This window comes from Amphibalanus amphitrite, unplaced genomic scaffold (genome assembly GCF_019059575.1).
Source record: "Amphibalanus amphitrite isolate SeventyFive unplaced genomic scaffold, NRLGWU_Aamphi_draft 000739F_arrow, whole genome shotgun sequence".
Taxonomy (NCBI): Eukaryota; Metazoa; Arthropoda; class Thecostraca; order Balanomorpha; family Balanidae; genus Amphibalanus; species Amphibalanus amphitrite.
Genome location: NW_024882233.1, coordinates 133,619 through 277,408, shown reverse-complemented (window position 1 = coordinate 277,408; position 143,790 = coordinate 133,619). Strand labels below are relative to the sequence as shown.

Here is a 143,790-nt window from a genome sequence, read left to right as displayed (position 1 = left end):
AATGACGGAAGTCTGTACTTCCATCATTATTTTTGAGGCTCTTTCGAATGCCGCTAACCACGTGTCGCTACGTGGCCCAGGGCCTGAGTTACACGGGGGCGTGACCCCCCCCCCTCCCCAGCACGACACGGAAAATTCAGACCACCAGCACGGCACGGGCTAAGAGCTTTTGAGATGTGTTACCCGCATTTCTACGATAATTGTTCGGCACTTGAGGGAGGTACAATCAGCCCTCCCCCCAAGCCCCCCTCCCTCCAGCGAAAGGAGGTCCATTCAACCCTCCTTCGATTTAGAGATTTGGGTGTAGCCTTATTAAACTGCATGGAAAATAACTCACGCCATGTCATAACAAAAATGATTATTTACAGATGCTCCTTCAGGATGCATATCCAGATCAAGAAAGCGAGTACGCGGAAGAGGAAGGACGACAAACTGCTCGACACTCATCCATGTATCATCGTCGTGACTGGAGAGCACAACCATGCAGCGTGTGCAAAGGCGCTGAAAGAGCTTCGAGTGCTCCCTGAGGTGGAAAAGGAGTTCTTTGAATACTTTCACCGAGGTAAGTAAAGTTATGATGAGGCATCCGCTCTTCCTTCTCCAATCCTCACTTGTTTTGTCCTTGTTAACATGATTTCTCCTTTCCTGACATGTTGTCATTATCAGTACCTACCCAATGCAAATAAGCAGACAAGCAGTGTCTTGTACCAACGGTTATTGATCGATGTAATTAAAGCGACATGCAATGTTCCGTTCTTTGTGACAGCCGACTTTTGATCTAGTAATTACATTGTATCGAAAAACATTAGGTATATGTGACGGAAGTGGAACCTAAGAAAACTGGGAAGGCAAGGAAACCACAATCGAAATGGTATACACAATGAAAATAACAACACAAAGGAATTGCATTGGCGTTGTAGAAAACGACAACTATTTCATCAGATACCTAAGTAAAATAACTTCTATTTCTCAGGCATGGGCGCAGCAGAGGCGCAGCGGTACCATCGCCTGAAGCTCGATCTGGGGTCGGAGTTCTGGATGGAGCACGCCCGCGCCGATACCAACCCGACGCTCCGATCCGTACAGTACATGCGAGAGAAGTGGGCCAAAGCAACTGTTGGAGGCTACAACGACGAAGACATGTTCGACGCGCTAAAAAGGTACGCAGCTACCACTAAAAGCGTGATCGAGGTTGAGAGAAGCAGCTCGGGCTCATTCTGCGTGGCTCTGGTGACGCCGTTCATGAAGCGCGTCCATGCCCTCCGAGAGGCTGGAGAGGTGGTGTTTGTTGACGCCACAGCTTCTGTCGATCGTCTAAACACCGCGGTCTTGCCGCTGCTCTGCTGCAGCCCTGCTGGAGCCCTGCCTTTGGGAGTGGTGTTCTCCTCATCTCAAGACGAGGCTCAACTGACAACAGGTATGCTTGACCCCTTTCGTTACTTGTTTGCATGACGTTACGTTTATTGTATGGAGCTTTGGTTTTCAAGTGTTTTGTCATTGACAATGACTGTCCCTCGCAACTGCTTAAGATCTTCTGGGGCACATTTGCCACTGCAAGGATACGTGTTTCCCCGCGCCTTATGACCAGCTGAGCTGCTCGTGAACCTCGTGAATGGCAAGACAATCTCATGAAATGCTTACTAGATGCTTATGGAGCTGTGCGTTCAGCACTGCATTTGTGCAGTAATGTCGTGAGATGTTTTTGTGTGTGTGTGTCGTGATGGGGAATACAAACTGTTATATTTCCAGGGTCACCATTTATTTCCGCTGTATTAACACTGCCAACGGGAGATGGCTGATAGTTCCCCACCATCGTATAAACCTCCAACAGGAACCATTTTATCTGTTGCAGGCTTCCAGCTCCTCCAGAAAGCTGTCGGCAGTGGAGCCTTCAATGGACGAGGGCATCCTTCCGCTTTCATCACGGACAACTGCGATGCTGAACGAAGGGCACTGCGGACCGTCTGGCCTGAAGCCGAACAGTTCCTCTGCGTTTTTCATGTACTGCAGCAGGTCTGGAGGTGGCTCCTAGACAGCAAACACGGCGTCCCGAAGGACAAACGACAGGAACTGATGCGCATCATGCAGAAACTGGTGTATGCGGAAAGCCCAGAACGCTTTCAGGCTCTCCTGGCTGCAGAAGACATAACCCATGAAGGTTTCGCCAGGTTAGTGGATCTTGTCACGAGCCTAATATTTGATCCAAGTTACGTATGCTGATCATTACTCACAGCTTCACTGAACCCAGGCCAAATTATGGGTAATAATGAATATTTTATATCAAATTCCACACAATTTTTGGTAATAGCTCACGATGACTAGGAAATTTTCCAACACACGGGTGACTGAGGGGGGGGGGGGTGCTCTACAGAACCTGCCCCCATCTCCGAAAGTACTGGACCGATTGTCAAAATTCAAACGGCATTTGATATGCTATATTTCTGATTTCACTGATGACGGCTAATGCAGCAACGATATTAGTTTTGATTTTGTGTACGCCCTAGCACCTAATCAGTATTCAACCAATGGAAGTCGGCAGTTATTCATGTATTTCTGGTCCCAAAATAAGGTTTCAAAGGAAGTAGAACTTTAGATGAGGCTTGTGTGCTCCCAGCTTCAGATTGACAGGTGTCAGAACGACCTAACCGTCACACTTCGGCAGAATGCGCCCCGTTCAACTCGAGTTGAGGGCGAAGATGAGGGTAGTTAAGCTGTTTGAACCCTTTTCTTGACACGAACAGTACACGAACAGTGGGTCCACACTTGCTTTAGAAGCTAAGCGAGCAAGTTCATGTAATATTGAACTGATCGTCTTTCAGGTACATGGAGGGCCTCATCGAAAGGCGCGCTGAATGGGCGATCGCGTACCGCCAAGGATCCGCACTTCGAGGGAACCACACGAACAACTATGCGGAGGCCACGATGTGCATCATCAAAGACATCGTCATGAACAGGTAATTATCAGCCCCTACATCAGTTCCGTTCTAATCTGCTTTGCCTTTTTCGTTCAAGGTATGTTTCCCTTCTTATTCGCTGTAGCATACATTAATGATGGTATTTCTTCACACGAACCTTGAGTGATGGACCAGCGGCATGCGAATGTTTTACTGAATATTATACACTATACAGCCTACCACTCCAGTCGCACAGTCGATCCCCCGATGTTATGTCGTCATCTCTTCTGTCCGTAATTATTGGCCAACTCGCAGTGCCTTACACTTATATTAGAATATGAGTATAAAACTGCCTTTCTGGGACCACTTCATGATAATTTTTGCTGCCAGCTTTTTGCAATTTGGCATCAATTCTGCTTTGTGTATGAAATTTTTACCCAAGGTCACCCACCCAAGGTGACGTCACCAGGTCAAGTTTAGCAGCAATGCTTCTAAAAATGTGATCCTGTCATTCCTACAGCTTATCACCCATGAGTTTGAAACGCAGTGCTTCAGAGTTTGATTATGGTGACAGGCTGCATGGAACTTTAAGTTTCTTATTTTATTGATGACTTGATCTAAGGCAGATCAATTTTGCGAGTCCTGTGTTAACCCGCGCCCCACTGGGGTCTGCGTATAATACGCCCTACTGGGGGGGGGGGCTATTCATAGCCCCCCCCCCTCCTAACTCCGAAACTACTCGGCCGATCGTCAAAATTCAAACGGCGTCTGATAGCCCCGGAAAAACTGTCGAGCGAAGCCTAATTTCATTGACCTCGAGGTCACCGATGACGTCACAGGTCAGGTCAAAGTCAAAATTATTAGCATTTTGGCTTGTTCACGTTTTGGGCTCTGGCCGCCGTCTTACAAGTCAGATCAGGCTCATTTTTGGATCACACACTCGGGAACAGATGCTCTAGTTACCCTGAGGGTACCAAACTTGTAAAGGTCTCGCGGTTTTTAGGGGTAGGTTTTGCACCTAGAAAATTTAGTGTACTTCAGGCTATATCTTCGTCGTCTTAAGCTTTTAAGTGTTGAAGATGCGATCGACTTGTTGGGTAACAAGCCGGCCATGATCGTGTAAAATGGCTTCATCGTAGATCGATTAGTTTCTGAGATATAACCGGAAATGTAAAAGTGCAAAACCTACCGCTTAATCTCGCGAGACCTGTACTTTGATTTTCAGGTCAAGGTCAGGTCATCACAGGTCACGAAAATATTATATCATGCGTCGGTCACGTGACACATGTTTTATGGTCCATTTAGGTCAGAGATTTCGAATTTGATGTCGTCTGTGTCATTCGAGGTCATTTTGAGTCGAATTTAGCTTAGGTCAGGTCACATTCAGGTCAAAAAAGGTCAAATTTTGAAGTTTTAATGTTTCAACAAAAACGGTGTCTATTGGATGCAGTTTGAGCTCAGGAACACGATGGTGCTATTTATATTGGCGTACGATATCAAATACGTGCTGAAAAATTGATTTGAAAAATTAATAATTGTGATTTTTTTGCATTAATGAGTAAAACTTGCCCATTTTTGAAGATATTTAGCTAAAACTTGCTAGAGTTAGTCATAATAATGCGTTTTATCACATATATTCCGGTTTTTTCGAAAAGTCAAAAACCTTTTGAAAAAAATGTAAAAATATAAATTTTGGATATTTATTATATTAAATTTTCAAAATTTTTGAAATTTCGAAAATCCGAGATAGTAGTTTGATAGCGCAGTCTATTCTGAGTCCTCTCATGCAAAGAAATTGGATCTAGCTTAAAAACTGAGCTCTTGGGAGCGATTGCCGTGGTTCAATGTTTTGCGTCGAAATCGGCCGAACATGACGTCACTCTGACGTCATTTCCGGCCGACCTATAGTAGTTACGAAGTTCAAAATTTTACACAAGGTGTCAAATTGATGCAGCCTAAGGTACTGAAAGTTTGGCGTCGATACGTCAAGCGGGTTGGAAGTTATTGCAGAAAAACGGGAGGGGGGGGGGCTATGAATAGCCCCCCAGTGGGGCGCGGGGCGCGGGTTAATTTTTCAAACCTGAACAAACATATGCAAAGTAACAAACATATCTATAATCGGATGTTTCTTTGTGTGTGTGTGTGGGGGGGGGGGCATTCTAGCTTTATTTCCCCACGGCATATGAACAAATCTTGTTTTGTTTGTGTTAAAGAGGACGTAAAACGCCCCTCCCCTCACCCCCGTGTGTTACGATCGGATTACCGCCTTTGGCGTGGCTTGCTTATTGCTTACTTACATGCTTGCGACATGAAATACATTGGTGAATGTTGCCACGATTGGATTGGTCTGGACCAAGTCTGGACATGCCTTACGACACCGAACTGCGTTCAAGTCTTAACACATTCCTCATCTGTTTCTGATTTCTTTCGCAGGTGTAAAGCGCGCAACGCATGCGAGCTTATCGTGCTCATGGACGAGATCTACAACGGCTACATGGTGCAGCGCCTGATCGACTTCGCTCTTGGCCGTCGCCAAAGCAAACGTTTGGCACCACCTACCATGAACGAGGCTTCCATCACCAGAGTAGACGACCACCACTTCCGTGTGGCGAGCGAATCGGACCCGAACGTCACATACGATGTGGCTATGGACGTGGGAGTCTGCTCGTGCCCCCAGGGGCAATCGGGTGCCATCTGCAAGCATCAGCTGGCCTGCTCTCATGTGACAAACATGACTCTGCCACAAGCCTTCAAACCCTCTGCCGAGAACCGACGCTGGCTGATGTGCGTGGCGGTGGGTGAGGACAAAGCTCCAGACGTCAGCTTCTTTGGAGAGTTGACAGATGCGCCAATAAGCGAGAAAGTGGCGACTGAGCCCATTCTTCCGAAACCGTCAGAGGGCGACTCGGGCCACCCAGGTGGAACTGAAGATGCTTCCTGTGCGATCTGGGACGATGACGACTTTGAAGCCGCGGTTCCAGGACCGTCATCGTCAGCGAACGCCTCCGAGACCGTCGATGTGAGCCCGTCCGAGCTCCGACGAGACTCTTCAGTCGGGCAGAAACCATCGACGGAGGTGATCGACGGATATTGGTCTACCATGCGGCGTGCGCTCCTCAAGTACGGGGATGGACAAACGAACAGTGCGCTGATAAGGGCGACAGGTACGGTGGCTGCACTGAAGACGAGCAACCAGCTGAACAGCTATCTGCAGTCAGCTGGACCGCGCTCAGAGTGCCTGAGCAGGGGTGGTGCTGGGCGAGGCAAGATACGCGTCCAGCCCACTTCAATCAGTCGGCGGCCTGAAGGGCAGCCGCGTGGCGCCGCTCGGCTGGGAAAGGGGCGGCGCCCGAAGGATTGCGGAGGAGCCACGGCGCCTGCAAAGCGCCGCCGATGCCTGGCTGGCAACGTTAGCGCTAATGTACCGAATGCGAAAGGACATGGTGCTGGGCATTGATACGTGACTTCTCTACCAACTGGTGATTTGTATTGGTGTGTATTTGCATAGATAGCACGTGGCTTATCTGCTGGATATGCTGCTGGCTTATCACCTTTTATGAAACTGTTCGGCTGTGTTCATATGCATTGCTGTACAACTGCGACTGTACAAATACTGCATGTCTTGTGCGTTTGTGAAAGCATGCATGTTATGCTGGATATGCACCATGGAAGCACCTTTTATGAAACTGTTCGGCTGTGTTCATATGCATTGCTGTACAACTGCGACTGTACAAATACTGCATATCTTGTAGGTACGTTTATCTATGACTTAATACAGCAATCCGTTGTCATTCGGGTGTGTTTCGTAATAGCTCTTCCAACTTTGACGAATATCGACAGTGCCGTAACAAAATGGGTAATTCGTGTACAGACTGCAACCAAACTGGTACAAGTTCTTTGACAACATATTCCTTAATCAGATGAATACTTTTCATAGATTTTTGGGCGTGCGCTATCGGCGTGCAAACGAAGGGGGCCAAAAATGCGCGTCTACGACCGACGTCTTTAATTGAAAACAATGGAATCAGTGGGAATGGATCCACCCCACTCTCGATTACCAGACCGAGACTTTAACCACTCGGCTACGGCGACTCATCTTCATCATCCTTCAACTTTGCAAAACCTTACAACTCAAATCTGCCTCAATGCATGCATTATCGCGTTGGATGGCTGTGACGTCACACTAGAGATGTCGCTAGTTGGATAGCCGATTCGTCTAACACAGTTTGGGAATACGCCGCCCGGCCGGTCGGCGGCCGACTGCCGTGCCTCTGCCACGGGAGGCGCCGCCGCGTCCCTGTGGGCAGGGGCGACGCCAGGCACGGCGCCGGAGGAGCCGCTAACACCGGCCGAGCATCCCATACCGTGGAACCGTACGGCTTAGCCTTAGAAGATGGTTTACAAGCAAGGCCGTCAACAAGAAAACTGGTTCCAACGCCACCCGGAAGAAATTTGGAAAATTAAACCGTTAACATGTTCACAAGGCAGTTTGCAGCACATTATATTCATGTCGGCAGAATCCAGATCCAGAATGGTGGCAACAGGCGGTTTGACAAGGGTTATCGAACACAATTATTTTGGTCACATTTGGTACGATTACATTTGGACACATTTGGTACGATAACTGAGGGACATTGGATGAGGGGCGATAACTAATGGCGGGAACAGACAGTGATAAGTGAGGGAGATTGGACAGGACAGGGAGGAGGGGACAGGACAGGGAGTGATTACTAATAGAGGTCGCGCACACGTCTACTTAAACTAAAGGCGGGAATCGGCTAACGAATACCTCCGAAAAAATCACAGCCCTTTACTCACTCGACATTTTCAATTGAAACTGTCAACACCATATTAACAAAAAGAAGCCAAGCAAAATTAATGAAGTCAAAAGGCTTTGGAAAATTGAAGCGTAACAAATGTATTAAGCCAGCATGTATCTTGTCGGCAAAATGTAGACTCAGAATGAGCGGCAACAGCCGTTTTCATCAAGGCCTATCGGGCACACACTTGGTCACATTTGGTGCGATTGTCAAATTAGGCCCATAGTTGATTCTTAGTAGTTTTCAGCTTAGGTCATAGGTGTAGGAACGTTTTCGAAAGTGGGGGGCCAGGCTCCCAGAGGCTCAAAACCTCACCTACCCCCAAAATCCATTTCTCCTCGGATTTCGGTCACTTTATTTTCGCAAGCATGCTCAAATTGGTTAAAAAAAAACGTGACAAGAAAAAATCGACCAAAACTCGGGGGAGACTCCCGTCCAGAAATTAAATCTCATGGACGCGTCCCCCTGGCCTCCGTAGCCGCGTTGGCACCAGGAGCGGATCCAGGAAAACCCCAAGGGGAGGGTCATGAATCGAAGTAGTGCCCCTACCTATACCCAAAATTAAAACCTCAACTGATTTCGGCCACTTAATTTTGGTGCTGCCCTATTTTCATTTTTTATTTATTTGTTTTTGCCCTGGCAGGCCTGTGGTGCCCCTGGCGGGCCTGTGGTGCCCCTGCTAGGCCGCAGGTGCCCCTGGAAGGACTGTGGTGCTCCTTACACGAGCCTGAAGTGCCAGCGACAGGCCCATGGTGCCTCTGCGAGGCCGGTGGTGCCCCTGCGAGGCCGTGGTGCCCCTGCTAGGCCGCTGGTGCCCCTGGGCCCTGACAGGACTGTGGTGCTCCTGACAAGCCTGAAGTGTCCCCGATAGGCACGTGCTGCCCCTGACAGTCCCAAGGTGCCCCTGCGAGGCCAGTGGGTGCCCCTGGCAAGCCTGTGGTGCCCCTGGCAAGCCTGTGGTGCCCTTGGCAGGTCTGTGGTGTCCCTGGCAGACCTGTGGTGCCCCTGCTAGGCTTCTGGTGCCCCTGACAGGCCTGTGGTGCTCCTGAAAAGACTGTGGTGCCCCTGGGCCCTGACAAGCCTGAGGTGCCCCTGACAGGTCCGTGGTGCCCTTGACAGGCCCAAGGTGTCCCTGCGAGGCCGGTGGTGCCCCTGCGAGGCTGGTGGTGCCCCTGGAAGGGCCTTTGGTGCCCCGAAGACCTGTGGTGCCCCTGACGGGTCTGTGGTGCCCCTGGCAGACCAGTGGTGCTCTTGCTAGGCCGATGGTGCTCCTGACAGGCCGGTGGTGCCCCTGTCAGGTCTGTGGTGCCCCTGATAGGTCGGTGGTGCCCCTGGTAGGCCTGTGGTGCCCCCGGGCCCCAAGGGGGCATGACCCATGTGGCCCCACCTTGGATCCGCCACTGATTGGCACCCATGCGAATTCCAGAAGCATCCAAAAACATTTGTGATTACGAGCGAGCGTGAAACGTGAGAAGTGAAAAGTCAGCAAAAGGCGTGTGTGTGTGTGGGGGGGGGGGTCAGTTAACATTGCTGGCCCCCATTCGAAAGTGGGGGACCATTGCCCCCTGCCCCCTGTTCCTACGCCTATGCCAGTAACCGATCAACTAATGCAAGGCCGCCTAACATAAATTGTTAGTTTACGCCGTTTACGCATTCTGCTGCGCCAGTATTGTCTCTCTTTGGCGCGCGCTGCCCCTAAGCTGCCAGCGTATTTACAAATTGCAACCGAGCTCCGCCGTGGGGTAAGGTGGGCAGGGGTTTTCGCACTACGGCTGCGGCTGAACTACCGTCTGTGGTAGAAACTTCAGGATGATGGCGCGTTTCATACGAAATCTGGCGCAATGTTTATTTGCTTCAGTGTTTGCTTCTGAAATTGCTGTGAACTGTTGAAGTGGGAGTGTTTCAATAACAATTTGTGGATTATTTGGGTTTCTTGATATAAAAATCGAATAATATTATGAAACATTGTGTGGAAACTGCAAATACTGATATAATCAATTGCTCAGTTTGGGAATTGATACCAATACGCATTTTGTAGAGGTTTGCCTGGCAAATGGTGTAACAAACTTAGAGCCTATGATGATCTGAAGCTGTTGTAACAAATCAAAATTGCTTTGATGTTGGAAAGACTGGAGCATGGTTCAAGATGATGTGTAAAAATTCAAGATTTGTGCAAAAGCTTATGACTGAAGAGCGAAAACAGTTCTATATGATGGCTCAATCAAACATGGAAATGGACGACAAAAGTAGAGTTTCAACATTCCAGCATGTGAGAATAACTTCAGAACTTCATAGTTCTTGTAGCATTGCATTCTTCTTTTGTACAGTTCTAGGTTTTGTTGGGTACTTCAATTTCAATGTGTCAGTTGAGATATAGGTGGATTGCGGACAAAATTTAGAATCATTGCATGGTAGATAGGTACAATTGTTTGGTAAAAAGGTATGTGATGAATGCCATGAGAAAGTTTTTTATGATTAAATATATGTTCATTGTTGTACCTACAAAAATGCAAGCTTACTGGCACCTAGTTATTGAATCAAATCGAAAGTATTTGCTATGAATGTAAATATGTACCTGCAAAGTATGTCAATAAATTTGTGTGATGTTGACCAGAGAGCTGTATCATCTGGGCATTTATGTTGCTTCTTACATTAGGTGTTAAGCATAGTAATTATGGATGAACTTTGTGCCAATATCTTCAATTCACAGTGTATGTAGCATATCTACAACCCTCACTGATCCTGCTATAGCTATAGGCATTCGACCACAGCAAGACCAAGGGCATGGACTTCACAGTTGCACAACCCTTTTCATGTACCACCAGTCACTTTTTTTCTTAAGGTGCACATGGCAGTGTACGCAATAATGCGCAGAGGGCATGGGCGTAACCACCGCGCTGGAACGCTGGAAATTCCAGCCCATTTTTGGGATGCTGAAATGCCGCCCCCGGTAGAGGAAAACTGCAATTGCGGGACTCGCGGACTTTAAAACCAAGAAAAAAGAAACGGCACTGCTCGGTCCACTATACGCCTGACGTCAACGTGCCGCTCCTCACTAAAATAACTAGGTGCCCTCTACATGCCGCCCCTCCCAGATGTCCTTCCGCCCCTCCGCACCGACTCCCCCTCAAGTTCCTCGGAGCTCTCATGTGCCGCCCATACAGAACCCCGCCGCACTCAATGTGTCGCCCCTCCGCATATAGCTCTATCGCCGTCTGTGCCGCCCTCCCCAGAGTACCTCGGCGCTCTCTATGTGCTGCCCTCGCCACAACTTCCCGCCGCCCTCAATAAGCCGCCCTATGCTCTATCGCCATATGTGCGCCCCCCCCCCCCCCCGAAGTGCCTTGGCGCCCTCTATGTGGCGCCCCTCACCACAAACCCCGCCGCCCCCAATGTGCCGCCCCTCCCCACAACGCTTTACCACCGTCTGTGCCGCCCTCCATAAACGCCTTGCCGCCCTCCCCAGAGTATCTTGGCGCCCACTATGTGCCGCCCCTCGCCACAACACCCCGCAGCCCTCAACAAGCCGCCACTCCCCACAATGCTCTATCGCAGTCGGCGCCACCCTCCCAAGGCACCTTGCCGCCGCTACGTGCCGCCACTCCCCAGACGCCTTTCTGCCCTTACGCGCCTCCCCTTCCCAGAATGCGTCAAAAGGTTTAATGATTCGCCCCTTCCTATAACGCTCCATCGACGTCTGTGCTGCTCTCGTCAGGCGCTGTGCCACCTCTCCCCGGAATGCTAGCCCTCGCTGGCCCGGGGGGGGGGGGCGTTTTTCGCCCCTAACCCTGGCGAATATTTGCGATAGCTCAGTCAGGGGTGCTTAAATTGATGCTGTTTACATATAATAACTACGCATTGACTTGGCGAATTGTGCTGAAACGTCTCCGATAGGTGAACATCGTGCGGACCGGGGGATTCATAACTCCATGCCTAGGTATCACAGTTTGGTTGCTACTCTTAACGTGCGCAAATGAAGGTCGTGCGCACGTTTTGGCGGGCTCTGTATGCTGCCCAACACAAAGTGTTACATTTTGGGCTCGATAAGTCTAAGGGATTCGCCTATGCGAATTCAGCCCATGAGAGCGTCAGGTGAGACGCTCTGATCGCAAACAACCATCGAAGTCGCGAAAAGGCCCTGTATGATTGCTTGATGTAAACATTCCGAGCCAACGAGTAGTGCCCTGAGCGCGCAGCAAGACTCAAGAGTAAAGCTGAGCACTTGAAAGAGTCCTCGGTCTACTGTGGGGCCCTTGAGTGGGTGAGGTCCTTGGCTGGATCCCGTCCTGCAGGCTCACGCCTGGAATGGGTCCTCTTTAGGCAGGCTCGAAAGCTTAGGGGCCATTAGAGGCCGGTGTGGGGCTCTGAGAGTTAAGCGTGGCTGCTTAAAAGTTGCGTACTGCTTTCAGAAGGCCTGTGCGTTGGGCACCCAAAGACCAGCGTGGTGTCTTAAAATGCCAGTGTTACGCCCTCAGAGATGCACTGGTCAAGCCCTTTGAGGTTCTCAGAGGCGTCGGCGTGGTGCTCTCACAGGCGGGTGTGTGATCCGTTGAGGTTTTGGCGTGATACCCTCAGAGGCCGGCGTCGCGTGGTGCTCTTAGAAGCTGGTGGGGGCTTCCAGAGTCTTCAGTGTAGGACCCTCAGAGTCACCGGTGAGGACTCTCAGCATCACCGGTGAGTGGCCAGGCCGTGGGCACTGGGCAATGAGCCGGTATGGGACCCTCAGAGGAAGGCACCGGTGTGAGACTCAAGAGAGGTCGGTGTGAAGCCTTTACAGTTGCCCGTGTGGGGCAGTGAGTGCACTGGCGTGGTGCCTTCCGAAGGCCGGTATGGGATTGAAGCTTAGCGAGGTGATAAAGGACTTAACCCTCGCCCGTATTGGTGTTTTTCCAGCCACGAACGTATAAGGGGGGGGGGGGGTCCGTTGGCCCCCCTTGCCGTTTCGCCCCTGATCGACCTAGAGCTTTGCGAAAAAAACGAGCGTGTTGCCCGTGACGAGAGGAAGCCGATGATACCCAATTTTAAGGTTCTAGATTATCGGTTGACCTTCCAGGTCAGGTCAATGACCCAAAAGTCGGGAAAATCGGGACCAGTTAGAACGTCGTAAAACGTGGTTACTATGGGGTTTTTAGGGTGCTGATTACGAATATCATGTTAGTTATGATAATAGATGATGTCTTAATGCATTTAGGCCAGGTCGAGTCAGGTCAGGTCAGGTCAACCAGTAAGGGTTTGCCGGATATTCGTAGTAGGTGGCAACCGCCTCTGACAGCTTCGTAACATGTTACGAAGGCACCAAAACTACTTGGTAAATGTTCAAATGGTTGCTAAATTCGAATTCAGCTAAAAAACTAGCCTAGAAACATGTAAAACTCGAAAAAGTGAACCGAGGTCATCAAAGGTCAATGACCTGACCTGACCTTCCGGTGACCTTGACACCCACCCTAATGCATGGGAGCAACATCATATCCCATGTTTGAAAGCTTGAAACCACGAAAAGACTGCAAACGCGCGGCTAATGCGAGCCGACATCAGCCGAATCGCGATTCCGGCCAAACATGGTCTCGAAAAGTAGGTCACAGGTCAAAGGTCATTAGGGTCAGGGTCATGAAATTTTAAGGGTAGGTGTAAAATTGATAAACGCGAGGGTACTCACAGTTTCGTCGCGATCGGCCGCTTTTTACGCGATTTATTCGCGAAAAACCATGGGGGGTCCGTTCGACCCCCCCTATACGGGCGAGGGTTAAGTGGTGCCTTCGGTAGGACCGGTTCGGAAGCATTATTGTGGGGTCCTCAGAGGTATTATTGATGACTGAGGCCAAAGAGGTGCCGGTGTGGACCCTCAGAAGTGCTAGAAGCTAGAAGTGCTAGAAGTGCTAGGGCCTCACACAGGCCCTGAGAGACGCCAGTGAGGTTCCTCACAGGCGCCGTTGTGGGCCCTCAGAGACACTGGTGTGGGGCCGTCACAGACGAATGTGGGGCCCATAGGCATAGAGGCTAGAGCTGCTGGTCTGAACCCCTTACAAGCCGGCAGGGGGCTCTCAGAGACCAGCAAGGGGCCCTCAGGCCAGCAAAGGGCTCCCATAGGCCGGTGATACCTTCAGAAGCTCTGTGGGGTCCTTAGAGACCGGCACAATACTTTCAGACGCCGGTGGGGCCCTCAGAGTCGCCGATGTAGGGCACTCAAAAGTCACCGGTGGGTGGCCGTCAGATGCGCTGGTGTGGGGCCCTCAGAGGCGCCGATGTTGGGTCCTCAGAGCCGCTGATAAAGGTCCTAAAGAGGCACGGTGTGGGGCCCTCAGGAGTGCCAGCGTGGGGCCCTCAGAAGCACTGGTATGAGGCCCTCAGAGGTGGCAGTGTGGGGGCACTCAGAAGCGCCGGTGTAGGACCTGCACAGTCGCCGGTGAAGCCCTTCACAGGCGCCAATGTGGAGTCCCTCAGAGACACAGGGCCATCAGAGGCGCGAGCTGCTGTTGTGGACCCTTCATAAGCCGACAAGGGGATTTCAGAAGTCGGTGGTGCCTTGAGGAGCCCTGTGGGGTCCTTAACCCTCGCCCGTAAACGGCGATCTGCCACCTTCGCCCATGCAGGGGGGGGGGGGGGGGTTGGTGCGACCCCCCCCTTGGCGTTTGAAAACGGAGCGTCGTAGAGCTTAGCGGAAAAGCCCAACGGATTGCTCTCGCCGAGATCTCGCGATTGGTGGTATATTTTTTGGTCCTAGGTCAACATTTGACCTACTTTTGACCGGTCAAAGGTCAAATTTTTCGGAAAAATAGATTTTTTCAACTTTCCGCGGCGATTGCGGCAAAACGGTGGGAGATATCGACTTAAAACCTTCACTATCGTGTTCCTTGATCAATTCTCTATCGTTTGGTATGTATTTCGTTTCCCTAGCTCTAAAAATGGCGCGTTGGGAGCGCCGGAAGTCGGCAAGGTCACAGTCGGCGGCAGAAATTCGAAAAATCAAAATTTAAATTTTTGAAATCTGATTGTATTTTTGGATTTGGGAGGTCCATTTGCTCCCTATAGAAGCTAATATTGCTGCATATTCCCATCGAGGTGACAAGAATTAGCAAAATAGTGGTTCGGGCGCTTTTCAAAAATAGTACCGGACGCTGTTCCTCTTGTGACGTCATAGCTCCGTGACCTGACCTGACCCGGTCAAGTTTCTTATACCATATGATAGCCAATACTTGCCCCAACATGCATGGGAAGTTTCATCACGATCCATCAACCGATGTCCGTACCACCGGCAGGAAACCTCGGGCGTTGGCACTCAGTTTGTGAAAATCCGGCCGGAGGCTGTTCCCTTTGTGACGTCATAACTCCGTGACCTGACATGACCCGGTCAATTTTTTTTTTTATCAAAAGATGCGCAAGGTTTGCCCCATAAGGTACCCAAAATTTGGCGGCGCTGCGCGCCGCCGTTTTTGCACTATTTCCGAAAAACCTCAGGGGGGGGGGTTGCACCAACCCCCCCTACATGGGCGAGGGTTAAACACCGGCATGGTTTTCTCAGATGCTGCTGGTACCCTCCGAGTCACCAGTGTGAGGCCGTCAGAGCCACTGATGTGGGGTCCTCAGAACCGCCGATACAGGGCCTTTAGAGACACTGGTGTAGGCCGTCAGAGTTGGGGGGGGGGTGGGACCCTCAGATACGCCGGTTTGGGACCTCATAGGCGCCGGTGAGGGCCCTCAGAGTCGCCGTTATGGGCCCTCAGAAATTTGTGTGGGGCTATCCCAGGCGGGTTCGAGGCCACTAGAGGTGGCCCGTAATAGGCCGGTAAGGGCCCTCAGAAGCCAGCAAGGGACACTCAGAAGGTGGCGTAGGGCCTTTATGGAGAACTTAGTGTCGCTATTCAGGGGCCCATGGGATGTCCTTACGAGCCCTGTGGGGCACTTCTGAGTCGAAATATGACAGAAATATGGTCAGTAAACCCTCAACGGCCAATTGGCGCCACAGGGCCCCTCGTGCCCGTGTGAGGGACCTTCGGGACCTGTTTAGGCCCTCAGAGGCGCCGGTGAGGGCTATCAGTCGCCATTACGGGGCCCTCAAAGAAATTGGTGTGGGACCGTCACAGACGGGTGTGGCCTGGGGCCCCTAGAGCTGGCCCCTAATGGACCGGTAAGGCCCCTCAGGCTGGTTAGGACGCTCTGGCCGGTAAGGGCCCTGAGGCCGGTAAGCAGGGCTGCGGAGTCGATGGATTTTCGGCGACTCCGACTCCGACTCCGACTCCGGCTTTCAAAAACCAACTCCGACTCCGACTCCGACTCCGGGCAGAATTGTCGACTCCGACCGACTCCAACTCCCGACTCCGACTCCGCAGACCTAGCAGGGCTGCGGAGTCGACAGATTTTCGGTGACTCCGACTCCGACTCCGGCTCGGGTTTCTAAAATCGACTCCGACTCCGACTCCGACTCCGGTCACAACTGTCGACTCCGACCGACTCCGACTCCGACTCCGACTCCGACTCCGACTCCGCAGCCCTGCCGGTAAGGGCCCTTAGAGACCGCTGAGGCCCCCCCCCTCCCGCTTTCGACGCCCATGGTCAGATCCCATTGCAATTGAACTCACCTGAATGAAGTGAACTATTGAAGAGTGTGCCTATCATTTATCAATCCGGTGCGTAGTAGCAAAGTCAAACTGCCAGCAGCGGGCTGACCACCCATCTTACGCATGCATATCTACCGCATAAAGTACCAGTATCTCGAACACCAGAGCTGTGGCGTGTTCTTTGCGTCTGCCCCTTATAACGTGTAGTCAGTTGACTGCTGATTATTGTTCGTATTTCACAAAGCGTAAGAATTTGACACACAACAGCGACACAGTAAATGCCCTTAAGTACTCACCTCTGGCTCCCGAAACACAAGTGCCGCCCTTCCCTTGGCATTTGATGCCGCCCCCGGAGGGAGTTATTTCCAGCCCATTTTTTGAGGAGTGATTACGCCCCTGGCAGAGGGCCTACACAAAAACAACATGATTAGTGTGCACTATGATGCATAGCATTGTACCCTGATTATTTGAATGTTCTGATCACTCAACAGTCAGGAGACCATTTTTGAATGTCACATTTCTTATACATCACTTGTCAAACAAGAGCATGATGACACACATTTTGACAAGTAATCATGGTAATATTCCAATAAGTTGGACACCTCCCTGGGCGTCATTTTCCAGGAAGGTACCTCTGCAGGTGTTGTGGTAGGTTAGGTTGAATTAGGTTAAGTTAGGTGAAGTAAGGCGGTTAGGATCAGGTCAGACCGTAAGACCTGGTCAGGTTGATTTTAATCTTTCATTCTAATTTGACATAGATACCTATTACCTATGTTTTTGCTCCAGACTGAACTTCATTAGGTAATGAGTTCATTTTGTTTTGTTTTTTATCTGTCTTGTTTTGTGTTTTTGTCCCTTATGTTTTGCCCCATGGCCATAGGCAAGGGTGGAGCTTTTCCAGGGAAGGTGGTGCTGGTGGGGCAAAAAGCTGTCAAACCTGCAATGCTCGGTTGTTAAGGTAGATTATGTGCAACACTGAATCAATTCTTTAAATTACAGAACTAACATTTTGAATTACACAGACATTTCAAAGCTCCTCAATTCGAACAACATAGTGGTTTGCTAAGCAACGAAGCTCTACATATAAGCAAAAGTTGGAGGGGCAGAACGCTATTTTTTCTCTGACAGCTTCGTAACATGTTACGAAGGCACTAAAACTACTTCAGTACAGGGTGTAACGAAATTATCCGGACATCATTTTTCGCCATATCTGTTTGCACAGTTTCCTAATCCTTTCTGATGTTAGAAGTGGGAATATTGGATGAATACGTGCCTCTGCTATCGGTTTTCAGCTCAGCAGTGACCTGACCTTGTCATGTGACTTGCTCTGAGTAGGAGTCGATTCACAGACGGGTTCACATGGTAGTTTTCGTCCAAGGCAGTTGCGAGAAAGGGATACAATCTCTCCTTTCGTGGTAAAATTGCATGGCGGCATCCACGGCGTCATGAGCCAGAAGCTGGTCTGCCAGCAGCTGGACATCAGCAGCAGCCAATTGCACATCTGCCTGAGGTGTAATAAGCTGGGACTTCGGTGGCAGAATCAGCCCGGTCGCGACCACAAAAGCCGCCCTTTGTCAAGTGGTGAGGAGAGTCATCAAGATAGCGGCAAGGAAGTGGCACCAATCAATCCGCAAATTGACTCGAATTCTTACCAAGTCAGATAATAAGAGATCCCATATCATGGTTATCCGCTACCCGCCCTTTAACTTGGTTCTAGTGCCCTTCAAACTGAAAAAGACAACGAAATGACGGGAAAACAACCAGTTCACCACCTTTCGCCTCACGCCAGATCGCGTCCACTGGTTGAAGCATAGGCGTAGGAACAGGGGGGGGGGGGGCAGGTGGGCAAGTGCCCACCCACTTTTCGAGGTGGGGGGCCAACCATGTGTTTTGGCCCACCCACTTTTTACTCGAGGCCCCTCGTCTCGATTTGAGAGGACGTCGTCACCTTCCAGAATAAACAAACTCCGTAAAAATAAGTTCCACGAATCCCCACGCACGGACCCCAAGGGGCCGTGATGGATCCAAGGAGGCCCTCTGTTCATACTTGTCAGTCGAAGCCCCTGAGACTGATGGCCTGAGAGGCCCTAGTGGATCTGAGGAGGCCCCAATATCCACACTGGTCTGGGGAGGCCCCTGACACTGGCAGTCTGGGAGGCCCCTCTATCCACACTAGTCAGATGTCTGAGACTGGTGGTCTGGGAGGCCCCTCCATCCACACTAGTCAGAATAGGCCCCTGACACTGGCGGTCTAGCCGAGGCCCCCTACCCTCACTAGTCAGAGGAGGCCCCTCTATCCTCAATAGTCAGATGAGGCCCCTGAGATTGATGGTCTGGGAGGCCTATCCATCTACACTGTAGTCAGAGGAGGCCCCTGAGACTGATGACCTGAGAGGCCATTATAATCACACCAGGCAGAAGAGGCCCATGAGACTGATGGACTGAGAGGCCCTTCTATTCATACTGGCCAGAGGAGACCCCCAAAACTTTCGGTCTAGGAGGTCCCTCAATCCGGCACCAGCCAGAAGAGTCCCCTGAGACTGATGGCCTGGGAAGCCCTTATATTCACACTAGGCAGAGGAGGCCCCTGAGACTGATGGTATGAGAGGCCCTCATATTCACACCAGTCAGAAGAGGCCCCTGAGGCTGATGGCTGTGAGGCCCTTCTGTTCATATAACTGGCCACTGGAGGCCCCTGAAAGCGGTGGTCTGGGAGGGCCCTCTATCCACACTAGTCAGAAGAGGCCCCTGAGACTGATAGTCAGAGAGGTCCACTCCTAATGAATCTGAGGGGGCCCTCTATCCACATTTACACTTTTCTAGGGAGGCCCCCGAGACTGATGGTCTGAGAGGCCCTTTTATTTATACTGTCCACAGGAGCCCCCTGAGATTAATGGTCTGAGAGACTCTTCTATTTATACTTACCAGAGGAGGCCCCTAGGATTGATGGTCTAACAGGCCCTTCTATTTATACTAGCCAGAGGAGGCCCATGAGACTGATGGTCTGAGAGGCCCTTCTATTCAAACTAGGCAGATGAGGCCCTTGAGAATGATAGTCCGAAGAGCCATGCGGCGGCAACTGGCCGTGGCCATATTACGGCTCGGTAGGGCCCCACAGAGCTCATGAGAGCACCTCAAGGGCTCCTAAGTAGACACGCTTATCCCCATAAGGATGCCACGCCGGCTTCTGAAAGCTCCTTGTAGGCATCTAAGGGCCCTTTCCGGCCTCTAACGGCTCCACTCGCCTGTGATGGCTCCACGTCAGTGTTTATGAGCGCCACACAGCGGCGCCTTTGAGGGTCATACTAGTGTCTCTTAGGGCCCTATATCGGTGGCTCTGGGGGCCCCACACCGGCGCCTCTGTGGGCCACCACACCTGTGCATCTCAAGGCTCTATAGGTACATTTGAATGACCCACACCGACACCTCTGAGGGCCCCACACCAGTATCTCGGAGCTCTGAAGGCCCCCAGTGACTCCGAGGACTCACCGGCTCCTGAGAGCACCATGTTGATGTCTAACGGCTCCACAAGGCCACTGAAGGCACCACACAAGCTCTCACTGAGCTCTAATGCGATAGGCGTTATCACAAGTGTATTCGCGGCCATTGGGGCGACATAAGAAAAGAAGATACCAACTGGCCCCAAGAACTTTAAATTATCAGTTAGCATGCATTTTTTCCTTGATGTGTAGAGAATTTACCATTATTTGTTACAGAAATTGCATTTAAAATCTTCCATTTATGCTTTTTTCATCGTTTGCACAATATGTTCTTTTACTAAGCTAGAAACACTAATTAGAAATAGTTCCCGCATCATCAAGAACAATAGGGAAGGCTTGAAGTGAATAAAATAATTTAAACGGTTTTGTAATCTATGTGAAGGCACTTCTAAAATTGCCTGTAGAAATATTGAAGGCAAAAGTTCAACTTTTTCACAAGACGGATGTCTATAAACCTATTTAACTTGTGACAACTCAGCCGGTATTTCGTCGCCTACAGCCCAGCTTTCCCTAGTGACCGATAGAGGCGCTGCTATCGATGTCCGCCCGTGCCGCCTAACGGTCCATGTACCGGCCTCTGAGCGATTTAAGCCAGCGCATTCATAGCTCCACACCAGCAATTGTAAGAGCTTCACACTGAAGTATCTGAGGGTTCCACACCGGTGTCTCTAAGGGCCACATATCGGCATCTCTGAGGGCCCCATACCGGCGTCTCCGAGGGTCCACATCTGGCGGGCACCCATCAGCGACTGAAGGTCCCACACTGTCGACTCCGAGAGCCCCATCTGCGTCTGGGAGCACCATGCCGTCACTAAGAATCACAGCGGCTCCTCCGTACGAAAGATGGGCGTCTGCATGCCAAACGGGAGCGGTTCTGAGACAGTAGGGCACCTACGTGCAATAGAGGGGCGCCTATGAAGCCCATAGGGGCGCCTCAATGCGAAAGAGGGGCGCCTCTGAAGCCTACATATATGGGCGTCCACATGCAATAGAGATCTGCAGACTGCAATTGATCAATGCCATGGGGCCTGGGGGTGCATTCATAAGAAACAGGAGCGCCGACATGGCAAAGAGAGGCGCCTTCAAGTGTCCATAAAAGAGAGACGTCTATGATAAGCGCACATTGTATGCGACAACGGGGCGACTGTGGGACATATAGGGATGTCTCTGATGACTATACATAGGGCGCTTATATGCCAAAGAGGGCGCCTATGAAGCTAATGGGGGCACCTGGGAAACGAGGAAGACATTTGTGTAAGGGTTTTCAGGGGTCATGCGCCGTTTGCGGCAAATAGATTCTAAAAATATCGGAGGGGGAATAAGTTTTAAAAATGGTGCGCGGACTTTCCGCACTGTTCGCTTAAGCGGTTACGCCCCTGGGTACATCTGCCCGAGCTCAGAAGCTAGATTTGGAGGTCATACTTGAAAGCAGCCAGCAGGACGAGGCAAAAGTTGGAGGCCCCTGAAAATAGGAGGCCCCCTGGAAAAGGAGGCCCCTTGACAGGGTGGCCCACCCACTTTTCATGACGTTCCTACGCCCGTGGGTTGAAGAATGATAAGGGTGAGGTGGTCTGGTTGGATGGGTAGCCGTTCGAGCTGTATTATCCTTTGAACCGTCAAATTGGCCATGTATGGGCGGCCAGCCGCTCGAACTTGCTGGCCTTCGCACGCCGCCGTCAAACATCCGGACAATATCCAGAACTGGAGCATGTCCAGCTGCCTAGCGATCCTCCAATAGGACATAGTGTCACATAATACCGCCATCAACGTCAAGTATTACCGGAGAAACATACTGGCCAATGAATAGTCGGAGGCGCTCAACCAGACGGTATAGGAGGGCTCGGTTTCTGAACGCGCACTGATGCCTGATTCAAGCCATGCTGTCTTCATGCGGGGCGGCGCGCTACTTAAAAGTCCCTAAAAGAACGGGAAGTGATGCCGATAGAACCTTCAATCATTATGGGCTAACGCTTATGACTTGGAAAAAGTCGCGATCCCAATTCAATCGAAAACCTGTGTGCTCTTGTTCAGCAGGTGACTGAAGAGACGCCCGCCACAAGCACCGCCTAACCGCAGGCACAGGTTTAGACGGCGTTGGTCCGCATCAAAGCCAGTGTGCTGGAGAATCCATTGGCTGAAATGCTCCAAAACATTCGCCACTGTGTTTTTATGAAGGTGGCTACATGCTCAGTCAAAACAAAAAGTACCAGAATGTTTTGTTTTTTAATTACAGCGGGAAGAAAGATGTCCGGATAATTTCGTTACACCCCCTGTAATGTTCAAATGGTTGCTAAATTCGAAATCAGCTCCAAAAACTAGCCTAGAAACATGTTAAACTCGAAAAAGTGAACCGAGGTCATCAAAGGTCATTGAGCTGACCTGACCTTCATGTGACACCCACCCTAATGCATGGGACCAGCATCATATCACATGTTTCAACGCTTGAAACCACGTAAAGACTGGGGCATTCCACGTCAAATCGAACAAAAATCGGCTGTTTTGCACCTTACCATCAGCGATTTCATTATAAATTTGTGAGCGAGTTCCTGTGTCGCCCCGAACATTACATTGATGTTTTTTGCACATTCTGACCACAGGTCTTCTAAATATAGGGCATCGAATTTTTACAAAATGTTGCATCTTTATATTTTTGAACGACCATAACTTTGGTTGTACTTGTTTGATTTGAATGAAATAAACCTTACTGTTTAGGTAATTTCTTAAGCATTTGTTTAGTATTGCACCTACTTAAATATATGACCTTGAAATTTGCTTAACTCTGTTCTTAGCACAAAAATTGAAATAGCAAAAAACACGTCACCTTCGATTTGGCTAATTTTCATATATTTTATTGCCTACCATATTCTTAACAACCTGTGAAAAAATTAGAGTGGGCCATTCATAAGTTTTGAAGAAAATGGCACATATGCAAACGTATGTTAGCACGCGCAGTGGAGGGGGAAGAGTGAATTTCGCCCCACCCCTCCTGTTTTTCGCCAATATCTCATAGTATTAATGCGAAATTAATTATAGCTACCTGTCCAAAATTGAATTGCACATCTCATCGTGCAAGCAAGAAGAAAATCGGTTCACAACTGGTCTAGTAATAGCGGTGTAAAGTGAACATCCTGTCGCCGCGGCGACGCGGCGACTCGGCAGCCGGCGCCGACCGCTAGCCGCCGCCTGAATTGTAGACTGTGCCGGGACGGAACGGAACGGTTCCGTCTTTACATCGCGCTCCTTACCGCTGATTTCGTTCGATTCGCGTCAAATTTTGTGAGAAGACTAAGAAATGTATAGACAATCTTATGGTGTAAGAATTTTGAAAATCGGTTGGTAAACAATTGAAATATGAACGTGTAAACACAAAATTGTGATTGTTGCGTTTCCCGCGTCGGCCGATCCCGCCTCAGCCGGCGACATGTTACTCTTAGCAGGTCTCTAACTGCCATATTTATTATTGGATTAACTAGAAATTCCCCATACATACTCAAAAATGTATTTTCTTTCGTATAGTGGATAAAAAGACGTAAAGATATCGTTGCGTGATAATGTTTTCGTTGAATTTTTGGCTTCATGATGCATTTCCACACGGCTCAAAATTCACCGCAAAATACCGTTTGCCTGAGACACTTTTACTATGGAACTTGAATGCTTGACTACGATGACTATGTATTTCCACCCTCGCAGAGTTTGGGATATCACTTATCAGCAATCATTCATTTCAGAAAGTGTACACAAGCAATCAGGTCTTGACTCTGTCTTTCAAGGTCACGCGCGGTTGCGTGATGTTGATGCATGAAAACGGGATTTGCCGCGAAAGTTATGAATGGCCCACTCCAATTTTTTCACAGATGGTTAGGAACATTGTGACGGACATAATATGTAAAAATTACCCGAATCGAAGGTGACGTGTTTTTTGCTATTTAAATTTTTCTGTTTTAATTCAAGGTCAAATGCATTTCAAGGTCACTTCAATTTAATTTCATAATTAAAAATCAAAGCCTTATCAATTGCCTACAAGACCCTGTTAATATCATTTTGATACCAGAAAAGGAACCAGAGTTATAGACATTTAAAAAATTGATGTGTGGCATTTTTGGCTATATTTGATGACCTATATCTCAGCGATACTTGATCAAATTTCGAAAATATTATACGTAACTCAGTTTTGAACCATGCCCAGTCTGCCTACAAATTTTCAGAAAAATCGAAGGGGATGACGGATTTCGGTGTTTGATTTGACACCTATACTGCAAAAAAAGGTGCATCATTTTTTAACGTCGCCGACAAATTGTAATTACCCCAAGCTCAGGCAGATGTATGGTAGAAAATACCCCAACTGAAATATACTACGGCGGAAATAAAATATCCTACGGCGGAGCTCGGTTGCAATTTGTAAATACGCAAGCTGCCACTTATTGCTTCTGACAAAGTTACCTTTCATTGGGTGGAGGAAAATTGCACTCAATAACGATGAAGCACGAATGGAAATCATCATGGAAGGGCAGACCAGAGAACCGTCAAGTTTGTTCTTCGGGGTAATGCCTACAAATACATTAAAAAGTTCGGCAAAAAGTGGGGGGGGGCAGTTAACATTACTGGCCCCACCCCACTATGAAAAGTGGGGGGCCACCGCCCCCCGTCCCCCCCTGTTCCTACACCTATGGCTTAGGTTGAGCTACTGAGTCCCCTACATACAGCTGTTAAAACAAATCATCAGACATTATATTCGATTAAAAAAGTTGGAATACATTCTTGGAATGAATACATTTGCTGTAAAAGAGATTTGGTTAGATTCGATAAAGTTTGCGTGCATTTGCCAGATAGTTTGTCCTGAAAACGGCCAATGAGACGTTACGGGAGACGTTGACAAACGGCATTTCTTAGAATATGGAAAATTTATTGGATTTGATTTCGTTGTGTTGCTATGAAATTGAAAGCTGGCTTCTCGTCAAAGAATCAACTTTTTTTTTTTGAATTTTGCTCCCGGCAGGCTCTTTTCGTGTTTCGATGGGAGGGAAGGTAACCGAAGACGCTTCAGTGATCACTAACTGCTTCTCTCGTATCGCGTTCGCTCTTCATTCGGTGTGACCAGTCGGCTGATCACGTGACCTGGACGCCGCGGGCGCGGTCCAGCCGAGAACACGAGAGGTGGGGAGGGGGCGGGGGTGATGTGGAACGGTCGGTCGGCGGGGGGGGGGGGGGGAGCGCGGACAGGAGCTCGGAGTGGAAGCAGTTGGCAGTGACAATGGGCAGTGACAGAGACCGACAGCCGGACGGCGACGGCCCGTACAGGAACTGGACTTGCACTCATTAACCCTAGATACGACTGTTGAACGGGGATCTCGTCAGACTTCAGCCGGACTCCGAAACCATTTCAAGAACACTTTTCAATCACCCGCTTTCAAGACTATTGATATTGCTACTTCTTTGCAGATAAAGCTTGCAAGTTGGAATCTTAACATCCGTAAATTTATATTAAAACATGCTCGGAACTCGGATGATTGTTAATCCCTGTTCGTTCAAAATTTTACGTAAATCCTTCCTCTACTAAAGTTATCATCCTCATAGGAAACACCATCCATAGACCACCACATGCACGTTTTCATCAGCCGTGGAAAGCTCGGGAGCTTCCCAGCCCAAAGACATCCCTTGGCAGCCGTGAGAAGCTCATAGGCTTCCCAGCCCGGGGGCACCCCCGCGCTCTGCCCGCCGGCGACGCCTCTCGTTCCTGCGTGCTGATTGGTCGGGCGGCCGGCCGTCTCCGAGGGAGGGGGAGGGGAGGGGGAGGCCGGCGGCCGTCTCATGTGAACGTAGCGGCTCCGGTGCACACTGGTCGGAAAAGCTCCAGCGAGAGGCCAGCGGCCTTTCCGCAAAAGTTTTTTGCTTGTTATTCCACAACTAGTGAAGCAAACTTCATAAAACTTTGCATACCTTCTCTGTCATATGTAAGCTATCATTTGGATGTCAAGCACTAAATATATGACGTGAATCTGTTAAGTTATGACGTCATAATTGAGTATAATACAGGATCTAGCACCACTTTAAGTCAACAAGGGAAATTGGGAGCTGCTATTCGGGCACCGGGAATGGTTTCATGCACTCCTTGCAAGGTCCAGTGCTTGACTTTAGCATTGTTGACTTTGCGTGACGTCATTTATGACGTCACTAAGGCCATATAAGTTTTTCGTCAATAACTCCTGATCAGATGGAGCTAGAGAGTCGGGAAAGCCACCATTGGACTCAGGAAGACCTGCCGAATCGAATGATATGCAATATGACCTCCTTCAACCATTTTCGTGACCTGAGGGGCTTCGACCTGACCTTGACCCGAGGTTAACACCTTAAAGGGACCCTCCCACCTTCAAAAAAGTTTATGAATTGGCATGAAAGTGATGTCGCTCGGTTCAGAAAGAGCGAAAACGAATATCTACCAAATTTCACCGAAAAATATTCACCGGTTTTCAAGATATTAGACTTTTACTATTGTTTACTTTTTGGGATCTCCGCTGTTCCTAGCGACTTTATTTGAAAGCAATAGTTTGGCAGCTGAAAGTGCGGCACTTGTTGCGCGCAAAGCAGCATATACCACCGCGTGCTACAAAACGTTTTAGTCAAACATTTAAAAATCGTTAGCTATCTGCGCTGACGTCACACATTCCTATGCATTAGCCCCTCTGAGTCAAAATGCTGCAATTTTGAATTTCAATATCTCCGATTTAAGGCATTTCTCGATGTTGTGAGTGCCGAAACCGGTAATTGTGAGCCAGGGACCCCATTTTGGCTATCTCAACTCAAATCTAATGTTAAGGTGCAGGGTCCCTTTAAGTTGACTTCACCCGAACACCAAGTATAGCATTCAACGCGCCTGAGCTAGACAAACACGATGATGCCAAAATCGCGGCAGTGCGACCATTTTTGGCAAAGTAATTAACCTAAAACCGAGCCCGTGCCTTGTGGCACTTACCTGACCTAAGAGGTCACTGGCTGACCTAAGACCTTAAAATCGGGTAGTACCTAATTTTTGCGTCTTATAACGGCACACAAGCTTGTTGTTTCTGCGAGGCTCTAGCTCAATTAGAGGCGAAACGGCGTGGGAGTTGTACCAACCCTCCCCGGTCAATATAGAAAACCAATCGGTCCGGCCAGGGTTAAATACCGGAATTGTGATCTAATGTAAAAAGACGGCCCAAGGTAACCCGACGTCAGTGACAGGTGTCCTATATTTGCAGCGTCTTATATTCACGAAAGTTTCAATTTCCACTTTCTTCAGCCGAGTGATGGTTGTCAATAGCAAGGCTCTCTAAATGCAAGCCGTAAACGCCACGCAATATGTGGAAGGCTTTTGATGTCAATACATGCATAAATGCATACATAAAACGCGCTTTTCACAAAATTCATAAACTCAAGCGCATCTGTTTTTAATGACCAGTCAACTACGCATGGATGCGTGCAGGCCACACAGGTCAGCGTAAGCCGGGCGCGGCGGCCGAGCCGAAACTGGGGCGGGGCGGGCGGTAGTTGGGTAGGAAGAGCGGCTCCTGCAAATTTTGCGCAAATATGCGCAGTTAGCTTTTATGTTGCCCTGGTGTAAATTTAAATCCTACTTCATCTCACAAAAAATCAGAGTGGAACTAGATGGGACTACCTGTTGTTTCCTTACCTAAACTTTGCAGTTATATTCCAGAATCACTGTAGGAGAGCCTTCATAAAAAAGCTATAGTACATCTTAGTTAGGGAAAAAAGTATGCCAAAAATTTTGCACTGACCAGTCGGCAACTTCATAACGAACATTTTGATGCATAATATGTGGGATTTCAATTTGGTGTCTATCAGCAATAAGACTCTGAATATCCGGCACAAGAAACCTCTTGCTCCGCGTCAGTTTCCGAGTTCTGGGATACCCCATCTTCGGGGGCTGATTACAGCTATTTTTGGTCACCCGGATTAGTTTTTTTGGCCTAAGTATAATAATTTGATCAATTTCAAATCGATCTATATAGAAAATAATCCGAAACTCCGGAATCGCCCGTGGCCTCTCGTGAGGGCGTTTCCGACCAGTGTGCGGTGGCTCGGTAGTCGGTGCGTCTGCGTTCTCGGTCAGTTGTGTGCTGTGTGTGCGGGGAGAGGGACGCGATCTAGCAGTGGTGTGCTTATTGCGTACTTATCAGCGCAATGATTGTGGCAGCGCTAGTGTTACAATTAATAACGGGTGCTAAAACATGTGAGGTAGTTCAGGTCAAAGCACGATCGAATTGAGAGGGGTGGCGCCGTTTTCTTCTTTGGTGAGTACAGCCACCCACTTTTATACATTTCTTTTTCTGTACGCTTGTCATAAAGCACATCACTGCTTTATATCTTGTCCTTATCAATGCAGCGAGTTGCCGTAGGGTTTTGGTAGGATTACCGCGGAATGCACCTATGCTGGAAATTAAAGATAATTATCGTTGCCAAAACTTAACATGTTTTTGGTTATTGACGGCCACGGCGCCAATGCGGTGGACGGGGTAGGTGGGGGATGGGGAGGGTGCACCCCCAGTCACATTTCTCATCTGTCCCGGTTCAGACATTAGTTGATTCCTATAATATAGACATCATTCTATAGATAAACTCGTGTTAAGTAAAAATACTGTGTCATGCAGTTAATCTGACCAGCAATTTCCACCTAAAACTAACTAACCTTAATCTCACCACGATTTTTGGAGGCGTTTGCGGTTGGCGGCGGTCGTGCTTGCGATGCGGGCAGTTTTCATTTTTTTGCGGCATTTGCGGTGTTGTTTGCGGTTTGCGGCGGTCGTGCGCTTGAGTTTTTTAATTTTTTTGCGATGTTTGCCTTGGTGTTTCGGGCGTCCATTTTGCGCGTTTTTTTTTTGCGGTGTTTGCGTTTGTCGGCGGGCGGCCGTTTTTCATAAATAATTCAAATTTCCAACAATCGGATCTACAGCGCTCCTCGAAAAGCCGTACATGCGTACCATACAGTTTAATGAAGTAACAGCCGAATTCACCCCTACTTATATATAAGCCCTCATCAACAATATCTATCGAAACGTACAGTTATCGCGCAATCATGGCCATCTAGTTTCTTTGAAAGTTGACACACTGACTTTGACGGTGCTTGAAGCACTGAAACGTGTAGGTACTCAGTGCTGTCTCATTTGAGCGTTTCCCTCCTTGAAAATCTTTGGTTTAAGTGAAACAACAGATGTTTAGCCAGTTAAATTTTGGCTTATATGATCTAATAGTGGGCTTTTGATTGTCAGAATATTACAGGTCTCCAGGGCCAAGATTGAGAATAGCGAAGCAAAGAATGTGTAACGCGAGTAGGTACCTACCCAATTTGGAAATACAGCCACACTGCATGCATTGCAGTGCATGGTGACGAGGAAAGCTGAGATCAACGATATTACGTTGCTAAACCTCGTTTGTCTGTTTTGTTAGGTTAGGCTCTTTTGGTCTTATGAGACCATTGCGGAGCCGGCCGCCGGGAGGATAATAGGAATTAGGGTCTTTGTGGGGATAACAGGAGCACTGGTCTGGGCGGCCACCCAGCCCCTTAACACCGCACCCGGCTACGGGCGTGACATCCAAGGGGAGCTTCCCGAATTCCGCATGGGAAAAAATGCCCGTCCATCCTGGAGCAAGAGATTGAGGCGTAGAGGCGATGGATTTGACTATCCTGAGGATAGAAACGACGGAACGAATGACCAAACTTCGAAAGGAAGTCTAAACACTCATGCAATGCCACCTGTTCCGTCGTTTCCATCCTCAGGACATTCACATCCTTTCTCCACGCCTCAACCCCTGTACCGGGCTGGCTATGCAACTTTATTGCGTGCGGGCGGCTCCCATTGGAGCGCACCCCAGCTCCAAGGGAGCACACCCGTAGCCGGGTGCAATGGGTAGGTGCATACATTGGGGGCAGCGGCTGGTCGGCCTGTCTAATTTGATGGGCTCAGGCGGCCTCAGCCGGAGCCCCGGCGACTCTCTAGGGTGCTCTCCCAGACCAATGTCTCCCCCTAATTCCCATTATCCTCCCGGCTCTGCAATGGTCTTAATGGACCGAAAAGGCCTAACCCAAGCCCAACAAAACAAACAAAACAAACTCGTGCAATATGATTCTCTGGATAGGTGGCGAGTTTCACAAACCACCACTAGGCGGCAGTGGTGTTGCTCGCTAATCCGCTGCCAATCGATACCCCACCAACGTCCTATAGATGGCGGTGGTGTAGCCCGCTAGAGCTCGCTGCTAGTAGATATACTATCTAAAGGAGTCATGCTTGTGGTGACTGTTGACTTAAGTAGCTTGAAATAAGTCGATAATTGCAATAATTAAGGTAAAGTTAGCGAGCTAACTGGACCTATATGTGGTGTTAGGACTTATGATCTTGGATCCTGGATTTCTCAGGCTGTTGGCCTTGGACTTACACTGAAGCTTAGCTTCCGTTACGCCTCATAGAGGGCGTGTTGTAGGGTACAAAGTCTATGATCTCTTATTCTACGGAAATTTGCTAAGTGACTTATCACAAATCTATAATGCACATGGCCATTAGAAGGCAGGATATTTGAAAAATATACCAATGCAGCTTGCGCTGATAGTATCCTGTATGAGCTTCAGGCTTCCCAATGCTTGTCTACTTGGAAAAAGGTACTCATCAGTGACAATGGGATATATACGGAAAACTCGGCGGCGAAACTCATACTTACCTGGCTCAGGGGATACCGTGATCATGAAGGCGGTTCCCCCAGGGCGAGGCCCTTCCATTGCACTTCGGTTGGGTTGACCCCTGCGATTATCCCAAATGTGGATAACTCGGGAGTACAATTTTTGTTAGCGGGGTAGGTTGCGTTCGCGCTCCAACCCTTTTTAAGCATTCAAAAGTGAGGTGTGAAAGTGGGTTAAAAGTTAACACTTGAGTAGACAAGCGGTTACTTGAAGAGGGAATCGTTCGTTCACGAAGCTTAGAGACAGGTCAGACATCGGCATATTCAGATGGGTTCGTGCAGGGGCGTCGCCGACGGGGGGGGGGGGGGGTCGACCCCCCACTTTTGGCGATGCTGAGTATGCTTTTTTTAGCTATCATGTCAGGGAAGTTGGCGTCAGCAACATCAACAAATACAACGTCAGATTCAGAATCGCTTCAAGAGCTCCCTAGTCCCTATTGCTTATAGGTCAATAAGCTGTGGGCTAGAACATCAGCATGGCAATATGATTCTAGTCCCCTTTTATCCCTCAAATGAGCGAGCGCGTCAAAACTGACCCAAGCGTTCGTCTGATTGTCAAAATAATGGTTGCAGTCGATTCGTCGGATGACGTATCAGTAACTACGAGGTACCTGGCTAGCCTCAGCCCTGCTACCCTCGGACCTGCCTGCATAGGGGAAATGGGGTCAATGGTGGATCCCTCTGGGGCTTTCCTAATAAGACGCGCAAAAAGGAGTATATTGCAACGAAACTTCCAGTGACCTCGAGTTAATGAATTTTACACCTATTCTAAAAAAATGGCCCTGATTCGAATATGGATGACCTTGGTTAACATTTTTTGAGTTTTATTTGCTTCCACTTGCAAGTGTGGTTTTTGGGGCTGATTTCGAGTTTAGCGCCCGTTTGAACCGTTTGAAGCAGTTTTGATAAATGGTGGTTATGTAACATGTTACGAAGCTATCGTTGGTGGTTGTCAGTCACCCACTCTAGATGGCCGGCAGGAAGCCTGCTGGTCGACCTGACCTGACCCGACCCGATCTGCCCAAAAGGCATGGAGTCATCATTTTTATTTGAAAATATATAAGCATGACCTTTCCTCGATATTGAATAAAAAAGTGCCGAAAAAATGTACTTTATTGACAGAAAATATGTCAGATCAGGCTTAGACATACGGGTGGCGTGGCAAAACAAGGAAAAAAAAAAAAAAAACTAGTACGATCCGCTATGTCGAAGCCAGCCTGTCCGGGGGGGTAGGAGATGCCACACATGTTCAACTGGGTTCGTGGGGGATTGTACACAGAAAAATGTTGTATATGAAATTAGATGTGAACTTTGTCGCCAGGATGGACATGACTGTGTGTACATAGGTGAAACGAAGCGCTCCCTGCGACTGCGCTTCAACGAGCATGTACGTGACCTCAAAAATAGAACTCCAGATACTCCCATGGGAGAGCATTTCCAGGCCTCCCACTCTAATATTTCAGTAGATGGCAAAGTACCTCTCACTGTGAAAGTCATGTACAGGTCTAAGGACCACCCGGATCGAAAAATAGCCGAGTCTTTGATGATCAGGAACCACCGCCCACGTCTAAACAGTAACGACTCGTCATGGCCTATCCTGTGAAATTATATGTATGTACATTGTACATGTGTGTATATGTGTTGTGCGAACTGCTTTGAGATATGTATTAGTGATTTGGATTGTTTATTGATGTGCTTGTTTTCATTTGATTTGTATAGACTCACCTTCCACACGCGGTCTTCACAGATGTTAGGATAATTTCGTCTTAAACTGTCCTTACTTTCTTTCGGTGTAAAGCCTTTGTCATGATTTTCTAGCTTTATGAAGGTATCTAAACCTGATTATAGGTATTGTTATTGGCCGGTAGGTGTATCTAAACCTGTGTTCTCATAGATAGAGTTTTCACCTTTCAACGGAATTATAATACTTTGTTACAGTGGTACGATATCGATTTTGTCACGAACTGATGTACGTAATTTTGTAGAGGCAGTTGGAACGCGATGCGGCGAAACGAAACTATTGTTTATCTTGATTATATATGTTCGACAAAGGCCAGTGGCCGAAATATCACATATTTTCTGTCAATAAAGTACATTTTTCGGTTTTTTATTCAATATCGAGGAAAGGTCATGCTTATATATTTTCAAATAACTATTACAATGTTCCTCGCACAAGCACTTAACTCTATCAATAATTTTGAGTCATCATTTTTGTTCAAGACTAACATCAAACTCGTACTCGGGACCCCGATACTACGGCTCACTAAGTTCTAGCAGGCGGCCAGATTTTTCCTACTTTTGTGCGTTGACCTAAGATGACCCGGCCAAGACCTTGAAATTGGGCATCATTGGCTTTCTCTCATCACGGGCAGCATTCTCGCTCTTCCACGAAGCTCTACCTCGATCAAGGGCCGAAAGCATGCCTTAGCGTTACGTTGGTAAGCGTTTTACCTTAGCGACCCGTAAAATACGAATAAGAGCTAGCCTACAGCAACACAGAAAGCGTATTCGATAGCTTTTTTAAAGCTCCTTCGCCAACTTCGCCTCAGATGACTTCGGGTCTATGGCTTGTGTACCATAGAGTCCAAACAGCTAAACGGACGGATTTTGCCGAAACATTTGTTATGTAACAACCTATGATTCAGTGAATGTGTATGATATTCATGTTATCACCATCGTTTTTGTTTCGTCGAAACACGTCGCATGGCTTACAATTTGAACTTGAATAGAAAACTTGACATCAGGTAAAGCTCATGACCTGACCAGAAAAGAACCTGCTGCATATGGATCGATCTGTGTTACTGAGCTGAACACACTCCAGGTGCTGTCATCGCTCTACAACGTCTCCATTAAAAGTTGTTGTCGAAAATGTATAGAGACCTTTGATGACCTAATCACTGACCATTCCAGTCACCACTGGTCATTAGCTGCACCTTGTCTCTAAAATGAACAAGGTGCCATGGCTACAAACGTATCTAGCGTTTTTAGCATATTCTTTCAAAGCGGAAGGCATCGTGCCTTTTCCCATATCTTATCATGATTGGTGAGGTCACATACCTATTTGACCTGACTTCACTTCTCAGATGTAAAATCCCAGATCCATGAACTGTTGGCACTTATAATCCCATTCATTACACCAAATTTCAGACTTATAGGAGTCAGGAGATAATCTATAGGAATGACAAGATTGCAGTTTTAAGAGGCATTACAACTGAACTTGACATGACATTTTGACCTGACCTCAGGTGACCTGTGCTTGATTTTTATGCACGATGCAAAATTGATGTACAATAAGATATACCGCTGCTTTCGCGGCGCTGCGCGCCGAGGTTTTTCTCCGGGCACACGAAAAAACCGGGAGTGTGGCTAAAAACACCCCTACCCATCAAGACGAAGACCGGGAACCCGACCCCCCACTCAAAAATCCGTGGCGACGCCCCTGGGTTCGTGATTCCTGTAGGTATTTATGCATTCAGATGCAGACTCGATGCGGTCCGGGGACCTATGGATGTGCTCGCCACATTGTGCTGTTACGTAGGACCCTGCCGCACAGGCGATTCTCGTTTTTCTATTTCCGGAGTAGTTCATAATCGATGTGAACTTCCTGCATTCCGAAGGCAGACGGACTAGAGCGAATCGTCTTCTTTTTCTCGTTGGTGTCTAAGATCTTCAGGTCTACATAGACATGCCGTGGAAACTGATGATCACGAGATGAACTATATATACCTACATCTTATCTAGCAGCCTATATACACGCAGTGCCGCTTTAGACACAACCTGTGACACATTTATCCAATATATAAAACGACAATGTATTCAAATACACAATAAAAAAAAAACAGAGCTTTCGGTAACAAATACCTTGATCACTGTGTGTCTGGACACACAGTGATCAAGGTATTTGTTACCGAAAGCTCTGTTTTTTAATTGTGTATTTGAATACATTGTCGTTTTATATATATATCTGTCATGGATAACACACATTTATCCAAGACACATTTATCGTTGCTACTAACCCACAGGGTATCTATATGTTAATAGACATTGTTTTAGTATAATCACGATCATCAAATTTGCCCTAAAAGTTGTGATAGTTTGGACACTACCTGTGCGGACTACCGACCACTTTGCGCCGCAGTTCCATTGCGACGGGTAGTAAAGGAATCTTGGGTGGGACGGGTCACGGGAGTGCCCCGCTGGGGCAAGCCCGCCCAGCATGTTTGTTTGTATGTAGGTATCTGTAACAACAAAAACCTTTGGCATATCGACGCGTTTTTTCCAAACCTCACATCAGTTCTTCAGTAATTTCCGGGAAGCACGAAAGATCCATTTTAAAAAGCGTACAATCATCCGATCCTGATCAAATGTGTGTCCGTAAGTTTCTTTTGGCATTGCCTTACCTGCCAAGACACTGATTGACCTAACCTGCCTTCAGAAAAACCGAGTTCAAACCTACCGTTTTTGAAATTTTCTATCCAGCTTATCGGACATTCGCAGGAGAACAGATGTGGGATTGAAAAACGCGCAACTCTTAATCCTGGCAACGTTAACCTCACGACGCAAGATATTTTGGAATTATACAAGTAACTAGAATCGCTCATTAAAGGGACCCTCCCACCTTCAAAAAAGTTAATGAATTGGCATGAAAGTGATGTCCCTTGGTTCAGAAAGAGCGAAAACGAATATCTACCAAATTTCACCGAAAAATATTCACTGGTTTTCAAGATATTAGGCTTTTACTTTTGTTTACTTTTTGGGATCTCCCCTGTTACTAGCGACTTTATTTGGAAGCAATAATTTGGCAGCCTTAAAGTGCGGCAGACGTTGCGCGCAAAGCAGCGTATACCACCACGTGTTAACGATGGTTTTAGTCTAAGATTTAAAAATCGTTAGATCTCCGCTGACGTCACAAATTCTAAGGGGGCATTCCAATGCATTAGCCCCTTAGAATCCGAAAACTGCAAGTTTGAAATTCCATATCTTCGAATTAAAGCATTTTTCGATGTTGTGAGTGCCCAAACCGGTATTTGCAGGCCATGGCCACCAATTTGGCTATCTGAACTCAAAACTAATGTTAAGGTGGGAGTGTCCCTTTAACCATTCTTACCCATCTGGTATTGTATTAGTAGGCCACCATTGTGGTGGCCGTAAGAAATTCGGCGAATACTCATTTGAGTGTTCCCCTCCACGGAAATCTTTAGTAAAAGGCGAAAGATTTGTACGTTTTGAAGGGAAACCAGAGATGGCTCAGCCGGCGAATTTTCAGACTATATCATGTACTAGTGAAGTTTCCATCGTTAGTTTCAGGTCGATAGTGGCTAGTACAGCTGAATTTCTATTGTCTGTAGCAAAAAGTACATTGTAATATTATCAAATGGGACCCACACCCTTCAGAAGATTTAGTCACTTAGAAATTCTTACATTCCCCTGTCAACAAAGCACCATATTTCTCCCGAAATTTGAGCCCCTCATTTTACCCCATCTAACGGGTGTAGACTTCACTGCAGCTTATCATACCTGCCGCTCACTCACACGAACCTGCCCACTCGGGCTCATATGGCCACAACGCTGGTTCTAGGAACTTTCGCGTCCTGTCTTTTCAGCATGCTGTGGAACATGCTACAACACTGCAAGAACGTCGCGTTAAGTATTTGATAACCACTCCCTATTTCACCGTTCAACCATAACGACCTCCCCTGAACCGCTCCTGGCGTCGCCCCTGCCGGACGCTCCCGGCGGTGACGCCTATGAAGGGAGCGGCAGTCGGCCGGCCGCCGCCGGGGCGGAGCGTCGGTGGTCCCGGCGGACGTGGGGCTTGAGGCCCTCTGAGGACAATGTGGGCCCTCTGAGGCCGGCGTGGGCCCTAGCTGTGGCCAGCGTGGAGCCCTCTGAGGCCAGCAGCATCGGGCCCTCTGGTGCCAGGCCAGCGTTAGCCACTTTGAGGTCAGCGTGGGGCCCTCTGTCCCTTGACGTCTGAGGCTGGTGCTGGACCATCTGAAGCCAGCGCTGGATGTTCTGAGACTGGCGTCGAGCTATCAGAAGCCACCTCGAGGGCCTCGACAGTCAGACTTCAGCCATTATGCATGTTTGAGTCCTCTTATGTCGGAGTGTGCCCTTCCCTTAGAGGCCGGTATGGACCCTCAGCTGGGTGCGGGCTAGCTGAGGGCTATGGGCCGGTTTAGGGTCCTCACGAGCCCACCTAAAGCCCTCAAGAGTCTGCATAGTGCGCGGACTATCAAAGATCCGTAGGCCCGCATCCTGCTGGGGTTCCTGGCTTTCCAGCTCCACGCAATGCTTGGGGCTGCTTGAACATGTCATTCAAGCTTGGCTCCTGGGTCACGTAGCGACATGCGGTAGGCGGCATTCTGAAGCCAACGTCGAAAATCACGAAGAAATTACTTCAGTCATGTTTCAGAATTCAGGTGAATTGAAAGTTGAACTCTTTGCACGAGGAGCTGATTGACGCATCCCGAAAACAAATGCTCAGAGGGCAGGGTAATGACGGTGTCCCAGACTCCCGTGCCATCAAGCTCCTCCAGGACGACTCCCAGAGCCGCAACACCAGTCTCCGATCTCGAACCTGCTCGGGGGCCAGTACAAGTCCACGCTGCGCTGCGTCAGCGGCGGGAACCAGTCGGCTGAAGTTCGAGGCGTTTTCACACCTCTCCGTGCCGATGCCTGCCAGGGCCAGTCAGTGCTCGCTCCACGAGTGCATCCAGCTTTTTGTGGAGGGCGGCACAATCAGTGGCTGGAGTCCAGCCACTGATTCACTGATTTCAGCCACTGATTTGACACTCCGGGCAAGTCCAGCCGCTGGACTTGCCCGGAGTGTCAAAGCAGTGACGACCGGGCCACCAAGCGGCTTGACATCTGGCGTCTTCCACCAGTTCTGATCATCCACATACAGCGCTTCTACAGCGACGGCGCGTGGAAGAATAATCAGTCCAGCGTCCTGGTTCCGCTAAAAAACCTGGACATGTCACCGCACTTGGCTACCAAGGATGCGCACCAACAGCACCACAGGTATCACCTGTACGGTGTGGTGAACCATTTCGGTTCCATGGACAGTGGCCACTACACAGCCTTCTGCCGCGCACCCAACACGGACAGATGGCACAAGTACGACGACCATCAGGTGCACGAACTGAGCGGGGGGAGCGTGCGAAGCTCGGCCGGATACTTGCTGTTTTACTCGGCCATCGACCAGCGGCTGTAGGCTCTGCCACTTCCGCCCGTAACCGTTCGAACGTTTAGTTCGTCCTCCATTCTTGAGGGCACTGTGAGTTTGTAACGTGACTGCAATGATTGTGTTACGAAATATATTTATCAGCATGAAGCTGAAAAATGAAAGTTCATGTCACCAGAGTCCATCAAAAGTTAACTTTCGCCTATTTCGACCTTTTCGACCCTCCCCCTCCCCACCATGGCGAAGTTTGCCCTCGAGGATCTCAGGGCGAATATAAGACACACGGGGGCCACGTGGGCCTCCGAAGCCTGCGTCATGTCTGGGGTCTTCAGAGGTCAACGGCATGGAGCTCTTACGGGAATGGCGCGGAAACAGCGCGGCTCCTCGGTGACCAGCATGGCTCCTACCGGTCTGTCAGGAGCCAGTAGAGGTCATCAGAAGTAGTTTCGACAATTACTTTTGATGGAGACATGCTAGAGGGATTAAAGAACCTGAATGCATTCAGCTCAACAATACACCTCGACTTTTGGGCAACATGACCTTTTTCTGGCAGAGCATGAGCTTGACCTAAGGTCAACTTATTGACCATTCAGCGTGTCTCGGCAAGACAAACATAATGGCAGTAAAATCTTCCGAAGGCATCACTGACGGAGGAGCGGGAGCAGGCGTGTTAATCGAGAGGCCGGACGGCGAGGTGACGGAGCTCCGCATCGCCGCCGGCCGCCTCTGCTCCAGTTACAGAGCGGAGATGATCGCGCTCCAAGCAGCTGCCGACTACCCAACAGACGACCCCGCACACGAGGAGGACCAGATCATCTTCTGCGCCGACTCCATGGCGGCACTCGCGCGTCTCCGTGAGGGACCGGTGGCGCATTCGCCTTCGACGTGCATCAGAGCCGTGCCGGTCACATGGGCAGAGGCCGTCAGCTATCCGCACCGGGTGCCAGGACAAGATGTGTACGGCAGCGTGTGCAGGCCTCTGCCAAGAGGAGCCGGTCTCGCCAAAGGCTGCTGTTTGCGGCTTCCGGTCCTATGTTTGTGTCATACGTCTGGTCCAGCCCCGACTCTGAACCTCGTGGATCGTGTCCGCCCGCGACGGCGGCTGGCGGACAACTGGCGTCCGCAGCCGACCGGCACATAGCGAGCGGGCCACGCGCCACCAGCGGAACAGCGCGGACCGGTGGCGCAGTGGCGGCGCCAGGCGCACGGAACAACGGGGCAGCGCCTCCAGCCGATCCATCGGGAAACAGTGATAAAAACTTGGGAGCAGTTTTGCTCAGTGTGCCGTTCAAAGTTTGTTTTATTTTTAAAGCGAGCAAGCAATCAACATGATCAGTTAAACGCCGTCGATAGGGAGGATCTATAAAGCGATAGCTGTGCCAAGTCTACTCCTCTACCAAGTAACCGTCTCTAGAAACTGTAGCTGCCATAGTGATAACAGGTGGCGCCACATGCGGAACTTTATATACCGTGGCGGTTGTAGCTACAACCCCAATTTTTAAAAGTACAACCCCAATGGCAAAACTACAACCCCAACATTGGAAAATTAAGAATTAGCCTGAAACACATGAAAATGAACAAAATATGTATCCCTACAGAAGCAGATAATTGAGATATATCAAGAAAGTGAAGATATCAATAAATTAAGACATCTTTTTGAATTCCAGATGCTAAAAACATTGAAAGTGCTCTGTTAAGAACATATTATTCCGCTGAGACAGTGAGCAGAGCATGATATGAAAGTCAATCACTTCACACTTCTTAAGCATACTAATTGAATCATATTGAAAGTGTTCCAAAAAATCTTAACATGTAACATGAAAGTGTGAAGCAAAAAAAAAATCATAACATTCATCATACTTTTGCAGTGGCGAATCCAGCTCAGAGTTTGGGGGGGGGGGGCAAACCATAACAATTTATCGATTCCTTCCATGCCTCGTCCATAGGCGTAATATTAAAATTATGCCGTTTGGGAGGGGCAAATGCCCATTTTGCCCTCCCCCCTGGATCCTGATCCGCCACTGTACTTTTGGGTTTTCTCACTAAATATTTCATACCTGTGGGCTGTGCTTATCAAAGAGATAAGCATAGATGAAAGTTTGACACAAAACAGTAAGCTTCAGAAATAAATTAACCTAACCTAAGCAAGCCTCCACCCTATGTAGCATTCAATCACCATAATCATAATATCAAATACATTTCTTAAGTGAAATATCACTCTGTTCGCAATTTTGTCAGTTGGCACAATACCACCAATCAGCACGAATATTTGGCTAAAATGACGACACTTGAAATCAACGTTGACGACCATAAAAAGTAAAAACCAATCCTGTGCGATAATTAGTGCTGATAATCTTACTGACAGGTTCGCGAACAGAATGCAAACGATGCAAACTAAGTCACATGCGTCACATGTAAGCCAGCATGACGCATTTGATACAAATGCAAGGTTTTGGCGTCTGTCAAATCAGCAGCAACAAATATCAGCCTCACATCAGCATATTTCGGGGTCTTTCGATTAGGCTGAAAATCGGTATCCAGGGCCTCCTCGATGCGCTGATTCCGAAAATATGCCTCTTTGGGGTGGTATTTTGCACCGTTAACGAGTAAATGACCAATTAACATTTTAACGGGAAACGGCGGGGTCTTTCGATTCAGCTGAAAATCGGTGTACAGGGCCTCCTCGATGCACTGATTCCGAAAATGTACCTTTTTGGGGTGGTATTTTGCACCGTAACCGAGTTAACGACCAATTAACATTTTAATGGGAAACTGCGGGTTCTTTCGATTTAGCTGAAAATCGGTATACAGGGCCTCCTTGATGCACTGATTCCGAAAATGTACCTCTTTGGGGCAGTATTTTGCACCGTTGACGAGTTAACGGCTAATTAACATATTAACCGGAAACGGCGGGGTCTTTCGATTTAGCTGAAAATTGGTATACAGGGCCTGTTTGATGCGCTGATTCCGAAAATGTACTTCTTTGAGGTAGTATTTTGCACCGTTAACGAGTTAACGACCAATTAACATTTTAACGGGAAACGGCGGCGTCTTTCGATTTGGCTGAAAATCGGTATACAGGGCCTCCTCGATGCGCTGATTCCGAAAATGCACCTCTTTGTGGTGGTATTTTGCACCGTTAACGAGTTAACGACCAATTAACATTTTAATGGGAAACGGCGGGGTCTTTCGATTTAGCTGAAAATCGGTATACAGGGCCTCCTCGATGCGCTGATTCCGAAAATGTACTTCTTTGGGGTGGTATTTTGCACCGTTAACGAGTAAACGGCCAATCAACATTTTAACGGGAAACGACGGGGTCTTTCGATTTGGCTGAAAATCGATGTAGGTACAGGGCCTCCTCGATGCGCTTATTCCGAAAATGTACCTCTTTGGGGTGGTATTTTGCACCGTTAACGAATTAACGGCCAACTAACATTTTAACGGTAAACGGCGGGGTCTTTCGATTTAGCTGAAAATCGGTGTACGTTCAGTGTCTCAGGGGCAGACAAACAAGCCGCTATGTGTTCCTAGCCATCGTGGCTGTGAAGAGTATGCGAAACAATGCATAATACATTTGCTCGTTGAAAAAAAAGAAGATCATCTACATAGTTAATTGAAGTATTCGGTGATATGAAAAGGCTGTGGCATTTATTATTTAGTTTCCTCAGGTTGAGATAATTTAGATCCAGTGTTATGTTCCTTTGCGGATTTGTGTTCGGTATGTTGTCCTCGTTTGCAAAATATCTCATGTCTGATCAGTCACTATTCCGGTTTATACCTACTACCCGTTTCCGTAATAGATGTATTCCAAACGACAGTGGCATTAATATACAAAGATTGACTCGTTTTAAGTTTTTTAGTCTAAAAATAACGTATTCCTGTTTACCTAGGTCTTCGTTGTCAATTGCCACGAGTCAGAGTGGCTTAAATTGTTACTCGTAGGAAAGAGTCCTGCTCCAATACTGAGTAATGTTTGTGTCAAATGTGGAAAGAAACAAGTATTCATAGGGACTGTGATTTTGGGCGTTTACCTACCGTTTCCGAATCGCCACGACCAGTACCTAGCGGCGGAACACCCTCAATTAAGGGGGGCACTGTCGACTTTTGATCCCATTCTTTCCATGCAACGCCCATAGGGCTAATGTTAAAATGCCAAAATCAAAGGGGGCACGGTTCCCTGGTGCCCTCCCCGTTCCGCCGCCTATGGCCACGACCATGGTGGCGACTGGCGATACCCGAGTACCTACAACCAGGCACATAGCCAATGGAGGGACGACAGGGTCAGCCGTCTCTCCCTGGAGATGGACCACTTTTATTTTTTTTATCTTTTTTTTTGTAAATGAAAATGTGGGCCCCTCCCGAAAAATAGTGGGCCGAATCCGGGGACTTTTCGGGTTTTGGTGGGGGTATACCCTGGGCTCCGGCAAACTACAACCCCAATGAAAAACTAAAAGTTCCACCCCTGGGTGGCGCTTATTCAACAGGACAAAATATGATCAGGTTTTTATGGATGAACGCTTTAAAAAATAACTTTTCAGGGTCGCAAGTAGCACAATGGTGAGAGTCAATACAAAACGTAATTGAAAATAGTTCTAAACAGCCAATATATTTTGAGAATCACATGTTATGTGCGACGAAAAGTCGTAACTGACGGCACAGTCCACTCAAAGCATGCATATAGGTGCGAAAGTCCGCGGCGAAACCAAGACCTTACTTCTACAGGATCATTTCTATAGGTCTTATCGCGATCATTCACTCGAATATTCGCGTGTCTCAAACCACGATGAGGAGTTGTGGTGAACTTTCTTGAGCGGGAAGCGGATCATAAGTTGCCCTTTTGGGTAATTTTTGATCATTGAAGACCGTTCCGTCACTTGCCTTGGTAAATGACGGGGGAGAGTTCACGTTCTGAGTGGTTTGACTCATTATCATTTGATTGATGCGAGATGGTGGAAAGTTTGCGTACCTAGACTTCTTACATTCCTTGTCGGGAGGTGATCTTTAAGTGGAAATACGATAAACTATCTGAACATTTACATTTTGTGGTAGATTAGCGCCTTATGTCGGAAAACCCAATTTTGAGTTGTTCCTGGCCTGCCGGCAGATTCAGGTCAGGACGCTTTGGAACTTGATTGATGCTTATCGTGAAATCAAGCAACGTTTTCTGACTCTCATTGGTGTCTTGCCGTCTCGCTACCTCAATTTTTCTTTCTTTCAGGAAGGATGCTGAATGAGCGTGCAGAGACGCGACTCAGCTGTTCCCGAGTCATGCTAAGTGGGAGCAGAGTGACTCGGCTGCTCCCGAGTCACATACTGAGTGAGCGTACAGGGACGCGACTCGGCTGTTCCTAGTCACCACTCACCACGTCACCAGTCACCGTGTCTGGGCCAGTGGCGGCGGAAGGTATTCTAGGATAGGGGTGCAAACGATATTGAAGCGCCCCTTCCCGCTGGGCGCCCCTTACCATGCCGATGGCCGTCCCTGCACTGGAAAATCAGTTTCGCCCCTATACAGGCGCCCATAGAAGTTTGCAGAGTGCTATTCCTGGTCATAATCATCTCCCCAGTAAAAAAAAAACGCAAAATACGCCCTAACACTAGGGGTGTAACCGCCCATACGGACAGTGCAATTTTACAGGCCCCAATCTCGGACCTCCCTTAACATTCATATGTTGTAAACGGCAAACCGCCCCCGATAAATGTTACACAAACTAAGTTCCTCTCGCATATCGGCCATCAGGCGCCCCTTTTTGTCGCATGGAGCCTGCAACGCTATAAGCCCTCATATGTTCGTGTTGGCGTTCGGAGGCTATCGCCTTCAAAGACGTCTCCATAAATGTTTCTTTTTCGTCCCACACACAGGCGCCCCTCTTTCGCATGCAGGCGCCCCTCTTCCGCATGGCGCGCTTCTCGAGTAGCTGCACCCTCCTAGCCTTTATCGCCTGGCAGGATTATATTCGACAGGGTCGGCAGCATCTGCCTTTGTTTCAGATAAGGATGCCCTCCACTCTTCAGCATATCAAAAGATACTTTGCCCACGTCATTGCTACCCTCTTCGTGTCACAAGTGCCTTTATCAGTTGCGGTGTCGCACTGCTCAGCTTTATGGCTGCCGCACCTCTCAACTTCCTGCCTCCTCTACAGATTTTCGAGGCGCCCCTTTCCATAGCTTTAGGGTGCAGCTGCCCCCCTTGCCCCCCTGCTTCCGCCGCCACTGGTCTGGGCGACTATCGACTATGAGCGGCACCACCCGAAGCCGAGCCCGGAACACCGCTGTCCAGCCATCAGCTGACCAAACAGGGACACACTGAGGAGCAGAGGTCCGCCGGAAACTATAACAACAGCTACTGAAAACGGCTCCTTCTCCGGACCGGAGTGACGGGGCTGCCCCCGCCCAGGGGCACCTGAAACCCCGTCTCCACGCACGGCCATGGCCCCAGCGCGGATCCCGATAGGCGGCGGAGCGGCGCTGGCACCTGGGACTCGACTGGCGCAGACCGGAGCAGCGACTCCGGGCGCCTCACCCGCCGCCCGGCCGGTCGGCGGCCGACTGCCGTGCCTCTGCCACGGGACGCGCCGCCGCGTCCCTGTGGGCAGGGGCGACGCCAGGCACGGCGCCGGAGGAACCGCTTACACCGGCCGAGCATCCCATACCGTGGAACCGTACGGCTTAGAGGATGGTTTACGAGCAAAGCCGTCAACACAGGCTAAGGTGATCGTTAGTTCGCTCAGCGACTGGCATTTCACGGGTTTGTTCTGAGAGCTCTCCTACGCGCGTCCCCACCCCTCACATCCAACCTTTTACCAGTTGATCCACCCACTCTCCTTCACTGCCCACAACCGCATCCAGTTGCCCCACGATGGGGAAGCGGCGCCGTCAGCGCCCGCTATCCGACTCCTTATCCGATTCCGACTCTGACTCCCCTCTGAATCCGACTCCTCCCTCTGCCATGGATACCGACTCCCGCCCGACCGTCAACCCTCCCTCCTCTACCCACCCTTCGACTGATCTACCCGGTACCGACCCTCGCTCGTCCACTGACCACGCCCTGACCGCTGACCTGACCTCTGACCCCGCCCGGCACTCTGACCCTCGCTCGTCTACCGACCTCGCCCGGAGCCATGACCCTCGCCCGTCCACCGACCACTCCCGGAGCTCTGACCCGCGCACGAACTTGACCAACGCACCTGCCTGTGATTCGGTTGATCGCTCTCCACTCGAACCGTACTTGTCTCTCGACGGCTCCTTTCTGGTTGTTGAGGCTACCGATAGCGACTTCTCTTTCCGGAAGATTAACGTTTTCTGGCCTCAGAAGCAGATCGCTGCTATCTGTGGACAGCATGGCCAAGACATAGAAGCTCCAGCTAACGGCACTCTCGTCATCAAAACACACAATCGAAGGGACACGAAAGCACTCCTGAAGACAACCATGTTCTGTGGTCAGAAGGTGACCGTCTCTCTCCACCAGGCTCGCAACTCCTCTAAAGGCACGATTTTCGCCCCCGAACTCCGCCACATGTCCGAAGCTGAGATCTTGTCCGAGCTGAGAGGAGAGGGAGTGTCCCACATCCGACGACTGACTACCTTCCGTGATGGCCAGCGACGGGACACCAGCTTGCTGGTCCTCACCTTCGACAACACGACCCTGCCCGAAAAGATAGCCATCGGCTGGCTCAAAAAAGATGTCCGGGTGTTCATCCCAAATCCACTCCGATGCTTCAAGTGCCAACGATTTGGACATGGTAGCTCCACTTGTCGCCAGGCTGCTCGCTGTCAGAGATGTGGTAAGGCTCCTTATGAGAACTCCGAATACACTAAGCCAGTCTCTTGCTTGAGCTGTGGTAGCCCCGATCACTCAGTCTCGTCCTCACAGTGCCCCACGTGGAAGAAGGAAAAGCGTATCTGTGAGATCAAAGCTCAGTCCGGCTGCTCGTACCCCGACGCTCGTCGCCGTGTGGAAGCCGAAACAGCCACTCCGGCTCCTGGTCGGTCTTATGCCAAGGCCGCCCGTACAGAGACCACCTCATGCAGTAATCAGACTGAACCGATCTCAGCACTCCCCCCTCTTCAGTGTCTGAAACCCCTGACAGCATCTACGACCACATCTACGAACACCAACGACGCGACGGAGACTATTTTTGGTGACCCGATGCCTTCCTCCCCTCTTGAATCGCAGCCCGAGATCTCACAGGAGATCGCCCAGAAGCCAAAGCCCTCTACCGGAGCTGGTCGCTCCACCACAGACTGGAAGAGGGTCCAGCGGTCGAAAGATTCCCGACCCCAGCCTCCATCAAAGGATAGTCAGTCGTCAAGCGCTCGCACGTCACGTCCTCCTATCAGAGTGTCAATGGGCCACAACCGTGCGTCAAGTTGGGCTTCGCCCCGTCGTGCTGCTACAAACAGATACTCACTCTTAGAACAACAATAAACAGCCTACTCCAGTGGAACTGCCTAGGCCTAGTTTCGAACTGGGCCGAAAGCAAAATGTTCTTTTTACTTCTAGCACCCATCGTTATTGCTTTGCAAGAAACTTGGCTTCTTCCAACAGACCCCTACAACTTTTCTTTATTCAACTACTCTCTATACCGCTATGACGAGACAGATGGCGAGAGACGCCATGGCGGTACTGCACTCTACATCAATAATGATTTCGTTCATCAGCAAATACCCCTCAATACACAGTTACAAGCAGTCGCTTGTACAGTTCGTTTGAACGGTCGCAATATAGATATTTGTTCTATTTATATTCCTCCGAACACAGATAATCATACACTAGAAAGGCATCTTAACCAAATCATAGCACAGTTTCAGCATCCATTTCTCTTACTTGGCGACTTCAACGCCCACAATCCAATGTGGGGTCGGAACATTCGAGTCTCCGATGAGCGCGGCGAAGTAGTTGAGCGGTTTCTGGATTTCCATTAGCTTGTTCTTCTAAATAAGGGAGATAATACTCACTTTTCTCTCGCACACAATAGTGAATCGGCCATTGATCTCTCTATATGCTCTCCACAAATAGCAACTTTCTTTGATTGGCAGGTGGATGGTGACATTCATCATAGTGACCACTATCCGATTAAACTGCAGACGACCTTCCATTCGGAGGCCGCAGCAGACTGGGTTAAGTTTGAAGCTTTTTGTAACATTGATAACGACCAATTTCAATCTCCAGAACAAGGAATCAATTTCCTTACTGACACCATTTTGACAGCAGCTGAAGAAGCCATCCCAAAGACAACATATTCAACAAAACACAAACGAGTCCCATGGTGGTCCCAAAATGTGGCTCAGGCTATAGCAAAACGCAAACGAGCTTTTCGTTTATACTTACGACATAGAAACAATACCACTCTTCTCCTTCGCAACCAAGAAAGAGCTAGGTGTAGGAAAATAATCAGAGAGGCAAAGAAAGCTTCTTGGAGGTCCTTCCTCGCTCAGCTCAATTATCAAACTCCATTAAGTAAGGTGTGGAATTTAGTTCGTTCATGATCAGGCAAAAGAAGTTTTCATTCCCTTCCAGTCTTACACGTTAACAATACAAATATAACGCAACCGCAAGAAGTAGTTGATACGATTGCCCACACATTAGCTCGATGTAGTGCTTCACGGCATTATCGGGCTGGATTTATTGAATATGCTCAGCAACATTCTCGTCTGCCAGCAAATGGATTTAGATCAGAAAACAATGAAGAATATAACACTTTGTTTACGATGTCAGAACTCCAAAATGCAATTGACTCGACCGGGAATACATCAGTTGGACCCGATCAATTGCATTATCAGTTTTTCCGACATCTTCCGAGCAGCACTCTGCAGTTTATTTTATGCACATTCAACGAATTATGGGTAAAGCAAGTTTTTCCTGAAGCATGGAAGGAGGCTATCATCATTGCTTTGCCAAAACCAGGAAAAAATCGACAAGACCCGGCAAATTATCGTCCCATTTCTCTCACAAGTTGCTTTGGCAAGATATTTGAACGGATGGTTAAAAAACGCTTGGAATGGTTTTTGGAAAACAATCAACTTCTCTCCAAATATCAAAGTGGATTCAGAAAATATCACAGTACCCTAGATCACATCATTCGGTTAGAAACAGATATACGGAAGGGATTTAAATTTAAAAAACATACCTCTGCTGTCTTCCTGGATATTACCCGCGCATATGACATGGTGCACCGACCCACCTTGCTTTGCAAACTCCACAAAATCGGCATACGTGGACACCTTGCGCAATATTTGGTGGGCTTTTTGACTGGTGACCGCAGATTTCAAGTACGCTTTCGGTCAATTTTGTCCAACACTTTTCCGTTCGAAAATGGCCTACCACAAGGCAGCTGCTTATCTCCTTTACTTTTCAACGTTATGATCAATGACATTGTAGAAAACCGAGCCACCTCTCACACGCTGTATTCCTTACGTCATCGTGTCGCGGCGCCAACTGCCGCCGCGCGCCCGAGCCCGGCCGGCGGTCCACAGTGCACACACAGCTGTGCGCCATAAAACTAGCGCCGCAGGCGCAGGAAATGCGGCCCGCCGGTCCCACGGCCTCGGCGCGCCCACACAAACACGGTCATAAGCACACACGCACAATACACACACAAGGCACGCTACGTTCTACTAATTCATAACACAATTCTATTACACTCCCCCCTGATTTATAAATCACCATACTGCGTCAGTGTAGCGGGACGCCGCTCCCGCGTGCTCCTGCGAGCAGCTGCCGACTCCTCGCCATCGTGCGAGGCCCCCTCCGACTCGCCTCGAGCCGCAGCGTCGGGAGTGACACGCTGCTCATAAAAGATAATTGGGGCGCCCTCGTCGTCACTCTCACTGATCGGCGGACTCCTGCCCTCGGCCGGCTGTGGGAGAACGGCCAGCCTCAGGTCCCGCACATGGCGCGGCACTCCATCCACCTCAACACACTGTACAGACACAATACGGCTCACCGTCCCAAGTGAACTGGCCACGTCACAGCGGCGGCTCGGGTCCCTGACCCAAACCTTGTCCCCGACCGTAAAGCGGCTGATATCGGCATCAGCTGGCGTGTCTACATCTGGGACTTTCACTCGGTAATTAAACAGCGTTTCCATGGGGCTGGATCTCTGATCCTCCGTGCGTGGCATCACGTTATAGCGATACACCGCCTCCACCACTGAACACTTCTTTCTGGCCGCTAACGTTTTGATGGAGCGGTGGTTGCGCTCCGAGATGCCGTTACCGGACGGGACATGAGCTGCTCGATATCGAACGGAGACTCCCCACCGACTGACGAACTCATTGAACACGGCACTTCGAAACGATGGATAGTTATCCGTCAGCAGCTCAGTGGGAGCGCCTCGCTCCAGGAAGATTGACTCCAGCTGCGCGATGACACTCTCAGCGTCCTGTCGCTTTAGGCGCCTCCAGATCGCGTAGCGAGACGGCCCACAATCCACTAGGGTCAGGTAGAGTTGATTGTCGGCGTGGCAGACGTCCATGCTCACTCTTTCCCAGCACTCGTTCACCCCTAGCGTGCCGCGCACCCAGCGCTGCGGCGCAGGGTCGACCGATTGGCACGCCTGACACTGGCGGATCACGGCACGCACCTGAGCTCTGGTGACGTCAGAGCTCTGCCTCCTGCATAGTCTCAGGGTTCGTGTGATGCCAGGATGGCCGCTGGTGTGGTGAATCCGTGCGATGTCGGGCTCTGTGACGACGGCACCGCACACCATCGACGCGCCCTGCGGGGTCAGCCACTTTTTTGGCACTCTCGTGAGCGCGTCGGCCCGGTTCTCAGCCGATGTGACGAATTTCACGCAGAGTTGCATGGCATATTCTTCACCCAGCTTCTTCACTGTCTCAAGACGTCTCCGAATTAGCATCTCGCTCGCTGCCTTGGTTTTTACACGGGCTCTGCCAGACAGGACGTCGGACAGCCAGTGATAGACGGTTCGTGAGTCGGTCATGATCGTCACATTCTTCAAATTCCAGGACAGTGCCAGATTGAGCCCTCGAATCACAGCATCTAGCTCTGCGAGATTGATGTGGGTGTCCGAGCTCTTCCGCAGCCAGCAGGCGTCTTCAACGACGCAGTCGTTGATCTCCAGCACGGCCCCGATGGCGAGGGAGCTGGCATCGACCCACACCACACCTCCGCCGTCTCCAGAGACATCCCACCGGCCCCGCGCGGGGTCAGATGTGTTCACACGCTCCACCATCTCAATGACCATTGCACAGAGCTCCGGGTCAGTGACCTCGTCATCCCATCCACTGGACACAGCGGTGACACGCCTCTTCAGATATGACGCGGCCACGCGGAGCCAGCCGGCCACAGGAACAAGACTGGTGAGTCGTCCGCACAGAGAGAAGACTGCCCGTCTCGTCAGTTTAGGGGGCGGGCTGATGTCGGTTCTGTCACGCCTCCAGAACAGCCCGTCTCGCTCCCCCCAGACCCTTAGGCCAAGCACACGGGCACCATCGATCACACTTTCTGGCGCTTTGCAGTCCAAGCCATGGTTCTCGAGATGGGCCTTCACTTCAGCTGCGGTGGCGACCTCCTCATTCACAAATATGTCATCGACGTAGGAGGATGTCGCGCTGTCTATTCTCTGGTCCAGCCCGAGAGCCATGCTGAGCACTTTTTTCATCACCAGCGGCGCACAGCCGATTCCAAACCCTAGTCTCGTCAGACACCACCTTTTGCCCTGAAACACAACAGTCTGGTAGGGCCACAGAGACTCGCTCACATGCACCTGCAGGTAGGCGTCTTTGAGATCCAGAAGCGACACGTTCCGTCCGAACCGGCGCCACTCGCGAATTTTCTCGCTACACACGTCTGCGGCAGCCGTATGCGAGTCCAAATACTCATTCAGCTCTGTGAAGTCCATGACCGGGCGCACTTTGTCTTTGTTCGGCTGAATCACCGCCATCAGCGGTATTGTGCCCTTTGCCTGTCCGTGGACACGCTCGTCATAGGGAACAAGCCATCCGTTTGTCACCCACTTTGTGAGCTGTCGGTCATACTCCTGCCTGGCCTCTGATGGTATTGAGTACTCCTCCGCTTTGTTGAACAACTGTCCTGGCTCATCCCCACACCATTTCAATTGCACAGACCACTTTTCCTGGCTCTCATCGTAGCTCACAATAAAGTCCTTCTCCTCCTCGCGCCATATACCCGCCGCCGCCTCCGGCGCCGCCATTGCCCGCGTCTCGGTCACTGTCAGGGCCCCAATTGCCGCTGACCCAGATTCCGCCGCCTCGGTGGGTGCAGTCGACTCGGCCAGTGCCGCCGTCTCAGCTGCCACGGGCGCCGCCTCAGGCACCCGTCTCTCAGCCACCGCCGCCGTCCCAGCTGCCGCCGGCGCCGTATCGGGCGCCCGTCTCTCGGCCACCGCCGCCGTCCCTGCTGCCGCCGGCGCCGTCTCGGGCGCCCGTCTCTCGGCCACCGCCGCCACCCCGGTCGTTTGGGTGCGTATTATTTAGGCCAGGGTTCATAATGTCCAGGGCATGATGTGTGCAGTGCTCGAAATGGCCAGTGCCTTGAATTGGCCAGTGTTCATATTGTCCAGGGATTACATGGTCCAAATGTGGCCAACTGGCTGCAGATAGGGTAAATTCAAAGAGACCAGGGTTCATAATGTCCAGGGCACGATGTGTCCAGTGCTCGAAATGGCCAGGGTTCATAATGTCCAGGGCACGATGTGTCCAGTGTTCAAAATGGCCAGTGCCTTGAATGGGCCAGAGTTCATAGTGTCCAGGGATTACATAGTCAACCCAACCCAACCAAACCAAACCTAACCTAACCTAACCTAACCTAACCTAACCTAACCTAACCTAACCTAACCTAACCTAAGGTAATGATGTTTGCCTACCAGGGATAAGGAAATAGTTTCTCGCATGAATAGATTGCAAGCAATAGTAAATCAAATATTTTTAGGTTAAGTGGTTATGCATCAGGCTTCAGGCCTTCGGCCTGAAGCCAGATACATAACCACTTAACCTAAAAATATTTGATTTACTATTGCCTGTAATCTCTCCTAAGGCATTGCCTTCGGCACTGCACTGCTTTGCATTGAGCTGATTCCGTGTTTTTTACATAATGACGTCACTTTCAGTGACTATGCATTATGTAATCCCTGGACATTATGAACTCTGGCCCATTCAAGGCACTGGCCATTTTGAACACTGGACACATCGTGCCCTGGACATTATGAACCCTGGCCATTTCGAATACTGGACACATCGTGCCATGGACATTATGAACCCTGGCCATTTTGAACACTGGACACATCGTGCCCTGGACATTATGAACCCTGGCCTCTTTGAATATACCTTATCTGCATCCAGTTGGCCACATTTGGACCATGCAATCCCTGGACATTATGAACTCTGGCCCATTCAAGGCACTGGCCATTTTGACACTGGGCATAGCGTACCCTGGACATTATGAACCCTGGCCAGAATGAATGCTCCCCGGTCGTTTCAGCTCCGAACCTCACATGGTTCTCCGCACTCACCGTCACGCCACCCAGTGCACTCACGCCGTTCATCCCCAGGATAAACTCAAAGCCCAGCGGCTTCCGTGACACCACAAGCACGCGCACTGATACCGATTCGCCAGATTGCGATCGCACCTCCACGACACCCGTTCCCTCGCACCAGTATCGGTCACCGCTCACCGTCATCACGCTCACTGCGTCTCGATTCCAATTTCGACACACCGACACGTGCGCTACACACAAGCTGCATCCCGTGTCCAGCAGGGCGTCACAGGTGGCGCCGTCCACCGATACTCGCACAACGGGCAGCGCCCCGCTCACTGGAGACCGGGAGAGGAGGCTGGCGCCGAGCCCTCCTCTCCGCCGTCGTTTTCCGGACAGGACGAGGCGATATGACCGGGCCGGTTGCAGCGGAAGCAGCGCACACTGCGCCGACCGCCGCGGGCCCCGCCGCGCTCCCGCTGACCGCGAGCAGCGAGACAATCCTGCGATAGGTGGTTGGGCTGTCCGCATGAGTGACAGGTCACGCGGGGTGGCGCCGCCGACGTCCGCGCTGCTGCTCCCGTCGCTCCTGCCATGGCAGTCTCTTCTTCATCGGCGAGCACAGCTCGGGCCCGGCTGATTAGCTCGCTCAGCGTCATGCTTTCGACGCGGCTTCCTGCACGAAGCACACGGCGGGTGGTCTCCGGCAGTTTTGCCACGAACGCGCAGGCTAGGCCGCCGTCTGACATACCGCCAAACAGGCCGGACAGGCGACGCAGCTCTGCAACGAAGACATCCACCGGCTCACCTCGACGGAGCTTCATCTTCTCAAACCGGTCATAGGCGTCAAACTTATCCTCTGCGAAAGCCGAAATCAGGCCATTTTTGATGGTCTCGTAGCCAGCCTTGTCCTGCTCGTCCAGCTGCTGATAGACAGCGAACGCCCCGCCAGTTAGGCGGAGGGGAACGACGACGTGCAGCGCGTCGATGCCACGTAGACGGCACACCAGCTCCACCTTCTCCAGCCACTCTGTGACAGGCTGAGTCGCTCCGTCGAACTCAGGTATGAGTCGGAGATCGGCTGCAGCGTCCGCCGTACTCGCCGGCTTCACTCCACTCTCAGGCGCACTTTTCTCGTCCTTCATGGCTCTTACTCTCTGTCTCTCACACAAAGCCGAAATAGCTTGTAGAAAACCGAGCCACCTCTCACACGCTGTATTCCTTACGTCATCGTGTCGCGGCGCCAACTGCCGCCGCGCGCCCGAGCCCGGCCGGCGGTCCACAGTGCACACACAGCTGTGCGCCATAAAACTAGCGCCGCAGGCGCAGGAAATGCGGCCCGCCGGTCCCACGGCCTCGGCGCGCCCACACAAACACGGTCATAAGCACACACGCACAATACACACACAAGGCACGCTACGTTCTACTAATTCATAACACAATTCTATTACAGACATTTTTGACCAAATATCTCCAGACATTCAACACTCATTGTTTGCAGATGATTGTGCGATATGGTGCACAGACAGGGATCCAGCACATTCTGTTCCACGTCTGCAAGATGCGTTGAACAGTCTAGATGACTGGTCTTTAAAAAATGGCTGCATTTTTTCTCCTACAAAATCTGCTGTAATGGTATTTACAAAAAACAATCGAATGTTAGAAGAATGTACTTTGCGTTTATCCGGACATGTAATACCGCGGGTAAATTCATTCAAATACCTTGGAATAGTTCTTGATAATAGGCTATCAATGATGAAAAGGCTATCAATGATGAAACACGTAGCATATGTGAAAACAAAATGCAATAGAAGAATGAATTTATTCCGATGCGTAGCTGGCGCCGATTTCGGGGCTGATCGCCGAACACTTCTGCAATTGTATAAATCCTTAGTACTACCAATCATAGAATATGGTTGCACGGTATATGCAGGAGGATGTGAAGGTGCAATGAAAAAACTAGATATCATACAGAATGCATTTATTCGAATCGCAATTGGTGCTATGGAAACCTCTCCTATTTCATCGCTACAAGTTGAAGCAGTCATATCACCGTTGCGGTTCAGACGCATCGAACAAACATTGCGATATTCAAGTAAAATCATATCACACCCAAACCACAATGCTTTTAATGCACTTAAGACATTACCGTCAATACACCACAATTACCTTGGTCCAGCGGAACAAAGATCCGGCCTCACAATAGCATCCAGAATAAAAAAGTTCTGCTCCGAAATAAACTTCACTCGGCCAAGCATTCCTCAACTACCGCTGCTTTCCACCCCTCCGTGGGTAGACAGGTCTTGGAAGGTCTCGTTTCTTCTTGATTGTCCAAAAGTCACTGTTACAGACAACGAGATACAACATAAATTTAACCTGTTGCGGCGCGAACACTCGACTTTCCATTTCCTCTTCACCGACGGCTCAAAATCTGGTGATCATGTTTCCAATGCTGTATATGACCCCGAAAACAACTTTTCCATACAAACTCGTCTTCCAGATGGCACAACCACTTTCATAGCGGAGCTTCATGCAGTTTTAAAAGCAGTTTATTTAGTTGACGAAAGACCTTGGATAAAGACGATGATTTGCACAGATTCGAAATCAGTAGCTCAGTCCTTACAAGTGAACATTCCGTCATCTCATATTCTCATACTCATCTATAACAAACTGCACACATTGTCAAATAATGGAAAATGCGTTAACTTTCTTTGGATTCCAGGTCACAGTGGTATCCATGGAAACACAAAAGCAGACGAATACGCAAAGAAAGCATTGGCCTTTTCAGCTATCACACACATTCCCACTGATTATCAATCAATACAAGCAGCTATTAGACAGACAGTGCTCAAAGCATGGCAAGAACAGTGGACACAAGCAACACAATACACACAACTCAAGCAAATAAAACAAAAATCGAAATATGGCACACAGCTAAGCGGAACAATAGACATGAAGAAAAGGTACTAGCTAGAATGAGATTGGGCCATACAAGGTACACACATTGTTATATTTACACTAAGGATGCTCGTCCTTGGTGTACAATATGCAATTGTGCACAAACTGTCATGCATATCATCATCGAATGTAGAAAATTTGACAATGAAAGAAGGCGGATGATTGAATACTGCAACCGGAAGAATATGACTTTCACCCTGGGTTCCGTCCTCGGTGATTCAGAAGAATTGATCGAACTCCTCTTATCTCCGTGAAATTAGAATCTTCGATAAACTTTAGCTTGGCAACTGAGACGAAAACTACATGACGTAAAGTAGTATATTGATCCTCACAAATGGGCATGCAATGGTCATTTTGACCGAAATGCCCTAAAACAAATGAAATGAAATGAAATGAAATGAAAGCCGTCAACAAGAAAACTCTGGTTCCAACGCCACCCGGAGGAAATTTGGAAAATTAAACCGTGAACATGTTCATAAGCCAGTTTGCAGCACATCATAGTCATGTCCCAGAATGCAGATCCAGAGTGGTGGCAACAGGCGGTTTGACGAAGGTTATCGAACACAATTATTTTAGTCACATTTGGTACGATTCGGTCAGATTAGCCTTATTTTCCAGCGTAGCTTGAGCTAGTCCTTGCTCATTTACGTGCCTGATTTATCCAATCATCAGCCATTAGGCTTTATAATTTATATCCATTAAAAAGTTGAAATAAATTCATGGTTTGAATAGATTTGCTGTAAAAGAGACTTGTTAGATTCGGTGAAGTTTGCGTGTATTTGCCAGATAGGTAGCCTGTCCTGAAAACGGCTGAGGAGATGTTGCGGGAGATACTTGACAAGCGGCGTTAGTTATAATTCGGAAAATCTATTGCATTTAATTTCGTTGTGTTTTGTTATGAAATTGAAAGCTGCCTTCTCGTCAAAGAATTGAACTAATTGATGGGAGGGCAGGTGACACGGGACGCTTCAGTGGTCGCAAACTGCTTCTTTCGTATCGCGTTCATATTTCTTCATTCGGTGAGACCAACCAGTCGGCTGATCCATGGGTGGAGCTATTCCAGGAAGGTTGGTGGGGCAAAAAAAGTCGTCAAAGCCACAATGTCCGATTATGAAGTTGAATAAAATGCCACACTGAATCAAGTCCTATCATTACAGATATAATATTTTGTATTATGCAGACATTCCAAAGCTCTTCAATGCGAAAAATTAATGTGCAAAGCAACAAAGTCTTAGAAATCTGCTAAAGTTGGTGGGGCGAAACGCTTAGTAGTAGGGAAAAATACCAAGTTGATGGGGCAGCCGCCCCACCAACTGTAAAGGAAGCTCCGCCCCTGGCCTGGTCACGTGACCTGAACGCCGCGGGCGCGGTCCAGCCGAGAACACGAGGGGTGGGGAGGGGGCGGGGGTGATGTGGAACGGTCGGTCGGCGGGGGGGGGGGGGGAGGAGCGCGGACAGGAGCTCGGAGTGGAAGCAGTTGACAGTGACAATGGGCGGTGACAGAGCCTGACAGCCGGACGGCCACAGCCCGTACAGGAACTGGACTTGCACTCATTAACCCTAGATATGACTGTTGAACAGGGATCTCGTCTGACTCCAGCCGGACTCCGAAACCATTTCAAGAACACTTTTCAATCACCTGCTTTCAAAACTGTATTGATATTGCTACTTCTTTGCAGATTAAGCTTGCAAGTCCGAATCTTAACATCCGTAAATATGTATCAAAACATGCTCGGAACTCGGATGATTGTTAATCCCTGTTACTTCAAAATTTTACGTAAATCCTTCCTCTAATAAAGTTAGCATCCTCATAGGAAACACATCATCCAGACCACCACCTAGCACGTTTTCATCAGCCGTGGAAAGATCGGGAGCTTCCCAGCCCGGGGACATTCCCTTGGCAGCCGTGAGAAGCTCGTAGGCTTCCCAGCCCGGGGGCACCCCCGCGCTCTGCCCGCCGGCGACGCCTCTCGTTCCTGCGTGCTGATTGGTCGGACGGCCGGCCGTCTTCGAGGGAGGAGGAGGGGAGGGGGGAGGCCGGCGGCCGTCTCATGTGAACGTAGCGGCTCCGGTGGCTCGGTAGTCGGTGCGTCTGCGTTCTCGGTCAGTTGTGTGCTGTGTGTGCGGGGCGAGGGACGTGATCTAGCGGTGGTGTGCTTATTGCGTACTTATCAGCTCAATGATTGTGGCAGCGGTATTGTTGGGTGCTAAAACATGGGAGGCAGTTCAGGTCAAAGCACGATCGAATTGAGAGGGGTGGCGCCGTTTTCTTCTTCGGTGAGTACAGCCGCCCACTTTTATACATTTGTTTTTCTGTACGCTTGTCATAAAGCACAGCATTATACCTTGTCCTTATCAATGCAGCGAGTTGCCGTAGGGTTTTGGTAGGATTACCGCGGAATGCACCTATGCTGGAACTTAAAAATAATCATCGTTACTTTACATTAAATATTTTGGTTGATTGCCAAAACTTAACGTTTTTTTTATGGGCGGCGCCAATGCGGTGGACGGGGTAGGTGGGGATAGGGGGGGGGGGCGGTTCCCCGCCATCGAAAGTTACGGACTCGGAGTACGCAATCCCTCTCCTCTATCGATGAGTTCCGTTCCAGAGTTGTTAAAAAGTACTTTGCTGGCTGCAATTATCCGTTGCATTCATGATTCATTACATCGTTGTTTATTCAAAAGCACCTTGTTGTCTTCTCTGGTAGTTACCTCCTACAGGAGGTAATGGCTACCGCATGCGGTAGCCATAAAGCAAGCGTCAGTATACAGCCACACTGCATTGTGAAGAGGAAAGGCGAAAGCTGAGATCAACGATGTTACGTTGCTAAACCTCGTTTGTTTGTTTGTTTTGTTAGGTTAGGCTCTTTTGGTCTTATGAGACCATTGCGGAGCCGGGAGGATAATAGGAATTAGGGTCTTTTGTGGGGATAATAGGAATTAGGGTCTTTTTGTGGGGATAATAGGAGCACTGGTCTGGGCGGCCACCCAGCCCCTTAACACCGCACCCGGCTACGGGCGTGACATCCAAGGGGAGCTTCCCGAATTCCGCATGGGAAAAAATGCCCGTCCATCCCGGAGCAAGAGATTGAGACGTGGAGGCGATGGATTTGACTATTCTGAGGATAGAAACGACGGAACGGATGACCAAACTTCGAAAGGGAAGTCTAAACACTCATGTAATGCCACCTGTTTCGTCGTTTCCATCCTCAGGACATTCACATCCTTTCTCCACGCCTCAACCCCTGTACCCGGCTGGGTATGCAACTTTATTGCATGCGGGCGGCTCCCATTGGAGCGCACCGCAGCTCCAAGGGAGCACACCCGTAGCCGGGTGCAATGGGTAGGTGCATACATTGGGGGCAGCGGCTGGTCGGCCTGTCTAATTTGATGGGCTCAGGCCTCAGCCGGAGCCCCGGCGACTCACTAGGGTGCTTGCCCAGACCAATGTCTCCCCCTAATTCCCATTATCCTCCCGGCTCTGCAATGGTCTTAATGGACCGAAAACAGGGGCGGTGGATTCGGGGGGGGGGGCCAGGGGGGGGCAGCTTCCCCCTGGCAAACTCGTGGGGGGGGGGGGCAAAAGTATCTTTTTGCCCCCCCCCCCATAATTTGTGACAAAGCTTAGACAAGAAACCATATACCTGATTATTCTGTTCGATCATCTGAAAATGTAACCAGATGCCCATATACTTTATCATACGTTGCCTTTCTTAAATGGAAAGCGTTAACGTTCAATTGAAGTTTTCCGCCCCTCAACCTAGTTTTGGAGGCATTATAAGCGTCAACGTGACGCAGCGGCAACCCAGGCCTTCAGTGACCGCTTACAGGGGCGACGGATACGGGGTGGCAGAGGAGGCATCGTTCCCTAAGAAACTTTTGGAGGAGGGGCAAACGTATATTCTTGCCCCTCGATAATTTGTGCCCTAAACATGAGGAAAATTTCCATAACCTGATATTGCAGCTAGCGCTCCTACAGTTTGTCCAACGGTGCCTTTTGAATATGTGTAAATGCTAACCATTTCCGCTTTATATCATTTTGTTTTTGTCTTTTCAGATTCGATTTATAGATATGTGCAAGTGACGCAACTCATACCTTCAGTGGTCGTTTGCCTCTATTTTGTGCCTACATAAATGCCAAATCGCAAGCGAGCGGAGACGGAAGGGCTAGCCATTCGCTTGCGGGTAGTTAGGACTGATGAGCGCTCATAATAAGCCACACCCCCGATTTTTTCGAGCGCAACAGTTTCCAGCGCATAAAATGGTAAACGCCGAGGTCGTACACATTGACGACATTGACCAATGCACGGTATGGTATGACACCCAAAGGCCAGTCATCAGAGATCTGCTTTGGGCATTCGGAGGCTTGTGTGAGGCCAGTGTAAAAACTGGATGTTCACTGTTCAGTATCCGCTTTATTTCAGTTTTCACTATTAAAAAAGTAAAAATTAATGTTGGAAACTTTTGAGGGTTAGGGCACTGATCATTAGTGGGCCCCCCTCTGTCTAAAGGCTGACTATAGAATAAAGAGCATCAAACACGAACAGTAGCGGCGGAACACCTTCAATTAAGGGAGGGGGGGGGGGGCTGCCGACTTTTGGTCCCATTCTTTCCATGCAACGCCCATAGGGCCAGCGTTAAAATGCCAAAATCAAAGGGGGGCACGGTGCCCCGGTGCCCTCCCCGTTCCGCCGCCTATGAACACGAAAGCAAAATCTGAGGCATTTTGGAAAAATGAGTATGCCACGCAGCGTCCGATAACTACCACCTTCCAGTGGGTCAAGCCTATGGCACTTAACGATAGCACTAACCTTGTCTCACTTTTTGTTTAAGTCTGTTCCGAATAGTTTCGGCCATAGAATGGCTGCACTTAGGTCGTTTGGTATGTGCAACTGTAATTAAAGCCACCTGAGGCACCCTAACACCAGGCTGAAGCTAGGGTTGGAAATGCTTCGTCTTTGCAGATATCACTGGCCGCTGATTCTCGAGTGCCTAAATCGGTAGATGTCGTGGCAAAATTTGGTGTGATAATTTGGACCTTACCGCAGTCAGCGCACCCTAAAGCCCTGATAAAGAAACGCCCCACCCAGAGCTTCTGGATCCTCGTTCCAGTCCACCGTTCCTTCACCCTAGCCCGCCGCTCCCTCGCCTCAGCCCTCCGTTCCCAGCTTGACGAGCGTTTGGGCCTTAGTTAAGCCTTGCTGTAGGCTAACTATAAACCCATCGAGACAGCCCGTCTCGGTGAGCTTAGTTCAGGCGAACTACTGCCTTGGGGAGGGTTTCTGGCGGATCGCTGTCCCAATAGGTTTAGATGCGACCGACTGTTTCTGAATGTTTGAGCGGTCTCCTCCCGCTGTGAGCTAGTTTCAGTTGATATCTGTCTCAGAAATAATTTTTAAAGGAAGGTTAAACGGAAATCGAACGGAAAATGAACAGAGGAAATGGCAACGAGTTACCTCATTGAAGAATAGCGCTCGCCTACTTGAAAAGGTTTGGAACCGTTCTTCAACATCTAATATGCGATCGGGTTATGGCACAACTTTTCCCATTGGAGCAGGACACTCGTGGAGACGGTACCGGTTAGGGACGTCTCCGCAGTGGGCGCACGCTCTTGCAGCGCAGTCCGCGTACCTGGTACCGGTCGCCTTGCCTGGCCCTCAGCCTTTTGTGACTTGTTTCATTGTAGGTAGGTCAAATAGTTGGTTTTCTATTCCACTTCTTTTCCCACTCTCTGAGGCGTCTGTCCTCCTCCCTCCCCGTCCTTTCCATTCTCCTCTGTCGTTGTTTGGGGGCATCCGAGGCCACCGGCAGCGCCGGCCCTCTTCGCCCAATTTTTTTATCCGGGTCGGCTTATCTTTGTAATCTGCGGCTCCGCCCGCTAGTGTATTTTTATCTGTACTTTGCATCCCATCTTTACATTAAAATTTCGCTATTCGCTTGAGTTGAGGCTCCGCCTCACAGAGGAAACCGACCTGACTCAACACCGAAAATGACCACGACGCACGACACCGAGGCTGCAGCCTCCCTCCCACCGACAGCGACAACACCCGAAGGCCCGGCCTTCATCCTGATCAAGAAAACACGAGGCGGCAACTTCCTCCACACAAACCCGTTCAGCCTGCGCCGTGCAATCGACTCTATCTGCGGGACCGTCAAAAGCGTCAAGGCCCTCCGCACCGGCCCCCTGCTAGTCGAGACATTCCACCGGAACCAGACAGACGCCCTTCTGGCCAGCACCAGCCTGAAAGAGACCCCGGTTTCGGCCATCCTGGCCGACCGCCTTAACGCCGTGGAGGGCTCAGTCCGGTCGGACGCACTCACTGAGCTCAGTAACGCCGAGCTCCTCGAGGAGCTGAAAGACCAGGGCGTCTGCCGCGTCCAGCGCCTCAGATCCCGCGACGTGAAAACCCTGGGGCCCAACCTGTCGCCGACCTTGTCGTGCCTCTGGTGGAGGCCGGGGCATTTATTGTAGCGGAGGAAAACATAGATGAATTTTGAAGAATGTATTGAAGAAATCCGGACGATAGATGATGACGAACGGTAGACGAGGGTGAAATGAGGAGCGCAGAGTAGACAGGTGGACCAGAGAAAAACACAGTGAGCACTGTCGATGAAGTTCACTGTTCAGAGTTCAGATGACACATCGGCGCCGCCGCGGACGGGGCGCCGTCAGAGCCGTTCACTGCACTGCAATACGCCGGCGCTCGTCGGGGCGCCGGCGAATTCGCGCACTGCCACTGAGCTGGGCTCAGTGGCGTTCACTGGGCACACGAACGGGGGTGCCCTCGGAATCGTGCTCGGTGGCACGACTCCGTCACTGTTCACGTTGGCAACCCGCTGGGGGTGCCGTCGGAATCGCGCACGATTCCGTCACGGGTTCACTACACCGGCGCACATCGGGGCGCCGGCGGAGCCGCGCACCGCCACCGAGGACTGTACCCGATGGCGTTCAAGTGGAGACTGCCCGCAGCGACTCGAGGAGCCGCCGCGGGCACAAAGAACAATCAGTCGTACATCTAAAAGCAATTAGAATATGAAACGAGAAACCTGTGAGAAGAGCCAGAGCAGGCTCGCGCGGCACGTTCGGTTATACGATACGGCGGCGGCGAGCACGAACAGCCGTCAAGTGTGAAGCGATAGCGCGAGTGACAAATTGTAGGCAATTAGAACTTGAGACGAGAAACTAACACAAGAGCTGGTCCAGGCTCACGGGGCATGACCAGTACTGCGATAGATCACGCGTGGCTGTCAAATGTAAAACGAAAGAGAAGAACAACAGGGCAGTTCATTTCGTCGGTGACACACTCCTCCCCTGTGATCGACTTAAGACGGGAGATCACACAACCACTGAACACCGACGGAACATTCTGTACATCCACGAGATTCACGACTTCGCTACGCAGGTTCTCGCGAGTTCTTCCTAAACTACACAAGCACCTATACAGATTTATGGTACACTACCTATATCACTTAGTACTAAATCATAACGAATGCAAACACTTTCGGCACCTTCACAATCGTTCATTGCGCTAGACCTCGTCCCTGGTCATCTGCACATTAGTCCACTGGTCGCGTCACTTTGTCACTTCTGACGCCAGTCTCCGGTGCGCAGTGTTCGGCTACACCAGAAACGCAACGCGAGTGTTCACACGGCTGTTGCCGGTTTCGGTTGTCGTTCTCCAGAATAGCTGATGTGCTGTCCTTCCAGCAGTCAGCTGATCGGTCGCTGCTCTCAGTAGGTCAGCAGGGTCCTTCGTCGCCTCAGTTTCCCTCGGTACTCAAGGTCAGTGTCAACCGGCAGCGCGGCACGCGCCACTCAGCTGAGCTCCCCCACCTCCAGATGTCACTCGTGCCTAATGGCCGGCTGCGCGGACGGGGGAGGGGAAAGCGGTCCATGTGGCGAGCCGGGCTAGAGGGGGACACGGGAAAAGACATAAATCTCGGCGAGTTTGGTGTCTGCTCCACGGGACGGAGGGCGAGATGAAGTTTCAGAAATGGTCTATAGGCCAGGCTCAGTGGGTCAGTGGGAGTACGGTCGAAGTACAGCTGTCAGGATGTGGGAATGATGTGGCGACCAACCCGTTCACTACAGCTGAGCTGCTTCTTCTAGGACAGCGACCACGTGACCGGCCGTGTGTGGGTCGCTCCATTCGCAGTGACGAGTCGTACAGCGCGCACTCGTCTGTCCGGTCCTGGCAGGAGCTCTGTTCTCGAACCAGGGACCAGAGTCCTTTCGATGTGCCAGGTTTTGGGATTTTTTTCTTTCTTCCATCGGCTCCGGATGTGTCGTAGCATCCAGAGTTTCTCCTTGAGGATCTGCACCGTGATCCGATACGGAGCGGCGATCCTCACGGGGTCGAAGATAACCGCAGTTCTCCTGAGCGCTCCTCGTCTGGTCGTCTGCTTCTTACTGTCTCGGAACTGGGCACTCGGCGAGTCTCGCTCTTCGTCCCAGACAGCACCCAGAGCTCCTTCCGCAGGGAGATAGGTGTCATCGTAGTCCGCATCGGGGTGTGCTTGTCTCACATATGGTGTGCTGCTTTGCACTTCACTCGTGTTGTTCATCTGGTTTTCGAGCCGTAAGTTTTCCTTTGTGAGCAGATCGGGACCATCTCTTCTTACTGCTCTGGCGGCCTCTGACACGGTTCGTTCTGGTTGATGGGCGTCGTCCATACAGACACTGCCGTGTCGCGCTTTCGTGGTCTCTGTCTTCAGTTTGACTTGTGCATCTGCATCATGATCGGTGACTGTTTTCTGCGGCACAAGGTCAGCGGACGCCAGCCACGATTCGGTTTTGAAGACGTTTTCTTCCTTCTCGTTCTGGTCTGATTTTTGTCCGTCGTTCAGGTCAGGCGAGAGGCGGTTTTGAGCCGTTCTTTCTTGTCGGATGAACTGTTTCTGATCAGCCGTCTCCTGGATATCCGCTACGCAGGCCACAGCCCTTTCCTGGAATCGTTGCGGGACGTCAGTTTGACTTTTCCGCATGTCTGACTCAGCGAGTGGTCGATTGTTGCACGAGGCGCCAAGCACCTGGGCAGCAGCGTCGGAGTCGGAGATCACCTGGATTTCCGGGTCTTCGCTCGGTTTTCTGGCTGAGGGATGCTGCAGGGATTTTGCTGCCTCAGCTGTTTCACCTGGGTTCACTTTTCGGAGGCGTCCTTCTTTCGAGCAGGATTCTTGAGTCACCTCTTTCAGGTTCTTGTTGCTAGCGAGTTCTTTTTCCGAGCTCAGCAGGTCTGGCCCAGCGGGTAGCTGGTTGTCGAATGAGATGCCAAGTACCTGGGCAGTAGCGATGGAGATCCATCTGGTTGTCACTTTCTGGCTGTCCGTAACTTTCAACTTCTGGACACTTTCTGACGCCGGTATCCTATCTTTGGGTAACTCGTCGATCCACGATGGTCTGCTGATCTGAGGGCTAGCTGGGACGGGGCTAGCAGGGAGAGGGAGAGGACAGTGGAATGATATTTCGGACTGCGGGAGTCTCGTAGTAACCGTTCGCTGTCCTTCCCGTTCAGCTTTCATGAAGTCGTCCCTTCTGCCGGCGTTTCGTCGATCATTCATCTGCTGTCGCCATTGTGCCTCTAGTGCAGCTTGTTCCATTTCATCTTTTGCGATTTGCAGCTCACGTCGTCTTCTCACTTCATCTTCATGACGCTTCAACTCCTCTTGCTGCCGCCTCAACTTCTCTTCTTGTTGCTGCTTTCGCTCCGCTTCCTGTCGCTCCATCTCCAGTCGTTTTTCCAACTGTTTCACATGCAGAGCCCTTTTTCGCGCCGTGAGCTGAGCCTCAGCGGATGCGCGGGATGCTGACGAACTGGAACTCACCTCAGGGCGCGGCTGCTGCAGCGTCGAAACCTCCATGGTTTCTTCAGTTTCTATCGTCACAGGAACTCCGCCGACAGCGCCTTCACTTTGCGGTCTCCCTTCTTGTTTTTCCATTTTCGATGAAGTTTCCTCCGCTTCTGATTTCTTCTGGCCTGATCCGGCCCGGAGGACCATTAAATGTCGCCGACCTTGTCGTGCCTCTGGTGGAGGCCGGGGCATTTATTGTAGCGGAGGAAAACATAGATGAATTTTGAAGAATGTATTGAAGAAATCCGGACGATAGATGATGACGAACGGTAGACGAGGGTGAAATGAGGAGCGCAGAGTAGACAGGTGGACCAGAGAAAAACACAGTGAGCACTGTCGATGAAGTTCACTGTTCAGAGTTCAGATGACACATCGGCGCCGCCGCGGACGGGGCGCCGTCAGAGCCGTTCACTGCACTGCAATACGCCGGCGCTCGTCGGGGCGCCGGCGAATTCGCGCACTGCCACTGAGCTGGGCTCAGTGGCGTTCACTGGGCACACGAACGGGGGTGCCCTCGGAATCGTGCTCGGTGGCACGACTCCGTCACTGTTCACGTTGGCAACCCGCTGGGGGTGCCGTCGGAATCGCGCACGATTCCGTCACGGGTTCACTACACCGGCGCACATCGGGGCGCCGGCGGAGCCGCGCACCGCCACCGAGGACTGTACCCGATGGCGTTCAAGTGGAGACTGCCCGCAGCGACTCGAGGAGCCGCCGCGGGCACAAAGAACAATCAGTCGTACATCTAAAAGCAATTAGAATATGAAACGAGAAACCTGTGAGAAGAGCCAGAGCAGGCTCGCGCGGCACGTTCGGTTATACGATACGGCGGCGGCGAGCACGAACAGCCGTCAAGTGTGAAGCGATAGCGCGAGTGACAAATTGTAGGCAATTAGAACTTGAGACGAGAAACTAACACAAGAGCTGGTCCAGGCTCACGGGGCATGACCAGTACTGCGATAGATCACGCGTGGCTGTCAAATGTAAAACGAAAGAGAAGAACAACAGGGCAGTTCATTTCGTCGGTGACACAACCCAACAGTACGTCTTTCATTCACCGGCCGCGTGCTCCCGCTGGCCATCACGTGTGGCTACCTGAGGGTACCTGTTGACCCGTGGGTCCCCGCCCCTCGACCGTGCCCCCACTGCTGGGAATTTGGGCACACGAAACGTGCCTGCCGCCGGCGCAACGCCCGCTGCGGCCGGTGCAGCGCCGAACACGCCACTGACGGGTGCGAGCGCGACCCCACCTGCGCTGGCTGCGGCGGCCCTCACCCGGCCTGGGACCGCCACTGCCCCATCCAACGTGACGCCAGAGAATGGCACCGCGAACAGGTGCGCGCTCAACGGGAAGAACACCGGGCTCGGGGCCGCCACCCCAGTGCCCCCCTCTGGGCACCGGCTCTGGACGATCGTGAGTGGCCGGCCCTCCCGACTCGCGACACACAGCCCCGCTCCGCCGCCGCCGCGACGTCAGCGCCGAAGCCGCCGCCGCCGCCTCGCCCGACCGCCGCCGCCGCCGCCCCCGCCGCCGCCGCCGCCGCTGCCGCCCCCGCCCCCGCCGCCGCCGCCGCCGCCGCCGCTGCCCCGATGCCGGCACCCGGACCGCGCCCGCTCATGGACCCCTGGGGCGGAGTCGAGCCGAGCCGCGCCGAAACTATGTCCACCCCCACCCAGGCTACGCCCACCCAGAGCGGCGATCCAGCAGACGACGACGAGCCGACACCGCGCGACCCCCACCAATCGCGACACTCCACGGGCTCTCCCTCTCCGAACAACCCCCGCGCTACGACCCCAGTATCGGAAGCCGATACCATCCCCTTGGAGCTCACGGACTCCGACTCAGAGCACGAGCGCACGATTGTCAGTGCCCCCTCCCCTCTGCGCTCACCCTCCACCCCTCCCCTCCAGCGAGGACTGTCCGAACCAATCACGGGCGAGGACTATGACCGCCTCCGAGAGCGGCCCGTAACCCGCTCGGTCACAAAGAACACTAGTTAAACTCCAAACAATGGAGGAATTTCTTCTCCAGTGGAACACAAGATCCCTTGTGGGCCACTGGGGGGAATTCCGTGAATATATGGTAAACAAAAAGCCATTAGTAGCCGCTATCCAGGAGACCAGATTTCTCGACTCAGATTCAATCAACTATAACTTCAACATTTTCGGCTATTCACTGTATTGCGATAACGTAAATGAACAACCTCGCCGAGGCGGCTCGGCTTTGTATGTATCTAACAATTTAATTCATCAACAAATAACTTTCAATTCGACTCTAAATTACGTTGCAACAACCATTAAAATCGCACAGCGAGACATTAACGTAATATCCCTTTATCTTTCCCCAACCCATAACGTAACCTTTCAACAACTGGATCACTTTTTCCAACAAATTCCTTCCCCTAAATTGATACTAGGTGATTTTAATGCACACCATACTGCCTGGGGCTGCCAATACACCTCACAGCGCGGACACATACTTAACAACATCATGGATGCGCATGACCTCATATGCCTCAACGACAAAACACCGACATATTACAGAATTGAAAATGGTATTAACAAACTTTCGGTCATAGATCTTGTTCTAGCATCCCCTGACATAAGTCTTCTCTTCTCGGCCCAAGTCCAAATCGATAAATATTTCAGCGATCACTACCCTCTTCACATAGTAGTAGAGTCCTCTTCAAGGAGTCAAAACGATTTCTTCCTTCCAAAATGGAACATGAGGAAGGCCGACTGGAACGGCTTTCAAGATTACATTGACAAATACATAGAGGAATATAACAACCACAACGTAAATATAAGTAATAATAACATTGATATACAAAATATTTTAGATATAATCAATGAAGCCGCAAATATTAACATACCACTTACCGGCCAAAGGCCCGGGTATAAACACGCTCCCTGGTGGAGTGACAGTTGTCAGAATGCGGTCGCCAGAAGGCGCAGAGCCCTCAGGCGATGCCGGAAGTGCCCCTGCCCCCAACACGAAAAAGAACTTCGCATAGAAATTAAAAATTGTAAAGACACCATACTTAACGCCAAAAAGCAAGCTTGGGAAAACTTCTCAAGCAAGTTCAACCGATTCACTCCCACATCCAAGATATGGGAATATATAAAATGTTTTAAAAATAAAAAGACGCCAAGCTTCAAAATACCATCATTGCTTATACACAACACACTCACAACAGAACCCACCACAGTAGCAACACATTTCGCAGCCCACTACGCATCCACCTCATCTCAAAACAGCTTTTCGCAAGTACTCCACCACGAACTCAGCACCACACTAGCAACACTTACCTTTCACTCCGACAATACAGAGCATTACAATCACCTATTTACCCTTTATGAACTTCAACTTGCAATTTCTAAATCTGGCAATACTTCGGTAGGACCAGATAAACTAGCATACCTATTTTTCAGAAAACTAACCGACTTCGGCCTAAATCAACTTCTCTCGGCTATTAACGAACTCTGGGTTGATGGCACCTTCCCAGACTCTTGGAGGGAAAGCATTGTCATTCCCATTCTTAAACGAGATAAACCAAACACCGATCCAGCTAGTTATAGACCTATATCCCTGTCAAGCTGTGCCTCTAAAATTGTCGAGAGAATGGTCAACAATCGAATCAGGGTGTATCTAGAGCCCAACAATCTCCTTTCACAACACCAAAACGGCTTTCGCCCAGCCCGTTCTACAGCGGACAGCATAATCCACATAATAGACACAATTCAGCAAGGCTTTTACAATGACAAGGTCACCGCAGCGCTATTTCTCGACCTAAAAGCAGCATTTGACAGAGTACACCATGAAGCACTTTTAATAAAAATACACAATATAGGCATTAAGGGCAGAATGGCTGCCTTTATAAGTAATTTCTTGGAAAACAGAACCTTCAAAGTAAGAATAGGCAACATATGCTCACCCACACACAAAATGGACCACGGAGTCCCACAGGGGAGTCCGCTCTCCCCGACACTCTTCCTTATCTTCATCAATGATATATTTAATAACATAAATCAAACAGCCCACAACGTAGAATATTCAATGTATGCCGACGACCTGGCCCTCTGGGCCACCCATCACAGTGTCGATACGGCTCACAATCGCCTTCAAATAGCCCTTAATGACGTGAACTCCTGGTGCAAACGATGGGGAGTCGTTATAGCACCAACAAAATCGGCCACTATGACATTTTCAAAACAACCCAAACATATTAACCCGCGCATTCGTACACAATTGCAAGGCCAAATAATACCGACAGTAAATATCTTCAAATACCTAGGAGTAACTCTCGATAGGAGACTTACCTTCAATGCACACATTAAAGACATCTCATCAAGATGCACACGTAGACGTAACGTACTGAAAGCTATCGCCGGCACAGATTGGGGCGCCGACAGACGCACACTTACACACCTATATACATCCCTGATTCGATCGGTCCTGGATTATAATGCCTTTCTATTTACCAATATATCCACTACTCTCAGCAACAAACTGGAGAGTATCCAAAACACTGCTCTACGCACCATCACAGGCGGTCTCCGCACATCTCCAACAATGAATCTCCGAGCTGATGCCAATATTCCTTCGCTAGAACGTCGCCGGGAATATCAACTTCTCCGCTTCTACATAAAATCTCTAGCGAAACCAAACACAATAACATACAACATAATGACGAACCTCCCAGAAAATAATATAATAACACATAGAGAATACAGGTACCCTACAATAAGAAGACACATTAAAATATTCTGAGGGACTACAAGATAACCCCACACGAGGTAATACCTACCCCACCTCTTAGTCCATTCTGGACACAAAATCACATAGAAACAATGCTTCTTTTCGACGACACCAAACGTGAGATCTCCAATCAAGAAATGCATAGCCTCTTTCTCCAATTTAAAGACGATTATCCAGACCACAAATTCATTTATACGGACGGCTCCTGCGCCGACGGGAAAACAGGTGCCGCCTTTTGCATCGACGGTTTCACCCAATCATTCCGCCTCTCCAATCATCATTCTGTTTTCTCCGCCGAACTATACGCAATCAAGGCCTCACTTCACCACATTGCCAATCGAAGCATCGACAAAATCATGATATGTACCGACTCGAGGGCAGCGGTACAATCACTCCACACACTACACAACTCATCAAACCCTATCATCCACGACATCAGGAAACAAATTAACTCACTAATAACTCAAAATCGAAATCGCGAAATCAAGGTCACATGGATACCGGGTCATGCAGGCATCACGGGCAACGAGCGAGCGGACCGAGCCGCCAAGGAAAGTCTCCAGGACCCTCCAAACGACTCGCTCCCATGCCCGGCATCCGACCTCCTAAATTCACTATTCGCCGCCTTTAAACAATCAGTACAATTCGATTGGGACATCAATCCCCACTATCACCTCCACCCAATCAAACCCCTTCTTAAACCATGGCCCTCATCGAATCAGAACACCAGACTAAAAGAAGTGATTCTCGCGAGACTCCGGATCGGCCACACAAAACTCACACATACCTATATTATCGAGCAAACTCCGCCTCCTCTATGCCATCGATGTAATATAAGATATACAATCCAACATTTTCTTCTACATTGCCCCCTATACGACGTTGAAAGACAACCGATGAAAAGATATACGACTACTAATCAACTTCCAATGACGCTCCCTACTCTTCTTGGTGATTCAAATCCAGACCTACTTGACCTTCTTTTCGTTTTTCTACACAATACTAAACTTGAACGATCCATATAGCACAGTCTCGCGCTCAGTTCCGTGGTCGGCAAGCCGTCGATAGCGGTTCTGGGCGCGGGACTCAATCTTCTTGATTTCCTGGATACTGGCCATGTCAATTAAGGAGCCCCGAGCTTACGGGCACCAGCCGCCGCCGCGGGGACCATTGGCACGCGGCGGCGGGCTCCTCTGCCCCCCATCTGCTTGGAGAAAGAGGTGTCGGCACTATGCCGTCCGCAACGACCCGTTTAATGGATTGTTACGTCACTGGAGTCCGCACTGAAACGTCAGTTCTCTAATCATACCAGTCAGCACTTGGTGGGAGTTTGCAGGAGCCCCGAGCTTACGGGCACCAGCCGCCGCCGCGGGTACCATTGGCACGCGGCGGTGGGCTCCTCTCCCCCAATTCATTGGAGACATGATTTTCTCTTGGTTTCTCTTGGTTTTCTCGTGTTTCATTGTGATTGTTTTGTTTCAATTGTTCTTGTTTTCCCTTACGTTTGCGAGCGCGCGTGTTTGCGTCCCTCCGGCGGCGGCGGCGGCGGCAATCGGGACCTGCCCATCCCTCTCGCGGTTCTCGACAGGGATCCCTCTTAAAGGTTGAGGCCCACTCGAGACACCGAAGCTATCTGGCCGGACACCCCGGGCGTGGCCTAGGTGGCTTGCATCCATGGCCCCCGGGAGTGGATGAAGGCGATAGCTCCACAAACACACTTACACATTAGCGATATAACGTAACGTAATATCAAAGCAAAGGGATTTTTCCTGTGCAATTTGGCAAAAGCGCACAGGTTTTGCCCTCTAAGATAGGCACCAGGTTTTTCTAGTTAGGACTTTCCTGGTGGAACTCACAACACAACAACAGCACACATTACAACACTACCACATTTCAGCATCAAGATTCAGCAGCAAGAAATGTAAGTACTCAAAATCCCTCTCGGCACTGCCACTCTGGCACCCTTTCTGGCTTGGAAGCGTGTTTATGAAGTCAGAAGTACAATTACTCAAAACGCCACCGACTGTGTATTTCACGTCGGTTCTGAGTAGATTTACACACCAACCGGTACCTGCTTATTTCACGTCAACTCTCGGTTCTGAGTAGTTTTACACACGGCTTTGCATGGGATTAAATGACGTCGGACTGGAGTAGTTTTAAGCACAGGGGAAAATGCGACCAAAATCACGTCAGATCGAAGTAGATTTACTCCAGCGGCTTGACGTGCTAAAATCACGTCCAGTCTGTGACGTAATGGGGCCTGCGCATGCGCACAAAGTCCCGCGCGAATTTTAACAAAGAAAGGGTTGCGTCGGCCGCGGGACAAGGGGTGCGCGCCGGTCTTTCCGCGTCCGTTCGGCTGGGGACCGGTTGGCGAGCTGGAGGCGTCTGTGGTGAATCTGGAGTGTTGAGGGTGAGCAATTTGCTGAAAGCATGATTTTTGTAGACAATGGTTAGTGTAGTACACAAATGATGCTTGAATTCCTAGCGTAAGTACTTCCTGTACTTCCATTTGATCAATGTCAATGTAGAATTAATTGCAGGCAGTTTCAGTTGGCTTGATTGACCCAAGGGAGGCTGAGGCTATGATACAAAAGTTGTGTTATTTGTTTGCTATTTTGCTATGCTTTTTTGTAAGCTAGCAGTTTTCTTTGTGGCCCAGTTGATGAGATAGCTTTCTCGTAAAATAGTATTATCCAGGCAGCTCGGTGTTTACACTGTGACGTCAGCATGGCCTGTGCGTAATTTTTTTGTGATGCCACCTGGTACTTATCTTTGCATTGCATTACCTAGCTAGTTTGTGGTCTCGTCTCTCTGAGCTATCATTCATTTCATCCTAAGTCGATATGTGCGGAACAATCAATTAAAAATATTACTGCTAAATCAAAACCCTGTGCCATGAGTGACATGCTGCCAGCACCTACTAGGACTAGGTATTGTAAGGAGCACCCCTTGTGTGGCACCTGGGCCATGTTTTAATGTGTTATGCTACCCGATGCTAGCAGGCACTGGTGTTCAGTTTCTATGGAAATGTAAAACAAAATTGGCAATTCTGCTTTAGTTTCCATGGAACCTCAGTGCGAATACCTGGGTAGGGTCAGTGTTGTCATGAAACAGGGCCCCAGAAAAATCCAAATGTGTAAGTGATGTGTGCTCATAATAGTTTTGTTGATATGGCTTAAAATATTTTGCAGCGTCGTAGTAAAAATAAAATTAATCTAATAAAATGAATGATCTCCCACTTAAATGTATTTTATTCAACTTTCCCAAAATTGACCCTTACTATAAAAAGAACTTTCTTTGTATTACTTGTTTTTACAATTGGAATGTCGAATGTAAAATGCATCCTTTAACCATCTTCAAATTCACCAGTCAAATTCTAGCTGCTATAAACATTCCTGCCACTTGCCAGTGCCACTGCAAGTCCCAAGGCTCGGCAGTTGGCCCACCCCTGCCCTCGCCCCTCTGCATGCAAAAACCCTCACCCTGCCCTCGGCAGCTAACCCCTGCGCATGGAAGATGGATTTACCTCTGCCCCTGGATGTGGCCAAACCTCCGTCATTAGTGCTGCTGCCCATTTCACCCACACCCTGGCCCTTGTGGCCCCATATCTGCTCCTGGTGGCCTTGCCCCTGGCCCTGTTGGTCTTACCCATGCTCCTGGAAAATCTGTCCTTGCCCCTTCAGACCCATACAGTGATTGCACTCACATCCCAGTTCCTTACAGCCCTGGCCCTGTCCCACATGGCCCTTCCTTTGCTCCTAGATCTACTCCTGCTCCTGACACTCACAACACCCCTGTCCATTACAGCCCTTGCTCTGCCCCTGTTGGTCCCTGCCCTGCCCCTGGTGGTCCCTCCCCTGCCTCTGCCTGGTCTACCCCTGCCCATGGTGGCCCTTCTAGTGGTGGTCCTATCCCTGCCCCTGGTTGTTCTAGCCTCTGGCCCTGGTTGCCCCAGCACCTACTCCTGTCTCTGGTGGCCCCATCCCTGCCCCAGGTGGTTCTCCCCTGCCCTTGTTGGCCTTAACCCTGTGCCCCTGGTGTACCGAACTCTACCACTGGTGGCCCTAATCATGCCCCTGGTGGTCCCATCCCTGCCCCTGGTGGTCTTACTCCTTCCCCTGGTTGCCCTAGCCCTTACTGCTGCCCCTGGTTGTCCAAGCTCCTGGTGGCCCTATCCCTGCCCCGGCCCTGGTTGCCCTAGCACCTACTCCTGCCCATGGCAGCCCTATTCCCACCCCTCCCCTTGGCTGCCCTAGCCCCTACCCTTTCCCTGATTGCCCCCAGCTCCTGGTGGCCCTATCCATGCCCCTGATGGCCCTATCCCTGCTCCTGGTGGTCCTACCCTGCTCCATGGTGTCCCCATCCCTGCCCCTAGTGGTCGTGCCCCTGGTCGCCCTACCTACTGCTGGTCCTAGCCCTACCCTGGCCATGGTTTCCCTGCCTCTGGCTGCCCTAACCCTGCCCCTGGCTGCCCTAACCCTGCCCCTGGCTGCCCTAACCATGCCCCTGGCTGCCCTAACCCTGCCCCTAGTCACTGGTGGACCTACCCCTGCCCCTGGTGGCCCTATCTCTGCCCCTGGCTGTCCTAGGCCCTCGCCCTGCCTTTGGTGGCCCTACCCTGCCCATAGCTGCCCTAGTACCCTACTCCTCCCCTGGTGACCCTATCCCTGCCCCTGGTGGTCTTACTCCTGCCCCTGGTTGCCCTAGCCCTTACTGCTGTCCCTGGTTATCCTAGCTCCTGGTGGCCCTATCCCTGCCCCTGGTTGCCCTAGCCCTACCCTTGCCCATGGCAGCCCTATCCCCACCCCTCCCCTGGCTGTCCTAGCCCCTACACTTTCCCTGAATGCCTCCAGCTCCTGGTGGCCCTATCCCTGCTCCTGGTGGTCCTACCCCGTACTCTGCTCCATGGTGTCCCCATTCCGGCCCCTGGTTGCCCTACCTACTGGTGGTCCTAGCCCTACCCCGGCCATGGTTTCCCTGCCCCTGGCTGCCCTAGCCCCTGTCCCTGGCTGCCCTAGCACTGCCCTGCTCCTGGTTGCCCTACCTCTGCCCGGTGCCCCTTGGTTGCCCTAGCCCTGCCCCTGGTGGTCCTATCTCTGCCCCTGGCTGTCCTAGGCCCTCTCCCTGCCTTTGATGGCCTTACCCTGCCCCTAGTTGCCCTAGTACCCTACTCCCCTGGTGACCCTATCCCTGCCCCTGGTTGCCCTAGCACCTACTCCTGCCCATGGCAGCCCTATCCCCACCCCCTCCTGGCTGCCCTAGCCCCTACCCTTTCCCTGATTGCCCCCAGCTCCTGGTGGCCCTATCCATGCCCCTGATGGCCCTATCCCTGCTCCTGGTGGTCCTACCCTGCTCCATGGTGTCCCCATCCCTGCCCCTAGTGGTCATGCCCCTGGTTCTAGCCCTACCCTGGCCATGGTTTCCATGCCCCTGGCTGCCCTAGCCCTGCCCCTGGTTGCCCTAACCCTGCCCCTGGCTGCCCTAACCCTGCCCCTGGCTGCCCTAACCCTGCCCCTAGTCACTAGTGGACCTACCCCTGCCCCTGGTGGCCCTATCTCTGCCCCTGGCTGTCCTAGGCCCTCGCCCTGCCTTTGGTGGCCCTACCCTGCCTATAGATGCCCTAGTACCCTACTCCTCCCCTGGTGACCCTATCCCTGCCCCTGGTGGTCCTACCCCTGCCCCTGGTGGTCTTACTCCTGCCCCTGGCTGCCCTAACCCTTACTGCTGTCCCTGGTTGTCCTAGCTCCTGGTGGCCCTGGTTGTCCTAGCTCCTGGTGGCCCTATCCCTGCCCCTGGTTGCCCTAGCCCTACCCTTGCCCATGGCAGCCCTATCCCCACCCCTCCCCTGGCTGTCCTAGCCCCTACACTTTCCCTGAATGCCTCCAGCTCTTGATGGCCCTATCCATGCCCCCGATGGCCCTATCCCTGGCCCCTGCTCCTGGTGGTCCTACCCAGTACCCTGCTCCATGGTGTCCCCATTCCGGCCCCTGGTTGCCCTACCTACTGGTGGTCCTAGCCCTACCCCGGCCATGGTTTCCCTGCCCCTGGCTGCCCTAGCCCCTGTCCCTGGCTGCCCTAGCACTGCCCTGCTCCTGGTTGCCCTACCCCTGCCCGGTGCCCCTTGGTTGCCCTAGCCCTGCCCCTGGTGGCCCTATCTCTGCCCCTGGCTCTCCCAGGCCCTCTCCCTGCCTTTGATGGCCTTACCCTGCCCCTAGTTGCCCTAGTACCCTACTCTTCCCCTGGTGACCCTATCCATGCCCCTGGTTGCCCTAGCACCTACTCCTGCCCATGGCAGCTCTATCCCCACCCCCACCCCCTGGCTGCCCTAGCCCCTACCCTTTCCCTGATTGCCCCCAGCTCCTGGTGACCCTATCCATGCCCCTGATGGCCCTATCCCTGCTCCTGGTGGTCCTACCCTGCTTCATGGTGTCCCCGTCCCTGCCCCTAGTGGTCGTGCCCCTGGTCGCTCTACCTACTGCTGGTCCTAGCCCTACCCTGGCCATGGTTTCCCTGCCCCTGGCTGCCCTAGCCCTGCCCCTGGTTGCCCTACCTCTGCCCCTGGTTGCCCTACCCCTGTCCCTGTCCCCTAACCCTGCCCCTGGCTGCCCTAACCCTGCCCCTGGCTGCCCTAACCCTGCCCCTGGCTGCCCTAACCCTGCCCCTGGTCACTGGTGGACCTACCCCTGCCCCTGGTGGCCCTATCTCTGCCCCTGGCTGTCCTAGGCCCTCGTCCTGCCTTTGGTGGGGCGGCCAAGCCCCTACCGCTGGCCTGGTTGACCTAGCTCCTGATGGGACTATCCATGTGTCTGGTGGCCCTTACCCTGCCCCTGGTTGTCATAGCCCCTAACCCTGCATTGGTTGCCATAGCCTCTAACCCTGCATTGGTTGCCAGAACCCCTAACCCTGTATTGGTTTCCTTAGCCCTTACCCTTGCCCAGGCTGCCCTAGCTCCTGGTGGCCCTATTCCTGCCCCTGGTGGTCCTACTCCAGCCTCTGTTGGCCCTATCCCTGCCCCTGGTTAACGTAGCACCTTGCCCTGCCCTTGGTGGCCCTGACCTTGCTCCTGGGCCTGGTGGGACCCACTCTTGTCCCTGGTGGCACCATCCCTGCCCCTGCCCCTGCTTGCCCTAGCTCCCACTCTTGTCCCTGACGGCCCATCCCTGCCCCTGCCCTTGTTGGCCTTAACCCCCTGTCCCTGGTGGCCTTAACCCCTTGCCCCTGGTGGCCCTAACTATACCCCTGCCCCTGGTTGCCCTAGCTCCTTATGGCCCTTTCCCTGTCCCTGGTGGTCCTACCCCTGCCCCTGGTTGCCCTAGCACCTATCCCTGTCCCTGGTGGTCCTACCCCTGCCCCTGGTGGTCCTACCCCTGCCCCTGGTTGCCCTAGCACCTATCCCTGTCCCTGGTGGTCCTACCCCTGCCCCTGGTTGCCCTAGCACCTACTCCTGCCCCTGGCGGCCCTGCCCCTGGTTGTCCTAGCTCCTTATGACCCTATCCCTGTCCCTGGTGGTCCTATCCATGCCCCTGGCTGCCCTAGTACCTACTCCTGCCCCTGTAGTCCTACCCTTGCCCTTATTGGCCCTAACCCTGTCCCTGGTGACCTTAACCCGCTCCCTGGTGGGGTCTGTTTATAACGCGACCTGGTGGGGGGCTATTTTTTGCCCCCCCTCTCGTATCTCCGAAACTACTGGACGGATCCGCAAAATTCAAACGGCGTTCGAAAGGCCTGTCAAATTTGTCGAGGAAAACCAAATTTCATTGACCTCGGGGTCACCGATGACGTCACAGGTCAGGTCAAAGATGAAATGTTTCACCGTTCACGGGTCATCTAGGGAATGCGCTATAACACCGAAGAAAACGCATTTTGTCGAGAATCAGCGATAGGGCGTCAGTTGCCTAGTACATATGTTGCTATAAGAGGTCACTGACATTACCAGGTCAGGTCACCAAGGGTCACAGGTCAGGTCACATGAACCTAACTTTAGGTACTAAGGCTGTGTGATGCATGTTTTATGGCCAATTTTTCATTTCCAACTCAATGGTGTTGTTTATAAGACTATCAGGTACGGCTTAGGTCACTTTCTGGTCAAGGTCAGGTCAAAAAAGGTCAAAAAAGGTCAAATTTTAAAGTTGATAGTTTTGCACGAATGGGTATTGGTTGACCTAGCCCCTACCCTTTCCCTGATTGCCCCCCCCCCCCAGCTCCTGGTGGCCCTATCCATGCCCCTGGTGGCCCTCTCTCCCTATCCCTGCCTCTGGTGGTCCTACCCTGGTCCATGGTGTCCCCGTCCCTGCCCCTGGTGGTCCTAGCCATACCCCTGCCCTGGTTTCCCTGACTCTGTCCCTAGTTGCCCTAACCCTGCCCTGGTAGTCCTACCCCTGCCTCTGGCGGCTCTTACAGCCCTGGCACTCACACTGTCTGTCTGCCTGTCACTGTCTGCCTGTCGGTCGTTCCGTCCGTCCGTCCGTCCGCCCGCCCAACTCTTGCTCCTGGTGATCCAGTCAATGCTCCGGGGGACCATGCGCTCCCCTTGTTCCGTGTGATCCTTCGTTTAGCCCTGGTCCTGGCTTACTTGGACCCACTGTTGGTTCTACATGCTTTTAGCTGCCCTATTACGGCTCTGCCTCTGCCCCTGGTGACTCTGTTCCTAGCTTCTGGTCTAGTCCTGTTGATTTTCGGCTTTCCATGCTAGTGTACCCGCCCCCCGGCCACTATCAATGCTATGTCTCTGTCATGTCTGATGTCATGTCACAAATCGCAGAATGTTGCTTTTGCTGTACATGTTTAATGTTTATGTTTTGCTGTTTCAGACGACCGGCATCTTGTGGACAGCAAAGACATGGCCGCGTTAAAGGCAGGTGACTCTTTCTCTTCTTTTGGCGATCTGGAAGCGTGCATTAGTGTTCTGGAAAAGGAAACAAATTCAAAATTTTTCAAGTCCAGTTCAGTGACACTTCGTAGCTTCTTGCAATCGTCCCCTGGTCACTACATTTCAAAGACAATCTCAAACAGGGATGACAAGGATGCTTTCATAGAGGAAAAGAAGTATCGTTTGATTAAGTTGGCGTGCACTCACGGGGGACGGAAGTACGCCGGTAAAGCCGATCGTGTGCGAAGCACAAAGACTAAGAAGTTAGACTGTCCCGTGCTCATCACCGTGATATTGGACAAGTCCTTGAAACTTGTGGTGAAAGAACTTAACCTCGAGCATTCTCACACAGTTTCCAAGGCTAGTTTCATGCTCGAGCCTGAGAACCGCCGCCTCACGGAGGACGAAAAGGAAGTTGCCCGACAGTTCCATCGGGTCGGTGCTGACAAAAAGCGTATCCGCCAGCACATGCTAGATCAGTATGGGAAAGTGCTTACTCGCCACGACCTGAACAACGTGTTGCGCGTACCGAAAAATGGACAACCTGATCTGGAAGCCGCTATTTCCATTCTGAGCGAGCGCGGATTTGCATCCACTGTCGTCGAGGATGCCGGTACTGTCTGCGGCCTTTTCTTTCAGGACCAGGAGATGCGGAGCGCCTACGAGAAGTTTCCTGACCTTCTCCTCATGGACTCGACCTACAAACTTCTGGACATCCGGACGCCAGTCTTCACGATTCTCACTGTAGATTCGTTTGGACGTGGCGTCCCTCTCGCCGTCTTCCTGGTGACCAACGAGACGGCTCACATGATTGGCGCCATGCTTCGTGTTTTCCGGGAACACAACACAGCTGCAGCATCTATCACCAAAGTAAACATGCGTGTAGAATAAATGGGTCATACAAATTGATACTATTTGATCATGTAAGATCAGTTACTCGGCTGGCTTAAGATGTATATTGTATAAGGTACATGCATCAAATACTTTTCGGCATTCACGCGTTATTATGCTTTTTTCATAGAATATCGTCCAACTAGTACCCTGCGCTATGCCATGTTGCAGGGCGAATAAATTCGAAATCGGCCTTATGTCGATCATCACGTTCAGAGGCTAAGCCTGGTTAGGTGTAAGGATAAGAGCTGTTTCACAAGTGTCAATTAATGAGCTGCAACTTCTGTTTTCAGGTGTGGCTGACCGACAAGGACCGTGCGGAGAAAGCTGCCATCAAGGACGTCTTCCCGGACTGCGACCAGTTTCTCTGCAGCTTCCACGTCCTGCAGTCCTTCAGAAGAGAGCTGAACCTCGCCAGCGTGGAGAAGGGAGAGCGAGAGCGGATCCTGGGGGTTCTGCAGCAGCTCGTCTTCGCCAGTTCCGAGACTGAGTATAGGCGTCTCCGTGAAGACATCAGACATCCTGCCACAGACAGATATCTTAAGGACAACTGGGACGAAATTAGAGGGGAATGGGTGCGAGGTCTGTCTGGGGCAGCCATGTCTGGTGTCTTCACAAACAACCACCTAGAGTCGCTTCACGGCAAAATGAAGTCTGTCTGCAGAACTAACGACACTCTGCCAAACTTCATTCAGTCCTACCTGACCGTCTTGACCACAGTGCGTGCCGACAGGAACGCGGAGATTCATGCAGAGGTCAACAAACGACCAACCAGCTGTCGCTTCGCCGAACTGGACCAATACCAGCGTCACGTAACCTCGTTTGCCTTGTCTCTTTTGCAGGACGAGCTGGTGGAGTCTGCCACCGTAACACTGGTCGACTCACCGGGAGGGCTGACTGCATGTGACCGGGCGGGAAGGGTGGCCGTTAGCTCCACAGCGTGCGACTGCCTCTTCTACCGGCACTACAGCCTGCCCTGTCGCCATATCATGGCAGTACGACTCGAGCAAGGCATGTGTCTATTTTCTCAGGAGCTGGTGGGGCAGAAATGGCTTTTGTCGTTCGCTGCCGATCACCTGGAGGCCCAGCTGGATTGTCGAGTACCATTCGCTCCGTCTGTGTCCACCCGCTCACTGCCACCAGGGAAGCCTCCACGGACGGAGCGTGAGCGGTACCGGCAGCTGCTCAACGTCACCTCGCAGATCGCATCCGTGGGCTGCGAGCTCACCGGAGCAGAGCACCGCCAACTCCTGGATAAACTTACCACCATGCTCCACTTTTTACAGCAGCGCCGCTCCTTCCTCATCGTAGAAGAAGTCGATGGCGTGCCAACTAACGACTCTGATTTGCCCACAGATGCACCGCCCAGCGATGTAGCCGACGCCGACCTGACTGATCTCCACTCTCCAACAGGTGGACAGTCACAGCCGACCGGGAGAGCTCTGCTCACTGCAACCAGCAGATCAAGGCCAGCAGAAGATGAGCGACCTAACTTTGACATATTTGCCGGCTTTTTCGACAGTCCACTGCGGCTTGGCGCTGCTCCACCTGCTGAGATCCCATCTCCTGATCAGGTGTCTTGCTCTTCTCGTCCCACCGCTCAGGGTTATCAGCCGGCAGTACCATCGCCACTGACCAAAACACGTACGCCTGATTACAGCGGTCGAATGACACCACGCCGCGTAGTGGTGTCTCCTTCGTGGGCTGGATCGCCGGCGGAAACCCCTAATCGCGGCATTTTTACAGGGGTAATGTCGCCGTCAGTGGTCGCCCCTCGGGCTGGCTCACACGGCGCCACCAAGCCTCTTGCAGCTCGCAGAAATCTTGTGTTCCCGTGTGGCCCCTCTGACGCGCCGTCTGGCTCCGGGCTTGTCCACAGGTCGCAGTCGCAGTCTCCGTCACAGTGTGATGACGCTGGTCGGGCGGAAGTTTCCCTGTCCCCGATTATCGGCATCGGCCCGTCTCCCATAGTTGGGGTCCCCCCCGTAAGGACGGTGACTGTGCCACCTTCCGTTGCAGGTCCATCCACGGGTCCATCCACCTCTCGGATCTCAACTCATGATGCGAGGAACGTGCAGCTGCACACGCTCACCATGCCACCAAGGGTAGCTAAGAACCGCGGACGACCCAAAGGCAGCAAGACGACTGTGATAGGAGCGCTAAGAAAATGAGGTATGCTCATGTAAACGGATACTATAGCGTTTGTTACTGATTTTATTGTATTGTACAGTCTGTCTTAAAAGTACCGCGCAAAGTGACGGTGGATCCATGAACCCTGACCGAGGAAGGGCCTGCTATAATTTAAAAGTCACCGAATCAATTGACCTGGGGAATGGACGAGGATATCCATTGTTTCGGTGACTCAAATCCAGCAGTCCTTCCTCGGTCAGGCTCGATGGATCCACTGTTACTTTGCGCGGTACTGTTAAGACAGACTGTACTACAAATTACAATACAACACAATACAATTCGTCTTAATCTACCTAATACTAGAACAACGTGCGTAATGTCTGTGGGTTTAATATGGCCTTGGGTTTAATACCATTCCGTACCTTGTGAAGCACGACCTAAATGTCAAATGATATAGTTATGCATACATTCAAATTATGTCACTTCGAAAACCGCGGCATTGGTAGCATGACTCCTAAAAGCGTAGCACATTTCCTTTGAGTAATTTGTTTTGTGGTGCTTTTATCATTGTGTGTGTGTGTCCGTATTTAAACGATGATGGTTATCTCCATACCCACTGGCATTTCTGTAAATGTGTTGTTTTGTTAATTGCCGACTACGTCTTCAGCCGATCCGGGTGCTGGCGAGCTGGTGGACCTGAAGGCGACAGGCAGACCGTAGCAGTAGCAGAAGCTCTTCAGTTGACCCGAGGACGCCGGCCTCGTCTCGCATCAAATGACAATCCCGCGCGAAATGACACCAGCCAAGACAACGACGAATACCTACGACAACGAACCTATTTGTATATACGCAATTTGTACCGTTTTGTACCTGTAGCTTTTATGAGCTTAAATGTGTTGTCTTTCAATTTGATTAGAACAACATATCTAGTCAAGCAGTGCCGCGATGTCGCGAAGAAATCTTGTGTATCTCTCAAAAGCGTTGATCTCTGCCTGCCACCCACTCAGGACAAGTTACGACCGTGTTTACTGTTTTGTACATATGACTGGATTAAACCTCGCACATCGCTTTGGTTTATTCATTTGCCAACTTATCTTTACTGTGCCAGTTAAGTTTAGAGCGAATTACCTTTTTTGGAGTCAACATGGGATACGGCCGTGCAAAAAAACCCGTTCTTTCCATAATGTACATTCTAACAAATCCAAAAGTATCTCTCTTCGCCTTCTTCCGTGTTTTGTTTGCTTAATGTAGATTGGAATGTATGTAGACATCTGGAATTTCCGCCGACTGCTGCTGTTTAGAATGGGATGCATCGAAATGTATTGTATGAGTGAATGGAATGGGTGCGAGCTCACGTCTGATTATCCAAGTTGGGCCTTTGGTCCAAAGCTTTAATATAAATCAGAAAAGTCGACCGAACTTTGAGCATGGATGGCACATGATTGTGATGGGTTCGCTAAAGGTTTCACGGCGCGATATGTTAGACTTCCTTGAGCTCCGCACGTACGACCGCGGTCCACACACACCGAGAGTCGATACCCATCTGTGTATTTGGCCTTGGCCCGTGACCCACGCCCCTCGCAGGCCTCGCAACAGCTGACTCACGCCATGATCGCGCCCCGCGCCGCTCCGATGGCAGAAGCGTACCTAGCTCGAACTCACGGGTCGAACATAAACGTGCACACGATGGTCCCGTTACCGTACACTTGAATGATTATACATATGTAAATGCACAGGCGTCACCTGCTTTTATTGGTATGGGTCTCATGACTGGTTTGAGAATATCAAAGCCAAATGTCGAAAACATTGGATTAACTCGAGGACGACCAGACCTATATCATGGATGAAGTATCCTATATAACGAGACCGATTTCCAAATATGACCAACCAGTCCAGATTATCCGCTGTTTCAGGTGACTGAAAGCACGTAACACCATTACACCCCATGCTCATTTCTTACCGGGGCATTATCAACCGATGACGAAGCTTAGGTACTGCATCACGCACCCGAGCAGTAACAGCTCTTTCCAAAAGTGGAAGCTCAATCGCTGCGACAATGCACAATCCCGATATTGAACTGCATGCCGGGGCGCTGACTTCGTGGTTTTCAGTTTGGAGATTCTTGTAAAACCGTTCGTAGCCGGTTTGCGATTTTAAGAAACTCGTTCCTGTTGCTAGCGCATGTGTATCCTACTGCCTTGCTCTTTCATTACGACACCACCCGACCGATTTACGGTGGTTGGTGCTTCACCACCAAACCCACATCGTAAGACAAACTAAAGCTCCATCGTAAGCTCACACAAAGACCGCCTTCCGTAGTCTGAGGCGTTGCCTACCGTTCTAAGGGATGCCTTGTCGGCCAAGATTTTGGCATGGGCGACAGGAAGACGAAGTAAAAGAGAACAACTAGGCCACTTAGCGTCGATACATAGCATGTCGTAGAAAATGACCATTTTACCTTCCGTTCGTATAGCCTCTCATATGTTCATACATCTGAATATCGGACAAGCGTGAGAAAGGTTCCGCAAGCAAATACTGCACCTCATTTACGTCTCGGGGCATCGCCTACTGCAATCAGTACTTCCAATCCTAACATTTCGCTTAGACATTGCGTTGCGTTTAACCTGTGTTAGCACCGTTACCACCTGTGACACTGTTCGTGGTGACCTGGCAAGTGGGTCCGGTATACCCATGCATAACGTCCTGCGGAGTGCGGGTGCGGCAAGTCCGGGACCATGCACACTATCGGATTTTGCTGTACCTGGGGCCCTGGGCTCCGGGTGAAAGTGTTCATTTTGAGCAAGGAGGAACGCTTACCCCCCCCCCCTCCCCCAAATTGTGTCAGGCCGAGCCGCAACTGCAGATACCGCAATGCTAGGACACCAGCTGATCAGCGAGACGGCATGTACCGTCCGTCAGACCATCGGCGGCGAAACGGGGAGGGCACCGGGGCACCGTGCCCCCTTTGATTTTGGCATTTTAACATTAGCCCTATGGGCGTTGCATGGAAAAATGGGACCAAAAGTCGGCAGTGCCCCCCCCCCCTCCCTTAATTGAAGGCATAGGCGTAGGAACGTTTTCGAAAGTGGGGGGGCCAAGGTCCCAGAGGTCCAAAACCTAACCTACCCCCAAAATCCGATTTCTCCTCGGATTTCGGCCACTTTGTTTTCGCAAACATGATCAGAGATAAAAAAAATCGAGACAAAAACAAAAACAAAATTGGTTAAAATTTCAGGGAGACTCCCGTCCATAAACTCAAACTGATGGACGCGTTCCCCTGTCCTCCGCAGCCGTTGGCACCCATGCAAATTCCGGAGGCATCCAGAAACTTTTTCATTACGAGCAAGCGTGAAACGTGCAAAGCGAATCTTTTCAATATACCTATAAAAATCAGCATGAACGGCCCAGCTAGGCTCAGCCAGACCTATAACGTTTTTAAGAGGTTTTATATCAGCGACCACTGCAACTGGGCTGATTGACTATCAGAGGCCGGTGTGGGACTTTTAGAGGTCGGTCTGGGCCATCAGAGGCCAGTTTAACCCTCGCCGGACCGGACCTATAGGTTTTCTACATACGCGCCGGCCGAGGGGGCGGGGGGCGGGTACGACCCCCCTCGCCGTTGCGCCCCAGGTTGAGCTAGCGTGTCGCGGAAAAACGAGCGTGTGCGCCGTTACAAGACGCAGAGATCGATACCCGATTTTAAGGTTCTAGGTCAACCGGTGACCTCTGAGGTCAGGTCAAGTGCCTCAAGGCACGGTTCCGTTTTTGGTGAATAACTTCGCAAAAAAACGGCCGCAGAGCCGCGATTTTGCCAGCATCGTGTTTGCCTCTCTCAGGCGCGTCGAATGATGTACTTTTTGTTTGGGTGAGGTAAACTGAGGGTGTTGACCACGGGTCACGGTCAGGTCAGCGCCCCCAGGTCACGAAATTGGTCGAAGGAGGTCATGTCGCATATCATTCGATTCGGCAGGTCTTCCTGAGTCCATTGATGGCTTCCCCGACTCGCTAGCTCAATTTGATCGGTAGTTATTGACGACAAACTTATATGACCCTTAAAACTTCATAAATGGCGTCGCGCAAGGTCAACATTGCAAAAGTGACGCATCGAACCTTGCAAGGAGTGCATGAAAGATTCAGTGTGCTTGAGATAGTTGAAGATCGTTTACGGCGCCAGAAAAAGTTTTCAGTTTATCCCCATTGACTTATACCTAATGGTGAGGTCACGAAAATGACCTTAGGAAAAATCCGCGATGTACAAGTTGTGAGACTCCTAATGGATACTAGGTCCTCCAAGGTTCATTTCCCTGTGAAATCTCCTCTGGCAGTGAGGGCGTTGCGAAGTTGCGACATATGAAGACCGTGCAGAGGTTCACTTATGACCTCATGGGTCAGTGACCTGATCTGACCCGAAAATGCGGTTGGTGTCAAAAGATCCGGCTTGATTCAAAGGTCAGGTATGCAAAGCTTCAGCTCTCTATCACCGGCGTGTTCGGAGCTATCGCGAAAAAAACTATGGAGGGGCGGCACCCCCCCCCCCCCCATCGGCCGGTGAGGGTTGAGGCCCTCAGAGACCAGTACAGGGCCTGCAAAGTGCAGGATGAGACATTTAGATGCCGACTTGGGCCATCAGAGGCTAATGTGGGCCCTTACAGGCCAGCATGGGCCCTCAGAGGTCAGTGTGGGACCCTAAAATGCCGGCATGGGCCGGTGTTGGACCCTAGAGGCCAGCAGAAGGCCCTCAAAAACCAAGATGGGCCTCAGAGGCCAGCATCGGGTCTTCAGAATCCAGTGCAAGGCCCTCAGAGGCTAATGCGGGTCCTTACAGGCCAGCATGGGCCCTTAGAGGTCAGTGTGGGGCCGTAACAGACCGGCATAGGAGGGACCTGGAACCTAGAGACCAGCGGAAGGCCCTCATAGGCCAAGGTGGGCCCTCAGAGGCCGATGCGGACCCTTAGAGACCGGCATAGGATCTTCAGAATCCAGTGCGGGGCCCTTAGAGGTCAATGTGGGACCCTAAAATACCAGCATGGGCCGGTGTTGGACCCCAGAGACCAGCAGAAGACCCTCAAAAACAAAGATGGGCCTCAGAGGCCGGTATCAGGTCTTCAGAATCCCGTACAATGCCCTCATAGGCTAATGACGGGTCCTTACAGGCCAGCATGGGCCCTTAGAGGTCAGTGTGGGGCCCTAAAAGACCGGCATGGGCCGGCGTTGGACCTCTAAGGCCAAGATGGACCCTCAGAGGCCGATGCGGACCTTAGAGGCCGGCATCAGGTCTTCAGAAATCAGAATTCAGTGCAGGACCCTCAGAGGCACCTAAAGGTTAGTCTTGGGACCCCAGAGACAGAAATGAGGCCACCAGAGGCCGGTGTGAGGCCCTCAGACGCCGACTGGGCCCTTGAGGCCGGTTTAGAGGCCCTCAACTGAGGTCAATGTGGGTTCTCAGCGGTCAATGTCGGCGCTTGACCGCCACTGAAGTGCCCTCCAAGATCATTGTAGGACCCTCAAAGACTGGCTTGGGAGCTGTTAATAACTAGCGTGGGATTCTTGAGCCTCGTGACAATCGAATAAGGGCCAGAGCCCCATACGCCCATGGGGGCCCATTGGTTGTTTGGGGGGGGGGCAAATGATATGATGGCCCCCTGATTAGCCTTTGGAGGGGGGAAGGGCATGGCCCTGATCCCCCCTCTGCGACCGCCACTGCACTGAAAGTGGAAAGGAAGGGGCAGATACAGACATTGCTGGCCCCCAGCCTGTTTGAGCCGAGGCGGAGGCATGGTCACCCTGGCCCCCAGCTAGTACGCCTTTGACGAGCTATGCCGACCCCAAGCAGATCCGGTCAAGCGTTGGTCGTTTGTATACGCATTCTCCTGCACCGTGCTAGTAATGTCTTATACCTTTTCAGTGCTCGCTGTCCCGTGCCTCGTATTCAACAAAATGCTGTCACCAGGACCCACAGTCTTGTCTCTGATATGGTTTCCTTCATTGAGTGAAGGAAATTGCGGTCAATAACGCTGTAGAAACAAAAGGGAATCTTCATTAAAGGGCAAGCTGAATTGTTGTCAAGTTACCGGGTGGTAGCACTGGTACCTAGGTACAGACAGACACTTAAGTCAGCAAAATGTGGGGGGGGGGCCAGTTAACATTGCTGGCCCCCCCACCTCCGAAAGTGGGGGGCCATGGCCCCCCCGGCCCCCCCTGTTCCTACGCCTATGATTGAAGGTGTTCCGCCGCCACTGCGTCGGACACTGCGTTCTTCCCGCCGCCCACACGCGGCGCCTGGGAAGGGGAGGGGAGCTGACTACGGTGGTATAACGTAACGAAGTCCCAGAATTGCTCCCTGGTTAAGTGGTTACTCGTTTCTCCACCTGGCTGGCCCGGAGCTTCGCCTCGATCCAGCGGGTTTTCGATTGCGCGGGTCTCCCGACTTCACGTTGTCTCTGGCTGCCCGGCGCTCCTGGATCGCCTTCTGGAGGTCCGGGTGGAGGGCCCACGGCATGGTGTCTTTCCTAGCTCCCCGGGGAACAAAACAACCATGATATTCGTGATCAGGCATCAGCACCCCGAAAAACCTCATGGCAGCCACACTTAACGACGTTCTAACAGGTCCCGATGTTCCCGTTTGGGTCATTGACCTGACCAATGACCTAAGATCTTAAAATTGGGTATCATCGGCTTCCTCCCGTCACGGGCAACACGCTCGTTTTTTTCCGCGAAGCTCTAGCTCGATCAGGGGCCAAAAGGCAATGGGGTGGGGGGTGGGGGGCGTCGTTGGACCCCCTTATACATTCGCGGCTTACAAAACATCAATACGAGCAAATCACGGGTTAAATCACGTCAGAAGTACTCCGCACTTCAGAAACACCAGTCAGCCTTCCTGATTAAATCACGTCAGAACTACTCCGCACTTCAAAAACACCAGTCAGTCTTCCTGATTAAATCACGTCAAAACTACTCCGCACTTCAGAAACACCAGTCAGCCTTCCCGAGTAAATCACGTCAGAACTATACTCCGCACTTCAGAAACACCAGTTAGCCTTCCTGATTAAATCACGTCAAAACTACTCCGCACTTCAGAAACACCAATCAGTCTTCCTGATTAAATCACGTCAGAACTACTCCCGACGTAACATACGCATGGAGGCGTCATGGTGTAAATCGACTCAGATCCGAGTAGATTTTAGCGCGACCGGTCCTTGTGTAAACTCCCGACGTAACATACGCATAGAGTCGTCATGGTGTAAATCAACTCAGATCCGAGTAGATTTTAGCGCGCGACCGGTCCGTGTGTAAATCGACATGCAGAAGTCGATCTACTGAAAAGCGGTTTCCTGTGTATTTCTACTCCAATCTGAGTCGATCTAATCAGGAGACCTGCTTTGTGTAAATCTACTTCGAAGTTGATTTACGCAACAGGCTGCCAGTTATTAAATGACGTTCTAGACTCGAAATACACGCGTCCTTCTGGCTTTCCCTTGCACTTGCTCCCACCGGACGTCACATGAGCCGGTCTAACGTAAACTTTGCTCTTGATACTGCCTTGGGCCGGAATAACATAGCCGGCATTAAAGTAAAGTAAAACGGAAGATCTGGCTAATTGCCAGCTAGTAACTTCCCCCTACCCCGACCAGGGCCTCGGCCTGTCGGGAGCAAAATTCAAAAAAAAAAATCCCATTGGAGCTTTTTTTCTAATACAGCAATACGAAAAGCGTTACATCGTCCACTGGCGGATCCAGGGAGCGGGCATTTAAAGCAAATATTTTCTCTCCCTCCCCTGGCTCCTGCATCGCCCGAAATAGACAAAACGTACCTTATGTTTCCTAATAATAACACTTTTATCAGGATTTGTTTTTCTTTATACTGTTCAGCAGTAGATCCGTAAGTAATCGAAATCCGAGGAGTTTTTGGATTTTTGACACTTGGGGGGGGGGGGGGTATGTCCCCTACAGCGTCGAAAACGCCTTTCTGGATCCGCCTATGACATCATCTCGACAGGGATCTTGCCCTCCCACGCCAAAATCGAATCCGCCGCCACTGACCGAAAAGGCCTAACCCAAGCCCAACAAAACAAACAAAACAAACTCGTGCTATCTGGATAGGTGGCGAGTTTCACAAACCACCACTAGGCGGCAGTGGTGTTGCTCGCTAATCCGCTGCCAATCGACACCCCACCAACGTCCTACAGATGGCGGTGGTGTAGCCCGCTAGAGCTCGCTGCTAGTAGATATACTATCTGAAGGAGTCATGCTTGTGGTGACTGTTGACTTAAGTAGCTTGAAATATGTCGATAATTGCAATAATTAAGGTAAAGTTAGAGAGCTAACTGGACCTATATGTGGTGTTATGACTTATGATATTGGATCCTGGATTTCTCAGGCTGTTGGCCTTGGACATACACTGAAGCTTAGCTTCCGTTGCGCCTCATAGAGGGCGTGTTGTAGGGTACAAAGTCTATGCTCTCTTATTCTACGGAAATTTGCTAAGTGACTTATCACAAATCTATAATGCACATGGCCATTAGAAGGCAGGATATTTGAAAAATATACCAATGCAGCTTGCGCTGATAGTATCCTATATGAGCTTCAGGCTTCCCAATGCTTGTCTACTTGGAAAAAGGTACTCATCAGTGACAATAGGATATATACGGAAAACTCGGCGGCGAATCTCATACTTACCTGGCTCAGGGAATACCGTGATCATGAAGGCGGTTCCCCCAGGGCGAGGCCCTTTCCTTTGCACTTCGGTTGGGTTGACCCCTGCGATTATCCCAAATGTGGATAACTCGGGAGTACAATTTTTGTTAGCGGGGTAGGTTGCGTTCGCGCTCCAACCCTTTTGAGTACTTGAAAGTGAGGTGAGTAGGTGGGTTAAGAAATGAGTAGACAAACGGATGCTTGAAGAGGGAATCGTTCGTTCACGAAGCTTAGAGACAGGTCAGAGACATCGGCATATTCAGATGGGTTCGTGACTCATGAAGGTATTAATGTATTCAGATGGAGACCCGATGCGGTCCGGGGACCTATGGATGTGCTGTTCCGTAGGACCCTACCGCACTGGCGATTCTCGTTTTTCTATTTCCGGAGTAGTTCATAATCGATGTGAACTTTCTGCATTCCGAGGGCAGGCGGACTAGAGCGAATCGTCTTCTTTTTCTCGTTGGTTTCTAAGATCTTCAGGTCTACATAGACATGCAGTGGAAACTGATGATCACGAGATGAACTATATATACATCTTATCTAGCAGCCTATATACACGCAGTGCCGCTTTAGACACAACCTGTGTTTTCATTTATCGTTGCTATAACTAACCCACAGGGTATCTATATGTTAATAGACATTGTTTTAGTATAATCACGATCATCAAATTTGCCCTAAAAGTTGTGATAGTTTGGACACTACCTGTGCGGACTACCGACCACTTTGCGCCGCAGTTCCATTGTCCCGGTGCGACGGGTAGAAGGAATCTTGGGTGGGACGGGTCACGGGAGTGCCCCGCTGGGGCAAGCCCGCCCAGCATGTGTGTTTGTATGTAGGTATCTGTAACAACAAAAACCTTTGGCATATCGACGCGTTTTTTCCAAACCCCACATCAGTTCTTCAGTAATTTCCGGGAAGCACGAAAGATCCATTTTAAAAAGCGTGCAATCATCCGATCCTGATCAAATGTGTGTCCGTTATAAGCTTCTTCTGGCATTGCCTGACCTGCCAAGTCCAAGACACTGATTGACCTGACCTGCCTTCAGAAAAACCGAGTGTCTACCTACCGTTTTTGAAAGTTTCTATCCAGCTTATCGGACATTCGCAGGAGAACAGATGTGGGGTTTGGAAAAACGCGTAACATCTTAATCCTGCCAACGTTAAACTCACGACGCAAGATATTTTGGAAATATACAAGCAACTAGAATCGCTCATTGACCCAAGGCTATAGAACTCCAGGTAAGGACACCAGCCGTTTGACCTTGAACGCCGCCGGCCGGCCGATGACGTCATTGGAGGCAAGCCGGCTCGGCGGACGCATCGAGCGAGCGTATAACGGAGGAGCGTTAGGACGTTGCGGGAGCCGGGGAGAGATTTTAAAGCGTTTACCACCATTGTTATGTTGATTGATCTAGACTGCATTCTTATAAAGCTCGACGCATCTTAGGCCTGGATGGTGCGTACATTCGTAGAACGGTCCGACGTCCGTGGTCGAAGCTGTCTACTCTATATGTACCAAAAGACGCTAAGACCGGTGCAATAACGGCGACCCGATCCCGTCTCTGGCGATTCTAGGACTCGTTAGGACCCAGGCCGAGTCTGACCCGTCTATTTTTAAGGAAACGGGGTGGGTGAATTGACAACCGAATACCGATGGTTAGAATTGATCCCGTCGTCGAGCGATGGTTGATTGACAGACAACACATGTAGTGGTAGGGTGACCGGTTTTGCAAAAAGTTTCGAAAAGTTCTGCTCCCCAGGTCTAATGTAACGTATTTGGGGGTGCTGATCCCGAATCCGGCGGAAAAAATATAAAATTCGAATTTTTTTTGACCGCCCCGGCTCTTTGAATATTTCCGGTTTTCTCAATTTTTGCATGTTTTTGAATAATATGATGAATGTAATGAAAAAATATGAACAATGTATCGCTAAATGCATGTACCAGTCGATTCGGCATACAGCGACGTCGAAATCGGCACGCCGCCTGCTTCACCGGCCTCGCAGGAAAGCATAAGGCTCGGAAGGTTTGCGTTAGTTACCCGATTCTCTCCATAGATGGCGCTGGCGTAGCCGCCCGCCGGCCGGTCGTTGCCGTGCCGTTTACAGCCCCGGCGGTCACTTGCGACCGTCGTGGTCGTTATGCTACGTCTATCAAAGCACGACAGAAATGTTCACTTCATTTTTATGTTACTTCAGACACATTTTAGACCTAATGTTGAATTGGATAAATGACTATCGTGATTGGCGAAATAGTGGAGTGCGCTCGGGAGCCATTTACAATAGCGAGGAACGTAGGTGGATTGATCTGAGTAACATATGACACTGCGTTCACTGTTGATATGAAGTTTATTCACACTATGTAGTCGGGTGACATGAGAACAAAGTGACTAACATACCTTGTGTACGACACATGGATGAAGCTAATGCTACTTTTTCATTTTGTTTCGGTAGGCCCGTTTGTTCAGAGCGTAGCCGTCCTGTCGGTCTGCGCCTGTTACAGCTGTGACTGATTCGGTGGTCAGCTTTACAGCCCTTTCGGTGGATTGGGTATGGCAGGGGGCCCCCGTTTTAAGGGGAGTCTGTAGAAAGTCGCGCAACTCATCCTCGCTCATGTGTCGTACACAAGGGGGCTCAATGTCTCGGCCCTCGTCAACCGCTCGATGCATGTTAACCAGTTCCATATAGTTGTTCGCTTGAACGTTAATTTCCGGCAGCCGGAAGTGCCGAATGGGCTGTTGCTGTGGCGGTGGGGGTGGCAGCTTTGGCGGCGGTCGTGGCGGCGGTGCCGGCGGCGGCGGTGGTGGTGGTGGTGGTGGTGGTGATGGCCGCCGCCGTTTCAGACGCCGCTGCTGCTGTTGTGGCGGCGGCGGCGGGGGCGGCGGCGGCGGCGGTGGCGGTGGTGGTGGTGGCGATGGCCGCCGCCTCTGTCGCCCCTGCTCCTGCTGTGGCGGGGGCGGGAACGGCGGCTGCTCCTGTCGCTGCCTTTTTTGACGAATGCTCTGGATTATGCGGACTGCATCTGCCCTAATGCCATGCCCCCGCCACATCAGAAGCAGGGGCGACAGAGGCGGCGGCCATCGCCACCACCACCACCGCCACCGCCGCCGCCGCCGCCGCCGCCGCCGCCGCCACAACAGCAGCAGCGGCGTCTGAAACGGCGGCGGCCATCACCACCACCACCACCACCACCACCACCACCGCCGGCACCGCCGCCACGACCGCCGCCAAAGCTGCCACCCCCACCGCCACAGCAGCAGCACATTCGGCACAAGTCCGGCTGCCGGAAATTAACGTTCAAGCGAACAACTATATGGAACTGGTTAACGTGCAGCGAGCGGTTGACGAGGGCCGAGACATTGAGCCCCCTTGTGTACGACACATGAGCGAGGATGAGTTGCGCGACTTTCTACAGACTCCCCTTAAAACGGGGGCCCCCTGCCATACCCAATCCACCGAAAGGGCTGTAAAGCTGACCACCGAATCAGTCACAGCTGTAACAGGCGCAGACCGACAGGACGGCTACGCTCTGAACAAACGGGCCTACCGAAACAAAATGAAAAAGTAGCATTAGCTTCATCCATGTGTCGTACACAAGGTATGTTAGTCACTTTGTTCTCATGTCACCCGACTACATAGTGTGAATAAACTTCATATCAACAGTGAACGCAGTGTCATATGTTACTCAGATCAATCCACCTACGTTCCTCGCTATTGTAAATGGCTCCCGAGCGCACTCCACTATTTCGCCAATCACGATAGTCATTTATCCAATTCAACATTAGGTCTAAAATATGTCTGAAGTAACATAAAAATGAAGTGAACATTTCTGTCGTGCTTTGATAGACGTAGCATAACGACCACGACGGTCGCAAGTGACCGCCGGGGCTGTAAACGGCACGGCAACGACCGGCCGGCGGGCGGCTACGCCAGCGCCATCTATGGAGAGAATCGGGTAACTAACGCAAACCTTCCGAGCCTTATGCTTTCCTGCGAGGCCGGTGAAGCAGGCGGCGTGCCGATTTCGACGTCGCTGTATGCCGAATCGACTGGTACATGCATTTAGCGATACATTGTTCATATTTTTTTCATTACATTCATCATATTATTCAAAAACATGCAAAAATTGAGAAAACCGGAAATATTCAAAGAGCCGGGGCGGTCAAAAAAAATTCGAATTTTATATTTTTTCCGCCGGATTCGGGATCAGCACCCCCAAATACGTTAGATTAGACCTGGGGAGCAGAACTTTTCGAAACTTTTTGCAAAACCGGTCACCCTAATGTAGTGGGCGGATAAGCATCAGGGATAATGCCTGAACGTAGGCAAGCATAATTGGTGTGCCATATTGTTTAGGAATATAAAATCGTAACGGAGGTCCTTGAGGATATTATCTCTACATTACGAGGATTCACCACCAGTGAAATTACTATTGTTAAACCCTCGGTCCCGGGCAACTCCGGGGAGCTGCAGTATCCGGCGGCCACCTCGTCGACTCGCAGGTCCTGTGGGCTTCCGTGATGCTTCAGTGCTTCACCCAGAGGCACGGATAGAGCAGTAGGATGTGGGGTGAGGTGTCTGTACGCCTCTTCATTGTAGGTACGACGCATACAGCACCCAGTCCCGCCGAAGCTCGATAATCGACCGTGACATATTCTTAACTGGCGGATCCAGGAAGCGGTCTTGAACACATCGGGGGACATATACCCTAAAAAAGGTTTCTGTGAATTAAAAAAAAAAAAACATCGGATTTCGATTCCGTGCGCACTACTGTGCAGTTCGATCAATAAACTTTTCCTCATAAAAGTTGTGAAGTTTTCGTTTTATTCTCGAAAAACGATTGCAGACGCTGCTCCGGATGTGGGCCTGTGGGGGATAACATTTGTCCCAAATGCCTTCCCTTGCAATCGCCAGCGGGCTGCCCCACCCTGAGCTTAACTAAAAACGTCTTAGAATCCCACCAGAGAGCCGAATCCGATAACTCACCTCTGTCTGCCCGTCTAAATTACTACGCACCGTACAGTAGGTCTATTAAAAAAGTCCCCAGCACCAGTGGGCGCTGCCTTCGCTGAGCCGAACCCCCGTCTGCCTGTCCTATATCGCGCCGGGCTCAGGTCAGGTAGGGTCAGCGGGACCGCTCGGTCCGGCCCGCGGGCGGTGGACGGGCGGCCGGTAACGCTTTCCACCAGCCAGCTGCAGAATCCAACAAACGGGTCGGCCACCGCCCAGCGCAGCGAAACCGGTGTTAGAGAATGGCAGTAGATGTTCATGGCCACAATGATTATGAGATAGTCATTGTTAGCCCGTGCCCCACAGGAATGCCTAGAGTAGACTCTCACACCCTGTTGGAGGGGAAATGGGGAATCATTCTTATAACTCAGCTTTGGGCATTGAAGTGATATTCGAAGTAGCGTCAAAAGTAGAAAAAAGAAGAAAAAATATTTCAGCCAATTTTGGATCAGGTCAGAGCCACAGGTCATGTCACTAGAGGTCATCGCTGGTAAAGTTTTGCTTAGACAGGGTGCGTTGCGCGCACCGGTGCATTGGGTTTCCAATTTCCATGGAAACATCAACAGACTCGGAAGCTCGCAACAGGGGCGCGGGAACTACTTTCCGACTCGGGGCACACCATAATAGAGATCAACCTGGGGTCCCCCCAAATCTAGTTTTCTCACCGGTTTTAGGCCACTTATTATTCATCCCTCGGCTTTTTCAACAACAAAAAAGAAAACATTTTGCAAAAAAGTGTGGTATTCCGTCTCAAAGCTGTGAGGGCACCGCCCCCACGGCCCCAGAGTTGGGGGGGGGGGGGCAAGCTGCCCGGTGCATTGGGTTTCCAATTTCCATGGCACCGCCCCCACGGCCCCAGAGTTGGGGGGCAAGCTGCCCCCACGCCCCCCCCCCCCGGCTCCCGCGCCTATGGCTCGCAGCGCTAGCGTGGAGCCGAATTCATATCAACCGCCGCAACAATGCAGCAGCGCAGCGCAGCGTGCGGCAGCGCGGGGCCGTGAAACACCGCCCAGGGCTATCCATGTGTCAGGGCAATCCACGTGATGGGCTCGGCCCCAGCGGAGCATGAGGTCCAGGACTCCCGCCCAGGCCCCCTGTCTCCCCCTAATTCCTATCATCCTTCCCACTCTGAAATCGACCGAAAGAGCCTAATCTAACACAACAATCAGCTCGTTTACCGCTATGTCTGAAATCTGAATAATATTGTCAGATTTAATTAGGGTCAACGGCTTAGCATGTAAATAACAACAACTACCACCATCGGTATTATGAGAAAAACAATTGCTTTTCCACAAACACTTAAAAGTTTTTAGCTTAAAACTTGCATGAAATTAATTTTACCAGCCTCGTGTTCCTCTTATCAAAACGCTTCGAATTATCAAAAATAATTATTACATGGCTCATATGTAAGCTGGGTGTGTGAACATGCTTGCGAGTATGTTGAACGCAACTGATAATGTTCTGTTGGCCACAATTTCTATATTTAATTTATCCTCCCGAATTTCATATTTTTGTTAAACACCTTGACGATGTCGAGAAAAACGCTCAGGAGATTTAACAGCCTGAGATACATTCAGTATAAGGAAGGTTCAAGGGTGCTAGATTCCTTCCGTCCTCGCTATCCTCAGGAAAAAAAAAACAATCCGCATCGCTATAGTCTTCATGCTTCCCTTTCTGGGCTGGAGGTCACCCCATCAGCCAACCTGTAGTTGATGTCGGATCCATTCCAGCCTCCAGGACACATAATCCTCTTCGGGTGACCGTTTGGAAGACGGCTGGACCGTCCTGACAGGGCAATCGTCCCACGGGAACAATCTCGCTTCCGCATATCACTGTCGCTGGCTCGCACAACCCAATTACTACATCACAGCATAGTTATGTCATAGCTCTGCAAGGGCCTTTTCAGACCGAAAAGATGGCCCCCAACAAAACAAACAATTTTCTCATTCAGTATTGTATCTCATCAAGCACCACATGTTTTCAGAGTGTTTATTATGCGTTCCGTCCAAAAAAGCGCAGTTCAATTTTCTCCCATTGACTTGAGCCTTGAGCGATCTCATAATTGACCGGTGACCCGGCCTTTCTGTCAACAATGTCAAACTTGCAAAGTAAACGTTTCAAATACATATACAGGGTGTCTCAAAAGTTCGCTTACAGGTACCAGCCATGCTTTTTTGTCAATAATTCTGAATCAACATGAAATTAACAGTCGAAATTTTGCATGGGCATTGGTAACAACCTTCCTCAAGCAGCTTCATTGTTTTCAAGCGCATTCGACCCTTCATGAGCACACAAAAAGGGTTCACCTCTGACCATGGATCAGGCATGAAAATGGAGGTCGCATACTCGGGTCGGCTGAGAAACTCTCTGCTTCACGAGTAATGGGAATGGTTAGGTCGGAAATGACACATGGCAAAGTGTCGGCGAGGATGAGTACAACATGATGGTCATCTAATAAAAACGGTGGCTAAAATTTTTGAAGGACAAAACCATGCGAGACTAACAGCGCTTTGAACGACCCTTGTACCGCAGCAGACTCGTGCTCCGGAAAGCAGCTGAAAATGCAGTCCTAACTATTGAAAACTGACTAGAAGCTCACAGACAGAGGTTACCCAGTTTCAAAAATTGCAGGTCATCATAAAGTAAAGACAAAATATCATTTAAAATTGTTTATAATATCTATAACGCTAAATTTTGAGGGAAAATAATGCGAAAATCGTCAATGCCGAGGACAAGTGACCCTCCAAAAGTGTCAATTAATGTAAAGTTTTATCTAACGAAGTTTCAAGAGGCAGATCTGGAGCAAATAGCTTTCTTTTACACACAAAATCCGGACAAAACCGCACGATGGACAGGTTTTGGCCGTTTACGAAGCAGAACCTCTCCTGAGGAAAACACTCCGGAACCCAGCGAAGGTCTTGGCATTGGGAATGACGAGCGTTCGGGATTTGCAAATTTTGCAAAATGTGTCTAAGAAACAGACGGCCGACACATTCTGCTACGATATGCTGCGAAAAATTTGCCCCTGGCACTTCCCATTTGTTCAGGAATGGGGTTGTTTTGAAAAGGAAAATGGTGCCTGGGAGGTCGGCGCCAGTCATTCATGAAGGAGTTAGCGTCAGAGAAGACCTACAAAATACTCACGGATGGTGTCGATGCAAGCTATCGGCTTTCAGGGAGAAGCGGATGTTGCCGGGGAGCTCGTCAAACCTAAATCCGACGCAGAAACTGCGGGGGATTCCCCTACAATAGCTTGAAAGCTGGTAGCCTTTTATCAGCCTCCGGCAGCTGACGGAGTGACGAAAATCGGTATGGGCAAATATTTTTGGAGATACAGCAAAGGGTTTGGTTTCAAACCTTCCGAATCAGTTGTCAAAGCATGCATATTTGTCTAGTGTACACACGGACACCAAAACCTTTGATTTTTGGCCGGTTCTTATATGCTTTATTGACATGGGAAATGTGTAAGCGAACTTTTGAGACACCCTGTACTGTTGCCCATTAAAAACGCTGAAAGTTCTGAAGCGATCGGTTAGTCGGTGTATTTAGATATGATGAGCACAGGAACATTCCTTGAGGTAAGGTCACTTAACGTGACCTGGTGTTATGACCTTGAATTGAAAGACTTGGGCGGGGGAAAATGGGTCATTTGAAATCTTAAAATGCTAGATTTTAACAATAATTGCAAACACTATCCCGGCCAAATGATGAGTGAGAAGGGAGCGATTCCCCGACCCCATGTTTAGCTCCTATAATTGAGCTAGCTACTAGAGCCTCGCGGAAAAAAAAAAACGGGCGCTTGCGTCGTTACGTGACGCAGCGACTGGCACCCCATTTTTAAATATCAGTGACCTCTTAGGGCAGGTCAAGGGCCCCAAGGCATTTGATCGGTTCTTAGTAAATAACTAAATGCATTATCGTCATTTCGATACAATCGTGTTTTCTGTTCTCAGACGTGTTGATTTATATGCTTTTTTGTTTAGGTGAAGCAATTTATATAGGATGTTTACCTCAGGTCAATGTCATGTCAGGGCAGCGCAGGTCACAAAGCTGTTGAAAGGAGGAAATGTTGCATAACATTTGATTCGGCAAGTCTTGCAAAGTCCATTGATGGCTGTCCCGACTGGCTAGCTCATTTTGATCGGGAGTTATTGACGAAACACTCCTATGACCCTAGTGACGTCATAAATGACGCCACGCAAGGTGAACAATGCAAAAGTGAAGCATTAGACCTTGCCAAGAATGTATGAAGTCACGATTTCATGTGCTTGAGGTATAGTTTCAGATCATTTCCGACGCCAAATTAACAGTTTCCATAATTCCCCATTATGCTTATACGACACTAAGTGCATTGCGGATTGCATCATTTTATAACCGACAACCGTGCAGAGGCTTACCTAAGACGTCATAGTTAAGTAACCTGACCTGAAAACGTGGTTGATGTCAAGTGATCCGGTTTGAATGAAATGTAAGGCATGTGAAATGTCAGCCTTCCATCATCAGTGTGCTTTGAGCTACCGCAAAAAAAAAATGCATGGTGGCGGCATCCACCCCTTCTTCTCGGCCGGCGAGGGTTAAACCTCGCTTCGAATTATTGCAAATAATGATGCGACCGAAAACAAAGCATTACTCTGTGTCTAGAACGGCCGCTGACTTGTTGGACAAGATCCCCAATCTTAATTCGCTAGATGGGAATAAAATACTCGGTAGGTATGTGATACATATAGTTATACCCCTCCATTTGCCCTCGCGCTAAGTCTATTCTAATCATCAACGTCGCTTTTTTATCCGAGATGATGTCGCTGCTAAACGGGTTGTTTTGTTTGCTTGCTTGCGCTGAATGGGCATTATATTATTGAAGGATTATGATAAAATAGGAATGGGGCAAGGGAGGATATGCACTGCAGGTGTTTAATTTAGATCACAAAGGCATCATTTCCGGCATCGTGCAGAGTCATTATCTTCCCCTCCTCTGCACTGCGGCATCTCTGCGCCCCACACACAGCGTCCTCACTCCACGGCCGGCCGCCGCCAACTGACCCACTCGCCGGGCGCCGCGACCTGACCCGTGTCGCTGCCGCGGCCTGCGCAATAGAGTCGGGGCTGGAATCCGGGGGTTCGGCCGGCCGGCCGCCTCTGGAGCGGGGGACTTTTTTAGTAGACCTACTGTACGGCGCCCGGCCCCGTCGGAGCACTGAACCGACCGTGATATTTTTGGTTTTCCCCCATCCCAAGCTCCATTAGAAACGTTCTCTCTCCCCATCCAATTGCTCATGATGTCATTTCAAATTCAATCCCTACCTCATCTCTGTCTGCCCGCCCATTCATTGCACACCTTACGGCGCCCGGCCCCGCCAGAAGGATCCTAGCGCGCTGAGTGGTTGCCTCCAGCCGCGTCATCGCGAGGCCCCGCGGGGCCCGCAAATGAATACATTGCGTGAATAGCCGTGTCGCCCCCCTGCATTGACCATTCGTACCCATCTGATATTGTATTAGTAGGCCACCATTGTGGTGGCCGTAAGAAATTCGGCGAAAACTCATTTGAGTGTTCCCCTCCACGGAAATCTTTAGTAAAAGGCGAAAGATTTGTACGTTTTGAAGGGAAACCAGAGATGGTTCTGCCGGCGAATTTTCAGAATATATCATGTACTAGTCATGTTTCCATAGTTAGTTTCAGGTCGATAGTGGCTAGTACAGCTGAATTTCGATTGTCTCTAGCAAAAAGTGCATTGTAATATTATCAACTGGGACCCAAACCCTTCAGTAGATTTATTCACTTAGAAATTCTTACATTCCCCTGTCAACAAAGCACCATATTTCTCCCGAAATTTGAGCCCCTCATTTTACCCCATCTAACGGGTGTAGACTTCACTGCAGCTTACCATACCTGCCGTTCGCGCGAACCTGCCCTCTCGGGCTCGTATGGCCACAACGCTGGTTCTAGAAACTTTCGCGTCCTGTCTTTTCATCATGCTCTGGAACATGCTACAACACTGCAAGAACATCGCATTAAGTATTTGTTAACCACTCCCTATTTCACCGTTCAACCATAACGACCTCCCCTGAACCGCTCCTGGCGTCGCCCCTGCCGGACGCTCCCGGCGGTGACGCCTATGAAGGGAGCGGCAGTCGGCCGGCCGCCGCCGGGACCGCCGGGGCGGAGCGTCGGTGGTCCCGGCGGACGTGGGGCTTGAGGCCCTCTGAGGACAATGTGGGCCCTCTGAGGCCGGTGTGGGCCCTAGCTGTGGCCAGCGTGGAGCCCTCTGAGGCCAGCAGCATTGGGCCCTCTGGTGCCAGGCCAGCGTTGGGCACTTTGAGGTCAGCGTGGGGCCCTCTGTCCCTTGACGTCTGAGGCTGGTGCTGGACCATCTGAAGCCAGCGCTGGACCTTCTGAGACTGGCGTCGAGCTATCAGAAGCCACCTCGAGGGCCTCGACAGTCAGACTTCAGCCATTATGCATGTTAGAGTCCTCTTATGCCGGAGTGAGCCCTTCCCTTAGAGGCCGGTATGAACCCTCAGCTGGGTGCGGGCTAGCTAGCAATGGGCCGGTTTAGGGTCCTCACGAGCCCACCTAAAGCCCTCAAGAGTCTGCATAGTGCGCGGACTATCAAAGATCCGTAGGCCCGCATCCCGCTGGGGTTCCTGGCTTTCCAGCTCCACGCAATGCTTGGGGCTGCTTGAACATCTCATTCAAGCTTGGCTCCTGGGTCATGTAGCGACATACGGTAGGCGCAGTGGCGGCGGAAGGTATTCTAGGATAGGGGTGCAAACGATATTGAAGCGCCCCTTCCCGCTTGGCGCCCCTTACCATATACACGGTTGTTACGAGCGAGCGAGCGCAGCGAGCAAAGCGAAGTCTTTTCAATATGAGGGAAAAATCTCAGTATGAGCGGCCCGGCCCGGCCTGTAACGCTTTTGAGAGGCTTATATCTCCGCAACCGCTGGACCGATTGGCCTGCGGTCTTTTTTGCTGGGTAGCCCCATCCCTTCTACCCCGTAATTGACTACTTTTGATACATCTCAGCGACCGTCGTGGCACGTGCCACGTGAAAAGTCAAGGGTGTTCAAGCTGTTTTGCAAAAGTAGTGATTTTGAGAGGCCCATATCTCAGCAGCCGCTTGGGCGATTGTCTTGCGGTAATTTTTGTAGGGTAGCTGCATCCCTTCTACCAAAGGTCGGATACTCTTGATCTACGTGAGTGACCCCCACTGCACGTGCAAAATACAAAAAGAAGAGGTGCCAAATTTGTTCCCATTTCAATAACTCGGTAATTACTGGGGCGATTTCGCTGAAACTTGGCATACTGGTAGGCACCCACCAGGCAATACATTCCCATGTGTTGTGGTTAGGGTGCTACTGCACGTGCGCACGTGCAGGGGGCGCTCCCAGATCTCGAGAACGGCTGGGCCCCGATTGCGCTCGAATTTGGTACACGGTTGGGGACTAGTTAGTAGGGTGCCGTGCACAAGTCAGTTTGGAACCAGTTTGCACGTGCGCACGTGCAGAATGCCGCTTCCAGATCTCAGGAACGGCTGGGCCGATTGCGTTCAAATTTAGCACACCGCTAGCGACCAGTTAGAAGGGTGCTTTGCACAAGCCCGTTGGAAGTACCCTTTCGCCCTTCCGCACGTGCAGGGCTCACTATCTCGCTCGCTCGTTTTTCGCCCAAAAGGCGTTTTACTGGTAGTAACACAAACAGTGAAGAGACGTTTTATACGCCCTAGCACTAGGGGTGTAACCGCCCATACGGACAGTGCAATTTTACAGGCCCCAATCTCGGACCTCCCTTAAATTCATATTATGTTGTAAACGGCAAACCGCCCCCGATAAATGTTACACAAACTAATTTCCTCTCGCATATCGGCCATCAGGCGCCCCTTTTTGTCGCATGGAGCCTGCAACGCTATAAGCCCTTGTTCGTGTTGGCGTTCGGAGGCTATCGCCTTCAAAGACGTCTCCATAAATGTTTCTTTTTCGTCCCACACACAGGCGCCCCTCTTTCGCATGCAGGCGCCCCTCTTCCGCGTGGCGCGCTTCTCGAGTGGCTGCGCCCTCCTAGCCTTTATCGCCTGGCAAGATTATATTCCGACAGGGTCCGCACTCGGCAGCATCTGCCTTTGTTTCAGATAAGGATGCCCTTCACTCTTCAGCATATCAAAAGATACTTTTCCCACGTCATTGCCACCCTCTTCGTGTCACAAGTGCCTTTATCAGTTGCGGTGTCGCACTGCTCAGCTTTATGGCTGCCGCACCTCTTAACTTCCTGCCTCCTCTACAGATTTTCGAGGCGCCCCTTTCCAAAGCTTTAGGGTGCAGCTGCCCCCCTTGCCCCCCTGCTTCCGCCGCCACTGGGTAGGCGGCATTCTGAAGCCAACGTCGAAAATCACGAAGAAATTATTTCAGTCATGTTTCAGAATTCAGGTCAATTGAAGGTTGAACTCTTTGCACGAGAAGCTGATCGACGCATCCCGAAAGCAAATGCTCAGAGGGCAGGGTAATGACGGTGTCCCAGACTCCCATGCCATCAAGCTCCTCCACGACGACTCCCAGAGCAGCAACCAGTCTCCGATCTCGAACCTGTTCGGGGGCCAGTACAAGTCCACGCTGCGCTTCGTCAGCGGCGGGAACCACTCGGCGAAGTTAGAGGCATTTTCACACCTCTCCGTGCCTATGCCTGCCAGCGCCAGTCAGTGCTCGCTCCACGAGTGCATCCAGCTTTTTGTGGAGGGCGACACAATCAGCGGCTGGACTTGCCCGGAGGTCAAAGCAGCGACGGGGCCACCAAGCGGCTTGACATCTGGCGTCTTCCACCAGTACTGATGATCCACATACAGCGCTTCTTCAGCGACGACAGCGCGTTGAAGAAGAATCAGTCCAGTGTCCTGTGTCCGCTAAAAAACCTGGACATGTCACCGCACTTGGCTACCAAGGATGCGCACCAACAGCACCACAGGTATCACCTGTACGGTTTGGTCAACCATTTCGGTTCCATGGACAGTGGCCACTACACAGCCTTCTGCCGCGCACCCACCACGGACAGATGGCACAAGTACGACGACCGTCAGGTGCACGAACTGAGCGGGGGGAGCGTGCGAAGCTCGGCCGGATACTTGTTGTTTTACTTGGCCATCTACCAGCGGCTATAGGCTCTGCCACTTCCGCCCGTAGCCGAGCGAACGTTTAGTTCGTCCTCCATTCTTGAGGGCACTGTGAGTTTGTAACGTGACTGCAATGATTGTGTTACGAAAATATATTTATCCTCATGAAGCTGGAAAAAATTGAAAGTTCATATCACCAGAGTCCATCAAAAGTTAACTTTCGTTTATTTCGACTTTTTCGGCCATCCCCCTCCCCCACCATGGCGAAGTTTGCCCTCGAGGATCTCAGGGCGAATATAAGACACACGGGGGCCACGTGGGCCTCCGAAGCCTGCGCGTCATGCCTGGGGTCTTCAGAGGTCAACGACATGGAGCTCTTACGGGAATGGCGCGAAAACAGCGTGGATCCTCAGTGACCAGCATGGCTCCTACCGGTCTGTCAGGAGCCAGTAGAGGTCATCAGAAGTAGTTTCGACAATTACTTTTGATGGAGACATGCTAGAGGGATTAAAGAACCTGAATGCATTCAGCTCAACAATACACCTCGACTTTTGTGCAGCATGACCTTGACCTAAGGTCAAATTATTGACCATTCAACGTGTCTCGGCAAGAGAAACATAATGGTAGTGAAAGCAAAATCTTCCGAAGGCATCACTGACGGAGGAGCGGGAGCAGGCGTAGTAATCGAGAGGCCGGACGGCGAGGTGACGGAGCTCCGCGTCGCCGCCGGCCGCCTCTTCTCCAGTTACAGAGCGGAGATGATCGCGCTCCAAGCAGCTCCCGACTACTCAACAGACGACCCCGCACACGAGCAGGACCCCATCATCTTCTGCGCCGACTCCATGGCGGCACTCGCGCGCCTCCGTGAGGGACCGGTGGCGCATTCGCCGTCGGCGTGCATCAGAGCTGTGTCGGTCACATGGGCAGAGGCCGTCAACTATCCGCACCGGGTGCCAGGACAAGATGTGTACGGCAGCGTGTGCAGGCCTCTGCCGAGAGGAGCCGGTATCGCCAAAGGCTGCTGTTTGCGGCTTCCGGTCCCATGTTTGTGTCATACGTCTGGTCCAGCCCCGACTCTGAACCTCGTGGATCGTGTCCGCCCGCGACGGCGGCTGGCCGACAACTGGCGTCCGCCGCCGACCGGCACACAGCGAGCGGGCCACGCGCCACCAGCGGAACAGCGCGGATCGGTGGCGCAGTGGCGGCGCCAGGCACACCGAACAAGGGGGCAGCGACTCCAGCCGATCCATCGGGAAACAGTGATACTTGGGAGCAGTTTTGCTCAGTGTGCCGTTCAATGTTTGTTTAATTTTTAAAATGAGCAAACAATCAACATGATTAGTTAAACGCCGTCGATGGGGAGGACCGATAAAGGGATAGCTTGCCAGGTCTACTCCTCTACCAAGTAGCCGTCACTAGAAACTGTAGCTGCCATAGTGATAACAGGTGGCGCTTATGCAACAGGACAAAATGTGATCAGGTTTTTATGGATGAACGCTTTAAAAAATAACTTTTCATGGTCGCAAGTAGCACAATGGTGAGAGTCAATACAAAGCATAATTGAAAACAGGTCTAAACAGCCAATATATTTTCAGAATCACATGTTAGGTGCGACGAAAAGTCGTAACTGACAACACAGTCCACTCAAAGCATGCATATAGGTGCGAAAATCGGCGGCGAAACCAAGACCTTACTTCTACAGGATCATTTCTATAGGTCTTATCGCGATCTTTCACTCGAATTTTCGCGTGTCTCAAACCACGATGAGGAGTTGTGGTGGACTCTCTTGAGCGGGAAGCGGATCATAAGTTGCCCTTTTGGGTGACTTATAATCATTGAAGACCGTTCCGTCACTTGCCTTGGTAAGTGACGGGGGAGAGTTCACGTTCTGAGTGGTTTGACTCATTGTCATTTGAATGATGCGAGATGGTGGGAAGTTTGCGTACCTAGACTTCTTACATCATATGTCGGGAGGTGATCTTGAATTGGAAATACGATAAACTATCTGAACATTTAACCCGAACCGAATGTGTCTTTCGATAAATTCCTTCGACATTTTGTGGTAGACTAGCGCCTTATGTCGGAAAACCCAATTTTGAGTTGTTCCTGGCCTGCCGGCAGATTCAGGTCAGGACGCTTTGGAACTTGATTGATGCTTATCGTGAAATCAAGCAACGTTTTCTGACTCTCATTGGTGTCTTGCCGTCTCGCTACCTCATTTTTCTTTCTTTCAGGAAGACGCCGGAAGGATGCTGAGTGAGCGTGCAGAGACGCGACTCAGCTGCTCCCGAGTCATGCTAAGTGAGAGCAGAGTGACTCGGCTGCTCCCGAGTCACATACTGAGTGAGCGTACAGGGACGCGACTCGGCTGTTCCTAGTCACCACGTCACCAGTCACCGTGTCTGGGCGACTATGAGCGGCACTACCCGAAGCCGAGCCCGGAACACCGCTGTCCAGCCCTCAGGTGACCAAACAGGGACACACTGAGGAGCAGAGGTCCGCCGGAAACTATAACAACAGCTACCGAAAACGGCTCCTTCTCCGGACCGGAGTGACGGGGCTGCCCCCGCCCAGGGGCACCTGAAACCCCGTCTCCACGCACGGCCATGGCCCCAGCGCGGATCCCGATAGGCGGCGGAGCGGCGCTGGCACCTGGGACTCGACTGGCGCAGACCGGAGCAGCGACTCCGGGCGCCGCACCCGCCGCCCGGCCGGTCGTCGGCCGACTGCCGTGCCTCTGCCACGGGACGCGCCGCCGCGTCCCTGTGGGCAGGGGCGACGCCAGGCACGGCGCCGGAGGAACCGCTAGCACCGGCGGAGCATCTGATACCGTGGAACCGTGGCTTAAAGGATGTTTTACGAGCAAGGCCGTCAACAAGAAAACTCTGGTTCCAACGCCACCCGGAAGAAATTTGGAAAATTAAACCGTTAACATGTTCGTTCATAAGGCAGTTTGCAGCACTCATAGTCATGTCCCAGAATGCAGATCCAGAGTGGTGGAAACAGGCCGTTTGACAAAGGTTATCGAACACACTTATTTTGGTCACATTTGGTACGACTTCATTTGGACACATTTGGTACGATTACTGAGGGACATTGGGTGAGGGTGGGGGCGGTAACTAATGGCGGGGACAGACAGTGATAACTGAGGGAGATTGGACAGGACAGGGAGTGATTACTCACTGAAAGCATTTTTACACTCACATCGCCGTATTAACACCACCTAAAGGTGTAAATAGCAGACTGAGCACTATACGCAGGTCTATAACACGGCAATTACGCTTAGAAACTGATCAAAGCGAAATTACACCTCGTTAGTGTGCAAATCACACTCAAACAACACCTTATGGAAGTGCAATTCTGACCTTTAACACCTATAGCTTTTGTTCATTTACGAATAACACCTTCCTGTAGTGTAGATGATCGCGCTTCATGTGTGCTGTGTTATTGACAAAGGATCCTTGATCTGCGATTGCCGCATTTTTGTCTTGGCTCAACACTGCTCTGAAGTATAATCTCGCCTTCTCGTACGAGAGGAAATGGGTGCAAACTAGTAAAGAAATTTTCCAGAACCAAGTTAAGACAGTCCTTTTTTACCAGTAGGGTCATAGAAGCTTGGAACGGTTTACCTCCTAGAGTTATCAATAGTTCCTCCTTAAGTAATTTTAAAAATGAGTTAGACTTGTATCATAAACAGCGTGGGCTAGTGTTCGATGAAATGGTGTAATTGTACCGTGTTTTACATACAGTGTTTGTTCATCTACCTGTAACCTCGTTGGGCCCAAGTGGCCTGCTGTTACATGGAATACATGTTATGTTATGTTTAAGTGTAATGTACCGGACGGCAAAGGCGCATGCGCGTGACGCCGCTCGCACCCACGCGGCTTTCAGTGCGCCATTCTGCTTCAACGAACGTGGTTGTTAGTGTGCTGAGCTGGTGTGACTATTGAGCATTGAGGAAGACCCACCTGCTCCGGAACGGGTAAGTAGATGACAGCATTTTCGAGATTATACTTTTTCTCGAAAAATTAGGACGTGCGTGATTTCCAAAGCTAATTTGTGATGCAGGGATGGGTAAAATGAGGCGCGCCGTGGTGCTGGCTCTGCTCTGCTTCTCTTGATGATATTTATGGCACTAGGATTATTGGTTTTTGCTTCATCCTTGTTTAATACTAGAACTTCGTGAAATTTTTACGTTTGGATACCTCCAGTGACCTCAGTAATGACCTGATCAAAAAATGACCTGAATGATTCTGAACGATCTATAACGAGCTATATGTTGCTTTTGTCTGCGTCTTAGCTATACTTTCTTAGATAACCTGGTGTGCCCCCCTCCCCCCATGGCGAAGTTGGCTGAGAGGCCCACCCGGGCGCGGGTTAAAGTTTCTGGCAGCGGCAAGTATGAGTAATTTCGCTTCCCATGTGTGTTTCAGAGAAGGAACTCGAACACCTTCTACTCGAGATGCGTGAGGAGCAGGTCGTTTTTGGCCCTGCGACAACGAACGGACCGTCCACCATCGCAGATGGCGCACTTTGGGTCGAAAGGTAGAAGATCGCCAAATTCCGAACAATGGCGAACATGCAGGACGAGCTGTACATCACGAACATCGCTATCTTTTTCGAGCGCGCTCGAAGGCGCTGGACTCGAACGCCTAGCCCCGGTTCATATCTGCAGAGGACTCGCCGTTTCATGTACTTGTTGCACGGATCAACGTCCAATAAACGTTAAAATATTCTGACATTATACTGGTGTTTATTCTTCGTAAAGAGCGTGAGCGCGACCGGTGCAGAGGAAAGGGGGGGAGGAAAGGGGAAGGGGATCTGGAATCAACAACACCCGAAATCGGATCGATATATACACTCGGAAGGCGTGCTCTGCTCTAGGTGTAACACTAGAGTAAAAGGTCAATCACGAGTGTACCCGCCTTTTCATCCGCCTGGAGAGTGTAAACGTGCAAAGTCAACGCCCCGGGCGAGTGTCTTGTTACACTTTATTTGAGTGTAAATATTACACCTTAGACGAGGGTAAAAAACGCAGAATTTCAGCTACACCCTCCTGAGGTGTTTACACCCGAGGAAGGTGAAAAAAGTTTTCAGTGCTGATAGAGTTCGCGCACACGTCTACTTAAACTAAAGGCGGGAACCGGCTAACGAATACCTCCGAAAAAATCACAGCCCTTTACTCACTCGACATTTTCAGGAGCTCGGAGTGGAAGCAGTTGACAGTCACAATGGGCAGTGACGGCACCTGACAGCCGGACGGCGACAGCCCGCACAGGAACTGGACTTGCACTCCTAAACCCTAGATACGACTGTTGAACAGGGATCTCGTCTGACTTCAGCCGGACTCCGAAACCATTTCAAGAACACTTTTCAATCACCTGCTTTCAAAACTGTATTGATATTGAGCTACTTCTTTGCAGATTAAGCTTGCAAGTCCGAATCTTAACATCCGTAAATATGTATCAAAACATGCTCGGAACTCGGATGATTGTTAATCCCTGTTACTTCAAAATTTTACGTAAATCCTTCCTCTAATAAAGTTAGCATCCTCATAGGAAACACATCATCCAGACCACCACCTAGCACGTTTTCATCAGCCGTGGAAAGCTCGGGAGCTTCCCAGCCCAAAGACATCCCTTGGCAGCCGTGGGAGTCTCGTAGGCTTCCCAGCCCGGGGGCACCCCCGCGCTCTGCCCGCCGGCGACGCATCTCGTTCCTGCGTGCTGATTGGTCGGACGGCCGGCCGTCTCCGAGGGAGGGGGAGGGAAGGGGGGAGGCCGGCGGCCGTCTCATGTGAACGTAGCGGCTCCGGTGGCTCGGTAGTCGGTGCGTCTGCGTTCTCGGTCAGTTGCGTTCTGTGTGTGCGGGGAGAGGAACGTGATCTAGCGGTGGTGTGCTTATTGCGTACTTATCAGCGCAATGATTGTGGCAGCGGTAGTGTTGGGTGCTAAAACATGGGAGGCAGTTCAGGTCAAAGCACGGTCGAATTGAGAGGGGTGGCGCCGTTTTCTTCTTTGGTGAGTACAGCCACCCACTTTTATACATTTCTTTTTCTGTACGCTTGTCATAAAGCACAGCACAGCTTTATATCTTGTCCTTATCAATGCAGCGAGTTGCCGTAGGGTTTTGGTAGGATTACCGCGGAATGCACCTATGCTGGAAATTAAAGATAATTATCGTTGCCAAAACTTAACATGTTTTTGGTTATTGACGGCCACGGCGCCAATGCGGTGGACGGGGTAGGTGGGGGATGGGGAGGGTGCACCCCCAGTCACATTTCTCATCTGTCCCGGTTCAGACATTAGTTGATTCCTATAATATAGACATCATTCTATAGATAAACTCGTTTTTAGTAAAAATACTGTGTCATGCAGTTAATCTGACCAGTAATTTCCACCTAAAACTAACTAACCGTAATCTCACCACGATTTTTGGAGGCGTTTGCGGTTGGCGGCGGTCGTGCTTGCGATGCGGGCAGTTTTCATTTTTTTGCGGCATTTGCGGTGTTGTTTGCGGTTTGCGGCGGTCGTGCGCTTGAGTTTTTTAATTTTTTTGCGATGTTTGCCTTGGTGTTTCGGGCGTCCATTTTGCGCGTTTTTTTTTGCGGTGTTTGCGTTTGTCGGCGGGCGGCCGTTTTTCATAAATAATTCAAATTTCCAACAATCGGATCTACAGCGCTCCTCGAAAAGCCGTACATGCGTACCATACAGTTTAATGAAGTAACAGCCGAATTCACCCCTACTTATATATAAGCCCTCATCAACAATATCTATCGAAACGTACAGTTATCGCGCAATCATGGCCATCTAGTTTCTTTGAAAGTTGACACACTGACTTTGACGGTGCTTGAAGCACTGAAACGTGTAGGTACTCAGTGCTGTCTCATTTGAGCGTTTCCCTCCTTGAAAATCTTTGGTTTAAGTGAAACAACAGATGTTTAGCCAGTTAAATTTTGGCTTATATGATCTAATAGTGGGCTTTTGATTGTCAGAATATTACAGGTCTCCAGGGCCAAGATTGAGAATAGCGAAGCAAAGAATGTGTAACGCGAGTAGGTACCTACCCAATTTGGAAATACAGCCACACTGCATGCATTGCAGTGCATGGTGACGAGGAAAGCTGAGATCAACGATATTACGTTGCTAAACCTCGTTTGTCTGTTTTGTTAGGTTAGGCTCTTTTGGTCTTATGAGACCATTGCGGAGCCGGCCGCCGGGAGGATAATAGGAATTAGGGTCTTTTGTGGGGATAACAGGAGCACTGGTCTGGGCGGCCACCCAGCCCCTTAACACCGCACCCGGCTACGGGCGTGACATCCAAGGGGAGCTTCCCGAATTCCGCATGGGAAAAAATGCCCGTCCATCCCGGAGCAAGAGATTGAGGCGTAGAGGCGATGGATTTGACTATCCTGAGGATAGAAACGACGGAACGAATGACCAAACTTCGAAAGGAAGTCTAAACACTCATGCAATGCCACCTGTTCCGTCGTTTCCATCCTCAGGACATTCACAGCCTTTCTCCACGCCTCAACCCCTGTACCGGGCTGGCTATGCAACTTTATTGCATGCGGGCGGCTCCCATTGGAGCGCACCGCAGCTCCAAGGGAGCACACCCGTAGCCGGGTGCAATGGGTAGGTGCATACATTGGGGGCAGCGGCTGGTCGGCCTGTCTAATTTGATGGGCTCAGGCCTCAGCCGGAGCCCCGGCGACTCTCTAGGGTGCTTGCCCAGACCAATGTCTCCCCCTAATTCCCATTATCCTCCCGGCTCTGCAATGGTCTTAATGGACCGAAAAGGCCTAACCCAAGCCCACCAAAACAAACAAAACAAACTCGTGCAATATGATTCTCTGGATAGGTGGCGAGTTTCACAAACCACCACTAGGCGGCAGTGGTGTTGCTCGCTAATCCGCTGCCAATCGATACCCCACCCAAGATACCTATAAGAAACAGGTAGGTCCGATGTTTTGAGTAAAGCCCAAGTAAAGCCCTGGTGACGTCACTGACATTTCTTATATGGAGAATTTCGCCCATAAGGAAAATATTTTACATACGAAAATTTGTATTTCATTAGGAAAAAATACATTCTATCAATTTCATCATGAAACTTATATAATTTAATTAAAAAACTTGAAATCCTTTGAGTGCTTGTCCCAACCCCTGCTATACCTTTGGTCACGTGACTACCATGATAAACTTTGCGTTTTGCAATGTTATGACTTAAACAGAAGCAATAAATGTTACAAGCGTATTATTTATGATGTTTTAGGCAGCAATCGTGTAATAACATCCTTGAATTATATACATTCTGCTTAAAAGAGGTCACGTGATGCTACCAGATTGTGCTCGGACAGCATTTTCTTAAACTTCGATTTTGAGTACTTTTTACCTTCATTGAGTCCTAATAACGGACGTTTTTAGTTATAAAATGAAGCAATGAATCTATTGAGGGCAAAATTTAATCATTTTTGCACTTTCAAGCCGGGCTATCCTGACATGAACTTCGGCCGGTTTGTGTGTGAAGCCTATGGTGAAGGGAAAACTTCACGCCCGGCTGACGTCACAGACCTCGGCTACCAAATCGTGTCCGGTGGGGGTCGACCCCACCAACGTCCTATAGATGGCGGTGGTGTAGCCCGCTAGAGCTCGCTGCTAGTAGATACGAGTATACTATCTAAAGGAGTCATACTTGTGGTGACTGTTGACTTAAGTAGCTTGAAATAAGTCGATAATTGCAATAATTAAGGTAAAGTTAGCGAGCTAACTGGACCTATATGTGGTGTTAGGACTTATGATCTTGGATCCTGGATTTCTCAGGCTGTTGGCCTTGGACTTACACTGAAGCTTAGCTTCCGTTACGCCTCATAGAGGGCGTGTTGTAGGGTACAAAGTCTATGATCTCTTATTCTACGGAAATTTGCTAAGTGACTTATCACAAATATATAATGCACATGGCCATTAGAAGGCAGGATATTTGAAAAATATACCAATGCAGCTTGCGCTGATAGTATCCTGTATGAGCTTCAGGCTTCCCAATGCTTGTCTACTTGGAAAAAGGTACTCATCAGTGACAATGGGATATATACGGAAAACTCGGCGGCGAAACTCATACTTACCTGGCTCAGGTGATACCGTGATCATGAAGGCGGTTCCCCCAGGGCGAGGCCCTTCCATTGCACTTCGGTTGGGTTGACCCCTGCGATTATCCCAAATGTGGATAACTCGGGAGTATAATTTTTGTTAGCGGGGTAGGTTGCGTTCGCGCTCCAACCCTTTTTAAGAATTCAAAAGTGAGGTGTGAAAGTGGGTTAAAAGTTAACACTTGAGTAGACAAGCGGTTACTTGAAGAGGGAATCGTTCGTTCACGAAGCTTAGAGACAGGTCAGACATCGGCATATTCAGATGGGTTCGTGCAGGGGCGTCGCCGACGGGGGGGGGGGGGTCGACCCCCCACTTTTGGCGATGCTGAGTATGCTTTTTTAGCTATCATGTCAGGGAAGTTGGCGTCAGCAACATCAACAAATACAACGTCAGATTCAGAATCGCTTCAAGAGCTCCCTAGTCCCTATTGCTTATAGGTCAATAAGCTGTGGGCTAGAACATCAGCATGGCAATATGATTCTAGTCCCCTTTTATCCCTCAAATGAGCGAGCGCGTCAAAACTGACCCAAGCGTTCGTCTGATTGTCAAAATAATGGTTGCAGTCGATTCGTCGGATGACGTATCAGTAACTACGAGGTACCTGGCTAGCCTCAGCCCTGCTACCCTCGGACCTGCCTGCATAGGGGAAATGGGGTCAATGGTGGATCCCTCTGGGGCTTTCCTAATAAGACGCGCAAAAAGGAGTATATTGCAACGAAACTTCCAGTGACCTCGAGTTAATGAATTTTACACCTATTCTAAAAAAATGGCCCTGATTCGAATATAGATGACCTTGGTTAACTTTTTTGAGTTTTATTTGCTTCCACTTGCAAGTGTGGTTTTTGGGGCTGATTTCGAGTTTAGCGCCCGTTTGAACCGTTTGAAGCAGTTTTGATAAATGGTGGTTATGTAACATGTTACGAAGCTATCGTTGGTGGTTGTCAGACGTCAGTCACCCACTCTAGATGGCCGGCAGGAAGCCTGCTGGTCGACCTGACCTGACCCGACCCGATCTACCCAAAAGGCATGGAGTCATCATTTTTATTTGAAAATATATAAGCATGACCTTTCCTCGATATTGAATAAAAAAGTGCCGAAAAATGTACTTTATTGACAGAAAATATGTCAGATCAGGCTTAGACATACGGGTGGCGTGCATAGGTGGGCACGATCCGTTCCTCCGTTCCTCCGTTCCGGAACGCCGTTACAATTTTTAGGAACGGAGGAACGGACTCGTTACATTTTAAAAAGGGTAACGGACCAAGTAACTTCCGTTACATTGGTTGTTCGTTCCTCCGTTACAAGTTAACAGTTTAGTCCGTTCCTTCGTTCCTCCGTTACTTTTCGTTGTCCGAGCGGGTTGATCTTTCAGCTAACCCACAGACATTAATGCAGCAGCGGAATAGTGGATTATTGAGCAGCCCTGACTTGAAGACGGAAGATGGCCTCAGTGTACAGTGTACTGGCCTTCCGCAATGAGCCGGCGTTGCAGTATGTGTTCGCAAAGTTCAACACGGGCGTCCCTTCAAGCGCCTCAGTAGAGCGCATGTTCTCAATGGGAAAAGATGTGCTACGTGCAAAAAGGGCTACCCTCTCAGAAAGTGGCAGCGGAACATCTTCAATTAAAGGGACTATCCCACATTTAACATGGGGTTTGAGTTGAGATAGCCAAGTTTGCGGCGAGGTTCAGAAACCACTATCTATCTAGGTTGCAACCCCGCGGCCTCTTGGTGTTGAAGAAATTCGTTCCCTTCATTTGAAAATGGGCCTTGTACAAGGCCCTATCTTCAACATGGAGCGACCGTTAGTGAGACGTCACCTCGTTTAGTCATTCTGATTTAAATGGGTTTGTTCGTTGAAAAATCGCTTAAAACTTGGTCTGAACTTTGTTGTGGTGCCTACAGAGTAAAAAGAATCAGCTTTATGACAGTAATGTGGCCTGGGGAAGGAGGTAATTTTGGGCTGTGACGTCACATATTTGAAAGTTTGTGTTTGGAAAATGGGAAGCCTAAGATGTTTAATGAAAAATAAATGCCAGAACCGTGTTCCTGGTCATCCAATCTATAAAGTCGGGCACAATTTAACTGGTTTTAACAACATTTTAGAAGGTGGGATAGTCCCTTTAACCCTCGCACGACCAGGCCATTTCTCATAACACGAACGACCAGGGGGGGGGGGGGTTGTTACGACCCCCCCCTGGCGTTTCGAAACGGAAGGTCATAGAGCTTAGCGGAAAAAACCAACGGATTGCTCTCAACGAGATCTCGCGATTGGTGGTATATTTTTTGGTCCTAGGTCAACATTTGACCTACTTATGACCGGTCAAAGGTCAAATTTTCCGAAAAAATCAAACTTTTTCGACTTTCCGCGGCGATTGCGGCAAAACGGTGGGAGATATCGACTTGAAACCTTCACTAACTATCGTGTTCCTTGATCAATTCTCTATCGTTTGGTATGTATTTCGTTTCCCTAGCTCTAAAAATGGCGCGTTGGGAGCGCCGGAAGTCGGCAAGGTCACAGTCGGCGGCAGAAATTCGAAAAATCAAAATTTAAATTTTTGAAATCTGATTGTATTTTTGGATTTGGGAGGTCCATTTGCTCCCTATAGAAGCTAATATTGCTGCATATTCCCATTGAGGTGACAAGAATTAGCAAAATAGTGGTTCGGGCGCTTTTCAAAAATAGTACCGGACGCTGTTCCTCTTGTGACGTCATAGCTCCGTGACCTGACCTGACCCGGTCAATTTTCTTGCACCACACGATAGCCAATGCTTGCCCCAACATGCATGGGAAGTTTCATCATGATCCATCAAACAATGTGGGTATCACCGGCAGAAAACCTAGGGATTCGGCGCACACGTTTGGTAACTGTCGGCCGGAGGCTGTACCTCTTATGACATCATAACTCCGTGATCTGACATGACCCGATCAATTTTTTTTCGGCAAAAGATGCGAAAAGGTTGCCCCAGAGGGTATTGAAAATTTCAGCCCGCTACGACAAGCCGTTTAGCGTGCACTTCGAAAAAACCTCAGGGGGGGGGGGTTGATACAACCCCCCCCCTAGGCGTTCTAGGGTTAAGGGAGAGGGGGGGGGGCACTGCCGACTTTTTGTCCCATTCTTTCCATGCAACGCACATAGGGCTAATGTTAAAATTCCAAAATCAAAGGGGGCACGGTGCGCCGGTGCCCCCCCCCCCCGTTCCGCCGCCTATGCTCTCAGATGCCAACCTGGAACGTCTAGTGTTCGTGAAGTGCAACCGGCATCTGGCCGGGGACAAGTGATGCGCATCAGTACCACCAGACGTTCCAAGGTTTAGTGTCCAATCAGTGCCCACTGTCTTGGTAGATTTGGTGGGCATTCCGCTTTCTCGGTAGGTTTAGTTGGGTCAGAATGGTCTCAAAAATGTTTGAAATACCCAACATTTTAACGTTTTTTATTTTGCTGTAACGGAGTAACGGACTAAAAGAACTTCCGTTACATTATATACAGAGGAACGGAGGAACGAGTAACGGAAGTCACGTTTTGAGGGAACGGAGGAACGAGTAACGAAGTTACAATTTTGGGGAACGGTGCCCACCTATGGTGGCGTGGCAAAACAAGGAAAAAATAAAAAAAACAAACTAGTACGATCCGCTATGTCGAAGCCAGCCTGTCCGGGGGGGTAGGAGATGCCACACATGTTCAACTGGGTTCGTGGGGGATTGTACACAGAAAAATGTTGTATATGAAATTAGATGTGAACTTTGTCGCCAGGATGGACATGACTGTGTGTACATAGGTGAAACGAAGCGCTCCCTGCGACTGCGCTTCAACGAGCATGTACGTGACCTCAAAAATAGAACTCCAGATACTCCCATGGGAGAGCATTTCCAGGCCTCCCACTCTAATATTTCAGTAGATGGCAAAGTACCTCTCACTGTGAAAGTCATGTACAGGTCTAAGGACCACCCGGATCGAAAAATAGCCGAGTCTTTGATGATCAGGAACCACCGCCCACGTCTAAACAGTAACGACTCGTCATGGCCTATCCTGTGAAATTATATGTATGTACATTGTACATGTGTGTATATGTGTTGTGCGAACTGCTTTGAGATATGTATTATCTCAAAGCATACCATCCTCTCCTAAACGGCGAGGATGGTATGCTTGATCCGTCCGCATGGTCCGTCCGGACAATGCGGACGGATCGGATCGGACGGACGTGTTTGGATATGCTCCAGTATTTCGTTTATCATGCCGTTTGCAGACGTAACTAATTGCTGAAAAGTGAAAGATACATTCATAATTAACCATAGATTGTCTGGGTATAGTTTTTCAGTTTAACGAATCGGTCGTTTGTGAATTAAAAACACTTAAAAATAGCAATATTTAGAACATTTTTGTAAAAGTCGCTGTCATCCGAGCGCTACATGTCGTCTTGATTTCTCACCAAAAGTCTCGTGCATATTTTTCATGACAAACCATGTCAGAGGTGACGGTACCAAAAAGTGTTGAAATTCCGAACCCGCAGAGTATCTTCAGCGACGCACCAGAAACAAATGGCCAGAATACGGTATTGTTAGAAGACGTGCTTCCAACTACTGCCTCATCCGCTGAGAAGAAAAACATCTTCACCGAGTCTGACATTATCTTCTCTGGCCGTTTTGACCCCACCACAGTATGCAGTGTACTTATGTCGCTGGAGGAAGCTGACCTCCGAGAGCTCCGTGAGAGGCTTCACTCAGCGCTGTGTTCGGCTGTGCCAGCCGTGGCTGGTCGCCCCCTCAGCCGCCGTGTGGCCGGCAACGTCAGCGCCCTGGCAGAAGACTGCTGGGCTCTTGGCTATTCGACGGCGCAAAGATTGCTGACACAGCGTGCCGACAGCAACACGTTGAAGCCGGCTGGACGTGAGCTGCTCCCACCACCGGGCCCGATCCGCCCGTCTGTTCCAGCCTCCACCAGCCCTGACGCGTCTGCTCCAATGGAGGCGGTCATCGCGATACAGCTCAGACTAGAGCGTGAAGTAGCTCAGCTCCGCAACGGAAAAGTCGCCCTCGAAGGTCGCTTGAAAACTTTGGAATGCGAAACATCTAAACTAAGGGAGGAGTGTGCTGAGCGAGACTCCCGTATCGCTCAACTGGTGACGCTGGTGGAAGACATGTTAGCCCGTGACTCGTTCCCAGCACCACAACAAGCAGCTGCCATTCCTGGAACAGCAACGGCGCCGCATGAAGCCACGCAGGCTCAATCGTCCAGCACCAGGGCGGCCGGCAGCGGAGTCACAGACTCCCAGCAGAGTCGCGCCGATCACCATGACTGTGACATAGCCGCAAAAATCGCCGAGCGTATCGACCTTCGCGCTCTGGGTGGCGCTATCGCGTGTGCCCTAAAGTGGCGTGCTGGAGAGTCAGATGATGATGGTGAGTCAGATTTGCCGGCTCGGCCATCTGGACCACCGCACGATCGTCGCGGCTCCGCCACTCTTCCAGGGGGCGGGCCGTCTGCTCGCCCGACCGCTGCCGACTCGGAGGTGGGCTCTTGTTGCGATACGGGACCCGGTGAGTCTGTTGTGCAACGTCACGTCATGACAGGATCTGGAGCGGCCTCTTCTCTTGTGGCGAACGCTCCGTCTCATCATGGGGCTCGAAAACTTAAGTATGTGATAGAGGGGTTCCGACATGATGCCTCAGATGGAGACGTGCGTGAACTTGTGTCATCGGTAGTCGCTAACCTCTGCACCTTCTGCCCGCTACCACGCCGTGACAACATGCCATATAAGGCATACATGATAGAGGTGGAAGCCGCAGACGAGACCTGTGTCATGAACCCGTCTCGGTGGCCTGTCGGTCTTACAGTGCGCTATAAGCCTACAGCTGCTCAGCGTCGTAAGGATTTTCGTGGCTACCCCAGGTCTGATAATCGCGCCTCTGGTCCATCAGGAGGAAGAGGAACAGCTTCAGCACCGCATGGATGCCGAGGGACAGCCGAGCCCCAACCTATTCAGGAGCCAGGCGGCGTCGGTGGACGGCACGAGGAGCAGCCTCATTGGAGCCGACGCTGGACGGAACAGTCCGGGGGACCGACCACCGGCTACGCTCAGGGACACGGCGACTGGCAGGTGGCTACCAACCGCCGCCGCCGCAGAGGCCAACGGTACACCGGCAGCGGTGGAGCCAGCCGCGCGCAGCAGACCGTCTGGACACGGAATTCTGATGCCGGGCGCTGGTCGCAGCCTGACGCCGGGCGCTGGGCGCAGTCTGGCGCCGGGCGCTGGTCGCAGCCTGACGCCGGGCGCTGGTCGCAGCCTGACGCCGGGCGCTGGTCGCAACCTGACGCCGGGCGCTGGTCGCAGCCTGACGCCGGGCGCTGGTCGCAGCCTAACGCTAGGCACCTATAACTGTGAGGGATTCCTATCTGCGGCGCACTATATCGTTGATCAGCTGCTGCCAGAATGTGACATCCTGTTCCTGTCAGAAGTGTGGTTGTCTCGAGCCGAGGGGACTTACCTGCCTTGTGTTATAGGATCTCTGGATCCTGACGATTATTTCTATGAGCAACAGTTTGCAATGGAGTTACCGCCCCGTGTCAGGGAGGGTCGCCCACGGGGTGGCGTGGCTCTTATTTGCCGGCGCGGTTCGGAGCTCAGCTTCCGTGCTATTGACTGCAGCGATGCACGGCTTTGTGGAGTCACTGTGCTGCTCGCCGGGCTTCCCCTCCTCAGCGTTATTGGGTGCTACATGCCCTACTGGGATGGATCTGGTGATAATGCAGAAGAATACGCTGCTGTAACTGGGAAACTAGACGCCCTTATATCCTCTCTTCAACCCAGTGCTCCCACCATACTTCTTGGCGACTTCAACTGCGCGTTATGTCCACTGGCTCGAGAAGTACGGCCCTCAGGGTGGCACCGTCTTCATGGCTTCACTCAGCACAGTATAGTGATGCAAGACCTTTTGGACCATCATGACCTCGAAGTGGCTGAATTTGAATTCGTCCAATCTGTTGATTTTACCTACTCCCGTGCAGGTCACCGCACCCACATTGATCACATCGCTGTGCCATGTTCGCTCATACCTCATATGCTAGACTGCAGCATCTTGCCACCAGACCAGAATAATTTGAGTCCGCATTTGCCGTTAATCTGCCAGCTGGTCGTCCCTGCTCCGGTTAGCTTGAGCCTTCCCGCTCATAGTACTTTCAGTGTTATGCAGCGTTCCGATATTCTAGATTGGAGCTGCACGGAGAAGGTCAAGATGTATAAATCAACCCTTGACGAGCTGCTCACTGCCAGCCTTCCGGAATGCGGCGACTCCTTAGATGCGCTGGATGGAGCTATCTCACGCTGCCTGCACGCTGCAGCCCGCGTCTCTGGCTGCTCCAAACCACGTCTCCCGCCCAAGTCATGGTGGTCTTCTAGTGCTGCAGCCGCTCGGAATCGTTCACGATTCTGGCACCGTCTCTGGATCCACTGCGGCCGGCCCAACGCAGGAGCCGTCCGAGACTGCTATTGTGAGGCGAGGCGGTCGTATCGCCGAGCTCGTTGTAAAGCAGCAGCCCATCACATCGAGCAAGAAGCGAAACTTCTTCGTGTGTTACGCCGCGACAGGAATCAGTCTGCCTTCTGGCGTCGCGTTCAGCTGGCCCGGCGGGGTGGACTCCCGGCCGTCTCCGAACGCAGTGCCGACGATTTCCGCGCTCATTTCCAGGTGGTGCATCAGGACGGTCGCGATCAGCTAAGCGACGAACAGAAGTTCATCGCCGATGCCGTTGAGTCCCGTGTGGAAGCCGCTCGCTCTGTAGTCTGCTACCGCACTGTGTCAGCAGCTGAGGTGGCCGCTCTCTTGCGCCGTCTTCATCGCGGAAAGAAGCCCGGTCTTGACGGCGTGACAGCTGAGCATCTTCTGTTTGGTTGTACACCTATGCTATTATCTTTCTTGGCACGCCTGCTGTCTAGATGTTTGTCTACGTGCACTGTCCCAGCTTCCTTTACAGAGAGCATGATAGTACCACTGCTGAAGAAGACTCACCTAGACCCACACTGTCTGGACAGTTACAGACCAGTTTCTATTACGTCGTGCATCTCAAAGCTGCTTGAGCTTCTAATACTGGATGAGCTGCATTTGTCGTTCATTCCACATGACCTGCAATTTGGGTTCATTGCCAGACGGGGCACAGCAGAGGCCTCTCTTCTCGCTGCGGAGACGGTCCAGTTCAATCTTAGAAGAGGCCTTCCTGTATATGCAGCCAATTTGGACGCACGCAAGTGCTTTGACAGAATTTGGCACGACGGTCTTTTTTACAGACTTGCAAGCCACTTGAGCACCAACAGCTGGCTTCTAATTGTACACTGGTACCGTAATCTTGCTGCGAGAGTTGCATTCGGGGGAGCCATATCCGAGACCTTCTCGGTACTGAGGGGCACTAGGCAGGGTGCCATCCTTTCTCCCAGCTTCGCCAATGTGTATCTGCACCCTCTCCTGGCAGCGTTGGACGAGAATGGATGTGGCGCCTACCTGTATCAGCACCACGTTCCGGCTGTGTGCTATGCCGACGATCTGCTCCTACTGTCTGCAAACGCCCTGCATCTTGGTGGGCTGTTGGGCCTGGTTGGAGAATTCGCACAGGAATGGAGGCTTGAATTCGTTCATCCTGACCCAGAAAAAACGAAGAGTCACTGTGTCCTCTTTGGTGGAGAACTCCTGGCAAGTACACCGTCATGGGTACTGTCTGGCCAGCGGCTCCTGACCAGGTCACAATCGGAGCACCTTGGCGTGGTGCTGGACTCTCGCCTATCAGCCGCCAGTCATGTTAACCAGCGAGAAAAACGAGCACGTGCCGCCTTTTATGGCCTCACGCCCGCCGGTATGTTGAGCAAGAACCTATCTCCCGCAGACAAGGCGTATTTATGGCAGACGGTGGTCTTACATGTTTTGATATTCGGCTGCGGCACGGCTGCCTTGCGCTCGGCTGATGTGGAACACTTAGACAAAGTGCAAGCCAGCTGCGTGAAGGCTGCGTTTGGACTTCCGCGCTCTGCACATCACTACGCCTTGATGGACGCCTCAGGTATTCCCACAGTCCAAGAGGAATTGAGAGGTGAAATCTTACGCACCTTCAGATCTGCGATGTGCACCCGCCACCGTCTACAGCAAGCCCTCATCACTTCACTGGCAAAGCTGACCCTGAATCCCAGTGAACTGGAGGGCTCATTCGTGATGCAGGTAATCGGCATGCTGAACAATGACTTCAGAGAAGTGCTGGAACTTGCCGCTGGTGGTCCGGTAGATAGTGACCGGGTTCGTACTCCTCGCATGCCAGATGGCCTGAAAGACAGCTCGAAGTTTGTTTTACAAGGCAGTTGCGAGGCATCCCGGCGACTACTAAGGCTGCTCACCTGCTACTGACCGCCCTGCAGTTGACTTGTTACACTCTGTTATTACTTATTGTTATCAATTGTCGCACAATGCGATGCTAAATAAATTATGATGATGATGATGATGATTAGTGATTTGGATTGTTTATTGATGTGCTTGTTTTCATTTGATTTGTATAGACTCACCTTCCACACGCGGTCTTCACAGATGTTAGGATAATTTCGTCTTAAACTGTCCTTACTTTCTTTCGGTGTAAAGCCTTTGTCATGATTTTCTAGCTTTATGAAGGTATCTAAACCTGATTATAGGTATTGTTATTGGCCGGTAGGTGTATCTAAACCTGTGTTCTCATAGATAGAGTTTTCACCTTTCAACGGAATTATAATACTTTGTTACAGTGCAGAGCCTATTTTAAGGAAATTTGACTGGGGGGGGGGGGCAGCCTGGAAAATTGTCTTTAATAATCCACTAACCCTCGCCCGTATTGGTGTTTCCAGTAGCGAGCGTATAGGGGGGGGGGGGTCCGTTGGACCCTCCCCCTTGCCGTTTCGCCTTTGATCGAGCTAGAGCTTCGCGGAAAAAACGACCGTGTTGCCCGTGATGAAAGGAAGCCGATTATACCCAATTTTAAGGTCCTAGGTCATCGGTTGACCTTCCAGGTCAGGTCATTGACCCAAAAGTCGGGAAAATCGGGACCTGTTAGAGCGTCGTAAAGAGTGGCTGCTATGGTTTTTCGGGGTGCTGATCACGAATATCATGTTAGTTATGATCATAGATGATGTCTTCATGCATTTAGGCCAGGTCAGGTCAGGTCAGGTCAACCAGTAAGGGTTTTGCCGGGTATTCGTAGTAGGTGGCAACCGCCTCTGACAGCTTCGTAACATGTTACGAAGGCACCAAAACTACTTCGTAAATGGTCAAATGGTTGCTTAATTCGAATTCAGCTCCAAAAACTAGCCTAGAAACATATAAAACTCGAAAATGTGAACCGAGGTCATCAAAGGTAAATGATCTGACCTGACCTTCCGGTGATCTTGACACCCACCCTAATGCATGGGAGCAACATCATATCCCCTGTTTGAACGTTTGAAACCACGAAAAGACTGCAAACGCGCGGCTAATGCGAGGCGACATACGCCGAATCGCGACCTCGGCCAAACATGGTGCCATGGTGCTAGGCCGCCGGTGCATCTGAAAGAACTGTGGTGCCCCTGACAAGCCTGAAGTTCCAACGACAGGCCCGTGGTGCCCCTGACAGGCCCATGATGCCTTTGCGAGGCCGGTGGTGTCCACGTGAGGCCGGTGGTGCCCCTGGGCCCTGACAGGACTGTGGTGCTCCTGACAAGCCTGGAGTGTCCCCGACAGGCACGTGGTGCCACTAACAGGCCCAAGGTGTCCCAGTCCCTGCGAGGCCGGTGGTGTCCCTGCCAGGCATGTGGTGTCCATACTGGGCCTCTGGTGCCCCTGACAGGTCCGTGGCGCCCTTGCTAGGCCTATGGTGCCTCTGGCAGGCCTATGGTGCCCCTGGCGGGCCTGTGGTGGTACCCCTGACAGGCCCAAGGTGGTGCCCCTGCGAGGCCGGTGGGGCCCCTGGCAGGTCTGTGGTGCCCCTGGCAGACCTATGGTGCTCTTGCTAGGTTGATGGTGCTCCCAACAGGCCTGTGGTGCCCCTGACAGGCCGGTGGTGCCCCTGGCAGGCCTGTGGTGTCCCCGGGCCCCAAGAGGGTGGGGGGTCATGACCCATATGACCCACCCTTAGATACACCACTGGTCATTACTTACAGACTGACTCATTTGACATCCATTGCAAAACAAGTCACAGTAGTTACGTAGTATGTTTGTCACCCTGTTCCTTTATGCCCATTTTTATAGTGGGCAAATCTCGACGACTAGGGGGGCAATTCTGTTGAGTGCGGGGGCATTTGCCCCCCCCAGTTAACATGTTAAAATAGGCCCTGTTACAGTGGTACGATATCAATTTTGTCACGAACTGATGTACGTAATTTTGTAGAGGCAGTTGGAACGCGATGCGGCGAAACGAAACTATTGTTTATCTTGATTATATATGTTCGACAAAGGCCAGTGGCCGAAATATCACATATTTTCTGTCAATAAAGTACATTTTTCGTTTTTTTTTTCAATATCGAGGAAAGGTCATGCTTATATATTTTCAAATAACTATTACAATGTTCCTCGCACAAGCACTTAACTCTATCAATAATTTTGAGTCATCATTTTTGTTCAAGACTATGTTCGTTTTTCTTAAGTTTGCCCCTCACTGTAAACGTCTTTTTGAACACAGCACGAGAATTGCTAGCTGAATTACTGAGAAAACTGGTTGGCGCACATTGTATTGGATATATGAATATATTTTCAAAATAAGTTTTGAACACAGACGATGTAACGTTAATGTTAAACGCTGTGCAATTTATTAATTAGTTCAGACATAATTCCTGAGAAGTCGTCTATCACTGTGGAGCTGTAGGTATGGGTAAATACGAGCTATGAGTCTGTGAAATAGTAAACAAATTTGATAAAATTGATCGTCTGTGAAATCTGGTGAAATCAATGTGCGCCAACCAGTTTTCTCAGTAATTCAGCTAGCAATTCTCGTGCTGTGTTCAAAAAGACGTTTACAGTGAGGGGCAAACTTAAGAAAAACGAACTATAACATCAAACTCGTACTCGGGACCCCGATACTACGGCTCACTAAGTTCTAGCAGGCGGCCAGATTTTTCCTACTTTTGGGCGTTGACCTAAGATGACCCGGCCAAGACCTTGAAATTGGGCATCATTGGCTTTCTCTCATCACGGGCAGCATTCTCGCTCTTCCACGAAGCTCTACCTCGATCAAGGGCCGAAAGCATGCCTTAGCGTTACGTTGGTAAGCGTTTTACCTTAGCGACCCGTAAAATACGAATAAGAGCTAGCCTACAGCAACACAGAAAGCGTATTCGATAGCTTTTTTAAAGCTCCTTCGCCAACTTCGCCTCAGATGACTTCGGGTCTATGGCTTGTGTACCATAGAGTCCAAACAGCTAAACGGACGGATTTTGCCGAAACATTTGTTATGTAACAACCTATGATTCAGTGAATGTGTATGATATTCATGTTATCACCATCGTTTTTGTTTCGTCGAAACACGTCGCATGGCTTACAATTTGAACTTGAATAGAAAACTTGACATCAGGTAAAGGTCATGACCTGACCAGAAAAGAACCTGCTGCATATGGATCGATCTGTGTTACTGAGCTGAACACACTCCAGGTGCTGTCATCGCTCTACAACGTCTCCATTAAAAGTTGTTGTCGAAAATGTATAGAGACCTTTGATGACCTAATCACTGACCATTCCAGTCACCACTGGTCATTAGCTGCACCTTGTCTCTAAAATGAACAAGGTGCCATGGCTACAAACGTATCTAGCGTTTTTAGCATATTCTTTCAAAGCGGAAGGCATCGTGCCTTTTCCCATATCTTATCATGATTGGTGAGGTCACATACCTATTTGACCTGACTTCACTTCTCAGATGTAAAATCCCAGATCCATGAACTGTTGGCACTTATAATCCCATTCATTACACCAAATTTCAGACTTATAGGAGTCAGGAGATAATCTATAGGAATGACAAGATTGCAGTTTTAAGAGGCATTAAAACTGAACTTGACATGACATTTTGACCTGACCTCAGGTGACCTGTGCTTGATTTTTATGCACGATGCAAAATTGATGTACAATAAGATATACCGCTGCTTTCGCGGCGCTGCGCGCCGAGGTTTTTCTCCGGGCACACGAAAAAACCGGGAGTGTGGCTAAAAACACCCCTACCCATCAAGACGAAGACCGGGAACCCGACCCCCCACTCAAAAATCCGTGGCGACGCCCCTGGGTTCGTGATTCCTGTAGGTATTTATGCATTCAGATGCAGACTCGATGCGGTCCGGGGACCTATGGATGTGCTCGCCACATTGTGCTGTTACGTAGGACCCTGCCGCACAGGCGATTCTCGTTTTTCTATTTCCGGAGTAGTTCATAATCGATGTGAACTTCCTGCATTCCGAAGGCAGACGGACTAGAGCGAATCGTCTTCTTTTTCTCGTTGGTGTCTAAGATCTTCAGGTCTACATAGACATGCCGTGGAAACTGATGATCACGAGATGAACTATATATACCTACATCTTATCTAGCAGCCTATATACACGCAGTGCCGCTTTAGACACAACCTGTGACACATTTATCCAATATATAAAACGACAATGTATTCAAATACACAATAAAAAAAAACAGAGCTTTCGGTAACAAATACCTTGATCACTGTGTGTCTGCAGACACACAGTGATCAAGGTATTTGTTACCGAAAGCTCTGTTTTTTAATTGTGTATTTGAATACATTGTCGTTTTATATATATATCTGTCATGGATAACACACATTTATCCAAGACACATTTATCGTTGCTACTAACCCACAGGGTATCTATATGTTAATAGACATTGTTTTAGTATAATCACGATCATCAAATTTGCTCTAAAAGTTGTGATAGTTTGGACACTACCTGTGCGGACTACCGACCACTTTGCGCCGCAGTTCCATTGCGACGGGTAGTAAAGGAATCTTGGGTGGGACGGGTCACGGGAGTGCCCCGCTGGGGCAAGCCCGCCCAGCATGTTTGTTTGTATGTAGGTATCTGTAACAACAAAAACCTTTGGCATATCGACGCGTTTTTTCCAAACCCCACATCAGTTCTTCAGTAATTTCCGGGAAGCACGAAAGATCCATTTTAAAAAGCGTGCAATCATCCGATCCTGATCAAATGTGTTTCCGTTATAAGCTTCTTCTGGCATTGCCTGACCTGCCAAGTCCAAGACACTGATTGACCTGACCTGCCTTCAGAAAAACCGAGTGTCTACCTACCGTTTTTGAAAGTTTCTATCCAGCTTATCGGACATTCGCAGGAGAACAGATGTGGGGTTTGGAAAAACGCGTAACATCTTAATCCTGCCAACGTTAAACTCACGACGCAAGATATTTTGGAAATATACAAGCAACTAGAATCGCTCATTGACCATTCGTACCCATCTGATATTGTATTAGTAGGCCACCATTGTGGTGGCCGTAAGAAATTCGGCGAAAACTCATTTGAGGTGTTCCCCTCCACGGAAATCTTTAGTAAAAGGCGAAAAATTTGTACGTTTTGAAGGGAAACCAGAGATGGTTCAGCCGGCGAATTTTCAGAATATATCATCTACTAGTGAAGTTTCCATCGTTAGTTTCAGGTCGATAGTGGCTAGTACAGCTGAATTTCGATTGTCTCTAGCAAAAAGTGCATTGTAATATTATCAACTGGGACCCAACCCTTCAGTAGATTTATTCACTTAGAAATTCTTACATTCCCCTGTCAACAAAGCACCATATTTCTCCCGAAATTTGAGCCCCTCATTTTACCCCATCTAACGGGTGTAGACTTCACTGCAGCTTACCATACCTGCCGCTCACTCACACGAACCTGCCCACTCAGGCTCGTTTGGCCACAACGCTGGTTCTAGGAACTTTCGCGTCCTGTCTTTTCAGCATGCTCTGGAACATGCTACAACACTGCAAGAACGTCGCGTTAAGTACTTGTTAAACCACTCCCTATTTCACCGTTCAACCATAACGACCTCCCCTGAACCGCTCCTGGCGTCGCCCCTGCCGGACGCTCCCGGCGGTGACGCCTATCACTATGAAGGGAGCGGCAGTCGGCCGGCCGCCGCCGGGACCGCCGGGGCGGAGCGTCGGTGGTCCCGGCGAACGTGGGGCTTGAGGCCCTCTGAGGACAATGTGGGCCCTCTGAGGCCGGTGTGGGCCCTAGCTGTGGCCAGCGTGGAGCCCTCTGAGGCCAGCAGCATTGGACCCTCTGGTGCCAGGCCAGCGTTGGCCACTTTGAGGTCAGCGTGGGGCCCTCTGTCCCTTGACATCTGAGGCTGGTGCTGGACCATCTGAAGCCAGCGCTGGACCTTCTGAGACTGGCGTCGAGCTATCAGAAGCCACCTCGAGGGCCTCGACAGTCAGACTTCAGCCATTGCATGTTTGAGTCCTCTTATGCCGGAGTGTGCCCTTCCCTTAGAGGCCGGTATGAACCCTCAGCTGGGTGCGGGCTAGCTAGCTATGGGCCGGTTTAGGGTCCTCACGAGCCCACCTAAAGCCCTCAAGAGTCTGCATAGTGCGCGGACTATCAAAGATCCGTAGGCCCGCATCCTGCTGGGGTTCCTGACTTTCCAGCTCCACGCAATGATTGGGGCTGCTTGAACATGTCATTCAAGCTTGGCTCCTGGGTCACGTAGCGACATACGGTAGGCGGCATTCTGAAGCCAACGTCGAAAATCACGAAGAAATTATTTCAGTCATGTTTCAGAATTCAGGTCAATTGAAAGTTGAACTCTTTGCACGAGGAGCTGATGATTGACGCATCCCGAAAACAAATGCTCAGAGGGCAGGGTAATGGCGGTGTCCCAGACTCCCGTGCCATCAAGCTCCTCCAGGACGACTCCCAGAGCCGCAACACCAGTCTCCGATCTCGAACCTGTTCGGGGGCCAGTACAAGTCCACGCTGCGCTGCGTCAGCCGCGGGAACCAGTCGGCGAAGTTTGAGGCATTTTCACACCTCTCCGTGCCGCCGATGCCTGCCAGGGCCAGTCAGTGCTCGCTCCACGAGTGCATCTAGCTTTTTGTGGAGGGCGGCACAATCAGTGGCTGGACTTGCCCGGAGTGTCAAAGCAGTGACGACCGGGCCACCAAGCGGCTTGACATCTGGCGTCTTCCACCAGTACTGATCATCCACATACAGCGCTTCTTCAACGACGGCGCGTGGAAGAAGAATCAGTCCAGTGTCCTGTGTCCGCTAAAAAACCTGGACATGTCACCGCACTTGGCTACCAAGGATGCGCACCAACAGCACCACAGGTATCAACTGTACGGTGTGGTCAACCATTTCGGTTCCATGGACAGTGGCCACTACACAGCCTTCTGCCGCGCACCCAACACGGACAGATGGCACAAGTAGGTACGACGACCATCAGGTGCACGAACTGAGCGGGGGGAGCGTGCGAAGCTCGGCCGGATACTTGTTGTTTTACTCGGCCATCGACCAGCGGATGTAGCCTCTGCCACTTTCGCCCGTAACCAACCGAACGTTTAGTTCGTCCTCCATTCTTGAGGGCACTGTGAGTTTGTAACGTGACTGCAATGGTTGTGTTACGAAAATATGTTTATCCTCATGAAGCTGGAAAAAATTTGAAAGTTCATATCACCAGAGTCCATCAAAAGTTAACTTTCGTTTATTTCGACTTTTTCGGCCCTCCCCCTCCCCCACCATGGCGAAGTTTGCCCTCGAGGATCTCAGGGCGGATATAGGACCCACGGGGGCCACGTGGGCCTCCGAAGCCTGCGTCATGCCTGGCCTGGGGTCCTCAGAGGTCAACAAAATCCAGCTCTTACGAGAATGGCGCGGAAACAGCGCGGATCCTCAGTGACCAGCATGGCTCCTACCGGTCTGTCAGGAGCCAGTAGAGGTCATCAGAAATAGTTTCGACAATTACTTTTGATGGAGACATGCTAGAGGGATTAAAGAACCTGAATGCATTCAGCTCAACAATACACCTCGACTTTTGGGCAACATGACCTTTTTCTGGCAGAGCATGAGCTTGACCTAAGGTCAACTTATTGACCATTCAGCGTGTCTCGGCAAGACAAACATAATGGCAGTAAAATCTTCCGAAGGCATCACTGACGGAGGAGCGGGAGCAGGCGTGTTAATCGAGAGGCCGGACGGCGAGGTGACGGAGCTCGTCGTCGCCGCCGGCCGCCTCTGCTCCAGTTACATCTAGCGGAGATGATGGCGCTCCAAGCAGCTGCCGACTACCCAACAGACGACCTCGCACACGAGGAGGACCAGGTCATCTTCTGCGCCGACTCCATGGCGGCACTCGCGCGCCTCCGTGAGGGACCGGTGGCGCACTCGCCGTCGACGTGCATCAGAGCCGTGCCGGTCACGTGGGCAGAGGCCGTCAACTATCCGCACCGGGTGCCAGGACAAGATGTGTACGGCAGCGTGTGCAGGCCTCTGCCGAGAGGAGCCGGTATCGCCAAAGGCTGCTGTTTGCGACTTCCGGTTCCATGTTTGTGTCATACGTCTGGTCTAGCCCCGACTCTGAACCTCGTGGATCGTGTCCGCCCGTGACGGCGGCTGGCCGACAACTGGCGTCCGCAGCCGACCGGCACACAGCGAGCGGGCCACGCGCCACCAGCGGAACAGCGCGGATCGGTGGCAGTGGCGGCGCCAGGCGCACGGAACAACGGGGCAGCGCCTCCAGCCGATCCATCGGGAAACAGTGATACTTGGGCGTATTTTTGCTCAATGTGCCGTTCAAAATTTGTTTTATTTATAAAATGAGCTAGCAATCAACATGATCAGTTAAACGCCGTCGATAGGGAGGAACTATAAAGCAATAGCTGTGCCAGGTCTACTCCTCTACCAAGTAGCCGTCACTAGAAACTGTAGCTGCCATAGTGATAACAGGTGGCGCATTTTCAACAGGACAAAATGTGATCAGGTTTTTATGGATGAACGCTTTAAAAAATAACTTTTCATGGTCGGAAGTAGCACAATGGTGAGAGTCAATACAAAACATAATTGAAAACAGGTCTAAACAGCCAATATATTTTCAGAATCACATGTTATGTGCGATGAAAAGTCGTAACTGACAGCACAGTCCACTCAAAGCATGCATATAGGTGCGAAAATCCGCGGCCAAACCAAGACCTTACTTCTACAGGATCATTTCTATAGGTCTTATCGCGATCATTCACTCGAATTTTCGCGTGTCTCAAACCACGATGAGGAGTTGTGGTGATTTCTCTTGAGCGGGAAGTGGATCATAGGTTGCCATTTTGGGTGACTTTTGATCATTGAAGACCGTTCCGACACTTACCTTGGTAAGTGACGGGGGAGAGTTCACATTCTGAGTGGTTTGACTCATTATCATTTGAAAAATGCGAGACCGTGGATAACATTTAGACCATCGTGTATACACATCCCAAGTTGGGGAGATGACCTAAGAGTGGAATATATTTAAGCCATTTGAACATTTGACCCGAACGTAGTGTGGCTTTCGGTAAATTGCTTTGATATTTTGGGGCAGACTAGCAGACTTATGTCGGAAAAACCAATTTTGAGTTGTTCCTGGCCTGTCGGCAGATTCAGGTCAGAACGCTTAGGAACTTGATTGATGCTTATCGTGAAATATAGCAACTTTTTCTGAGCTCATTGGTGTCTTGCCGTCTCGCTGCCTCATTTTTTCTTTCTTTCAGGAAGACGCCAGAAGGATACTGAGTGAGCGCGCAGAGACGCGACTCAGCTGCTCCCGAGTCATGCTAAGTGGGAGCAGTGAATCGGCTGCTCCCGAGTCACATACTGAGTGAGCGTACAGGGACGCGACTCGGCTGTTCCTAGTCACCACGTCACCAGTCACCGTGTCTGGGCGACTATGAGCGGCACCACCCGAAGCCGAGCCCGGAACACCGCTGTCCAGCCATCAGGTGACCAAACAGTGACACATTGAGGAGCAGAGGTCCGCCGGAAACTATAACAACAGCTACCGAAAACGGCTCCTTCTCCGGACCGGAGTGACGGGGCTGCCCCCGCCCAGGGGCACCTGAAACCCCGTCTCCACGCACGGCCGTGGCCCCAGCGCGGATCCCGATAGGCGGCGGAGCGGCGCTGGCACCTGGGACTCGACTGGCGCAGACCGGAGCAGCGACTCCCGGCGCCCCACACCCGCCGCCCGGCCGGTCGGCGGCCGACTGCCGTGCCTCTGCCACGGGACGCGCCGCCGCGTCCCTGTGGGCAGGGGCGACGCCAGGCACGGCGCCGGAGGAGCCGCTAGCACCGGCCGAGCATCCGATACCGTGGAACCGTGGCTTAGAGGATGGTTTACGAGCAAGGCCGTCAACTATGTAGAAAACTCTGGTTCCAACGCCACCCGGAAGAAATTTGGAAAATTAAACCGTTAACATGTTCAAAAGGCAGTTTGCAGCACATCATATTCATGTCCCAGAATGCAGATCCAGAGTGGTGGCAACAGGCGGTTTGACGAAGGCTATCGAACACAATTTTTCTCGTCACATTTGGTACGATTCGGTCACATTAGCCTGATAGTTTATTCTTGGTAGTTTTCAGCTTAGCTCGAGCTAGTCCCTTACATAGTCAGGGGAAGGAAGCCCAATTTTGGGCCGAATAACGCAAAATTGGGTAGAGCTTAGCAAAGGGTGGTTTCTGGGACAAAAATGACCGCTGAACCCGAATCTGACCGGTGCGCACCTCTAACTAATGTTGCACCACTTCCAGAGCACGTGCAACTGCGTGGTTCATCTTTTTTTGGAGAATGGTACCTTTTTAATGAATTGCAGTGTAACGTCGTTGATATTTGAGATATTGTTTTGAGATTTTGTCCCTGTGCTAAGAACACCTGGCGTAATTGGAAGCTGAAGTTTTGCAATGTTCGGGCAGCCGATGACGTCACCGTGACGTCATTAACCTATAAATGAGTGGAAAAAGTCGTCTTGTCCTTAAAGGAAATAGTTCACTTTCACGAAATTATTTTTTTTGCAACTGATTTATGATTTTTTATGTTCAAAATAATCAGCAAAGAAAATAAAACCTTTTTATAACAAAATATTATTTTCTATATTTTGATATAGGAAGAACTTTTCAGTTTCTGTAAGGCACACGCAATCCAGTATGAAAAGAGCATGGGTCCCGAAAATTCTTCAGAAACAGAGAAATTATCGCAGCCACCGGCATTTGGGCGATCTGCTCGATCTGATAATGTTCCCCTGAATGTCCTAATTGATCAGTACGAGAATTTCTCTAGAGTTCTCGTAGATAATTTCTCTAGTTTCTGAAGAATTTTCGGGACCCATGCTCTTTTCATACTGGATGGAAATATATGCAAGGCACACATCCTCAACGCAAGACACCTTTTTCGGGACGAGAAATAGAATATCTTTGCCTAGGGTGATCGTTGGGCTGTAAAAGCTCCTGATTTATGCTCGTCTCAGCCCAAGCTACGGAACTGCTATTCCAGTTCAAAACCCATGTTAAAAAGTGAACTATTTCCTTTAAAGCATTTAACTTTATTCCCGTCGTATGCAAATCAGAGAAGGGAAAATAATCAAACATGATCTATGAACATTTCTGAGTCGGACCATGCTAAAATCGTTTTTGCAGAGGTACATGTGAGTCACGTTGAGAACGTGACAGTCTAAGTCACCACCTGACAGATTTGGTCAAACTGGATGAAGTAGTACAGTAGGTCTACAAAAAAAGTCCCCCGCTCCAGAGGCGGCCGGCCGGCCGAACCCCCGGATTCCAGCCCCGACTCTATTGCGCAGGCCGCGGCAGCGACACGGGTCAGGTCGCGGCGCCCGGCGAGTGGGTCAGTTGGCGGCGGCCGGCCGTGGAGTGAGGACGCCGTGTGAGGGGCGCAGAGATGCCGCAGTGCTGAGGAGGGGGAAGATAGTGACTCTGCACTATGCCGGAAATGATGCCTTTGTGATCTAAATTAAACACCCGCAGACGCAGTGCATATCCTCCCTCGCCCCATTCCTATTTTATCATAACCCTTCAATAATCCGTAATGACCATTCAACGCAAGCAAGCAAACAAAACAACCCGTTTAGCGGCGACATCATCTCGGATAAAAAAGCGACAGTAATGATTAAAATAGACATAGCGCGAGAGCAAATCGAGGGGTATATATGTATCACATACCCAGCATTTTATTCCCATCTAGCAAATCAAGATTGGGGATCTTGTCCAACAAGTCAGCGGCCGTTCTAGACACAGATAAATGCTTTGTTTTCGGTCGCATCATTATCTGCAATAATTCGAAGCGAGGTTTAACTATCGCCGGCCGAGAAGAAGGGGTGAATGCCGCCACCATGTATTTTTTTATTTTTGCGGTAGCTCAAAGCACACTGATGATAGAAGGCTGACATTTCATATGCCTTGCATTTGATTCACGCAGGATCATTTGACATCAACCACGTTTTCAGGTCAGGTCACTTAACCATGGCGTCTTAACCCTCGCCGGCCGAGGGGGGGGGGGGGCAATAGGGTTTTTTCGCGATAGCTCCGAACACGCTGGCGATAGAAAGCTGAAACATGGCACACCTGAACTTTGATTCAAGCCGGATCTTTTGACACCAACCGCATTTTTGGGTCAGGTCAGGTCACTGACCTATGGCGTCATAAGTGAGCCTTTGCACGGTCTTCAGATGTCGCAACTTCGCAACGCCCTCACTGCCAGAGGAGATGTCACAGGGAAATGAAACTTGCAGGATCTAGTATCCATTATGAGTCTCACAGCTTGTTTATCTCGGATTTTTCCTAAAGGTCATATGAGGTCAGGTCATTTTCGTGACCTCACCAATCTTCTTCTCCCTGCTGTGAGTGTGGGAGCCCAAAAGAGACTGTAGCACATTTCGTTCTAAATTGTCCCCGTTTCCAAGTGCTACGCTCTGAACTTTTCGGACAAGTTTCAATAATTATACCCATATTTAACAACTGTAACAGCGTATCTAAACTTAACTTATTGCTGTATGGTAGAGGCCTCAACAAAAACGATCAGATCAAAGTAGCGAAATTATTCCAAAATTATATTATCAAAACTAAAAGATTCCAGAAGCAATAGCATCCAGCGGCGGACGGCGGGCCGGACGGTTCGTCGTGTCGCCTGGGGGCAGCAACTTTAATTGAAACCAGCGAGCGGTGGGTGTGGCGCGGCTTGGCGGTGGTCAAACAGACTTGTTTTCATATTATGTTGTGTTTTTTATGTAATACTCATGTTTTTTTTTTATACTGATTGATTAAGAGAGGTGCTTTAATTTAAGAATTTTTATTCTTTTGCACCAATCTTATAATATTTTTGTGTATGTTTTGCTCATTTGTAATGCTGAAAATAAATGTGTATGTGTATGTATGTATGTATTAGGTATAAGTCAATGGGGGAAAAATGAAAACTGCTATTCTGGCGCCGGGAACGATCTCCAACTACCTCAAGCACACAGAATCGTGATTTGATGCACTCATTGCAAGGTTAGATGCGTCACTTTTGCAATGTTGACCTTGCGTGGCGTCATTTATGACGTCATCAAGGTCATATTAGTTTCTCGTCAATAACTCTTGAACAAATTAAGCTAGCGAGTCGGGAAAGTCACCAATGGACTCAGAAAGACCTGCCGAATCGAATGATATGCAACATGACCTCTTTCGACCAACTTCGTGACCTGGGGGTGCTGACCTGACCTTGACCTGAGGTCAACACCCCAAGTTGACCTGACCCGGACAAAAAGTATATCATTCGACGCGCCTGAGCAAGGCGAACACGATGCTGCCAAAATCGCGGCTCTGCGGCCGTTTTTGCGAAGTTATTCACCAAAAACTGAACCGTACCTTGGGACACTTGACCTGACCTCAGAGGTCACCGGTTGACCTAGGACCTTAAAATCGGGTACCAATCTCTGCGTCTCGTAACGGCGCACACGCTCGTTTTTTCCGCGACGCGCTAGCTCCACCTGGGGCGAAACGGCGAGGGGGGGGGTTCGTACCCGCCCCCCCCCCCCCCTCGGTCGGCGCGTATGTAGAAAACCAATAGGCCCGGCGAGGGTTAAGTAAACCTCTGCACGGTTGTCAGTTATAAAATGATGCAAATCCGCAATGCACTTAGTGTCAAGCATAATGGAGAAATATGGAAACTGTTAATTTGGCGTCGGAAATGATCTAAAATTACACCTCAAACACTTCAAATCGTGACTTCATACATTCTTGGCAAGGTCTAATGCTTCACTTTTGCTTTGCTCACCTTGCATGACGTCATTTATGACGTCACTAGGGTGATAGAAGTGCTTCGTCAATAACTCCCGATCAAAATGAGCTAGCCAGTCGGGACAGCCATCTTTGGACTTTGCAAGACTTGCCGAATCAAATGTTATGCAACATGTCCTCCTTTCAACAGCTTCGTGACCTGTGTTGTCCTAACATGACATTGACCTCAGGTAAACATTCTAAATTGCTTCACCTAAACAAAAAAGCATATAAATCGACTCGTCTGAGAACAGAAAACACGATTGTATCAAAATGACGATAATGCGACCATTTTTGCGAATTATTACCAAAAACCGATCGACTGCCTTGGGGCCCTTGACCTGCCCTAAGAGGTCACTGATATTTTAAAATGGGGTACCAGTCGCTGCGTCACGTAACGAAGCAAGTGCTCGTTTTTTTTCCGCGAGGCTCTAGCAGCTAGCTCAATTATAGGAGCCAAACATGGGGTTGGGGGATCGCTCCCTTCTCACTCACTATTTGGCCGGGATAGTGTTTGCAATTGTTGTTAAAATCTAGCATTTTCAGATTTCAAATAACCCATTTTTCCCGCCCAAGTCTTTCAATTCAAGGTCACAACACCAGGTCACGTCAAGTAACCTTACCTCAAGGAAAGTTCCTGTGCTCATCATATCTAAATACACCGACTAACCGATCGCTTTAGAACTTTCAGCGATTTCAATGGGCAACACTTTGAAACGTTTACTTTGCAAGTTGGACATTGTTGACAGAAAGGCCGGGTTAATTTTGAGATCGCTCAAGTCAATGGGAGAAAATTGAACTGCGCTTTTTTGGACGGAACGCATAATAAACACTCCGGAAACATGTGGTGCTTGATGGGATACAATACTGAATGAGAAAATTGTTTGTTTTGTTGGGAGCCATCTTTTTCAGTCTGAAAAGGCCCTTGCAGAGCTATGACATAACTATGCTGGTGTAGTAATTGGGCTGTGCGAGCCAGCAACAGTGATCTGCGGAAGCGAGACTGTTCCCGTGGGACGATTGCCCTGTCGGGACGGTCCAGCCGTCTCCCAAACGGTCACCCGAACAGGATTATGTGTCCTTAAATGGATCCGACATCAACTACAGGTTGGCTGGTGGGGTGACCTCCAGTCCAGAGAGGGAAGCATGAAATCTAGGGGCGATACGGATTGTTTTTTCCTGAGGATAGCGAGGACGGAAGGGATCTAGCACTCTTCAACCTTCCTTATACTGAATGTATCTCAGGCTGTTAAATCTCCTAAGCGTTTTTTTTCTCGACATCGTCAAGGTGTCATTAATAAAAATATGAACTCCGGGAGAATAAATTAAATATAGAAATTGTGGCCAACAGAGCATTATCAGTTGCGGGAAACATACTAGTAAGCATGATCACACACCCAGCTTATATATGAGCCATGTCATAATTATTTTTGATAGACATGCTTAATATGTTGTTTTAGTCATTTTTTTTCCAGGAAATTAGCTATGTATAGTTACTTTTCGGATTATTCTCTGGGATAATAATATCTAACTCACAAGTCCATATATTTCGGATGATGTTGCTCACCCTTGGTCACTAGACAAAATAAAAACAATTACATATATGAAAAACCACGTTTTTTTTGTTTTTACGTATATGAAAAACCACGTGGTTTTTCATATATGTAATTGTTTTTATTTTGTCCAGTGACCAAGGGTGAGCAACATCATCCGAAATATATGGACTTGTGAGTTAGATATTATTATCCCAGAGAATAATCCGAAAAGTAACTATACATAGACATGCTCAAGTTGTGAAATCATCTAAATTGTTTGTAAAGTTCCACGATACGAATCTAATATCCTGCTATGCATCATTACCATTTCTGGTCAGGTCATGTCTTTGAACATAGGCCAAATTTTTCAAATAACCTTTATTTAAATTTAAAAGATCAACTTTTGATTCATTCGAAGCGTTTTTTGATAAGAGGAACACGAGGCTGGTAAGATTAATTTCAAGCAAGTTTTAAGCTAAAAACTTTTGTGTTTGTGGAAAAGCAATTGGTTTTCTCATACAAATACCAATGGTGGCAGTTGCTGTTATTTACGTGCTAAGCCGTTCGCCTTTATTAAATCTGACAATATTATTCAGACATAGCGGTAAACGAGCTGATTGTTGTGTTAGGTTAGGCTCGGTCGATTTCAGAGTGGGAAGGATGACAGGAATTAGGGGGAGACAGGGGGCCTGGGCGGGAGTCCTGGACCTCATGCTCCGCTGGGGCCGAGCCCATCACGTGGGTTGGATTGCCCTGACACATGGATAGCCCTGGGCGGTGTTTCACGGCCCCGCGTTGCAGCACGCTGCGCTGCGCTGCTGCATTGTTGCGGCGGTTGATATGAATTCGGCTCCACGCTAGCGTTGCGAGCTCCCGAGTCTGTTGATGTTTCCATGGAAACTGGAAACCCAATGCACCGGTGCGCGCAACGCACCCTGTCCAAGCAAAATTTTACCACCGATGACCTCTGGTGACATGACCTCTGGCTCTGACCCGATCTAAAATTGGCTGAAGTATATTTCTTCTTTTTTTTTTTGCTTCTTTTGACGCTACTTCGAATGCCACTTAAATGCCCAAAGCTGAGTTATAAGAATGATGCTCAATCCCCATTTTCCCTTCAACAGGGCGTGCATAGGCATTCCTGTGGGGCACGGGCTAACAATGACTTTCTCATTATCATTGTGGCCATGAACAAAAACACCATGAACATCATATAGACATGAACAGCTACTGCCATTCTTCAACACCGGTTTCGCTGCGTTGAGCGGCGGCCGTCCCGTTTGTTGGATTCTACGCTGGCTGGCGGAAAGCGTTACCGGCCGCCCGTCCACCGCCCGCGGGCCGGACCGAGCGGCCCCGCTGACCCTATCTGACCTGAGCCCGGCGCGATATGGGACAGGCAGACGGGGGTTCGGCTCAGCGAAGGCAGCGCCCACTGGTGCTGGGGACTTTTTTAATAGACCTACTGTACAGCAGATTGATAAATCACGTGAAACATGATGTTTTTATATCATTTTTACCGTGTTCTGGCGCTGCGACGGCATTTAAATCAAAATGCTGTTGGCGTTGAATTGACTAAATATTGTTCCTTCGGTCTTATTTATAGTTCAAATTGTATGATTTTTTATTTATTTCAAGTAAATATCCATTCCTATGAATAACGAAAAGTCAGCGTGGGTTCAGCCTAAGTCGTTACGCGCGTTTGGCAAGCGATAAAAAATGATCCAGAATTGTGCTTGTCATGAAGACTGGGAAAGAAAATAAACAGCTGTGGTTTATCAAAAAGGGCAAAAATCACCTTTGTAAGAAAGTGAAATATCTTGGATATTTGAGGAAAACAATCTAAGATCGAAGCGAGACCACACGATAGACGATGCAGGAACAAAACAGTACCTACAAAAATGATCTGACAACGGAATGCCTCCTCGTAAACCTGTTTTGTGTGAAGTGCATTTTCTTGGGACTATATTGCAAGTGAAAATTTATTTGTATCAACGGAGCATGGATTCGTGATTACCCTATAAAGTTAAAGCTTGGCGACACCTTCAACATGCATGCGGCTCGACACTATCAGATGTTCTTGGTGCACACATGGAACCGTTTTAGACAAAGCTGCAGATTGATGACGGGCACGACGAGCTGAATATGGAGCTCTCCCGACTCGCCCGTCTGAGTCCAAAAGAGATTGAATAGTACAATCATGCGGATGCTAGAGAAGGGAGAGCCGGAGCTGGCAGTACGGACCAAGGAGCTGGCAGGCCGGGAGTATGGACGCCTGACGCGACTCCCTCCGGACGATCCCGCTCGGAAGCTCATTGATAAGACACCGCCACGTGACTGCAGTACAGAGCCCACCTCCATTGGATGCGAAAGAAACAGGAAGCCCAGGAGGTGGGAGTGCCGGCGCCGTCGCCGCCAGATGAGGACGTTGCTGGCCTCCAGCATCGACCCTGTTGCCGACGAGTGGGGAAGTGGGTGTGCGAGGAAGCTGGACTGGGTGGAGTGCCCGTAGCCCCACCAACACTGCACCAGGGAGAACCGCCGTGAAAGCAGTACAACATCAACGTCCACTTCGGCTTGAAGTTTCCGAAACCTACCAAGAGGACTGACACACCAGAATTACGGAAGGCTGCAACCCTGGAGGCCCTAGCCGCTTACCCAAATCCAGACCTCACAATCTGGTCTGATGGCTTTGCCCTAGACGGTACCAAGAAAGGCGGCGGAGGAGCGCTCCTCGAACTGCACCGTGTGGGGTGCAAGATCGAATGTACCGTACCGGCAGACGTCGTATGCAGCAGCATGCAGGCGGAGCTGGCGGCGATGGCGGAGGCGTCAAAATGTTTCCTGGGACTGCCGGAACCATCCCTCGCTGCCATTCGGTCTGTCCTGCTCTGCTCGGACTCCCTGTCCGGCCTCCAACTGCTCAGCCGAGGCCCGGCAGCGCAGGAATCGTCCCTGACACAGGGCATCTGGGCTCTCCTGCACTCTGCCGCGGCCGGGGGGCAGAGCTATCAGTCTTCAGTGGATCCCGGGCCACGCGGGGGTCGAGGGTAATGAAAAAGCGGACCGCCTAGCAAACATCGCGGCGACATCAGGCGACCAGCGTCGGATCCCAGTTGACCTGGCCTGTGCGCGCATCGCCATCAGACACTGAACCGGCCTGCTCACCCTCGATCATTCCAAGCACCACCCACATCTGGAGAACACCCCTGGCCACGACGACCTCGACCGATGGGGACTGGGACAGACCACTGTCTCGCAGATCCGCAGCGGCTGCTCACCCCTGGTCCGGGCCACACTATTCAGGATTGGCCTGGCCACCAGCCCTCTCTGCGGACAGTACGGCGAAGAGGACACGGTCGCACACCTGCTATGCGAGTGCCCGGCCGCGCAAGAACGCGAACCTGGCTCTGGGGGCCGCTCCCCACCCTCTAGGATGTGCTCTCGGGGCCGGCTAAATACGTCACGGAGTTCCTCGACCGAGTGGGGCGGACCACGCCAGCTGTGGACCAGCCCCGGTCTGCCGCGACCTAAGGCACGGCCGGCAGTGCGCGGAAGAAGAAGAAGGGAGAGCCGGCTGACGCATCAGAACAGGCGCATCTATCCGAGTCCTGCGTCGAGAACGACCAGTCGCTCTGCTCCGTCGACCTGGCCGGCGACTTCACATACCGGCTGGTTGGCGTCGTACAACTTAACGGCGGTGCCAAGCACTCGGGATACTACCTATGTGCGTATGCCGTGTAGTGTACAGAATGGGACGGAACATATTGTATCATTACGACGAGACGCGTCCGCTGGATGGACGAGGCAGACGTCCTGGGCTAAGGCCACCGCCCAGGGTGCACAGAGTCACCGTGCCGGCGGCCGGCAGCCGAACGCCTCCTGATAGTATCCGTGCTACATTATGTGTATTCGCCTGTCCGTGTGTGTGTACATATATTTACCAGAAGAGATAAATACAACCAACCAGAATCAAATTCTCTCCGGTTAGTTTTTACGTGTTCTTCAATGCTTGGGTATGTGACGTCTAACATGAATAACCACAAGACATTGTTAAGAACTTGGGACATAACACATGTGAAACCCTCTGTGACAAAATTTACGCCCACCTTATTAGATACGTATGCCAACGTAATAAACTAAAACTACGCCTGTTAAGCAAACATCTAATTCTAAAATCTCGCAAGCATACTGCGTGCCTTACGAATGCTTTGCGGCGCCAATACATATATGAACGACTTCTATACCTACCTTTGAATTTTGTCATGTGACGTCCTGAAAACGTCATCAGCAATTTTTCAGCTATAGCTTTTGCTCAAACCACATAAGAACAATGAAAGAATTTTCCATGCGATTATCTTGATAATCCAAAGCGATTGGTAAACTACATGACCATTTCCAGTCAGGTCATAACCTTCACTAGCGTGATAATCGACCTGAGCTCATGAACTGCGGTAAAATATAATCTTAACCAATCGAAGCCAATTTGCATACTATTCGATGCGTCTCGGTGAGAGAATCACAACGATGGTAAAATGGACGACATGCAAGCATTGTATCAAAAGTTATTGCACAAAAACTATTTGGGGTAAAGACTCGCACTCCGCGGATTTCGCCCCCTGTAGGCCAAAATGGCACCTCCATCCAGACGATTTTTACTTTTTGCAACGGGGAGATATTTTCTGAGCATGCTCAATGCATTTTAAATCCGCCAATGAGCGTATCCTGTTAATAAAGTTAAATGTTTTGTTGTCACACCTCATTTTCCCGTCAGTTTACGAATAAATGACGTCACAGTGACGTCATAGATTGTCGACGATATGCTTTAACTAGGATTTTCATTTATGCAATGAATTTTGACTATAATATTAAAGTTTTGGAATACAACACAACTACACGACTAATTTTATTTTAAAATATATAAAAAGGGTACCATTCTTCAAAAAAGAAGAACCACGCAGTTGCACGTGCTCTGGAAGTGGTGCAACATTAGTTAGAGGTGCGCACCGGTCAGATTCGGATTCAGCGGTCATTTTTGTCCCAGAAACCACCCTTTGCTAAGCTCTACCCAATTTTGCGTTATTCGGCCCAAAATTGGGCCTCCTTCCCCTGACTATACATGCCTGATTTATCAAATCATCAGGCATTATATTCCATTAAAAAAGTTGAAATAAATTCTTGGTTTGAATAGATTTGCTGTAAAAGAGACTTGTTAGATTCGGTGAGGTTTGCGTGTATTTGCCAGATAGGTAGCATGTCCTGAAAACGGCTAAGGAGATGTTGCGGGAGATACTTGACAAGCGGCGTTAGTTACGGAGCGAGCGAAGCGAGCGTAGTCTTTCCTTAGATTAACGGAAATTTCTGAGTATGAGCGGCCGGCCGGCCGGCCGGCCGGCCGTGGTCACGCTTTTGCGAGGCTTATATCTCAGCAACCACTTGACCGATTTACACG

General features: G+C 50.3%; 2 protein-coding genes, 1 long non-coding RNA gene and 9 other non-coding genes across 16 annotated transcripts in view; 9 read left to right on the top strand and 3 right to left on the bottom strand.

The window, feature by feature from the left end:
* LOC122365422 (PKS-NRPS hybrid synthetase cheA-like) overlaps window positions 1-2,959 on the top strand; it is a 4,843-nt gene extending 1,884 nt beyond the window's left edge. For 2 of the 3 annotated variants that reach the window (XM_043336639.1, XM_043336637.1), the window contains exons 2-5: window positions 369-562; window positions 974-1,417; window positions 1,853-2,168; window positions 2,820-2,959. In XM_043336639.1, coding sequence (XP_043192574.1) covers window positions 382-562; window positions 974-1,417; window positions 1,853-2,168; window positions 2,820-2,958 — 1,080 coding nt within the window. In that variant the 5' untranslated portion in view covers window positions 369-381 and the 3' untranslated portion in view covers window position 2,959. Of the gene's footprint in view, window positions 1-331; window positions 563-973; window positions 1,418-1,852; window positions 2,169-2,819 lie in introns of those variants that run through there. The other variant, XM_043336638.1, reaches the window with a different exon arrangement.
* Window positions 2,960-30,468: 27,509 nt separating this feature from the next.
* LOC122365442 lies at window positions 30,469-30,635 on the top strand. The gene has a single exon (XR_006253752.1). It is a non-coding gene; the product is annotated as a U1 spliceosomal RNA (small nuclear RNA).
* Window positions 30,636-35,621: 4,986 nt separating this feature from the next.
* LOC122365437 lies at window positions 35,622-35,739 on the bottom strand. The gene has a single exon (XR_006253747.1). It is a non-coding gene; the product is annotated as a U5 spliceosomal RNA (small nuclear RNA).
* A 6,648-nt stretch (window positions 35,740-42,387) lies between these two features.
* On the top strand, window positions 42,388-42,600 carry LOC122365427. Its single transcript, XR_006253737.1, has one exon. It is a non-coding gene; the product is annotated as a small nucleolar RNA U3 (small nucleolar RNA).
* A 29,096-nt stretch (window positions 42,601-71,696) lies between these two features.
* LOC122365417 (protein FAR1-RELATED SEQUENCE 2-like) lies at window positions 71,697-83,016 on the top strand. Of its 3 annotated transcripts, none has more exons than XM_043336630.1 (4): window positions 71,697-72,124; window positions 78,525-79,453; window positions 79,768-81,646; window positions 82,272-83,016. In XM_043336630.1, exons 2-3 carry the CDS (start codon window positions 78,554-78,556, stop codon window positions 81,643-81,645), a joined length of 2,778 nt encoding a protein of 925 aa, XP_043192565.1. In that variant the 5' UTR covers window positions 71,697-72,124; window positions 78,525-78,553; the 3' UTR covers window position 81,646; window positions 82,272-83,016. The 3 variants fall into 3 exon arrangements, with proteins under 3 accessions (XP_043192565.1, XP_043192566.1, XP_043192567.1); XM_043336631.1 differs by having other exon boundaries at window positions 79,768-81,656; XM_043336632.1 differs by lacking the exon at window positions 71,697-72,124 and adding an exon at window positions 72,178-72,200.
* Window positions 83,017-90,271: 7,255 nt separating this feature from the next.
* Window positions 90,272-90,439, top strand: LOC122365425. Its single transcript, XR_006253735.1, has one exon. It is a non-coding gene; the product is annotated as a U1 spliceosomal RNA (small nuclear RNA).
* A 10,365-nt stretch (window positions 90,440-100,804) lies between these two features.
* Window positions 100,805-100,922, bottom strand: LOC122365436. The gene has a single exon (XR_006253746.1). It is a non-coding gene; the product is annotated as a U5 spliceosomal RNA (small nuclear RNA).
* Window positions 100,923-106,089: 5,167 nt separating this feature from the next.
* On the top strand, window positions 106,090-106,302 carry LOC122365429. The gene has a single exon (XR_006253739.1). It is a non-coding gene; the product is annotated as a small nucleolar RNA U3 (small nucleolar RNA).
* A 1,998-nt stretch (window positions 106,303-108,300) lies between these two features.
* LOC122365423 lies at window positions 108,301-109,144 on the top strand. Its single transcript, XR_006253733.1, has 2 exons — window positions 108,301-108,387; window positions 108,839-109,144. It is a non-coding gene; the product is annotated as an uncharacterized LOC122365423 (long non-coding RNA).
* Window positions 109,145-113,515: 4,371 nt separating this feature from the next.
* On the top strand, window positions 113,516-113,682 carry LOC122365444. Its single transcript, XR_006253754.1, has one exon. It is a non-coding gene; the product is annotated as a U1 spliceosomal RNA (small nuclear RNA).
* Window positions 113,683-127,995: 14,313 nt separating this feature from the next.
* On the bottom strand, window positions 127,996-128,114 carry LOC122365438. The gene has a single exon (XR_006253748.1). It is a non-coding gene; the product is annotated as a U5 spliceosomal RNA (small nuclear RNA).
* A 3,581-nt stretch (window positions 128,115-131,695) lies between these two features.
* Window positions 131,696-131,908, top strand: LOC122365430. Its single transcript, XR_006253740.1, has one exon. It is a non-coding gene; the product is annotated as a small nucleolar RNA U3 (small nucleolar RNA).
* The last annotated feature ends 11,882 nt before the right edge of the window (window positions 131,909-143,790 follow it).

What these genes read in the sequence shown, in the direction of transcription:
- LOC122365417 (XM_043336630.1), top strand. Translation starts at nt 78,554, where the DNA reads ATGGCCGCGTTAAAGGCAGGTGACTCTTTCTCTTCTTTTGGCGATCTG. An exon ending in CTGCAGCATCTATCACCAAA is followed by an intron (nt 79,454 to 79,767) that starts GTAAACATGCGT and finishes TTCTGTTTTCAG; the next exon opens with GTGTGGCTGACCGACAAGGA.